The 144,179-nt window shown below is 47.6% G+C and overlaps 2 long non-coding RNA genes across 5 annotated transcripts; both read left to right on the forward strand.

Moving 5' to 3' along the window:
- Positions 1–32,781: 32,781 nt before the first annotated feature.
- LOC125944136 (uncharacterized) lies at positions 32,782–59,200 on the forward strand. Its single transcript, XR_007466155.1, has 3 exons — positions 32,782–32,918; positions 55,953–56,094; positions 58,343–59,200. It is a non-coding gene; the product is annotated as an uncharacterized LOC125944136 (long non-coding RNA).
- A 1,643-nt stretch (positions 59,201–60,843) lies between these two features.
- On the forward strand, positions 60,844–88,351 carry LOC119446521 (uncharacterized). 4 transcript variants are annotated; one of them, XR_007466154.1, is made up of 13 exons: positions 60,844–62,170; positions 62,258–62,346; positions 62,427–62,625; positions 67,573–67,768; positions 69,329–69,519; positions 69,604–69,657; positions 70,581–74,700; positions 78,897–83,698; positions 83,782–83,984; positions 84,068–84,270; positions 84,353–84,555; positions 86,338–86,540; positions 86,615–88,351. It is a non-coding gene; the product is annotated as an uncharacterized LOC119446521 (long non-coding RNA). The 4 variants fall into 4 exon arrangements; XR_005190781.2 differs by lacking the exons at positions 60,844–62,170; positions 62,258–62,346; positions 62,427–62,625; ... (6 more) ...; positions 84,068–84,270; positions 84,353–84,555 and adding exons at positions 85,212–85,409; positions 85,491–85,693; positions 85,774–85,976; positions 86,055–86,257; XR_005190782.2 differs by lacking the exons at positions 60,844–62,170; positions 62,258–62,346; positions 62,427–62,625; ... (6 more) ...; positions 84,068–84,270; positions 84,353–84,555 and adding exons at positions 85,212–85,409; positions 85,491–85,693; positions 85,774–85,976.
- Positions 88,352–144,179: the final 55,828 nt, after the last annotated feature.

Below are 144,179 nucleotides of genomic sequence, written 5' to 3' on the forward strand. Positions count from 1 at the left end.
GCGCCCGAGGCCCTCTGTTGCCTTTGATGGGTTTTTGGGCTGGTCAAGTTGCCAGCGTGCAACATTTTATCCAGAACCCCACCATGTAATTCTTTTCATGGGAAATAAATAATAATAATAATAATAATAATAATAATAATAATAATAATAATAATAATAATAATAATTATTATTATTATTATTATTATTATTATTATTATTATTATTATTATTATTATTATTATTATTCCCAGTGTCGGTGGTAGTTTTGGCCGGCGGTGCATGCCGGCACGAAAAAATTTCGGGGGGGGGGGGGGGGCGGGGCTGAACCCCCATCAGCCCCCCCCCCCCCCCTGGCTACGCGCCTGCTGGTGGTCTATTATAGTTACAGGATGAGTAACCAATACTGTTGGTTGTCGCTAATGCATGAGAAAAGCCTTGAATATGTACGAAAACTTCATTGTGTATTTTTTTTAAATTCGTGGTTGTCCTTGGTTGCTCGGGAGCAAGGAAATAAATGTATTCACCCTAGTGGAGAAATTCAAGACCAGAAAGGGTTAAAACAGAAAGCAGCTGCAAAGCTTGAAGTTCATTTTTTTTTATTTATCCGGTAGTAAGGCTATTGAATGAACAATGAAATGCATCATAGGCTTCGCGGCTATCGTCATAGTCACAAAATTATGTTCCGATTCAAGCCGTCAGGGGACATCTACGCAATTGATGCTGTCTATAATCAGGTGCAATAGTGTATAGCAAGGTTGTGCAAGTTGACGGCAAAAAAAAAAAAAAAGGCAATGTACCGTTGGACAAAGAGAAAGAATATAAGTTGCGAAATGATGGTTACATACAACAACCAACATGATAAAACGAGTTCATCGGAGAGCAGTCGCAATCGATGATCTCATAGCTGTCGTCACACAGCGATCAGCATCCGATAAATGCTCGCTGCCTGAAATAATCTTGCAGCTGTGTGTCTTTCTATCGAGCAACGAAAGGCCGCTACGTGTCTACGTATATACGGCGTCCCGTGTAGGTCTTTTCTCATTTAATCTTGTACCCATTACCCAATTTGTTTTGTATTCGATCGTTATCGATTTGTCGTGTATCTGGTGCAGATGTTATTTCACAGCGCCATATGGCGCTAAGGGATAGCCGGCTTGCGCTTGCCTCACTTCTGACGGACAGAATCCCGACCGCAAGACACTATTTCACCAGAACAGCACTTACGGACATGTTTCCGGAGGCATACGTCTTGCAAGGCATCTCACGGAGTTGCTCAACGCTTTACCGGTTGACGAATTGCCGCCAGATGAGAGCGAGTGTTTCTTCATCGTCGACGTCGTCGTCACCAATAAACATCGTCATCTGTGGCGTCGGTGATTAGCGGATGTGATGTCACAAGAAAGCGGGATGTTACATAGATACCCCGGTGCCTATAGCTAATGGATGCTTAGCGCAGTGAAAGTTCGGAGTTGTCTTGGCAGCGGCGTAAAAGTACCTGCTTAAGTAAGAATTTTCGGTGTGGCGCACGGAAGGCCTCAATTGCACGAGCTTCCGCTTGGAAAAAATTAATGAGGTCAGCTTGCACTAAGAAACCGCGTAGCTGGGTGTCGAACAAGGTTTACGAAGTTTTGCTAAGTTTTTGCTATGTATTACTATCTTATGCCAAGATTTGACAGAGTTTCTGCGATGTATTGCTATGTTATGCTAATATTTTAAGAATGTTTTGCTATGTAATACTATGTTATCCAAGTATTGCTATGTATTAATAAGCCATACATGGCCGTTTCGGTTGGTCCCCCACACCAATCAAGGTTCTAATTAGGGACGTGAAAGGCTGGTGGAGAAGCGTGGGCGACCCCCAGCTACGCTGTTTCTACAGCCTTGCACCACTAGTGCAAGCTGCATACGTCTCTCACTGACGATTGTTTTATATTTCCTGCCGAGTTGCCTGTAATAATTAAAAGGCAGGAGAGAAACAAAGAAGCCAGAGAATAAGAATGGCTGTAAGGAACAAGCAACGTAAAATCAACACTCACAAACACACGTATTTATTTATTTATTTATTTATTTATTTATTTATTTATTTATTTATTTATTTATTTATTTATTTATTTATTTATACGAGGCGCAAGTTGGAATCAGTTAGTGCAAGACAGGGGTAATTAGAGATCACTGGGACGGCCTTCGTGCTGCAGTGGACATAAACACAGGCTGATGATGATGATATTTATACGTCATATCAGATCAATCTGTATTCTCCACAATCTTGATGCTCTTGCGTGGTTTATTTCACGTAGACACTCTTGATTTTTTTTCTATAACTTAGCGTTAGTAGCGTGGCCCGTCGATATATTTTATCGATGTGTTACGTTGTAAGGTATAGCGATGTAAAAATGGACCCTTATATGACCAGTAACTTAAACTACTCCGTATATGATACTTGTCTAAGCGCTTCTATCTGCCGCAATCCCAAATCCGATGAGGTTTTCTTTCTTGTCCTCTCTGGCACTGGAACAGTACAGAAATGGTGGCATTTACGTTTGCGCTGCTGCGGAACACCGACGTGACCCAGAACAGGTCACGCACTTATATAGCGAAGACAATAAACATATAGCTGCAGATGAGGAATAACAGCGAAAACAGTAATAATAATAAAAAGTTGGAGGACGCTTAAGCTTCGCCGTTAAGAGTAGAACGCGATAGCGTTATTGGACCCGTTCGCATCGCATCGTTCGCATCCGGCAAATAGGCTTCGTTCACTGCAACACTGAACGTGGGAAAGCCAGCTTACAAAGATCAAGCTTACATCGATCCCGATAAGTCGGCTTCACCTTTAAACAGAAATGCATTGCTGGGAAGACGTTTTTCAAGGGGCAATATAAGTTGTCATATTAAAATGTGAAGGCCCTAGGACCTTTTTCTATTATTTTATTATTTGTTTGCTATTGTCCCGACCAGCGCGCGTTTCCAAAACGCATTTGGCAGGCCAAGTTCCTAATTAGACCTGCCCAGGATGCCAGTACCATCTGGATACGATTTTCGCAAGTAGGCCACCCGAGCGAGCCGGTGTTTTTTTGGTAGGAATGCTGGCAAAAGAGGTTTGTGTTTGAGTTTCCTCGTAATAGAAATTTGTTTTCTTGTACATTGAAATACAGCTTGACGCCACCATGTCTGTGGCTTGTGCATAAGTTGTACTTTACCAGTTTTCTGACGGATTGTGAGAAACTCAATTTTTTTTTCACTAATACCTTGCACCACGACGAAGGGCCTGTGCGGTCGGGGTGGCTCAGAATTATTTTCTCCTGCACTAGGATCTTGCGCCACGCGGAGGGCCTACGCGGTCGAGGTGGTTGCAGATGATTTTTTCCGTCACGGACGCAGACATCCACGCCGACGCCGAATTTTCTTCGACACGGGGCCCTTAACGCTACTGCATTAAAAAATGCGCCGCCGTTCCCTCCGAGTGTGTTTTAATCATGCAATAACATTCCCTCTTTCCTTCATTTTTTTCTTGTTGCCTATAGGACATTCTCGCTTTTGCTATGTTATAGAGCTTCTTATTCATGAAGTCGCATCGCGAGGAATGCTTACAGATCTTTGTATGGCACCTAAGCAGTTAATTTTCGCTACGAATACAGAAGTGAAGGGGCAAAAAAGGATTCTTGGATTAATTGGTCCAATTTGCGCTGAGAGCTGCGATCTTTATTTTCGCACCGCATACACACTCTTATTTCACGCACAATTGCGCAGACAGACTTAAATTGGTCTTTCCAGTTCTTTTATTTTACCTTAAAGAGCTTCATTGAAAATATATATTTCCCGGGTCGTATATAGTAAGCGCTGCTTAAAAAAAAATGTTTCATGCAGTGCCTGCGCGTGTGCTCATCATGTACTCTAAATAGACAGTAGCTACTACCCGTCATTGCTTTCAAAGTGTGCGTGAAGAATTTAGAGACAGTATTTCAAGCACATTGAACAACTTTTATTTAAAATGTTATTTGCTTATCGTTTCGTAATCGTTTTATTCTATGGGGTCAGTTTTTAAGAAATTTTAAACAATGTGCATGGCGTGAATCAACTTCCACCTGCTACACTTACTATATTTAAACTGTTTCTTTTAAATGCAACAAACCGAACCAAATTTGTGCGATGTTTACGAATAAAAAAAAGCAAGAAATCAATTTCCGCGTCTTCATGTATTTAGATAAGAGCCACCGCCAGATGAAGCTATAGCTTTTTCTTAATAGCAGTGCTGGCAGTGAAATGATTGGAAGAAAGGAGAGAAAGAGGAAAGGCGGTTCATAAGTCGTCACTTCCGGGTTCACGGAACATGGCCGTGAACACGTTCCGTCCATTAAGGCGGCGGCGCTACGCCTGCTTCTCACTTTGCTCGTCTTCCATGCTCCCTGTTACGACGCCCTTTCCGGCGACTACTGCAGCTGCTTCTGCTGTGGGTGTCGCTGATTCCCGCTGCCATTATTGCGACGACGTGACAACGAGTGACGATGGGCTTCACCACATTTCTCGGGTGCCGCTTATCGTAATCTCTTGTTTGATTGTGTTTTCTTATTTTTTTCTTCTATGCGCAAGTAGCGATGACCCAATAAGAAGAACGAAGTACACGACACCTTTGCGTTCACTCGTTATCTCGTTCTGTTGCGTATAGTCGTATTGTTTCGTTTCACGTTGACTTTTTGAGCGTGTTGCTTTCACCTTTTCGTGCCCTCTGCATGGCCCGCGTTCCCAAACTTTCTGTCATTTCCGGAACTCCCGTTAGTTCTTTTTTTTTTTACCTTTAACGTATTCTTACTGCTGCTTACATTTCTGCTGCGTTAGCGTCTGCTTTACGCCGCCTTTTATGCGATGTGTACCCGAAATTGTGGGCGGCCTGTGTGCGTCGTAGATTCATATTTACGAAACGGGCTGCCACTTCCCGGTCTCCCCGATTTCGTCGTGTACGTGATAGCCGTCACAGAGAGCGAGCGAGAGAAGCAACGAGCCATTTTTTATTCACCTTAGTAGCGCACATTTTGATTAACACATATAGCTGCAAAGTCTGGGCGATGAATCATAATCATCATCAAAGTCAGCATCGCCAGCACCACCATTATCATCATCATCACCATAATCATCACCACCCTATCACCGCACTCAGGCCACCAAATCCGGCGCCATCGCAACGTGGTTGCGAAAAGAAAATCTATTAAATTATGCGGAATGTGCTACGAGGCAACGAGACGTAACATGACACGTGCCTCGCGGGGTATATTAGATTGCTTTGCAGTTGCTAGGCGCTGGAACGCTATTTTCGACAAGGAGAAAGTAAGGTTTTCGGCTCCGTGCAGCTAGATTTATCGTCAGATAGAAATCATAACGATTAGACGCTTGCACTGGCTCCAGAGAATGACAGTGAATGAGCTGATTTAACACGTTGTTATACGATTTCAACACATCTTAAGTGGACACAACCGCCTTGCCTCGTGTCAGCGCTTTCATTGAGGAAATACACAGGAATTCTCGCCAGCCATCGCAGTTAGATCTAGTTCGTTGTCAAAAGCGACGCCTCTTGCTCATACCAATTCGAATAACACTCTTGGCATTGATTTGATTTCGTGGCTCTAGCAAGCTCTACAAGCCTCCGTCCATGCACATTGTGACACGACGATAAGTTAATGTGGTCATGCACCACAGCTCTGGTTTCATGAGTTTGGTGTCTAATATACTGAGAGTGTCCCAACCAGAGAGTCAGACCAGTTTTATTTCCCGCTATCTATCCTACCATTTTCGTTGGCCGATGGAGAAGGTAGCTAAGCCTAAAAATGTGCGCCTATAACCTCGTTCACGGCGCTCTCCGAGAGAAAAAAAAAATCGTTTAGTATTTGCCTGCATTTATTTTCCTTGTATAATCATAGTATAGATGAGTTCTGCGCGAGCTTTTATATCGTGTATAAATGTGTGTGTGTGTGGGGGGGGGGGGGGGGGGGCGACTTCGTGCCTCGTTTCTCTCCGTCGTTAAGCTTTGCAAGAAGTCAAGACAATCAAGGAGGGAATGCACTAGCGGCCTGTGCAATACTCTCCACTTCCTGCGCCAGATTCGATGCAGGCAGCTATACTGCACAGAATACATACCGTAAATGTATACTGCAACGGGGTCCTCTCTGTGTGCTTGAACTTCTTGTTTGCACCGCGAATGAGGGGGAACAATCGAGACGATCACTACACTTCGTATGCAGAGGAATAATGGGTGCAACGACCTCTTGCTGCGTGTTCTGCATAGCGAAAGCCTGCGAAACAGCGCAAGTGGGGATGGCTCGTATTTCTTCGCAGGCATCGGCGGCGAACGAGAGAACGGCCTGCCCAAGGGGGCTGTTCGGATTTCGCGTGCGCTTTGCGGAAAGGACGGACACTCCGTGTCTCGAATAACGCTCTCCACGGCGTTGTACGAGCGAGAAAAGAGAAGACCAAAAGGGCAAACGAGAACAGAGAGGAAACACGTTTTGCCAGAGCTGCACTGCGTTTCAAAAAAAAAAAAAAAAGGAGAACATGCGGCGTTGTCGGAGCTGTATGTAGCGAGCCCCAGCCAATCGAGGGACGCCTTCGCACTGCTGTTCACGCATGAGGTAGAAAAGACGAGATCTTGGCGAGAGCTACACTTTCTAAAGTAAACAATAAATGAAAGACACGTGATTCGCTGTCGAAGCTATATACTAGCGAGCGCCAGCAAATGACGAGCTCGAAACACAGCGCTGCTCACATTCCCGACTGGGTAGGCTCACGTATGATGGCCATTCACCACAGCCATTCATGGCATATCCAAAGCGCCACCTAATTACGAATCGCCATTTGTCGTAGCAGAATGATAAATCGCTCCTAATACTTTTCACAATCGCAATGACGAAAGGTAAGTACTAAAGCAACAAGGTGTAACAATGAAAGAATACCAGCCAGACAGAAAGCTGTCTTAGTACTCAGCGGCCACTCAACTTTGGTATCATAAAATAATGAGAGATAATAATCACTATTGTCTTCAGCGCCACCATTGTTGTTCACTTCCTCATCATCGCTATTATGGCAACTGCAGAAGGAAGGCATTTCCCGGCGATTTCCCATCATACTGCTCTTGCTTTAGCCGACCCTGTCCTATTGTGGCAGGTCTGCTAACACCAGTACCCCTCCCCCCACCCCCCCTACTACTTTTCTGTCATCCTCGGCTGTCGTTTCTCGTCATTTCGCACAAATTAGGTCGCTCTTGTTCATAACCGTTTATCGGCTCTACGCATTTCCCAGCCTGTCAAATCCCCTTCTTCGTTTTTGTGGCAGAATATTCTCTCCATAATCCGTACCACTGTCTTCATGTTCGTTCAGTCGCTCGTTGCGCGGTACACTTATCTACTTCTCACGAAAAACTAAAGAAACATGTTAGCTGTCAACCGTGCAGACTAGGGTTCGCACTTTCTTTCTTTCTTTCTTTTTTTTCACGGAGCCCTTTCAAAGTATCGTAGCTTCTTACCAACCAGTCTAAATACTCATTTGGTGAACTTGGGCCCCTAATTAACTCTTGCAATCTTTATCGAACAGGAAGCCGTACAGAATACCGAGAAGAGCGTACAACTAGCGTCAAGTGCTGGCCATTTCCTCTCCGGTCAGTGCGACTCCGCTTAACCCGTCCGCAAAGGAAGTTAACCATTACACAACTAACAAGTAATGCTTAACTACGGGACCAACGCACGGGAAGCCGAAAACGGGAGCGCAGCAAAGAGAGACGCCGGATACATACTGAGTGCCCGCACGGCTCTCCACGTTTTCCTCCCTCCATTGAGCAGCACAACACGAGCCCCTGCGGACGTTACACCAGAGTACGCCCGGCTCGTTGATCCGTAGTAACGGACGCCGCTATCTAGAGAGACCAGATTGCACAGGGCAGTTACGAAACGAGGGGCCCTCCATCCTCGCTAGCGAGAGATTTGCGAAGCAGATATCGTATAGAAGAGCGCCGTATCTTGGTCCATAGTAGACGAATAGCGTCTATTCAGCAAACAAGAACATTCTCTTCAGTATAACCTAAAGCTGGTCTCTTCTTCCAGTCAGTGAATTTAGGAGCGGGGGAACCCCGCCACATTCACGGGCAGTCACACTATCACAGCAATGACGAGTCATGTCCAGTCCTTTATTCTTCTTCTTTTTGAGGTTTTACGTGCCAAAACCAGTTCTGATTACGAGGCACGCCGTAATGGAGAGATCCGGATTAATTTTCGACCATCTGGGGTTCTTAAACGTGTACTACAACGCAAGCACACGGGCGTTTTTGTATTTCGACTCCATCGAAATGCGGCCGCCGCGACCTTATGCTCAGCAGCGCAACGCCTTAGCTGACTGTGCCACCCCGGCGAGTTCCAGTCCTCTATGCTTCCACGTCAACAGTGGTGCAACCTTCATAGCAATAGTGAATTAATATATTCTGGGCGAGCCGCTCAATTTGTAACGCTATATGAAATATTTTTAGTTTGTTATTGTTCTTTATGCGTTGAGCTGGCGCAGTCACTTGGTCACGTATGCGTCAGCTCAATGATTTGAAGGCATATAGTAAATTAAAAGTTTGTCATATAATGTTACAATTAGAGCTGGTCAACCACTATAAACCTATGTGCTATTGCTCTGGCGCTATATTCTTGTTGCTCTGGTGTACAAGTGAAGTACTACGCTTCCCGTGGCGTGTATTCTTTCAGCCGAGAAAAAATGGCGATGGAGCTGCAACGTCAATTGCACGTGAACGTTCTGCAGATATAGCACTATTTTCGGTGTCCTATTTACTACGCAAGTAAATACGTTTGGTGCATGGCACCAGAAGTATAAACACATTTTCATTTTGTAATTTACAGCTTTACGCATGGACTGATTCTGCACGAAGTTCCTCGAGCGCGAGACCAACGAAATAATTCGCACAAGATGAACAGTGGGCCTCAATCTACACTACAAGCCATTTTTCTTGGCCAGAAACAACGCTGAGTCACAAAGTTACACCTTGTTAAGGTAAACGCCGACAGGGAAGGACTTTTTTAACATATCAGACCTGACGAAAATGGGTCATGCATGAGATTGCGAGCGAACATTATGCTAATGCAAGCTCAACCATGGTCAAAAGGTGTCATTTTTTTTCTGAGGAACAGTGATTAATTACGCAGTCCGCTGGCTTTCCCCGTAATTACTTTTAACCTCGACAGTTAAGTTTGTCGAATGCAAATTATTTCCGGTAACGAAAGTAAAACAAATACAAAAAAAAATGTAGGTCCAATCCACGCTGTGAAGGTGGATTTTCACGAAGCTGTTGAGATTCACCAAAGGAATTATTAAAGAAAAGAATATGCGGTAAAATGCAGCGTATGAAATTTATTTTATTGCACAACGACATTCAAGGCTGCTTTTTGGTCACTGTGGCACACACTTATGTTCTCTGTTTTGATACTTGAAATGTTCTTGGCCAAGGTCCGCACACCTCGAAACCAGGCACGGCTTGTCCGGGAATGCACCAGCGAGAACGTTCGAGGGCACTGCTTTTCTTTGCAGCGTTCTGTACGGCGGAGATGCGCGACAAGTAGTCACGGAACCACAGGTGATCACACACAGCGGCGCTTGCGCTGTTTTTATTTTTTTCTTGGAAAACAAACGCTCGATCGGATGTGTGGCGAGAGCATTTTCTGCGTGGCGAAGTTATGGCAACGAAGATATGCTGTTTTGTGCCTTCAATTGCTTACGACAGGGACCTTATCATCCGTCATGTGATTTTTACGCTTGTTTTGCGCTTTTTCTTTTGAAAAGCACCAAGTTGTTGCGGTGTGTCAGATTTCGATGTAGATATGCTGTTTTTGCCCTAAATTTTGGCGGAAGTTTCTTGCTGGGCACACGGAAGAACCGTTGGTTGGTAGAGGTATATAACTTCGCTATAAAAAAAAATCAGTAGACCCTCCCCAGTCGAGAAGATGGGGGTAAGCGAAGCTAATGTGTTTCTTTGGTGTTCCTCCGAACGAATTGCACTAACGAGTACCACGTTGTGCTCGAACTACAACCAGCCACACGCACTGCAGCCGGCTCCAAAGTTCCGGTTGAGAAACTCGCGTTGAAACCTGGCCGTCGCACCGGGAAAGTTGGCGCTAGCGTTGTCGAGGCGTGCACCACCGTTGTCGGGTTCCTGAAGGTCTGGACGATGCTTACGTTTGGCCTCAACATCGCGCTCCCACAACTCAAGGTCGGTGGCTCTTGACGTTTGGCCTTATCATCGCACGCCCTCAACTCGGGGTCCGCGGCTTTTCGCTGACGTTTCGCCTGGGCTTCGGAAGCCCTCACGCTAGAATCGGCACGTCGACGACGAGCCCTTTCCCGATCGCGTTCATTCTGGATAGATTTCCAGGAATTTTCTTGAAAATTAAATCTGTCCGTTGCGTAAGACAATGAATGGCTCATACCCCCGTAAAAGCGGCCTCCCCCTTGCGACGACAGAAGAGAAGTGAAATTCTACGATGGAATGATTAGCGGCAACGCAGCCAGCTGCGGAAGCAGACGACGACGTCGAACGCGGGAGCAGTGGCACGAGCGCGTGACGAGCACGAGCCACCTGTGTAGCTCTTAGAGCAGCTGTTTTTTTTTTTTTTTTAGCGTTACATCGCTGGCCCGGGCTAGCGTATGCAAGCTTCGCTTGAAAATATAACCAAGGAGAGAGAAACTACCGGAACGTTCAAAGCATTAAGACAGGCTAATGATGGCATTGTGAAAAACAGTGTATAAAGGGATCTCTGTAAATTAAAATGACGTAGGGTCTCTGCATCTGCATATTTCATTTTATTAGAGAGTAAGTAAAATTGTCCTGTCAGTTATGCAAAGGAAGTGTTTATCTTTTATGTTTGCTTCTTGAAATTGCATGTACGCCGAATCACATTGTCCTCGGCGTTTAGATAAGCAGAACGTCTTCAAAATTTCGGTCGATGAATGCAGCTACAGCGTAATAAACGAAGCCACAAGAACTTGTCAAGCCACTAGCACTAAGATTAGACAAATCCATTTATACTAACCATCATTTCCATGACAGCTAAATGATTTCGGAGTCACAGTTCCCTCTAGTAATAATAATATTAATAGGAACAGGCATTTAGACAACAAACCACTCTCGTAGGACCTACGGCTAGGGGCATGGCCGGAATGTTGGCAGACGATGGAGGCAATGCGTGCTCTTTCACGTTTCTAAGGCGACATGGGCCTGGACTCATGCTTGTGATGGTAACATTTATGCACCATGTGTTCTTTCATCTCGTTTCTCCCATTATCATCCCCCATTATGACCCTCGTTCCTTTCCTTGCGTAGAGTATAGCAGGCCAGATACTCCATTTTCCGGCCGACCTCTCTATATTTTGCAATCAATAAAGTACTTCCTCTTCCATGACCATCAGTACTCTGATTACCGCACTTATGCTTCGCACTTGCTCTTTTTTTTTCTCCTTTGTCGACTTATGCTCTTCTTTGGCCTTCCCGGCCACCTCTCCGGTTTCCTCGCACCTTTTTGCGACAGACTTCATGCTTTCTCGCGACACGATTGGTTTCTTACTGTTCACTGGCTCCCACACTCCTACCTTCTCCCGTATCGGTATCCGCACTTGCCTCCACTACTGCCACCACTTACAAGATTTCCTTCCCTACGGCTACTGAATTTGCGGTTCCCGAATATACTCTATACCATGGCACCGACTGCTCTCGACTTTCCCGTTGAATCAGTGCCGCAGCCGAGCGAACACCCAACGACCTTTGTCTGCCGGCTTTTGAGAGGCGTACTCGCAATCTGTGGGCGAAGAAAGAAGAAAGAAAGAAAGAAAGAAAGAAAGAAAGAAAGAAAGAAAGAAAGAAAGAAAGAAAGAAAGAAAGAAAGAAAGAAAGACGCTGAAGCATTCAAAAAATAAAAAGCACAGACGATCACACCAAAAGCTGTAGAAAAATGCTGAGATTGGGCAATTCCGGCCTGAGTATCGCATTTCCCCGTGGAGAGAATCAAGAGCAAAAAAAGAAAGAAAGAAAGAAATGAATCAGAAAACGAAAAAGGAAAGAAAATCCGTGGAGTGAGCAAGCTAGCGCCGCAGAAATAATCCGAAGACTTGCGCAGAGACTTAGGAATCAAAGCAAGGATGTTAGGAAACAGAGGAAAACAGCCAGATGAAAGACCCCCGTTCCAATCGGATGAACAACGCAGTCGCACCTAATACCATGACACCTGCGCAAGAAAGGAACAAGGAAAGTTATACGAGCTGGGTGCTGAAAGGTGCAAGAAGCCCATCGCTCTAGCCCGGAGTGCAGCCTGGTTTCTCTCCTCATCGCGTCCGCCCACATCTCTCGCTGCTCGTCTCGGCTTGCAAAAGGAGATTTGCTCCCGAAAATCTCTGCTTTCTTGCGCCGGCGACGGCAACAAATAAGAAAAAAAAAGGAGCAGGAAATAACTGTGAGAAGAGACGTCGGCAAGAGATGGAGATACGAGCTCATCACGGGTGTAATCTGAGCGCATCTTTCAAAGGAGCCGCCTACAGTTTGCACTTCTCTTTCTCGGTCCTATTCTCACCAATGGGATCGCTGCTCATTGGTTCGTCTCCGGCTGACTGTGCGAACGTGATCGGGTATATTATTTTGCCCCTTGGCACTTCGTGATTAGATTAGACTCGGCTGAATTAGAGCTGGGGACACGTCGCCCCGATGAAGTCAACAGACGCACGTATACTCCATGTGCTTATTGTTTTTTAACTTGTTATCTATGTTGCATCGCGAAATCTGTCTCTTCGGCGCTTCCAGTGGACTCTTGGAATTCGCAGATAATGTAGGGCCTCCATCGCCTGTCCCGATACTCTCTTATCTCCAAGCACTGTATAACATGTAGCGGAGTCTACCTCGCTTTCGAAGTGTTTCCATTAGAAGGGCAAATTACACTTTAACCTTCTGATTAAAAAGGTGGGTGAGTGAGTGAACAAGTGAATGAATGAATGAATGAATGAATGAATGAATGAATGAATGAATGAATGAATGAAATATTTCCTCTGCAGGCCGAGTAAAAACCACAGAGCGAAGGCTACTTTCAGTTCAAGTGCTGTGAAGGTATGAAAGCGTGGAATGTCTTTGCTTGTTGGTTGGCTGGTCGTTCCTCAGTGATATGCGCATGCTATCCAAAAAAAAAAAAGAAAGAACAAATGTGAATCCCTCTGCATCTTCAAAGTATTTCTCTCTCTAATGGTCATATATCTGCATTGCAAGGGGCTTCATTGACTCCTTTGCACAGGAGTCAATGTTTGCGGACAGCTTGACATTTTATCGCTAATTTCCGGCCTTTCTTTTTTTTTTCCTCTCAGTATTAGACTTCATATTCACGCTTGTAATTTCCACTCTAGTTCAAACTAGCATCAAGGACACATGACAGTATGCTTTGCCGCGCATCCTGAGTGGTGTAGAGGCGAAAGTTTTAGACAGACACACATACAAAAAAAAGGGGGGGGGGAACGGGTCCTTGCATTAACATATCACTCAAAAAGAAATAATGATGGATCTTCTTCGTGCCTCTACGAAAATGTGAATATAAAAGACAAGGAAGCGCTCAGGAAAGCTCTGGTATTTTTTTTATGTAAAGCAACGCATCATACTTCCTAAGACTATCGCGCATTCCCTTCAATACGGCAGATATGTCTACACCGATTTTACAGAGAACATCTTTAATAGCGCCACTACGGAAGCACAGCAGTTCAATAAAATTGCGCTGTTGGTGATATGATGATCTTGCGCCGGTCCGTTTGACTCTAGCTCTTAGCGGCATCTGTTAGGCTGACGTCGACGTTTTACGGTATCGCGTCACGGGACTTTTGTGTTAGAGAGAGTGTGATGGAGGTATTGTGTGAAGTCGTTCTTTCCGGCTGAAATCCTCGATTGATCCGACAGGTGATTCTCATCCGTGTAATCAGCTCACGCTTGTGTTCTCTATGCTGCGCCACACAGATAATCCAGTTCCTATCAAAATATAGACAAAAACAGAGAAACTACTTTAACTTTCAAACGTATACACCAAGACTACGTGCCGTGTGGAAGTTTGCAGTCTCCGGGACGATTACGTGCATGGGCTCGCGAGTTTCACGCCACGCAAGGACATTGCACGAAGCTGGAAATGGCGGGAAATTTGTCCAGCGGCCACACTCGCACGGGGTTCATGCTTTCTAAACTCGACTAGAGCAAATGGTATCGAGTCTGCTTCCGAAGCTAGTATAAAACCTTAGTTACCCCGGTATTTCGAGAGAAAGACTGCATCCGCGTCATAACAACACGCCGGAAAGCTCACTGAACGCTCAGTGTAGATTACTATAATGAAGAAAAGATAAAAGACGAACTAGATGGAGCAGCACTAATAAAGAACTAATAATGAAATGGTGCCAATTCGGTGAAGCCTCCTTTTCGCAAGCGGCACTTTGAAGCACTGATTCATGTGCGGAGCGATAGCGAAAACTAAACAAGGTCAGGAATCAGTGCCGTACCGTGTCCGAGAAAAGGAGTGCTCCGCCAAAAAAAATGAGAAAGACGTATCTGTCCCATTGAGTGCACATCTGAGCTATAGTTCTTTACTTATCACGGTGAAGTAACAGCACGAACATCGTACAACAGCATAACGACACAGGATGCGGCGTTGTCTGCATCCTTTGTTCGGGTGTTGTTCTATCGTTGGTGTTTTCCCTTCACCGCGATCCGCTGCTGGGTTGCCACCCAGAAGCGATTACTTATCATCTCCACAATTACCATGACGGTTCCTCGAACAGAGAAGAACGCCCAGCCCCTTGAAGGAGGACTCAGACATATTTTCACACTGTGAAAACCTTACCACATAATTCTCGCACGTACAAAGATCAAGCTCACCAAATACGAAGGGTGGGAAACACCTTATAGGTCATGACGTCATGACATCTTGACACAGAGCGAAATTAGCTGAGGGGGTGGGAGAGACAGAGGTACTTTGTAAGGGTATGCCAGCAAACGGGAATGATAACCAGGACCCTTCCTGCTCCTTTCTCTGTGTCTTCCCTCGCGATTTCTTCCAGTTGTCCTTTCCGTTTGCTGCCATATACTCTTCCGCTGCGGCCATATACAAAGTACCATGTGCGAACTCGCCCAACAAGCCGCTTTTATATGAGAGGGAATAAACTCAATACAGATCAGCGCGGGAGTAAGACCCTGGGTTCCTTGCAAAATCACGAGATGGCGCTCGCTTCCGCGCATACGCGGCAGCGGCGGCGCCAGCCGTGCGTGGTAAAAAAAAGCAAAGAACCAAAAAGCTTTCATCCACGGCTGCACGTTAATGAGAAAGTAAACGCTTCTTGTAGATAGAATGGATTCGAATTGCGCTACGTAGGTATGTGCATGCTGCCTCTAATATCATGAAGCGTCCAAGGCGTGCGTCGTGCTCGCTAGTAGTCGGCAACGCCGCTTAAAAAAAGGCTGGGTATAATTTCTGAGCGTGCGTGCGTGAGTTCGGTTCGGGCGGGCGGGCGGGCGGGCGTTTGTACGTGCGGGTGTGCGTATGCTCGTGTTTCGACTCTTTACGCACTCACACAAAGCTTCGCTGAATATAGATTCCAACTCGTTGGATCTGCGGCAATTTTTTTGTTTGACGCAGCCTTGTTTTTGTTCTATTTCGTCCGAAGTAGGGTGTAATAAACACATCAGCTCGCTTCTAGAAAGGAGGGAGCAGATACCAGGGAGCGATTTTGCATTAACTTAAGTTCAACGCACGTCTCGACAGTTGCTCGCAGGGAAACACGCTTGTTTGTACAAGATCTTTGCGAATCTAACTTCCGACTTGCCGGTGATGGCGGCGAAGCAGAGGAATTACCTTAATAATAATAATAATAATAATAATAATAATAATAATAATAATAATAATAATAATAATAATAATAATGTAGCGCACACCGACGCCGCAGCGCGGGGCGCTTCGTTCGGCGCTCTCAGCTGGTGCCTTGGCGCCGGCTGTCGAAGGAGAAAATAAAAGAAGCGCAGCGCGTGCTCGGGGCGCAAGCTCGGCACGCGCAGTGTCGTTCTAAAAGCCAGCCACGCTGGTCGTCGCAGCCCCGTCGCTCGGCTCGCCGCCTTCACCTTCTGAGTAGGGACGACGGCACGGCTCGTACAGCCGCCGTCACGTACCTCCTACATTGGTGACCCGGGAGAACGCGCGTTCCACCGAGCGACACGCTGCCATGGCTCACTGACCGGAGCCGCAGTTCGACCCACCACTGCCGCCGTTCTCGTCCAGCTACGTCGGCGCATGGTTCGCTCAGTTCGAGGCCGCTCTGGAGCTTAACCACATCTGGATCCAGGAGTTCAAGCACGCGGTACTCCTCGACATCCTGCCGCTTGCTCTCCTGCTCCACCTCGGCGTTCCATCGGCTGGCCCGCGCCCGTATACGACGAACTGCGGCAGCGCGTGCTCGACTTCTTCGGCGCTGCCTACCACCCTGTTCCAGTGGCTGACCGCACGGTGCGCGAATCGCTGCCTGCGTTCCCACCGCCCGCGCTACCCGCATCTCAACCTGTGCCCGGAAGCCACCACCAGGCAAGCCTTCCTCCCTCGACTTGCCCCGATACCGTCTCGGCGACAACCCGATGCGCTACCGCACAGTCCCCGGCCTCCGGCTCTCTCCAGGGGTCTCTTACGTGCGAGTACGCGCATAATGGCGTCAACGAGGGTATCGTCACGACCATGACACCGGCCACGTCATCGCCTTTCTCGCCCCCAACGTTGGCAGGCGACAGTGGAGACATCACCGACCCAACGCCGGCTACCGTGCCGCATGCCATAGGGTCTGTCTCCAACGCCATCGCTCCTGCATCAACGGTACCCGACCCTACCACGCGGTCTTCTGAGCCGGTCTCCGAGGCGGCGTGCGAGCTCGGTACCGCGCCGATCCCACTGCCTCCGACTCTGCCGGCTACCACCACCGCGGACACGGGTCACGACCTTCAGCGACCCTCACTGCATCCCACGTCAGGCGTCCTCAACGAACCACCGGACGCTCCTGCAGGCCTTGACCCCCCTTTGCCCGGTCAGCTCGTGGCGCACTCGCGACGTATTCCGTCGCTATGTACCCTGCCAGGCTGCGCCGCGTCCACCTGCACTGCTCGCGTCGTGGTCCGCCCAGCCCTTCAACGCCATCGGTCGTGCGCGCACCCTACGCGCCACGTAACGGTGCGGCACGTAATACGCCGCCGACCACGCTCGCGCGGGTACCGCCGGCGTACCATTCGCCTCACAGGCCTCCCCGTTCCTCCTTCAAGACGCATGGGTCGATCATTATATCGTCGGCTGGACGCGCCCCTCCCAACAGCGTCCGTTCTGCGAGTCCCTCGACCGTTGCGGAGCTCCCAGTGCCGCCCGCCTGAGTAGTGGTGGCGACCCGGTGCCTTCAAGTTCACAACTCGGACTGGCTACGGACAATGTTCAATCGTGATTTAACCGGCTTGTCTTTTCGACGTTCCGTCTGGGCGGGGGGCCCTGTAGCGCACACCGACGCCGCAGCACGGGGCGCTTCGGTCGGCGCTCTCAGCGGCTGTCGAAGGAGAAAATAAAAGAAGCGCAGCGCGTGCTCGGGGCGCAAGCTCGGCACGCGCAGTGTCGTTCTAAAAGCCAGCCACGCTGGTCGTCGCAGCCCCATCGCTCGGCTCGCCGCCTTCGCCTTCTGAGTAGGGACGACGGCACGGCTCGTACAGCCGCCGTCACGTACCTCCTACAATAATAATATCAGAAAGAAGAGGGAAAGCAATTGCGGCAGGAGATAACAACTGTAAGTTCGATGAGATCTAAAGAGACATGTAGCTGTAGTAATCGGATACGCAGGTCTCGTTCTGCGTTCGACAATAGAATGTCCAATGGAACAACCAGAACACATGGATCTTTCTGTTTGGTTTATTTCGATTTTTTTTCTCTTTACTGATAGATACAAAGAAACGAAGAATTTAGAAGTTCCTATTTCCTCGCGATTTCGAGGACTAGGAGAAGTTGGCTGGAAGTAAGCATGGCACTTTCTCGGCTGTAGTAATCCCACCTTAGACAACAACCAAGGAAGATTTCTCCTAGTAACAAAATTTTCGATTTATTCACGTATTTATGGGCGTGCATGACCGAGGTTCTCTCTCAACACTGTCGATTTGCCAATATTCATTATTATGAGAAATGCTTGAGCATGGTTTAGGCGCTTGGTTTTCAAGTAGCGACACCCCAGTCTTCCATGCAAGCGAAGCTTCAATTTAGGCATGTGAAACACAAGAACACTTTGATCTGGCCGCCACTCAAGTGACTCGGATTAAACTCGAGTTCAATCCTAGCAGCTGTCAGTGCACGTTCTTGATTTAGGCATTCAATTCAGCGCTGTGTTTGTCGTCCCACACATCTGAAAGCATTTCTCTCGGTTCGTTCCCTCTTCAACCGTTTTCCTTAAAAGCTCGTTCGCTCTACAGCTGGACCATTTCAGAGCGCAGTACAGACACGCCTGCTTAATTCGTGTGTTCCTCTACAAAATGTACGAGAAGACGCTCTGGCTGGTGCCGCAAGAATGACAATTTACTCCAGATGCGAAAAACCGATCTTAAGATAAGAGCCCCACTTTGTCGTCGAACAGACGTTTCTGTAAGAAGACGGAAATAATTACTCTTTTTTGCATCCACGTAGAGACGCTTACATTCCGCGCACTATCCCACGCAAACAGGAAGCACGTGACGCCACGCAAGCCACGGCATGAATGGAGACGAGCTTCAGAGCACTTTGTCCGCTTTTGTTGGCCCTACTTTTACCGCATTCAACCGCTCCTCCAGCACTCCCAGAGGATAAGCCATATTGCAACTCAAGCAGTAAAATAAGTGAGGCCGTCCAGGAGAGGATTGCGTACAGCACAAGGCAGAGGGCGAGTAATAGAAACTGCATTCGACGTGTCGAGAACGCAGGTCTCTCGTGGCGCCACGAAAGAGGCGAATTACGCCAATCGCACTTGGCAGCCAGCGTGACAGACGGCTTTTGCGAAGATGGCGCCGCCAACCTAAGCCATTTGGGTTGCTCGAACAGGCAGGTGTAAGGAGTAGCGCGTTGCATCCCATCTCCCAGGTAGAGCTCGACTCGCGACTGGGAGCACAAGTCGGGATTAATCCATAATCCTCCTTCCTATTTTACCTGAGCCTCTTCGAAGAACAGATTCCTTGCTGTACCAGTTGCTCTTCTTTTTGGTAACCCAGGTAAGTTGGGGGCCGTTTAATTAGGTTCCTCGAAAACAGGAGGATGATACCTTATTTTTTTTTCTCAGTAGCATTGCTCTCTCTTCATATGTATTATTGCTCTTCCCTTTAAATATATCTTACTACTCGCCCGTTTGACACAGGGAATCGTTGTCCATGTTAGAGATTACTTGGGGCACTTTTCCTACATGGCGTTCTCGTCAAGTCGAATGTCCCCAAAAGGAAAAGCCTTAGTTGAGAGTAGCATAAGACAACCGTCCTACATTTGTTTTAGATTCTTGATGTCTTTGCTTTAGCTGAACTCACACGACGACGCTCAAGTTACACCAGCCCATAGGGCGCCCTGCTAGCCTGCGGCTAGTCTGTTGATGAAACGTCCTCCGTCAGACACCTGCGGGTTTATAAGATAGGTAGAACCAGCCCACGAAGTGTTTTCTAATGATAGTTCTCTTGGCGTCTCCAGTGATGGATTATTGTCTCTTGCGAGCAGCTGCTCGAATGCATTCAGGAGAGCAGCACATGCGCCTTAAATCCATACCCAAGAGTGTGGAGAGAAACTATTCTTCAACGCCAACGAGAAGGTTGGTCTTCTTACAGCGTCGGCTGTTAGAAAGAGTCCATACATATGTCTCTCGTCTCCTGTCCTGTCTGGGTGCGCCTCTACTTGTGGCACACTGTGCGCATGGAACGTGCAGTTATCAGCGGCAGGCGTTAGGAGTCCATCACCCTTTGCATAATGAAAGCCTGCAGCTTAACTTCGAATGATCTTCGCAGGCAGAAGGTGAGATGTATAGTGCTAAAACTTCGCACGCACTGAATGGTGCAACACCCGCGTTTTGCAATAAACTAGAGGCAACATTTTACACAGGTGATCTATTTTCCGCAGAACGCTTCGCCTTTATTTACCCAGTCGCATCTGTAGTACCTCTAGACACTCGCCGATAAACGCCCTACACGACAGCGATGTTATTAGGCAAGCGGCGCGCGTGTGTCCGCTGTTCTTTCTTACCGTCTTACTCTGGGGCAGCGCTCGAGAAGCGACCAAAGAAAAGGAAAAGAAGAAGACGAAATGTATTTGCTTCACTGCATCTATAAATTGAGCGATGTCGTAACGCCCCCCCAATGGGGGTCAACACCTCTTTTACCGTTCCTAGTTTCATCTCTCGTCGTTAGACGGCGCGTTATAAAGTGGGTGAACTGCTGCTTACGCAGCAAGGAACACGTTCATCCCTGCGGGCATACAGGAGCACATGAACACACACACGCACGCACACACGCACTGAGCGGTGTATAATATTTTGCCATACCATATTGGATTAAATAGTCATGCTCACTCGAATTGAGGACGATGCATCGGGGTTTACGGCAGTCGACATAGCCGCTTGCAGCCCGCAGGCTGCTGTCAATTACGAGAAGAAACCAACCAAAACAAACTAAAAAAAAGAAAGCCGGGAAAATTCAAATTTGTGCCGCGGGCGACTTTGTCGTCTGGTTTTACTGTGCTTTTCGTCAGAATTCCTCATTACGTCATGCCGCCTTCCTTCCACCACGCTCTCTCTTTCCTATTGTACGCGTAGATAATACCGCAGGGAAGATATGCGCTGAGATTTTCACAACACTCCTTGTCCGCTTTTGCGACAAGGAGTGTTGTCGTCGTGTTGTCCGCTTTTGCGACCAGGCAAACACACTACCCTTGCCTACATCCCCTCCCCACTCCCCTTTCATTGCAACATTTATTGCGACGAGCTTTCTTTGCCACATTTGGGCACTATGAGTCCTCCCCATCCACCCACCATGTTTACTACCTTATGCATTTGTGTATGCCTACAAAATATAGCACCTGGGAGTGTCTGCTAACGCCCCTCACAACCGTGGTGACAGATGTGGAACGTTCGTTCTACGGCAGGAGTCGCGCGGTACGTGATCTTAGGAGCTGGCAACTCGAAAATAAACCTTCAATTGCAACTCCAGATATGCTTATAGGTTAGTTATTTGGGGGATTACACCGCAAATTAACAGCTCCGTATGCTAGGACATTCCTATAGTTTGATTTAAGCTGTTCCATTTCTTTGGCGGCAAAGCGGAATCGCAAGCCCTAAATGTGAAAGAGGACACGACTGATATCCGTGCGATTGAGAAAATTCTTTCCATGCAAATATAGAGCAACGAAATCTCTCCTACCCCAACATCGCTTGATTGGAAGTGGCATCCGACCACCGCCGTCTATCTACCGCGTTTCGTGTACACGTGGGCGTGGTCGAAAAACTGTGAGAAGCACACAGGAAAGAAAAGCTGTGAGAAGGCTCACGTGCCGAGCCATGTACGACACTAATTAATAATGCAACTCGTTAGCCGCCTAATAGCGTGTGTCGTGCGAGCCGTAGGAGTTTAGAAGTAGGCGAACGCTGTCTGTTGGGCCCACGTGACATTAAGCTAAACAAAACAGATAGCAGCCGTGAAGCTTCGAAGGCACAGCCCTTCGTTTCGCTGGCAGAATTACGATCGCAACGATGTTCTATGCATTCTTCACTTTTCTCTATTTCTAGTGAAGATTGCACGGCGTATGTGAAAGCTGCCGATGTTTAATTAAAGCCCCTAACGCAAGCAGCCCTTTGAGAAGGGTGCTCGCTCGTGTGACAACATATTTTGTCATCACCTCCACGACCGGTTTACACTTTGGGCCATGTTGTTTCCCTTCGACTCTCTATCTCACTCTTTCTTTTACGCGCACATGTACGAAGTGCTAGCACATTAAACAATGTTTGTGCTCCACACGGTATTACTCGCAGTAGCGTTCACTGATCACGCCACCAACAATGGATGCTGACGCGCCTGTCATCACGTAATTAGTCGCCGAATAGCGTCCTATTTCTCTAGGCAAAACCAATAAAAACAAACGCAGAGAAAGAACCGTCGTACTTACCAAGCGACAATGTACAGGCGCGAACGTACCTGCTCATATCGCAGCTGCTCTGCTGCTGCAACTCTGCAGTGCGGGTTCATATTGCATCAACGACGAATAAAATAACATGGGAAAAGAAAGCACGTTCACTGTTTAGGATTAACGTTCAGTCATTTTCGGAACATTACAATTTACGGAGATTCTTCCATCGCTCTCTTTAGCCCCGAACTACTATAGAGGCGTAGCGCATATTAGCTAATGTTAGATGGCAGCCCGAGCAACTGAAGAAATATAATTGTAAGCAGCTACATGACACAAACAGCTGAAATTCCATCACACGTAATGCAGTACGCAAAAAATATGTTGAATGTAAACAAAAGACGAAAATTATTTTTGACAAACAGTGCCAAATGGAAGCACCGTTCATGCTCCATAAAGCGTTGACGTGGGTATCATAAAGTCGCGTATCCAATCTTACGACAAAACTACCGAAAACTAAAAAAAAATGATCAAACTAAACAGTTATCCCTATAAATGGTAAAAAAAGAAGAAAAAAAAAGCACAGGTGGCATAAAAGGCCTTCCATCGCACTAAGACAACCAGCATGAACTCATCATGACGTCATAGGCACCAAGCTGGAAATAAAATGAAGAGTACGGACAAATGCGCTGCCGACTAGCCCAAGAGGCAACTACAACATCTTCGTCTTTGAACTGAATTCTGGGGTTTAGCGTGTCAAAACCACGATCTGATAATGACGATGAGCAACAGGAGAACAAGGTGAGCGCAGGAGCCGCCAACATTTCGACAAGTGGAAGAAAACAAGTCCACTTGTCGAAACGTTGGCGGCTTCTGCTCTCACCTTGTTATCGTGTTGCTCATCGTCTTGAATTTCCATCTCCCGCATTGCCCGTGTTTTCCCTGGATCTGATTATGAGATACGCCGTAGTAGGGGACTCCAGAATAATTTGGACCACCTGGTGTTCTTTAACGTGTACCTAAATCTAAGTACACGGGTGTTTTCGCATTTCGCCTCCGTCGAAATGTTGCCGCTTTGGGGGTGAAATGCGAGAACACCTGAGCACGAAGGCATGCAGTTTGGTTTGTTACGATGAGTACGGCATCTTGGAAAGAAGTTATTAACGAAGTCCTCTAACAGATGACGTGGTGGGCAGCGAGAAAGACTAGTAGAGTAAAAGAAAAAAAATGTTTCGAGATCAGGCTGAAGGCATCAGATTGAAATCGTATCGAAGAAATGACATCAACAAAACAAAATTAACCTACAACTCCGAAAAAAAAAAAGATGCGTGAATATACGTAATTCTCATCATAGGAAATATATCAAAGAAAAAAAAAATATGCGTGAATATACGTAATTCTCATCATAGGAAATATATTCCGTTGTACATATATTTCAACTGAGTAATTCATTCATTCATCATTTATTCATTCATTCATCCATTCACTGAAATCAAACGTAATACCATGCTCTAATCACCCGCATGAATGAAAAAGAGAGAGATCTTCAACTGACAGGAAAGCAGCTCAGTACAATCGACGATTTAATGCGGCCAATTGGCTTTTTCTTTTAAGATGTAAGCGGTGCCGTGAAGAGCACGCGCTAGCACCTCCTCATCGGCTGTCGATACGCCGCACTCAAAAGAAGGGAGCAATTTCACGGGTGACGTTGGGAAAAAAAAAGAAAAACACATACTCGACAATCACACTCTTCCATATGCAAACATCAACCACCCCTCACCCTATCCTGCTCACCCTCGGTTCCATAGTTCGTGCTCTCGCTAGATATTATGCTCGTCCCTGTCGCCATTTCTCCTTTAGGACGCATCCACGCGCACCTATTACGACTCCTCACTTATCCTTCATTTATCTCTCCTTTGCGCGCATACAGACCATTCGCGTGCGCATAGCGCTATCCCAGACCCGAACAAGCCGAATTCCGATAACTGGTTATTTCTTCGGGAACGGCGTGCCCCATGCCTCACTCAATAATCTGCAATCATTGCGTGATTCGCGCCGGTTCATTCCTATTTCTTCCTAGCCACCCGCCGCCCTTTCTCTATACGTACTCTCCTCACGAACCCGAACCCAAACACGGACAAACGCAACTCGTCCTTTGACGCCTGCAGCGCCGCAGTTACGAACGAAGCCTCATTTCCGGAAGCAGTTTTTCACCTCAGCCCATTTTAACTGAACCTGTGGTCTTCTTTTTCTTTGCTTTCTTTTCCGGCTCTTAGTGCATATTCCTTAACGCTACACCACGCGGTTCCGCTAAAACCCCTTGTCTGGGCAACATTTTCTTTCTTTCCTTGTCTTGATTGCTTTTTTTTCAAATCACGATATAGGTGTGCTCATAACCATCCTTCTCGATGAAAACCGTATAGCCAGGTCAATGCCAGCTTAAAAATATATGTATTTCATAATTCCTTTCGTTTTTGTTCCCCATTTACCATCTAAGCTTTACAGTCGCTCCACGCGTTCATTAAATAAAGGTGAGATTCATCCTACACATCCCGTTCGCTCTCTGTTTCCTATCGAGAGGCATGCTGGAACGAGTGAGTAATGGTCGGGGGGCTACAGGTAAAATAACCTCTTCTAGCACGTTGAAAACTTTCAATGTACCAACAGTGACTACAAATAAAAATGAAAATAAAGACAGACAGAACGAAACCTTTGGTTAAGTTTCTGATGGCTAACATTATAATAAAGAAGATACACTCTGTTAAACGTTAAGCTAATTTTTCAAGTGCATACCGAAGCAGAAGACCGCCTGGCGCGCATGTACCACACTGTAAGCATCAAAGCACGGGGTTAAAAACAGCGAGAGTGGGGGAAAAAGACTGGTGAGAACTTGATGGTTTAAGAAGGAGCGAACGGTTGTGTCTTTATGAGGAATATAGTGCATATACAGATAAATCTGGCGTGGGAGAACGTGCAGAGAAAAGGTACCATTGTATTTCCTTTTTTTTGTAATTTCCTTTTTTGCATATTTTGCAGCGTTTCACACAATCACCCTTCCTTTCTCTCCTAGCGTCCCATTAAGTTTACAACGTTTAGAGGTAATGACATCTGACCTTGATAAACTTACGTATCAACAAAGAGGCTATGCTTTCTACGACAGAACGGTTTCTTTTTTTCTCGTTCTTGTTCTTTCTTGTTTACTAGATTTTCTTACATCTTTATACTGCTCCGGTAGATAACGTTCACCTGAATACCTTATTCTTGCATATCGATAAAACCAGTCACCGGCGCGCACGCGCTATACTGCGTTGTTTTGCGAGCAGGCGATCTCTACGTAACCTGTCGTTTACTTCGTTTCGTCTGCAAAATGTGATGTTGGCTTTCTGGTGGCCCAAAAAGGTCGCAGAATTTATATCTGACCATAAGAAAATTAGATAGCGTTTTAACATTAGGGTGCATTAAAAATGCCAGTTACAGGTTCGTGTTTGTATTGTGTGACTGAATCCGCAGCCCTTGGAATGATTCCGGTGCGCTGTAGCTGACTCATTGCCCACGAAAGCGAGTACCGGAGGTTGCACGCTTATGAAACACACATTTCGCTTTACATCACGAAAGAATGGACTCCGCATTTTGTGATACTACATTTAACGTGACTCGTTAAAATGACTTTGTGAACTATAGGAGAGTATGGTTGCAACACTTCTTTCCTTGCGGACTGCGTTGGTCGAAAAATGCTCACGTCAGTGGGGTTCAGTATCAGTCAGTGGGGTTCATAATTCGACGAAGTCAATTAGGGACGAGAATGCATTTCTTTTTACTGCGAAGCTGCATATGGCTAGCCCATTTCTCCGTCTGTCGCCTGTGAGGCCCACGCGACCGTGCACACCGCTTTCAAGATGTTGGCGCTCCCGCGGCGCATGCAGCAGCCGCCGGTAGTGGCAGGCTAAGTCCCAGTTCGACCTTGGACTTTTTCTTGCTGCATAAGCTTCCCTTACATTTTTTAAATGCTTATCTGTCTTCTCATTGCTCTTGCAGTACTTTCGCCTTCCCGAGACACGCACGCGTTCATGAATTCATAGAAACCTAAGCGGACCACTTGCAACAAAGAAAATGAAAAAAGAAAACAAAGAACACGAGGAGCACTCATAGTTTAATGTTGTTGTTGCGTTGCCTCAGATGTTAGTTCTGGCGGCGGGAAACGTTCCGTTGCTTCTACCTTAGTTAAGTTGTTATATGCATGCGACGTTGGCACGGAAGTTTTCCGGACATGCTCACATGCGAAGCATTGTAGCCTCCTCCACGTGTCTCTCCATCCTCGTCTATACCAACGTCCACGTCTAAGTTCTGAAGCATCATAGTTCTCTGAGTTGCCATCTGAATATCTGAAAGATCAGAAAGCTCAAGTTCGCAAGTTTCGGGTACCTTTTATACGCCAATATCACACAATTCACTACGAGGAAATACATCAACATCCACGACGTGACAGCAACGCGAACTTCGAGTTTATTTAGTTACTACGTGTTCATTTATTTACTCATTAATTTATTCATTAGTACCTCAATGACCCCTGAGTTGGGCCTAGTTTGAAATGCGGATTGGATCAATGCAGAAAGCTTTCTTGGATTGCAGTCTTCAAATAAGCGGCGTCAAAGTGGCACACAGCTTCCTGGAGCAGTTCGTTGCAGTCCTTGGTTGTTTAAACAGCATACGATATGCGCCAATATAATAGATAATAACAAGAACACGAATAACCTCGGGCTTCATTCACTAAATATCTACATTTTTCCACCTGTTGAGTGAACAGTCACTTTTAAGAGAAAAAAGTTATGCACATACAACGCATACGTTTGAATCTATGTACAAGGAAGCATTTATTTAAGCAGGTAATTAAAGGCCAAACTATTAAATACGAAGCATACAAATGTGTTTATTTTCGTCCAATGAAACTGGCGATATATCATGCGATGTTTACGTTTAGGTACTGCACCGTACCACCAAAATGCAAACCTCAGAGCAGGCGGATGTGCACTAACCTAACGTTGCGCTTTAGTGCACGCCTTCAAGTGCTCCAGAACTATTGGCGAGGCGCACTACAAGGCCTCCAGCAATCTCAAAGCACCAATGCTCAACTGCTTTCGAAAAGGTGCTACCGAAGTCACCGCATAGGCGCCGCAGTTCCCACTCCCCTGTACTTGCGCCACCAAATTGATCCGGGCCACTACGTTTCATACATGAGAAGGTGTTCTCGCGTATAGAAGAAGTTCACGTGCCTGAATACTACACCGTGAACCGCCAGAAAGCCAGTGCAGGAGAATGAATGATACAAAAACTGCACCTGTCGCATTTTGCAGCGCGAAATATCGAATTGAGCCACTCCACTTCTCATGCACCCTTTCCAGCAACGGGGGACGACTACATGCATAATAAATCACCGCGTCGAAACGACTGGTTGTCAACTCGGGCGCCGCCACTAGAAGAGACACAAAATGATGACGAAGAAACCTTGAAGAGGAATAGAAGTTAAGCTTAAAATACGCTGAAGAATGGAGATGAGTAGCGAGTTGCAGGTTCTCGCTTCGAAGGACACCGCAGCAACCGACGCCTCTTATGAACCTGCATAAAAGAAGAGCAAAGCGACGAAAAAAAAGGGGTTCTTACGGATGATAAAACCCATTTTCCGCCTACATAGCTCCAAGGAGGTCCCTGCTTTGGGTCGAACATACGTGTCCTTACAGAGACTTACTTTCTCTTACGCATTTTCTTATATTTTATTCATGTTTTTTTTTTCGTTGTGCACGTTGTGAAGGTAATGTCTGTGCGTATACGTCTTCGGGTGTGCTATAAAGTTGAAACCACGGTAAAGCTTTGCCAGATATCCTTGATGTACGGTGTTGGAGTTTCAGCATTGGCTGGTTTCTGTCCAGCCATTCACTGGGAATAAAAGAAAGACAGGACGATATAGCGCAGCGTAAGATTATTGCATTTAGTTGCCATGTTCTTGGCCTGGACACCGTATAGTCGACTACACTGCTACCTTACGGGAAGAGTGGTGCGGTAACAACAAACGATGAGATACTAAAGTATGCGCTGATATAGAAGACGGGTGCTAAACCCTTTGCGACAGATGCATTATAGAGGGAAGGAAGAAAGTAACAGTGGAATAAGGACACCTAAGTTTGCGGCAATTTTGATTACCGTTGTGTGAACGGCAGGCATTCATGCTTATGCATCTGGGATCAGTTTTCTTGGTATACAATATTAGCTAACAATGTACATTTCTGACCGTGTGGTGTTTATGTGCTTGGGTTCACACATTCACCGCCTCATTGTTCCCTCTTTCCTTTCTTCTTTATAGTCCCTTGCTCCCTTCCCCCCGAGTAGGGTAGCAAACCACACGCTTTTCAATTACACACTTCTGCCTTCTCTCTTTACCTTCTTTCTTAATTTCTCTATCGATGTGCTCGTTATACCGCGTGTGCATTTTATCTTTTATCTATCTTTTCTTGTTCTCTTGACAATGGCAAGCCGAAGGGAGCTTCGAAACCATCAATCGTATATTGGTTGAAAAGACAACAGCCCTGGAACAGCAGGGAGCCCTACGCGCACTCGGAAATTGAGAGAAACGAACCAGTGGTTCGGGCTCTGTGGCGAGAGTGTTGAGTCCACAACAACACAAAGCCGATAGCGCCCGCGGCTGCAAGACGCGTGCGGCTCGATTTTTCTGTGTCGCTAGAACGTGCTCGGAATCAACGTTTTGGTTGAGGCGGAGGTGAGTGTGCGAGAAAAACTGATGACGCGTGATCCTGCGGAAGGAGGCTGGGACACGTCGGTCATCTGTCTTAACTTTTCACACCTAAGTCTTTATTCTGCTTTTTTGTCATTTTTTGTCATGTTTGTTTGTCAAGTCGGCGAATGGCGTCGATACGCCTGTCATCCGTTTGTGTGTGTGTCTACGCGCGTACACTCGTATCCACCAGAATCGCTTACTCTCGTCCGTGTCAGATATACACGAGAAAAAGAAGGAAGAAAAAAACATAGAATGGAAACAGAAACAAATAAGACCGACAAGCAATCCCAAGGGCGTGTCCTTTTGGGAAGTGGAGAGCCAAATGAAAATAAACGACAGGCGACGTGACAATGGCTCCCATCGCGGTTTGTTGTTTTTCATCGCTGCGATTTCGCTTGTCCTTGCCGAAAACTTGGGGAACAAACGAGATCGATAACGATAAAGCAAACATATCAACGGCAGGATGGAGACATATACTACTTTTTCCGGTTGCCGCTCTCTGGGAAAGCAGCTGGAGCAGCAGGAGTGCACATATTTACATTACACACACACACACACACACACACACACACACACACACACACACACACACACACACACACACACACACACACACACACACACACACACACACACACACACACACACACACACACACACACACACACACACACACACACACACACACACACACACAACACACACACACACACACACACACACAGCACGCACGCACGCACGCACGCACGCACGCACGCACACACGCACACACCTCACTAACTCGCCCTGCTAACTCACGTGACGACGAATGCACATCACTGCTCCTATACACGAGGACGGTCGCTTCTCCTCAATAAGGATCAATTTGCAGCAAAGCTCGCTTTAGAGAGCACTAACTGGGAGTTAGTGCTCCCTAGGGAGCACACTAAAATCGTTGGAGAGTATACGTCTACCAATATATTCATAAGTTATTCGCATACCGTTTCACGGTGGAGACAGGGGGAAGAAAAATAAAGGTAATATTTCTGTTACAGAAATATTCCTTGCGTGAGGCTCACATTATATGTTCACATACACGCAGCTTTGACGGCACCAGATGCAACGCTTGCAATGAACACTCTATAATGCTTTCAGTGCGCAACGCATATCGCTAGTGAGGGACTATCATCTCCTTGGCCTGCGGTGTACGACTCTAGACGACTGTTTATACCCCAGTGGTTGTGCGTCTCGACGTGATCAAGCTCATCGCGCACTCCTTACTTTTTAGAAGCAACGAACTTAGGGGTTAGGGGCACGTTTGTAACCCAGCAACTATTTCTTTTATTTTACATTCTTTAGTAGCATGACCTGCAGGGACGGGCCCTACTGTATGTTTTACTTTATTCTTTGACATTTGTCATCTCGCTCTTTCTTTCCTCTTTCCTCCCCTCCTTCCTATCTTCGATTTCTATGTTTGTCTCGTCCTTTCTGAAGAGTAGGCAGGCGTTGTGCCCCTTCTGGTGGCAGTTGCCAGCCTTGCTCCTCGCTTTCTCTTTCCTGTGTATATGTTTACAAATCAAATAAATAATAATAATGCTATTCTTGACGGCGAGGAGCCTAAACATTGATGCAAACTGAACATTTTGCGCTTTCTCGCACGTGCGCTTCTACAATCTTACCGTCTCTGCTCATGTTTCGTTTTAACAGCGGAGCCGTTTAAGCTTAGCTGAATTCCGGTGTGCAACGCTAAAACTGGTTGTGCGAGGAGAAGCCACGTCTTTCGCGAGCACAGAACGCGCCGCGCGCTATGCTCGCGAGTCATGCAGACTCATGCAGAGTCAGCAGAGTCATGTGACCACGCTTAATGAAATGCGTACGCGTTCCGGCGCCCGGGCATTTCTCCGCTCTACCGAGATATGGCTCGACCTAAGCGCTCCTTGACGCCGGAAGAAGAGGCTGCCCGACGAGAGAAGCGCACTCAAGCCACGCGTGAAAGGAATCGCCGTCTTCGTGCCGATCCAGCCTACCTCGCCAACAAAGCCGCCGATATGGGACGTCGCTGAGCCGCTCCGGAATACCGAGAACACGAGAATGAAGCCAAGCGTCAACGTCGCGAAAGCGACCCCGGCCTGCTAGGCGTAGGCTAGCTGCAAAGGAAAGTCGCGCAGCTCCGCTGTTTCTTCAGACTTGGCACCGCTAGTGTCAAGTCGCGTAGAAGCCCGCTAGTGTCAAGCTGGCCGCTTCCCCCCCCCCCCCCCTCCCTCCTTTTTTTGTGTTATCGTTCCAACGTTCGAACGCGTGCTTCTGCGATATGAAAGCGTGGTAATTCATAGTCGCTTGGGCGCTGAGAACACCTCCGTGTGTGCGATCCCATTGTCTGCAGGCTGTGCGCGCAGCTGACTTCTGTAATTTAAGTAGAACAATAAACATCACTCCTTCTCTGAGAGCTAAGCTAAGCCTCGAAACTTACAACAAAGTGAGATTCGCAGCGGGACGGCACTCTCCCGTAGAGGCGTTGGACGCCTATCAATTCGTAGCAGCTACATTATGACCTCGGGTGATTTCCGGCGCGATATCATTGCCGACAATTTGTCATACTCCCCGAGAGGAAGTTGCCTACAGGAAGTATTATTTGTTTATTTAGTTATTAAAATTTTTTTTTGCTATGGACACGGTAAACTGGCGGTTCAAATGGCTCACAGTTTTTGGTGGACGCCACCATGAAAGGAAATGAGCTCAGTTTTTCCAGGACGTGAAAGAACTTACCTTGCGGTCATATGTAACTGCACCATGGTATTTTTTACATTCTCCATTTGCCCCCCTGGCCACAAGATTATAGCGGCATTCTAGTGGTTCCTTCGCAGCCGAACATGCTTGGAGTTGATCCCGAGCTTTACCTCGGGAGCTAATATACTAATACATCGCAATAGAGAAATCGTTCTCTCGGCAACCACATGCACCGATATTTATGAGGTTTGTTGCATTTTAATGGAAAATTAAATTTTAGTTACTGTAGGAAGCAGACTTCCAATTTATGCCATGAATGTTTGAAGAAAACTTCTTCAAATTTGAGTATTAAGTTTATAGCTCTGCAACTCAGTAATAAAAACGATTAAAAATTGTGTAAGCTGCCACTAATAATACATGTAAGGTAGACCTAACTGAAGTATTATTTCCCGCTCGAAGGCAGATTCTGATGTACTCTGGTGCAGTATCAGAGAGGTTTCAGTTCGAGAGTCCAGAATAGTGTTAACAGTAAGTTCGGGAAAAGGACTCTAATATCGTCAGTAAGTTCATTCTTTGTGATCTTCGATGTGCTAACACTAACAATTTGCTTAGGTTGCTCTTTTTCGAATATTTACGGCCTATTGTTGAGTGCAAGAATTGGTCCGATAGTCTGTACGCAGTTCTCTAATGCGATATTCTATTAAGGCGTATGCATTTTTATATACGGCTGGGTAGGCTTTCGTTGTAAAGCGGCACTCATATGCATTTAACACTGTTTGGTGAATCTCACCTCACCGCTGGTAGCCTCTATTGTACACGTCATCAGTTTCAGGCGGGAACTGTGTTTCTCCCTCGGTCCATCTGAAAAAGAATATATTAGCTCTATAGTTCGCTGGCCGCATAGTTTCACTTTCACAACAGCAAAGAGCTATAGTAGTGCGGCTGTACACTGCCGCAGGGGGCGCTCCTGTCTCCAGGGTCGAACAATGGACGCCGGCCACTGCTGCTTTGTGTGTGAGGCGCTACGCAGCAGCTGCCGACAGTCTCTTCAAAATTCATTACTGTCTGCATTTTCTTTTATTTATCGTGCTCCTTTCATGCGCAGAGCAGTATGTGGTTTGGAGCTCGGCTCTGATGCAAATGACACGTCCATTATCTGCAAACAATAGTGCGGTTTCCGGGGTTACGCATACTGCTCGTCGCGTTTGCGATGAACAGCGGAGCAGTTGGTTTAAGTGCGACGGGTACAGCAACGGGGCTTCAGAAAATGAAATATAGGGTCTAATGTAAGTGTTATGTTTGCTGCTTCTTGGCACCCAATTTTGTGTCGCGAGAACGATTTTCGTCGTGTCCTTTTGTCGCGATAATTATGCAAATATTTTTTGTTTATTTTGGTGCCGTGCTAGGAAGGAGATGGCGTGCTTCGATCGTCACGAGCACACACACATTTTATATATATATATATATATATATATATATATATATATATTTAACGTCATCACCAGCGAGAAATAACTTTTCAAACATGAAGATGAACAAGTGGAAGAGGAGATCTTTTAGCGACGTTCATTCTCGCACACAGCTTCGCACATGCCGATAAATGTAACAATTTAGTGCTGGCCCGACCGCCCAACCAATCGACTGACCGACCTGGTTTGGCTAGCTAGTTCACTAAGTAACTCACTTATTCACTATATAATAGAGAAAGAACTGAAAGTACGCGCCCTGAAATGTCCTTATTATAGATGTATCAGAATAGAAAGGCACGGCCATATTGGACGCGTTAAAGCCTGGCAGTGGGAAGAGAAAGACGAAGAAAAAACGAGAAAGAAAACGTAAGACAAGAATCACAGAAAAAAAGACTGGAAGGCGCAAAAAAAAAGTTTTATAAAGATACAATGCTTTTGTTACGAAAGCGCATTCACCTTTTCTGTGCGCTCGAATGAAAGGAGCCGTCACCAATATGCGTATTCGATCTGCATATTTTCTCTCAAGAAAATGACGCTATTCTTATCCTTCGTCGCCCATGCCCGGCTCTATTCCTCTAATTAGGAGAAACTCAGTTCAAACAGGTCTCGGCTAGGTCGGCAGAGTCACCACTCAAGCGCAAACGAGCTGTGGCAATTAAGAAGAGTCCCCGGGGAGGGCGAGGCCAGCCTAATGAAATCTCGTAACCTGAGTGCACGCCAACTGCCTTATCGCACTTAACTGTCTCTCTACTTTCGTTCTCAGTCTACCGAAAGTTTCCGTCTCGTTTACCAGCGACTTGTGCATCGTGTTTAGGTTAGCGTGCGAAGAGTGCACTTCCGTTCGTTTGTTCCCGTCTAGGCGCGTGGGTCCGCTTGAGAAGGTGTGTTTCCTGCGTGTCGGCGTGCGTTCGCCACTCGTAAAACACAAGTCGAGTGCTCCTAATTACTCAGGGACCTCATTTTGCACCTCCTATAACTTCACGCCTTTCCGAACGTGACTTGCATGCAGGATGACGTTATAGCGCCCCTGATATCTGCATCGTGCATCTTCTGGAGTTTATTGCGATATCAATTATATGAACACTCCAAGCGCATTTCTGGTGTCGCCGTGATGTTCCTTATAAAGTCCAAGGGCGATTACAGCGTCGCCGCGTGCCGTATGCTGTATGTGGGAGTGAAAGCGCGAGAGGAGAGCCTGCGATCGTGGCTCAATCTGGCACCCGCAAGAGAGGGAATCTGAAAGGAAACGCGCAGTCTTACGTTGCGCGAGAGGCCGTGGCGTTATGGGACAGAGGGAAGGGGGGGGGGGGGGGCGGCGTTGTTCTCCGTCACAAACTGCGCATTTCGCGACCGCGTGGCATGGGGAACCGACCATCGCGGCTCAATCTCGCGCGCGCAGGGAGAGAAGCGGGAAGGCAGTGGGAGAGGGAGCGGGGCGGCGTTTATTCGGGCACCAACTGCGTATTTTGCACGGCCGCGCGCGGTCGCGCGTGCCTTATGTTGAAAGAGATCTGCAGGCGGCTCGTACCTTTGTGCGTGCGGTGTTCTCGTCGCTCAGTTACGTCAAAGCGATACACTGCACGAAGGTCACTACGCTCGCTGCTGTGCCGCGCTTCCTGACGCCAGCGTTTTGACAGCGAGTGTTCGCGATCTTGGAGGAATATGTCTTCAGGTGTGCCTGTGCGTGTAGACACCTAGCATGTTAATTTTGTTAGTCAGCGAATAGTTCCCAGGTTACACGGCCGATTAACTACTATCCTTACTTCCCATAGCTGTCTCCTAATTTGCTATCGCAATCAATGCTTCCAGGGGTTTATCCAGACTTTCAATGTTGGGGTGGGGGTGTTACCAGAACATTCGGGGGTGCGGATACAAAGTTATTGGTTATATCTTTTTTGAGCGAAAGGCGGAGGTGGGGGGGGGGGGGGGGAGGCTAGCGCTCTTTTTGCCACGCCAATTAAGGCTGAAATATTCTGTTTCAGCAAATGGTTACAGAAAAGCTGCTAATTAGCAGAAGACCACTAATTAACCCTATCAGCAAGCATATTAAACCACATGTTACAATGGAGTTCGTCCTTGTTGGTGCATGTCGAGCTGATGTTGTTGCACAAAAAATACTACAACGAAGGCGGAGACAGGCGGGAACGGACGAACGCTGTATAGAAGGCCAAAATATGGGCCTTGTTTTACGGGATTTTAAATTAATATGTTTAAAAATCCCTGGCATTCTGTCACCATGTTTGGAAATTGCAAAAACATAAGGGACAGCTTTTAGAGCTCTCACTTCATTGCACAAAGTTTATTCTTTTTCTCTCTGCAGAACAAAGTGAAGCAAGTTCGTAATGTACAAGTCTTCATAGAACAAAGTGCAGACGTTTGCAAAACTAAGTACAATATTATATTGCACGCGAAAAAATAAAAACAAGAACTAAGCACGATAGACACGGAGCAGTCATATACCTTAAACCGTACAATTAGAATATAACAACTGAGAACATAAAAGTATATATACGCATCATGTCCGCTACAATCCGGTACATGCACTATCCAAAGAAACTGCTACGCCCACCATAGTCTGCCACATTCAAGAAATAATAATAAACAAAAAAACTGGAGCTACACAAACTACACAGTTGCACCGTGTCACCTCGCGCGTATCTACAATAACCGATGTGGTTACTTGGCCCACACCATGTAGGCTTGGTCGCCAAACTGCAAATAGTCCTCCTCTTTAGAAAAACATTAAATGCCCCATTACGCGAAAATGCGGCGTTGTCGGCGCTGGCGGGACCGAAAGGTGATACCAAAAATGGCCGACGGCACGATAAGTAAAAATTCGTCGGCCCTTCCACTCCGTGAAGATGGTTAACCAGCGAAGCTGAAATGTGCGCCCCGGTGTTTATCAGTGGGCTAATCCCGAGGGTTCAATAAAGTATTTCACAATTATGAGCTTACACACACGTTCGGCTGCGACGCAGAGAACGACGTCACTGACGGCATTCCCGCGGTCCGCCGTTGTCGCTTGCGTTCGATGGCGCGACTTTGCTCAGCGGCATGGCTAGCAGCATTCACCCGCCATTGCAGCTGAAGTGCTTCAAAATGAAATCTTTCCATTACGCAAGACAATGAATGGATCATAACCATTAAGTTAAGGGTTGGGTCGGTGTTGGTGCGCGAACGCCTATACTGACGAGGACGTGTGGACAGCCCGTCGTGTACGTTTTGTGGCTCCTATGAGTCACTTGAACATCTCGTTTTAGAGTGTTACGCATTCGTTGCGCAGTGCGCATAACTAATTAAGGAATATAGTCTTATTGGGCTGCAATGTGCGACCCTTGACGATTGCCTATTTCCAAGGGGGTGCGCTTCACGACGTGACCAGGCCCATCGAGCCCTGCTAACTTTTCTGAAGGACACTGACTTGGCCTCCCGTTTATAGATATTATTTGTAGTTTGTTTTGTTCTGTCTGTGTCTGCGTCATGTCTTTATTTCATATTTTCTTTCCTCATATTTTCATTTCCTCTATTCCCTCCTCCTGAAAGGGTGGGCAGGCGTTGTGCCCCTCTCGGTGGCAGTTGTCAGCTTGCTCCCTCCCTATTTGCTTCGTGTCCTCGTGTTATATGTGTACGAATCAAATGATAATAATAAGCAATGGCTCATACCCCCGTAAACGCGGCCTCCTCATTACGATTACAGAAGTGAGTAAGTGAGTGAGTGAAATAATTTTATTGAAGGTCCGGCGAGGACTCGAACTCGTCGCGCACCCGGCTAGTCCCACGTCGTGACCGATAGGTCTAGCCCACCGGCCCTGTTGCAGGCACACCAAACAGCCAGGGTTTGCTTGTCTATAGAGCGGGGCTATACGCAGAAGCGAGTCCCACTTCTCCTTGCTGAACTTGGGGTGTCTAGACCCGCACTCCCATAGCTTGTGTGCTGGAGTGGAGATCTGCCCGCAAGACAGGCAGGACGTCGTCACGATATACGTCGGGGTAAACTTCGTGTAGAACGGCCAGACACGGATATGTGCCCTTCTCTAAGTGTCTAAGAAAAACGGCTTGCGCCCTATTCAACTTGGGGTGAGGGGGTGGAAAGACCCTTCTAGACATGTATAAGGATTCGTAACCTCGTTGTGAGTAGCGGGAGCGTCTCCGTGGCCGTAGGGTGGAGGGGAGTTGGCGCTCCTTACAAAGGAAGCACGGTTGGTGAAGTCGCGCGCAGCCTCGTGAGCAGACTCACTGAGGTTCATGGGAGCACCCTCGACCGACCCTACGTGAGCGGGAAATCAGTAAATCGAATGATGCGTGAGAGCATCCGGACTCGAGACGCTAAGAAGACGAGCAGCTTGCTCGGCGATGCAACCCTTCTGAAAAGCCCCAACTGCCGTTTTGGAATCGCTATAGATCTCAGACCCACGACCGTCCAGCAGGGCGAGGGCGATTGCGGCTAGCTCGGCGACATCAGGGTCTGAAGTGCGAATCGAAGCGCTATTTGAAGCCTTGCCGCTGGAGTCGACCATGACGACGGCAAAAGTCTTCCTACCACTGTACTCCGCGGCGTCGACGAAGCTTGCTCTGATATCTTGTTGCTTGATCTGTTTGAGGATCGCTACTGCTCTCGCCTTGCGTCTGCCCTCGTCGTGGACGGGATGGACGTAAGAAGTGAAATTCTACACTGAATGATGAGCGGCAACGCTGCCAGCTGTGGAAGGAGACGACGACAACGAACGCGAGAGCAGAAGCACGAGTGCAACCCAAAGAGCCAGCTGCGGTGGAAGACGACGACGCTCAAGCCAATGCTGATGACAACAGTTTTCTGTACACAGACAATTTCGCCTAGCTATATAAACCTTCGCTTTAAACTGATGTAAATTTGTCAGGCAGGTTTCTGTAACCAAAGTGAATAAGGGAATTGATAAGAAAACTTGGTGAATTTCGGTCTAGGTGGGAATCGAACCCGGGCCTCCGGGGTGCGAGAGGAGCACGCTTCCCCGACGCCACGGTGTCTCCGCGGTATTAGTTGACTAAAGTTGTGCTTAGTGCATGTGTCATTGCACACGTAACGTCACTACGTCCCTCACTGCCTCCCACGTGTCACTTGCTCTTCGGATTTCATCGATGCTGTCTCTACTGCGATGCACTCTGGACGCCAAATCATGTGTATAAAATGAGGAGTGCCTAGTGCGTGCGTCATTGCCACGTCACGTCGCTGTCTCTCTGCGTCTGCGGCGATGCGTCTACCTCAGCGTCTACATCAGCGGCAGCTGTGAAACGTGATCACCCACGGAAGCACGCCTCAAAAAAAAAAAAAATGAGCAAGAGAACATAACAAAATCATTGTTCTGCAGCACAATGGCTCCAATATTTCCACTCTGTGGACAACGTATACGCAAACACTCACATCGATTCAGCAGAAAGAACTTTAATGCATGTCGAAAATATAAGTCGAAGAGTTCACCGAAGCGATTATAATGCTTTCGCATTCCCACACATAAGCAGTCTTAGGTGTTTCTGCTGAATTTTCTTCGTTTGTGGCGTTCCCAATATTGGGGATACTTCGGATCAGCGTAATTTCTTTCCAGGATGAGTATCTGTCTGTTCAAAGGGAGGGGGTTGGTCAGGAATAATTTTGGGGGAGGGGGTGTTGGGATCCTCCTGGGAGGGGTGTTAGGTAGATGTGGGGCGGGGGGCATAAATCCCTGGATGCTTCGCCTTTCGGACGAAACTGCGCCATTTTTGTGCTCTCCGCATTAAATTTTTTCGCTCTTGTGAGATACCATGAAGACAATTGATACACTTAGTTAAATTTTCGGGACGAGCTCCACCACTGGAAAAGCTAGCACCACCGTCGACATGACGTGGCATGAGGGATCACGTGGACACAGCGGCCGCGTCGGCTGCTGCGGAAACGCCGAAGCGAGCTGAAAACGAAAGTTTGAAATGCCATCTGCGCTGCGGTTCTGATTAAGTGGGGAGGTTTTCTCGCTTCTGGTGTCTGCTTGACAACACTTAAAAGCACTATTATAGGTAGTGGCCGCCTTTGAAGGCGTCCAACATGGTAGGCTACTGCTCGGTGCCGCAGTGTCGGCCGTACGCAACGGAGCCCGCTGTCAGCCTTCACACGTACCCGCAAGACAAGAAGCTGCACGGAGTTTGGATCACGAAACTTAGAACCGGCAAGCAGCCATCGGCGACGACTCGGGTGCGTTGCAAGCACTTCCGCTAGAAAGATTTCTGCTACGGCGTCGGGGCTGCGATGTTCGGTGAGTAGCAGAGAGCGCGCATTAAGACATTCGCCTGCACGCGCTGCCTGGCGAACGACATAAAGCTTGATGCTGGCATGATGCTGGCAAGTTCACTTGCCAGCATCTAGCTTTGGTAAGTGAACTTTGGCAAGTTCACTTGTGAAAGGGAATGGTAAGAAGCACATTAAAGAAGGTATGGTATATGCTATGTTTGTGCTAGCAAATGTACTGGACTAAGAAAAAGAAGCAGCTAGAAATAGCTCACTGAGAAGATAGACAAAGTGTGTGACGCAACTTGAGAAATAGTGATATGAAACATCGAAAGATTTAGAAGAAAAGAAAAAAGAGAAGACTTGAAAAAGGCCACACGCAACGGCCGCGTCACATCAGGGAGGAGCTTTGCGCCAATCCTAACTCTCTTGCACGCGTAATCATGCGAACTACAATTAAAATTTGCAGTCGGATATCTCGGAGCACGGACACGCTAGAAGAATTCTTCTAACTGATACTGTGTAGAAACACGACTGCCCCAAACTTTTCAATACAAACATCCCCACTTACTGCAGTCAACAGAAACTAATTATTCAATTTAGTTAATTGGGCTGCTGACAGCAATAATTATCATCTCCCTTTGTGCCCCCCTGACTACATAACTTATTTGCACAGGTGGTCTTCGCGTGCCTCCCAGTGCCTGTTTTTAAGAAAACCATAAAGCTTAATTTGGACACCGTGTATAACTAAGCACAAAACGAACCCTACCCGTCTATCCGGCGATGAAGTATCCCAGAACAAATTAATACGAAAATAAATAAAGAAATAAGTACTTATGTTCTTTTTTTTTTTTTCGTTTAATTATAGGAAAAATCAATGATTTTGGTTTTGTAAAATCGTTCGATTGTAACGCACGATGCTTTCAAATGTAGCTCAGCGGGATAAAAAAGGAAATAAATTCCCTATCATGATTCCGAGAATACTGTACGCATAAAGCTTTCTCTTGGATTTCTCATGTTCATAGACTGCTTGCTCAATGTATTACGGTCCCTACGCATCCCCGACCCCGAAGATTATTGACGAGTCGCGTCAGCGTTGGGGCTATCGATCAGCGATACGCGCGGAGTCGCAGCTGCTTCCGCCCCCATTGGGACAATGATTGATGGACAACGAACCAGTGTGTGCGGCGGTTATTTCTTTCATTGAGATCCATGGGAGTCTGTTCGAATGCTCGACATCCCTCCGCCATCTGACATCTGAATGACATTTACAAAAGATGTCGTTGAAGCGACTTCCTCTCATCGGCTCGTCCCACCCGCAGGTCTTACCTTCGTGGGCCCTACTCTGCAAATATCACTCCCGATGTTGATTGCAGCGATTTGCCAAGAAAGGGCTGTTATCTCGCGTGTTATCTGATCGGATCAAGAGACAAAAATGTGACAAAAAAGTGAAAAGAAGGTGACAAACGTGCCGGAATTTCCCTTTGTTTACAATGTCATCTTATATCAGGGCGTTATACTTTCAGTGATGGATGAAAGTGAACATCGCGCTGACCAGGGTCGCGTGAAAGTTTTACCTTCCGTGAACCTTTCATTTCTAGTTGGAAATCGAGGATATACGTTTTAACGGATGTGACAATAAGGATCTTTCATCCTTGTTTTTTTTTCCGATAGCAATTATATGGACCCTCTAGGAAAAATTCCGCCGTAGTTGTCACCGTAGCCGTGAGGTTCCGTATAAAGCCCACGGATGATAAAATCGTCGCCTTGCGCAATACGCTGTATGGCCGAGTGAAAGCATGGGACGGTAAGCCGGCAATCCCGGCTCGAGAACACAAGGGCGGGAAGCAGGAAGGAAGCGTAGTCTTCCAGTCGCACACAACGCTCCGGAGGGAGGTGTAGAAAGAGATGTGGAGGGGCTGCGCCTTACTGCGACCGCGCGCGCCCGTCGCGGCATAAGTCTCCGGGTATTCCGGAGTCCCCCACTATACGACGTATACCTCATAATCGGATCGTTCTTTTGGCCCATGAAACCCCATCATTTGTATATGTATTTATTATATTTATACCGTAGCCCTGCGTGTGAGATCAGTGGCTGTCATGGTTGGCCTAAAGCAGAGGCATAATTCTTCCTCGTAGGACACTCGCATTCTGAAATAAAACAATGCGTCGTATTTATAAAAGGCCCTTACCGTAAGACCACAGTCTAGCCAATATTGACGCTGGACATATTAGCGAATGCGGCCAGCCCATGGCAAAGAACACTAACGAGCGAAAAGCTCCGGGAATTCAGCCCCCAAGCTATGGATGGTGCCGGCTTGAACTTCGGCAGTGGCGCACGCTTTTTGCGAGAAGCATTCTAACATACTCAGCGGAAAGAAACGGGGAAAGCAACAAAGTCTGTGGTGACAGCGTAACGACGGCAGAACCGGAGCCCAACCTCATTTCCAAGATTGCGGCTCGTCTCTGAATGTCAGGGACGCATACGGCAGCGAGGGACACCGTGCTCGAGTCAGCGGATTCAATCCGAATGTACGCTTCGCCGACTGCAGGCACAATGGAAGGGGGCTACGCTCCCGGTATCACTGATCCTCGTTTTCAATCCGCCGCACGTGTCCTGTATTTTATTTTTCTTTCATTGTGCTGTCATCTGGTTTCTCAATTGCTTTCGCTAAATCCGCTCAGTGTTCCGTCGCTGTCAGCAAGACTTTTCTCTGTTATGCAACTGGACTTTCAAAGCGTGTCATGCCTTTCATGGCACGGTGTACGAAATATCCTTTAGATGTTGACACTCCGCCCATCGGCGCGATCAGATAATGTTTGGCGCAATGGCCTAACATGGCCTAGGTTGCCTCGGTTACGGCTCGGCACTATCGATGATGATGATGATGATCTAATTGGCTCCCATTTGAAACGGGGCGGTGAAAAATACTCACCTAGCCTGCTTCATTTAATTAGGTATGTTATACATATTTTTATCTAGCATTTTTGCATAGATTTCATTATTCTTTTTTCCCCTCAAAATCTACCTTGTACCTTTACTTATGACTAAGAGATCAAATGAGGTCGTATTTAATCGCTTCCCTGCTTTTTTTCTGCCAGTACACTAATCGTCTCTTGCTTATCTCTACGACTGATCGGTTGATGCTTCCGTCCACTTTAAACCCAATTGCGCTTCTGGAAGGTGTACGTTACCTACTGTTCTCACTGGGTGAATCGCTTCACATTCCATTAGCATGTGCGGAGTGGTCTCCGGATCTTTGCTGCAGCATACACATGCCTCATCTAGCTCCAAGTATTTGCTCCGGTATGTTTTGGTTCTTAGGCAACCGGCTCGAGCCTCAAATAGCAAGGCACTGATTGCCCTTTGTGTTATCCTACAGATTTTCACTTCTAATTTCTTTCTTCGCATTCTTGTAAATCTCCATTGTCCTTTTTGTTTCAATTCTTTGCATCCAATTCACGGTCTCTATTTCTCTCAATTTCGTTCTGATGACTCCTGGTTGTCTATTTATGATCCCCGAAGTCGAAGTGCCCCCCCAACCAGCTGCGGCCGGCGCATGTACTACAGCGAACGCAATCTGAGCACGCTCCTCCGCCGCGGCGGGCGGCGAGTGTGAATGCCTAAAGGATATTTCTTACACCGTGGTTTCATGGTTTTCCACTAAGAGAGAAAGAGAGAAGAGAGGAAACAAAAGTAACTTGAACATAATAAGATGGAAAAGTGAACGAGTTTTGTGAAAATGCATATTGTAACAGCTCTAACGGGCAACACACCAACACGAAGAAAACGGGCAACACACAATGACGCCTTTGTTGGACGGAACTCGTATTCTGTCTCGGCATTGGGAATAAACAGAGGGAATTACCAGCCTTCGAATAAACTATGACCTAAGAAACTGGCGAGCCTTGATAGCTCGTTGTAGGAACGGTATATGATGACACATGATTTTGTTTACGCATCTTGATTTAGTTTTTTCTGTTTATATATGTATTACCGTATAAACCGGAATATAAGTCGGAACCTTTAAATGAAAAAAAAAGGGAAAAAAAAAAAACAAGCTAAAGTCACCCCTCGTCTTATATAGCAGCCTTTAGCCGAATGTGAGTCGTCTGGCAACCTGTGCAAACCTTGCCGAAGCGAACGGCAACGTGGCCGCTCAGCGCCAATTTGGCGTTCTGGAATAAAGTGTGCGGTATTGGCGAGTGCGGAAAGGAAAGGTGCTGAACTGCAACCCGCGCAAAACGTCATTTCGTGGGCGTTGTACGGTTCATGTGCGGCTTGAGGACACACTCACCGACTTTGTGCGGGAACTTCGTGCGCTCTCAATGTCGGCGATCGTGCATATACCATGCACGGCGAAGCCTCCGCTCGTACGAGAAGTTGGACTCCAAGCGGACTGCGACAAACGCTCGTCTTCCGAGGACACTGCTGCTACTTCCGACGAATGCGACTACGGCTACAGTGGTGCGTGAACAGTGCCGTTTCGAAAATAAATGCGTTTCAGCAATTTTTGGTTGTTTTCTTTTTTTCCCTTCTTTGTTTCGCCTAAACTAAGGGGATCAACCTATATTCCCACTCGACCTATAATCCGGTTTATACGGTACCTTGTTTTGTATGAATAAAATTTAATTGCGAGTCAGCGCTTGTCCTGTCGCCTTCGTCGTCTTTTTGTGGTCTTCGCTCTTACTGTTGTCGTATGTAACATCAATATGTCCAGTTTGCCACCCTACCCATGGGAAGGGGGATGGAAGAGTGAAAGCTTCAACTTCACTGACGAATTATAAATAAAGGCTTGCAAAGTTAGCCCCAAAATATTACAAGTCCGCAACAAATGTGAACGCCTGCATTTTTTTAGGCACGGCACTTCAACCTTATGTATGGTCGCAAAAACTACATTTGTACCGTTGAAGGTCAAGCTTAAACGTCCTCTACGTTACTTATCTAACTGGAAGTCGCGGTCTTATTTTGTGCAAGGTGCCAATGCTTACGGCAGGGCCACGAGATACCACTGTGTTTAACCAACATTATTTGCCAGGTTACCTACGTAGAATATTTTCCAGCACTTTTGTAATCTTAATATTTTGCAAAAAAAGCATTTGTGGCGAAATGCAGTATTACACCTAGAGTAAACCTTTTATCTAGTTTATGGTTTAAAAAAAACATGTACCGTCTATCGCTAATACAAAATAAAATAAAAAAGTTTCGGTTTCGCCGGAAAGGCGAATGATACAGCAAATTAGTAGACGCTTATACAAGTAAGAATAGTATTGTCGGCCATATGAAGTTGGAAACATTTGCTTACTATAACTAAATTAACAAGCATGGTGCCAGTGCGGACAGGCAAACATGAACACATCATGACGCTCGATGACTGCGGACACTCGCTGGCAAAACGCCGCGCTTTCTCACGCTGACGTGAGGAAGCGCAGCAGCAGCAGCGAGCGAAGTTACCTTCGTGCCACCCGCCGCGGTGGCTTAGTTAGCTAAGGTGTTAATTGCGCTGCTGAGCACGAGGTCGCGGGATCGAATCCCGGCGCGGCGGCCGCATTTTGATGCAGGCGAAATGCAAAAAAAAAAAAAAAAAATGCCCGTGTGCTTGCGTTGTAGTGCCCGTTAAAGAGCCCCAGACGGTCAAAATTAATCCGGAGCCCTCCACTGCGGCGTGCCTCATAATCATAACTGGTTTTGACATAACTCTCCAGAAAAAAGAATTACCTTTGTGCTGTCTAACGCTTCAACGCAAACTAAGCGGCGAGAAGACACCACGCACAAAGGTATATATAGGCCGGCTGCAGATCGCTTTAACTCTCTTTCCTTACCATGGGGAAAATAGCAGTTTTTTGTATGCTGCGGCATATGTTTTTTAACAGCGAAGCTGTTAAGCCAGCCGTTAATTGGTGGTGCATAGTAAAAAACTACAAAATAAACTCTCTTGCTGAGGCGGGATTCGAACCCGCGTACCCCCGGTCCCAAAGGGAGCGTCGTAACCACTAGACTATATACAAACACTTTTTTTTCTTTATTGCCGGAACTTTCACTTTGTGGACACCAAATAAGCACGCCTGTTACAGCATGCATTTATGTGAACCATACGATTTCGCAGCTGGCGCGTTCATACGCTCCTGCTCTGCGAGGTGAAAAGGTTCTGCGCGCTATGAGAGCGAGAGAGAGACGCATTCACGGAGCGGGTCTCCTGGAACGCGGTGTCGGTGTTGCAGGCTGCACTATGCAGCGCGCAGTCACGGCCGTAAGCCCGAGACGCGCGAAAAGAAATTATCATCATCATGAGTAATAAGATGAAAAGTTCGCGCCCACTTCCGGAAAATGATGGGCTACGCGATCACCCAGCTTCGCAGTTTCAAGTGTTGCACGGCCGAGTGCAAGTTTTTTTTTTCTGAAGTAACTACGGCACTCAAAATTTAATGTAATAAATAAACACAAAGCAATATAATTCATTTTTCTCGCATAAAAGTTTTATTCGAAAGATGTATGTCATAAAAAACAGAAGAATTGTTAAAATCAAGATTGTGCGATAAAATTGAACAAAGTTCGTACAGACACACTTGTATCTACTAAGAAAAAAAATGTTACGAAACTTCTGAGATTTCAAAAATGTATTGCCGTCTATTAGGCACTATCTCCAAAAAAATCGAAATTTTTCATTGAACAGGTATTCCCCTACAAAACTTTAACTGCAAGCACTACAGTTACACATGTCGGGCTGCGGCCGCCGATATTTCGGGCTGGTTTGCGTCGTCGTCGCTTTAAAGTCCGACGAAAAGTCAGCGTCCTTTTAGTCGCTGATATTCGATGCATCGATAAGATCAGCCGCAGAGGCAGCGGAATCGCGATATCTGTGATCTCCCGAAGATCGCGCGCCGTTTCCGGCGCCAGACATTATTGCATTCAGCTTCGAAGATCGCGAAATTTTTAAAAATCACCGCCTGGCGGGAAAAAAGCTAACTGCTTAGAAAACAGAAAATCCCTGTCTTCCGCTAGCTGGTTCCAACTTGCGCCTGCAAATTTCCTAACTTCATCACCCCATCTAGTTTTCTGCCGTCCTCGACTGCGCTTTCCTTCTGTTGTTATCCATTCTCTCACTCTAATGGTCCACCGGTAATCGGCCATCCTACGCAAAACGTGGCCTGCCCAGCTCCCTTTTTTTTTTTTTCTCTTAATGTCAATTAGAATATCGGCTATCTCTGATCCACATGGCTCTCTTCCTGTCTCTTAACGTTACTCCTAAGATTTTTCGTTCCATCGCTCTTTGTGCGGTCCTTAACTTGTTCTCGAGCTTCTTTGTTAACCTCCAAGTTTCTGCCCCATATGTTAGCACCGGTAGAATGCAATGATTGTACACTTCTTTTCAACGACAGTGGTAAGCTGTCGAATAAAATTGGTTGGAGTGCATACAGTGCCTGCTGAATGCACTCCAACCCAATTTTATTCTTCTGTAAGTTTCCTCGCCATGATCAGGGTCCCCTGGGAGTAATTGACCTAGATAAACGTACTCCTTTACAGACTCTAGAGGCTGACTGGCGGTCCTGAATTCTTCTTTCCTTCGAAATTCTTAATCTTCGGCCATATTCATTCATAGCATAGCACTTATTTCATCCGGAGCTTGCGCGCTGTCACCCGCTGTTCTGCGCTAGGGAAGGTGAACGAATCCGGGATGGAGGATGATGACGACAAGAATAGTTATTGTTATAAATGTTATAAATGTTGTCGTTAACGCAGCACCATATTTGAGTCATAATCTTGAGTCCAGTCATGTGTTACGCGGAAATTTTATTGTGGGTCGTACCGTTCACGTACACCTTGGACAAGGTGACGAAATCGAAATAAGGGGAGAAGAAAATAAAGAATGGAAGGGTTAGCCAAACGCACGTCGGTTTTATTACCCTTCACTGGGCGACAGGACATAAATAGGGGCACACCGAGTCCATGATTGATCGCGCCGACCTGTCGTTCGAGGAACTGCAACAAGTATTTCGCTGCTTTCTGCACCAGCGATGAAGACGGCCACGGTCAAAGGTTGTTGGGGTGTTCGTTTCTGCAAAGTGTTCATAGCCCAGTCGGCTTAATGCTACCCAACGAAGGTGGCAGTGAGAAAAATTTTAAACATAGCAATAATCACTCCGGAGTAAAAAACTCGCCGGATGCAACACTGCCTCTGGCCTGCCGTACCATAGGGTGGTACAGTGCACCGTAGCAGGAACTGAGGCACAGTATGTTTTCAGGGCTATATATATCTTCGCTCCCAAAAGGGTCATAGATGGGCGTATCACCCATTCCAATGAGGAGCGAGTAAAACTTTGTTAATGCCAACTGGAGCCCGAGGTGGCACAAAAACGTCGATAAAAGCGAGAAATCTTTCTCTTTTTCAGCTTCAAGAGACTATTGCTACATGCAGAAGATAATTCGAAAGGATAACAGAAGACTAATCAGCGGGTGACACAGTTATAGAGGCAGGAAATAAAGTTTCCCTGCAGCGTGGGTTGTGGAGAGGGGATCGGAACCGTTTGGATTCCTTCATGGGTGCGCGGGCTGCTCGACAGGAAAGAAAGAAAAAAAAATCAAAGCCCTTTCTTTAAGAAAGATGGTTAAACACGAAGCTTTCTCCCATGCAAACTGAATCAAAGTCCAAAGTCAAGGACCACGCAACGAACCCAAGAAATGCTGAGCGACCCGATGCGATGCATATGTGATTTGATTGCTTGTTAAGGATTGTATTTTTTGAAGGTTAAAGTTGAATGAAGGCACATTTCGTTAAGTTGCGCAGTCTTTATTTTAGATCATGTAGCCGTTGATTACACGCACACACTCACACTTTCACGGACGACTCTACACTTGCGCAGTATTGCCTTTTGATCGCTGTCGTAGACGGTAAGAGGCTCTGTCATTGCCGATATACGGGATCAGTCTTATACGGGAACGATCGCGCTCGTGCTTAGGGTCGCGTACGGCAGCCTTTTCTTCAGTGCGCTGCACCCGAGGCCTACCCATGGTAACGGCCGGGAATGCATTGCGTGATGCGCGTAATGTAATGCATACAGTTCCTCTGGGGCGCTATAACGTGAAATGATTCCAAGCTGTTTTGATTCCAATTTCTGAAATCAGCCTCCACGATTGGTCAAAACATTTTCGGGCCACTCCCAACTTCGCCTGTCTGTCACGCGACGTCACGAAAACCGCGATAGCTCCCCATCTGATATAACGTTTACAGACTGGTTATGCATGATTAAACCACACCAAAGAAAAATAATCATTCCTGATTCGACGCCTTTTCACCATTAGCCCTCTGCTATTAGTCCAATGTTTTCTGGCTACGCCCACTTCGCCTGTCTGTCACGTGACATAACAATACCGCGAAAACTCAACACGTCAAAGTGACGTGTACGCGAAAAAAAAATGCATTAATATGCCGAAGGAAACTGAACATTTTTCTGAATAGCCACAGACAGTCCAGTTCCGAAAGGAATAGAATATGGCTGCCCGCCGATCGCTCAGGCCCTCGCTACTCGCACCTGCCGGTGAGCATTTATATTTATTTGCGCATGATAAACCGTTTTGCTTGGCAGTAAAACGTTATCGAGCCCTTTCAGCATGCATACGGCATTGCTCTGCCAACTCTTCCTTGCTGAGGATCCGTTTTAGCGGCATTCTTATCCTTCCGTTGCACGCCGCCGCGATTTTCGACCAGCCACCGCAAGCTAAGTAAGGCGAAGCGGACCAATCGGAGAAGCCGGCACCACCCTCTTCATGCGGTTATCTATTTTCACTGTGCTGGCTCGGCCCCATCGAAACCCTCTCCACTAGAGCGTACTCCTCGCCTCTTGTCAGCCAATTAGATAAGAAAAACCGGTGAGTGTAGACAATGGTATTGGTTTTGAAAGCGAACAAAGGTGACCTCCAATAAACGAGGAGATTGTTTGATTGGGTTTAGCGTTGCAAGTAGGCTACCTAATTGGGTTGTTCAGACAACGCTGCGGGTCGCCGCCCGATGCTTGCGTCGGTGGTTACGTAAGTTTGACGTCAGATGTTCGGAATAAAAAAAATGTCACAGTTTCGCCCTAAGGGCGAATCAATGAATGCGATAGCAACACAGCAATGTCATACGAAGTAAGGTGAGCGGCCTTGGTAGCAATATGAATTGTAGTAAACATGAGCTGATTAAGTAAGCAGGTGTGCTGCGGCGTAAGTAGACCGACATGAAGAGAGACTCTATGACCACGAGAAGGCGCGTGTGAAACGGTGATGTTGATGAGAAGCACTTACCGTGGGCAGCGCGTGCGAAGGGACACACCTGTAGTGCTTCATCACCCTACCTAGTTTTCTGCCGTCCTCGACTGCGCTTCTCTTCTGTTGGCACCCATTCTGTAACTCTAACAATCCACTGGTTGTCCGACCTATGCATTATTACATGGCCGGCCCAGCGAAAGCAATTATATGAACACTCCAAAGCGGGTTTCTGCCGACCGCGTCACCGTCATCGTGAGGTTCCCTATGAAGTCAACGGCGATGAAATCGTCGCCGCGCGCCGTATGCTGTGTGTGCAAGTGAAAGGGAGCGAGGGACGCGCGCTTTTACGGGCAGCGAACCCACGGCGGATAGCACACAGGCGTTCTGCGCCGTGCCCCCTGAAGGGCTGCAGAATTAAGCGTCTCTTGCTTCCTTTACAATCACCATATATAAAAGAGCAAACGTGATTTCTGCCGTCGCGCGAAAGGCCGTGGAGGGACGGGAGGGAGGGAGGGAGGGAGGGGAGGCGACGTTTAGCTGCGGCAACAAATGCCTATTTATAGAAAAACGTTGCGAGAAGAGAATGTGGTAAAGACTTCCGATGTTGCTCGAATGAATGAATGTTGCTCGACGAGTGTCCCGTTCTAATCTCGTCGAAAACCTCCGAGTCTCCCCCAGAGGCACCGGTAACAGTCACCAACGCCGCGCGCGTTCGGTGCGAACGCGGGAAAAACGCGGACGGCGTCAACAACAGTTCTGCGCATTGCTGGTGCTGCTGCATGTCCAAGTTTATAAAGCTGATACAACTACTATCCTTAATCCGTATAGCTCTGTACTAATTTGCTATCGCAATTGATGCTTCGCCTTTCGGGTGAAACTGCGACAATTTTTTTCTCTTAATGTCAATTAGAATATCGGCTATCCACGTTTTCTCTCTGATCGACACCACTCTCATCCTGTTTATTAACGTTACGCCTAACGTTTTTCGTTCCGTCGCTCTTTGCGCGGTCCTCAGCTTTTTCTCGAGTTTCTTTGTTGACCTTTCTGCCCCATATGTTTGCACCGGTAGAATGAAATGATTGTACACTTTTCTTTTCAGCGACAGTGGTAAGCTCCCCGTTTCCTGACTGGGAGTCAGGAGTAAACTTATATGCTTACACGCAGATACGATGAGCGGCCATCGGTGGTTTTATTCGTTTCTGATACCTTAAAACAGCGCGTAAATGAGGCGATAGCGGTCACGTTCACCCACAATAAGGTCATTTGTGGATGGAGCTCCCCGTGCCGTTGATCAGGCCATTTAGGTAAGGTAACGAGCCCTCAAGCTACCCAAACGTTACCCTCTTGCACGGGACTCCCCGAGAGTTACGATGTACGCATACTATAGAATGAGACCCCATCTGCGTTGCTGCACTACCATTAGTCAATGCACGCAGACTACGCACGCTCACGCAGGCCTTCTTCCCGATTTGTGTGACACATGCAGTGCGCGGTCGCATCGCCCGTAGTTATTCAACACTTATTAACTTTGCGCGGTAAGCCGTGATCGTATATAGGCTGTTTCAGTGTCCACAATGCATGCAAAACGTGCGACTATATGGCTTGTACAGTACGCGCGCTTCCGTGGCCCTTTTATGTAAATTCGTGCTCAGCGACGAACGGGCAGTTTCGCGCTGCAAGATTAATCAGAGGTGCGTTCATGCATGCATTTGCTCGCGGCGGTAATATGCCAATGTTCATGGTGGTTTATCTCCCAATTTCACGCTCTACGACCTAAACTGCTTGCGCATGCGCGTCGCGAGTCGCCTCAGCGCAGCGGGTGAGGAAATGCGTCACCATTAATTTGAGAACTTTGTGAACACCTAAATTTCCGTGATTTGCACCTGGCCACGCAACCTGAATATCTGTTGAACGCGCTATAGAAGTTTCTATGTAGGGATATCTTTCCTTTGAGGCGTACTTAGCATGCGCTGCACACTTTTGTACTGCCCACTTTAGTTTGCAGCTACGTTATGTTCAAGTGCGTATAAAAAGAGTGGAACGCCTGGAGCTTAGGGACTCCTCTTCGTATTGCTTGAGCAAGATGTAATTTTGCGGTATGCGAGAAAGTGGTTCGCTCTCGGCACTATGGCAACAGATATACCGAGAGCCTCCGATGCAGTTAACGGCCAACAGGCGACAAAATAGCCTACTTTGTGTTCCAACCACATAAATACGCCTTGTCAAAGAATATCGACATTTTATATAATTTTCTCCTGGTGTTGTGACTATAATGCGTGAAATGTGTCCCAAAAGAACTTCAAGCACGTGGTCGTCCTAGGACTGTTTCATTTGAAACATTGCGTTTTCTTCTGAACTACCGATGCTACGTTACTTTTATCTCTTTTTATCTGCTTACCAATGTTAAACTATCGAAATACTTTTACTGGCTTGCATTTCATTCACTGAACCTTTTCCGGTTTTTTGTTTTTTTTTTTTTTTGCAAGGTAAATAATAGAAGTAGGTAGCGTTGTTGGTTCTGGGTCTTCTTCTCCTCTTTGTTTGAGCGTTCTTGCGTCCCTTGTGAATTTTCGTTTCTTTAATACCTGTTTTTTCCCCCTAAAAAGGCTTCGTAATGTTGGGTTGCTGTTGTATATAGATGCTAAACGGCGAAAAGAGAACGGGACTCTCGGGAAGTCCCGTGCAGGAGCGTAACACGTTTGAGTAGTGTTACTGGCCGAGGTTTGGGGGTACCTTCAACAGCGTCTGCTTGGAGCTCGAACCAGGTTCACCATCGGAGAGGGTCTAGCAGTGAAGACAAGGCAACGTAAAAAAAGTAACAGAGTTTAATACATGGTTACGGGCGAGCGGTGTGCTCCAAAGGAAACGTAAAAGAAAAGTTCAGCGTGCATGCACCTGCACAATAGCGCAAAGCAAAAGTGTTCTCCACGTGGCTGCCGGCTGGTTTTATTATACCCTCCACCATTCGGGCAATCTCCCCCTCTCTTGCCTGCCACTGCAGGACATGGGGCAAACCAGAAGAAGTAGAGATGGTGGGTGACCGGAGCGGGATGAACGTCCTCAGCGGGGGAGGAAAGGTTGCAGGACGGCACGAGAGGTTTCGTCTCTGACCCTCGCGACTGACACGTCAATTCAGGTGGACGAGCGAGGTCGTTAGGGACCGCCGATTGCCATGCGTTTGCACGTGGTCCGAGCATGGTCGCTCGAAGTGAATGAGAATTGACTACACGTGGTCCGGGCATCGCAGCTCTAAGGGAATCGTAACAGTAGCTTGAGCGCTATTACCTATAAGGTCTGAGGACTGTCTTTAGGCTCAGCGTGAGCTTGCTGTTTTTCCGTGTGTGACTATTTTAGTCTGATGACAGTTGCGTTGACTACAGGAAAGGTATCACGGCTTGTCCCTGTGCTAGTTGGTGCACGCTAATTACGGTGTACTGAGCGCTAAATAATGTGAAGACCAGGACAGGAAAGAGGGTCAATCGCAATCCGCAAGAACACACAGCAAAGTTGCAAGTGACGCTCTTTCCTGTGTTTTTTTGCTATAGATGGTTTCATGCTCGCGATAACAGCAGCGAGCGTGCCGCCCCCAAGAGACTTCCGGTCACGTGCCTTATCAGTCTATGTTTTAACGCATGGTTAAAGCAGCTTATACGTCGGTGGGCAAAACCGGAAGCCAGTGCAGGGCCTATGTTTGTAATCAGTGAAAAAGGTCTATATAATTCATTTAGAGTCCCATAACAACGTCTTAGGAGATGGTTACACTTTTATTTGATTGGTCGGCTGAGGTCATTTTGTAGTGATTCACCACGTGTCCCTTGTGTTTCAACTGCTGCAGCGTCATCTGCGATGCAAGGAAACAACCACCAGTGTCGTGTCGAAGTTTTATCTGATACGACTGCTAGGACTGAGGAAATTGCTACCGACAATGGCTACACAATATGGTCAGAGGGTATAAAAAGGCGAACCATCAATTGCGATAGCAAATTAGTAGAGAGCTGTACGGAGTAAGGATATTAGTTTTATGCATACACTCTTTTTTGTAGTGTATGAACGCGCTATATATTGCTTTTCCGTTGTGAAATGTTGCATGTAAATTTTGTATATGCCCACCCATTGATGTTCATGTGTACCTGGGGCACTGGGTGCTCCCTCAAGCTGCCTATAGCAGCTTTTTGTCCCAGTGTCTCCTCTTCCCTGTACTGCTTTGTACTGCGCGTGAGAGAAATAAACTTTGTATTGTATTGTATTGTATCAGCTGTATAAACTTGGACATGCAGCAGCACCAGCAACGCGCAGAACTGTCGTCGACGCCATCGGCGTTTTATCCGCGTTCGCACTGAACGTGCCTGGCGTTGGTGACTGTTGCCGGTGCCTCTGGGGGCGGCTCGGAGGTTTTCGACGAACTCGGAATGACGAGCAGCGTCGGAAATCTTACCCACCTTCTCGCCTCGCAACATTTTTATATAAATACGCATTTGGTGCCGCAGCTAAAAGTCGCCTCTCCTCCCTCCCTCCCGTCCCCCCGCGGCCTTTTGGGCGACGGAAGAAGTCGCGTTTGCTCTCTCTCTCTCTCTCTCTCTCTCTCTCTCTCTATATATATATATATATATATATATGGTGATTGTAAGTGGTTGTAAACGACGAAAGAGACGCTTAATTCTGCAGCCCTTCATGGAGCACGGTGCAGAACACGCGATTGTTCTCCGCCGTGCTTTCGCTCCCCGTGAAAGCGCGCGTCCTTCGCGCCCTTTCACTCGCACATACAGCGTCCGGCGCGCGGCGGCGGTTTTACCGCCGTTGACGTCATACGGAACCTCACGGCGACGACGATGGCGACGCCGACGGCAGAAATCCTCTTTGAATGGCCATATAATTGCTATCGCAATAAAACAGCCTGCTTAGCCTGTGTTGTTCAATGTTTGACAGACTCCGGCAGCGGAACTCGGACGCAGTGAGTACCGGTACTGTATTCGAAGCGAACACCTCCTGAAGAAACACCAACGCCATCAACAGTCTGAAAAAAAAAAGTTGCTCAGTCCACGGCCGCTGGATAAAAAAAAAATGTCACAGTTTCGCCCTAAGGGCGAAGCAATGAATGCGATGGCAACACAGCAATGTCATACGAAGTAAGGTGAGCGGCTTTAGTAGCAATATGAATTGTAGTAAACATGAGCTGATTAAGTAAGGAGGTGTGCTGCGGCGTAAGTAGACCGACATGAAGAGAGACTCGATGACCACGAGAAGGCGCGTGTGAAACGGTGGTGTTGATGAGAAGCGCTTCCCTGTGGGCAGCGCGTGCGAAGGGACACACCTGTAGCGCTGCACTGCGGAATCCGGGCAGCATTGCATGTGTAGCGTGCGTTGGAAAATGTGGCCCGACTATTACTAACTGAATGAACAAGCGTGGTGTGAGCGCGCACAAACAAACATGAATAGATCACACTGAATGACTGCAGACAACGACTGTCAAAACGCTGGCAGCAAGCACATACGCCGCAACGGGCGAAGGTACGTGCGGTCTATCGCTTCAACGGAAACTGAGCGGCGAATGCACGGCGCATAAAGGTCAGAGCCGTGTGGAGATAAGAGACGGTGCGGCGAGCGACGAGCGCGGTTGTTGGCAGAGTAGAAGTGCGGCCCCCCCCTCCCCCCCCCCCCGCCTCGCTCCCTCCGGCGCTGGCTTCACGCTTCCTTGCTTGCGCGTGGGAGATTGAGTGCGTTCGCTCTCCGTGATAGCGCGCGTCCCCGCACGCTTCCGCTCGGGCATACGGCACGCGGCGAAGATTTTATCTATAGGGAACCTCACGGCGACGGCGACGCCGACGGCAGAAATCCGGTTGAAGTGTCCATATAATTGCTATCGCAATAAAAGGTGGAACCTTTTTTTTTTATCCAGTGGCCGTGCTCAGTCTCTATTGATTTTTCGCTGTCGGCTCAAGCAGCAGCGGACCACTGGAGCAGACGACGAGGAGCAAGCTATGACACACACAGGCGGCATACGCTACACGTCAATATCTAACGTTGTCACGGTCAGCCCGCCTCTCTTTATTTGCTTCACGCCATCGCTACAGCGCTATTGTGGACTGGCGGCGGGATGCGTGACGTGTCTTGGTTCAGGTTTCGGGATTCCACGCTCGTTCGAAAGCTGTACTGTACAAGGGGGTACGCTACGACCTGGCAGTGTACAGGGCAAAGGCTGGAGCAAAGTGTCAATAAACGGTGACGTGTTCCGCGCGCAGCTAGGGGCGCGACAAAAGGAGATCCAGCACACGCGAACGACCATTGACGAGTCAACTGCAGCACGGGACGCTTGCTTGAGCTCGGTTAGTTGAGCCTTCTGCTTTTCACGCGGTGTCTCTTGTATCCCTTGCAGGGGTCGAGTCGTGTCACACTTCGAAGTCTCTGTGTGTGCGAGTGTGAAAGGCTGGGGTACAGTGTCCTTCCCGCTCCGGCCGCAACAACAATGACACGCCAACCGCACCTGCAGGTGTCGTCGCCGCCACTCAAGCTCTTCGGTTAGTGACAAGAACATGTCAGGAAGTGACACTCGACAAAACAAAGACGTTTCTGTGCATTGGTCCTTGAGCGCTCGTTTTCTTTTCGTCTTTTTTTTTTCTTGCGGGGGTAGGGGGGGGGGGGGCAGTGAGGAGGGGCTCATTTACGGTATATTTGGCGTCTCGAAGCAATACAGGGGCTATGATAGACTGATAGACGACTTCCTGGAGGCGTCAATATTATATTTGACCAATCGAGTTTGTGTGAACGCAAAAAAAAATACATAAAAGTGAAGAAAAAAACATAGTTGGGGTATTTTAGCATCCACCGATAGCTCGGTATAGACATGGGATTTTGCGATCTGTGTCCGTCAGAATGAGGACGCCGAGTCCGCGAATCACACCCACGGATTTGTGCTGAGCTGCATAAACAGCTGTGACTGACCAAAGCAATATTCGATCAATAATTTACCCCGAGATTTGAGTCATATAACGGTTACGTCTCATCAGTTACCGATCTTCTTACCGCGATGGATTTCTCGCGCTGCGAGTTATCACGTGAGAGGATGATGTGACGTGATGCTGAGTTCCGACAACGCTGACGGTCACAGGACATAATTCACCATAATACTTTTCTTGTGACTTCCGCATGCGGAAGTGTTTCATAACTGAGTGGGTAACTCGATTCAAGAGAGCCTCTTCAGTTACATCGCGAAGAAATACATCGGGATTATGATTTGCTCGTGCCACGTGCGCTATCTATGTAATTCGAAATAGTTACATACAGAACTGGTATCCTCACAATTTAATTGCTTAGTTAGTATATAAGAGAAAAAAAAAACAGTGCGAGTTTGTTTCGATTCCTAATTGCAAATGACAAACGTCATATCGAAGACAGCTGAACAATAGGTGTTCAGTGTTACGTAGCCAGATGGCATAGTGCTCCATATTTCGACGCGAATGGGTGCCAACAAGAAGAGTTTTAGATTCTAACACAGATGGGATTATAATCTCGATACGGCGAGTATTTTATAGACTGCACAATACACCGCGACGTACGTACAATGAACGCAAGGGCCATTCCGCACCTTGCCGTCCACATCTCTCTCTGCTCGGATGATTATTCATAAGAAAAAGTATCTACGAGTACATCACCAAGAAGCAGTACAAGTACAGTATAATATAGAAACCGGAGGCAACAGCGAAGAAGGAAACAAGGAAGGCCTGCTCATCGGCGTGTCAAGGAGAGATGAGTAAATGTTTAGCGAGCAGACAGCGGTAAAGATGGATTGATCGGTGAAGATTATACATCGCCTTGTGGTGGTGCCGATAAGGACGCGTCGATTCCGGCCCTGTTTCGTTTCCTTATTGTTTTTAACGTGATAGCGTGAAAGGCCCCGTGTCGATGAAAATTCGGCGTTCTTAGCGGCGTAAGCGTCGGCGTCGGCGAAGGAGAAAATCGTCCCGAACCACCCCGACCACGCAGGCCCTCCAGGCGCAGAGGCGCTGATGAACTAATGAAATTTCTCAAAGCAAAATGCTTCAGAAACATCGGAGCGTACGACGTAACCACAACCTACAGACGTGATAGCGCCGCAATATAATTTGAATATAAGAGAAAACATAATTCTCTTACGCGGAAGCTCAAACGAAAGCAACTTTTCCAGCATTTCTACCACTCATACAGCGGTGCGCCGCGCTTTGCTCCTGGCAAAAATACCATCCAGACGGCGCTCGCCTCCTCGGCAGCCTAAAATCCCTATATAAGAAAAGTACCGCCACCTACTCTTCCCTCTGCCGCCTCCTCTCCTACAGCGCTTGCTTTTTTCTTTACTTTTTGCTTGCGAACGCCAAGTCGACGGTGGCGCACCTAGAAAGTCTACGTTGAAGCTTTCAGGCCGGGCGCGCGCCGCCGCTGCCGGCGACTGCGGCTGCGCAGAGGACTTTCAACAAGCCCTTCATTACAAGTATTTCACCGACAGCAGATGGGCTGTCGTCATGACGAATGGGTTGAGCTACACCGCTCCTATGTCAGTCTGCTCAGGCTTGTACAGAACTGGTTTACTCATGCAAAATGAATAGCTGCTTGGAAAATACAGTGAAATACTTGTGCTTACCTGCTGTTATTGGGAAACCTGAAAAACTTGGCAGAACTGGAATTCCCGGTATTCGAACACCACAAAGCCGCGCAACGCATGTGATGCTCCGATTTAGCCATCTTTGTCAAATGCTAGGTTGACCTGGCTTCCTGTGTCTTCGTTCGTTGCAGGCCCGATCAAGCATATCATTGTTATCTTTCCCATCTTCATACTTGGGACGACAACCAAAGCAGACGACCAAGCGCGATCGGACTTGTGATATCGCTGAGCGAGTGGCAAAGGTGAGCGGAGGCAAGCTCGACGGGCGCACGAAGACGACCACTTCCCGCGCTTCGCCCGATTTAATATTCACAAAAAGGGAAATAAAAATAACTTAGGATGTCCGGCAACCGCTAGGAGCGCGCACGTTCCTTGAAACCGAAACTAGCTTTACCTTCCGGGCGCTGCTTTTACGATATAGGGACTTTAGTCGTGCTTCCTGCGCGAATGCGTCTCACTCGAAATAAATACGTGCAGTGCCACTCTGACCAGACATGTCATCAGGTAACGAAGCGGGCGTCAGCGTAACTGCTCTGGATTCTTACGATCGTGACCGGTGTCGTCTGCTTACGAGAGCAGCGTGAGCAGACGACACTGCAAAACGAGCGCCCGCCTTATGGTAATGTTTGGCCCAGACTAAAGGTAAGCTGGACGAATTTATTTATGTATAAATCGCTCGAATGTGTACATATACACTAACGAGTGCAGTTAAGCGCAGTTAGCAAGCGGCGCCGAATATCCCACGGCGCTCCAGCAAGCGCGCATTGTATCTCAGCGCGCTTTGTAGCTTCCGTAACGCTGCGCACTTCTGTTTGCCCAGGTATGGAGTACAGACGCTCGCATATTCCCGTGTTGTTTTCGCTCTCGTTCATGGTTCTTTTTTCGATTGCGCTTGCTCTTAGCCAACAGTACGTACTGAACCTCTAACCACAGTAGCAGGGCGTTGTGAAAGTGCAGAGTTATTGCTTCCCGTCAAGAAATGCCACCGGATACTCGGAAAGAAGAAAAGTAGTAAACAACATCACTTGAGTCGGAATTTCCTTCTGCTTGACGGAACAGAGGAGCTCTTCCACGTCGTTTCGTCTGCAGTCCGGATTATCACAGCGCTTATCCAATGTGACAGGCTATTTAGGACATATTACGCAGTTCCCACGGCATGTTTCTCTAGAGAAAGCGAGAATTCAAAGTCGCGGTCCTCGCACACCTTAGAAATGTACGTGGATGCCCTTGTAGATTTGTCTCATGGCGTCTCAGTGTACATGGTGCACAAACAGAAGCAAAAAAAAAAAAAACGAAAAAAAATAGAATTTTTTTCTTGTCTACTCTGCCCTATTCAATGATAATTGTACATGCCTTGAATTGTTTTCTTAGTAGACATGTAAAGCGATCTCTTGGCATTTCGAGACTGTATGAAAAAACAAGAATAAAACAAAAGCGCGGGGAAATTTTTTTGGAGGAATCATGCAGTGTTCTTTGAAATTGTCACGGCTATAAATGTTTTGCTGATTAGACACGCAGGTACTTCCTTACCTGCATGCTTACTATCGGGCGTATAGTTTTGAACCTGAAATGAAAGGCTGTTTTACCCTGCCCTAAATTTGGCTCCCACGCCAAGCAGCCGCCTTCGGTGGCCGTAGGCATGGAACCGACGACCTAGTGCTGAGCACGAGAACGCCATAGCTCAATGAGGTCACTGCTGAGAGGTCGCCGCGCAAAGTAAAAACACAATAATATTGAAATAAAGAAGAAATTCAGAAGAAAACAGAATTAAGTCCACCATCGGCCAGACCAATGCGAAGGAAGCAGGCGCTGGCATCCGATGCACTAATCTTCGGTAAAGAAAGTTTTGAACGAGGAATTGAAGTGTACTTATAAGTGTTAATTGTGATTGGGTGCTTTATTGAATAATTCGCCATGGTAATTCTTGTGGTTATGAAATCTTCGTGCGTGAGAACCTTTCGGCCGAAATCCCTTGCGATGTGTTTTCGCCGAGTCATCCAGCGTATAGGAAGAACAGCTTTCTATTAACTATCTTCGTTTCCGCATTTTTATTGCGTTGCTATAGAAAATGCAGGATGCTAGCGTTTTAGGACACCAACATCCGAAAAAACAAAAAGCTCAATTGGTGCAAGTCGTACAGGTGATCGAAACGATCGGAATGCGGATGCCTTTAATGGAAGGCAAACCCGTGTCACTATGGCATTTCGAAGCAATCCGCTGCCGTAGCCGAGTGACTGTGGGATTCGATTACGACCGTGGCATGGAGCCGCTTTCATAACGGCCTAAATGCAAAAAAAAAAAAATCACTCGTGTACTTAGATGTAGATGCGCGTTAAAGAACACCTAGGTGGTCTAAATTAATCGGAGCCCGTTGCTACAGCGTGTTCCAGCACGCAAACGCCTGGGAATTTAATTTTTATTTGAAGAGAAACTGGTGCGGCAAGAAGCAGGCGACGACCGTGCGCAGCGAACTGGAAACATGTTGCGACGCGCGCTCGTAAGTTGCAAGTCATGCTCGCGGCCGGAGCCCAACGCGAATGCCAAGGCGGTCGCGGAACCGGGAATATTCTGTCGCTGAGTTTCATATCGATAAAACGACGGCGATAGCGCTAACGCCATTGCTGTCCACGAACGCAATGGATGCATGTGGAAGCTTCTAGAATATTCCGTCTTCGGCGACTGTATGCCAGCTACGGTTTCTTTTTTTTTTTCATTTTATTTGTTAGTTTGACTTCACCATCACCAGTCGCGCCGAGCGCGGCGATAACGGTGGCGAGTCAGCTAGCAAGCCAGTGACGTAGTTCGAGAACAGACCAATGAGGGAAGAAAAGAAACAGGCCGGGCGTATCAACGCATGCGCCAAAGTGCTTAGCATCGTGGTTGTCGTGGGCATATCACGAACACCCGGATGCTTGGGCCGCCATTTTGCACTTTTCTGTCGACTTCGATGGGCCTCGTGTCGGCTGCCCTCTGCGTCGTACCGTGCCCCGCGGTCCTGCTGGTCCTAATTACGCGCTAACGGTGGCAGCGCTTGACGAACTCGGGCCAGACTCTGGAAGAACTATGGCTTAATCCCCCCGGGACTGCAAAATGTGAGGCACGCTTCGAGAGACTTTGTTGCTCCTTCTCGGCAATTCGTCGCGCTCCTTTCCGAACTCCCGGAATGTATGCGACGGCCAGCTGGCATTTCAGCCCTGGCGGCATCCCGGTTAAGCCGGCGCAGCGTATAAGTCGCAAGTCGTGCCTGCCGAGTACTTGTCCTTTTGTTTGTGTGCGTTCCCATTCGTCGGCGACGCCTGGACCATGAACTTTGGAGGAGCAACTCCGACCGTGGCTGTTAACGGAGCACCTGCGCAGCAACCCTTCACGGCGAGCGTCGTCACGGCGAGCTTCCAGACGTCGAGCGTCGTCAGCGCTCACGAGCTAAGTCCTATAGGTGGTCCCCAAGCTGGCGAGGGTGGCGCACGCCTTAGCGAAGTTAACTGTATAGTTCCACTAGTTAGCGCTCGCTAGTATTGTAAAGCTACGTTTGAAAATTAAGTAAAGTTAGTTTTGTTGCTTAACTGTAAGCCCGAGAGTTTCGTGGGCATGGCTGCGACCACGTGGGTCTCCCCCGTGCCGGAATCGAAGGGGACGGGCCACCGTGTTCGGGGTGGCGGCGTGTGTAGCTTCAGGCTTAGCTGACACAAGGCTTAGCTCACACTAGGCAGGCTAGCTGATAGCCGTCCTCTTTTTCGACTGCGGCAGGGACATGGACCCGTTCCGAATTGCACTGCGACCCGGCCACTATTTCGTGCCAAGGTAGCCCGGGCGCGTCAGTGCTATCGAGCGAAATGTGGAATCGGGGGAGCACTCGGAATTACCTCGCCAGCTTTTAGCTACTAATCCTGCTTACTGCAGCCCTCGACGCCGGACATCGCCTTCAGTCGTCATCGGAGCTCGGCCGGGCAGCAGCGACAGTAAGCGGGCCGTTTCGTTGCCGTTGTTGCTGTTCGTTTTTTTTTTTTTTTTCAGCGTGTACTTACTGTTCTCGCCGTCTTTCACAGCATCGCTCGTACCGCGGCCTACCGTGTTCCCTCGTCGGTGTGGTCTTGCTGGCAGGCGAGACCAGGGTCATCGCCCTGCACTACTACGGGTAAGTACCGCATAGTGACTACTCGTACTGTACGGCTACATCCTGGAGTGGTTAAGAAATGAGCCTTGTTGTCGTTCCAGGATCGCAACGTTTGCTTTTGATTGCGGCCCACGAGTAGGAACGTGCTGCTCCACGTTTGCCATCCTCCCAACGTCCTCCCACGGGAGATGGCCTTGACCACCACTCGAACCGTGGCTGGCCGTGTTGGTTCCATTGCATTCTACGACCCATGGCGTCCTGCTGGCAGACGGGACTTCGTTTGGAGCCCTGGTACTACTGGTAAATATCACTTATACACGATTCGTACTACCACTATGTCCGCTTATTATAATTGTTTACAATACTGCCGCTATGGAGTGGGAGGATAGCAGGTGGGCATACTGCAGGCACTTTGGCGCTCAGTATAGACCTAAAACGCTCGGCCGCTTTGCCACGCACCTTCATTTTGTAGCTCCTACTGAGCGCGGTAGTACATAAAAAGAAAATGAAAAAAAAAAACTATGCAGATCCCACGCGCTATCGGTATCAATGTAAGCGAAGCCTTCTGTGCTGTTTGCTTTGACGATAATTTGTGGCGATGTTTACGTCGAATGTTTACGTTCTTCAGCGTTCAGTGCAATACTCGAGTCGAGAGTTCAGTTAAACGTTACCTTGCGTGCGTCTACTTTGGGCACAGGACACAGCAAGACGTGTCCTATTAACAATGTCGCTTGGGCGAAATTAATAGCCGGCGAGAAGGTTAGCGTAGCCATTGCCTCACAACTGCGCGTGGCAGAAGTGTTACTTTAAAGGAATCGGGGGGGATTTATATGCCAGACCCATGATTTTAAATACACCTGCACTATATTGTGGCAAATATCCACAACGAGGGATTGGCCATGAAGTGGTTGGTACAACGGGACATGTCCAGAACGGGGGATTGATTGTCCGAGAAGCCGCTGGTGCATTTAAAATAAATGAGGGAATGCAAGTCATTGTCACACTTGGCGTAGTATGGGTATACGCCTGTTTCCATTGCGCGAAAGACGCCAGAATGAACCCCCTATAACAAAACCTTCACTTCCCACACATTCCGACATGTCTGTTGGAGCTGCGTAATTCGTTTGCAGTGAGTTCATTATTTTGGTTGCACCCGACGTATGGCTGATTGCTGTCGCAAAGTTTGTCGAACGTAAGCTACACTTATGTTTTTCTTAATCCCATCCGAAGCTTCCTTGTGATCTTTTGTACTTTTCGTGCAAAGACTTCTCCGATAGGCCAGTCCGTAGTTTTGACTTTATAACCTCTTTGAAATCTTCGTCGCGAATTGAGGAGCTTATTTAAATGTAACGATCCTTGCCTCCTTTCGTCTTGCCTTGCGTAAACGGTGGATGCGTTCAAGTTTCCGCTTTCTGACCAAGCATGTCCAGATTTATTTTTTTATACTAATGCCGAAGAGCTCGTGCATCGCTCCTATCGCTTGGCTGCTGAGAAGACTGAACCATAGAGAAAGGAATTCAAATTTCTTTCTTTATGACTGAACCCTGGGCGCTGCAACTCGCACTAGGCTGGAACGGCTCGGCAGCTCTGGGCAGGACCCTACGTGACTGGGCTTCCCGCTAACTGTCAATAAACCCCGTAGTAACAGTATCCTCTACATTAGTTGTTTCCTGAAGGCTACAGCGTGCTCACGCGCTACTATGCAGCGTAATCTCTAAACGCATGCGTAATCCTTGCGGCGCATTCTCGTCGAACTATGCATTCGTTCTAACAGATAGTCATGCTTTCTGGATGGCTTGCATGGATGGAATCCATGAGTGCTTATAACTGAGTGGTGACCAGCGAGTTCACCATGCTCTACTTTTAATTACACCGAATGTCTTGTATATCTGTGTTAATTATTTCGCCCAAAGAAACTATGAATTCATATCTTTCATATGGGCGAGCACCACGGCTCGCCTATAAAAGCACTGTAGCGCGCTTTTCAGCCAGGTTATCGCGTTCCGCTATGTATTTTAGTTACTGTGCAATTACGAGCTGCGTTTTCTACTTGGGAATAAGATAAGAATTTTGACTGTAGCACGACGGCTCCTTTAACAAGGATGACTGCGTGCAGAAATGTTTTCGAAATCACATCAGACGGCGTATTCCAACACGCCAATTTATGCACAGGAATTTCATGCATGCTACGCTATAATAAAGGTCTCTTCAATGCTATGCAATCGCAATGAACATCGCATAGTGCGCTATTTACGTCACCTGGCCGCTTCGCTGCCGTTTTAGTAGAGTACTGTGACATTTAATCGCGTGTCTACGTTGGTTCGCGCAAACATTCAATTTTTCGTTCAATGTGGTGATACGTTATTAATCAAGGGGGTGTTCAGCTGTGAGTTAAATGCGTATGAAAAAAAGAAACGTTCAGTGGGGTCCCATATCGATTGCTAAGACGACTTTGACGGCGAAAGCTTTGATGCGTTGACGTCATTTTATTTACGATTATTTGCTTATGTTGGTTGATTAAATAACTATTATTTGGACGTAATTTGGTTTGTTTTCTTACTTGTTGTTACGGAGTCTATTATTAGTATGTACTGCTCTTTGGAACTGTCTTAATTTGGCGTGACCACTCTTACCACGGAGTCTCGAATTGATGTTGAGTAGTCTGTTACTGTTCTCAACCCTTAATTACTTTTAATTATCGTAATGATTCCTAATTACTCAGTAAATGACTTTAGCACGCTTTAATAAAGGTGTATGTCCGTGTATTGGTCTTGTTAATTATCCTAATTACTTCGGGCATTCATCAATTTGGGACTCTTGAATTACTCTTAATCACTTTTAGCTACTTGGTGCTTAATTCACTTACATGCTTTATTGAACGATAGAGGTGTAGTATGCCGCTTCCCGATTTTTGCTACAGCAAGTGTTGTCGACGATGGTCACATTGCGTGACTAATGAGCTAGTTAAAGCCTTTCGCTTTAAAAGGTGCCGATGCCCATTAACGAGCACGCCCGAGCGCCTATGCTCTACGCGTGCACACGCGCGCACACAGCGTTTTAGAGACCTCATTCGCCACGGCCCCCCTGACAACGCTAAAAGGCAGTCAATGCTATTCTTTTGGAGCAAGGCAACACCTATTTAGATGCACTGGGGAGCGAGTCGAGCTTGTTAGGGAGACCGCGCATGCGCAGTCTTCGTAAATAGCTATAGTAAGTGCACGCGTTTACTAAATTACTACGCATTTTACGACACTCTGATTAGTACTGTACGAGCCAGCGGCTAGTAAAGCTTTAAGTAAAGCTAGTAAGTGCTGCCTTTACTAGCCAGAAATGCTTCTTACTAGTTTTTAGTAACTACTAAGCCACTACTACCTCATCTAGCCTTGGCCTATTATGCTGTGATTGTGACAGTCTTATGCGAAACTGAGATAAGCTGTAGTGTTGTTCATTATGCTGGACTAACAGTTTGCGTCTTGGTAGCTCACACGTGTAGACAGTAGGCTTTAGACATTTGTGCACAAAGCTTTGATTATTTAGCCAAATACATAGGTGCTCACCGGTGCAACGTGTGCTCCCTCAAACTAGGCCTTTAAATAATCGTGAAGTTGCTCTTTGAGTAAGTGTTGCGTAGCACCTTGGTCGTTCTGTATGTGTGTCCTTGTTTGTCGCTGCTTGTTGGAGATATACAGGGTGTTTCAGCGAACACTTAAAAAAAAAATCCTTAAAGGTTGCCTGTGGCAGATAGCACAATTCTAGTTCATGAGCTGGTCTACTCGAAGAGGCAGACATTACGTGCACAAGCAATTAAAGTGCATAATCCATTAATTAACAAAACATTCACTAATTAGTCCTAACTAATTACCTGCAATTAAATTGTAGCCGTGGACTTCGCAAGGCGGATCCACTTGGAACGAGTTCTCGGGATGACACCAGTTTCTAGATATTAATTCCCAAACTTTGCGGCGAAATGCATTGGCGTTCCAGTTTAACAAAACGTCGTTTTATGCATTGAAGCACAAAATTAACTGGAACGCCAATGCATTTCTCCAATTTCGGGAATTATCTCGAAACTGGTGTCATCCCGAGAATTCAAAGTGGATCCGCCTTGCGAACTCCACAGCTACAATTTGTAAATGGCAATATGGGCCATCAGGTAATTTGTTAAAAACTTAATTAGCGAATGTTTGTCAATTAGCCGAATATACATTTCAATTTTTTGTGCAAGTAATGTCCGCCTCATCGAGTAGACCAGCTCATTAACCAGAATTGGGCTATCTGCCACAGGCAACCAAAGGTAAATTTGGAGTTTTCGCTGAAACACCCTGTATATACATAGTACATTCTTACCCGAAGTCAGTGCGCCTTAATGTCCCTGGTAAACGTTACTTGTATGTATATACCATCAATTAATACCTTTATAGCGAAAGGATGTGGTTCATTTGTTTTCATATATATCTATAATTTTGTTTTATGATCTTACAATACCATCCACTTGATGTGACAATGCAAGCGGCACTCTTACATCCAAAAGGCCCCATTGTATTGTTGGTAATTATATTTCTGTTGCGTTCGTAATTGCACTACCGAGGTAGTCTTAGTACTAAGTTAATGTTTTTTTTTTCTAGCTTCAGCAGGGTAGTGAAAACTACTAACCGTCGTTTTACTATCTGCGTTTACTAAGAAGGTAGTGCTTTTTGGTACTAGTAACGTGTTAGTATTTACTTAGTGAAAATGACTTTTAAGAGTGTACTTTCCTCTGGCGCGCTCCGCCGGCGAATGGCCACCGGTCCGACGTTCCGAGTTATTTTGTGAGCACTTGTACAGTGTTCCACACGTGTAGCTGTTCCGAATTGCGCCAGGTAAGCCAACGAAATAGTATGGCAGGAAGCAACTTGTGGCGTTGTGCTCTTGCGCAGCCCAAGTCGCACCGCACCGAACCGCTCCGCTTGTCCCACGCCCGCAGGCAGAACCCGCGCGAACAGCAGCTGCAGAATGTAGTTGAACGGGTTAATTGCCACCCGAGTGCTGGTAGCGCTGTTAATGCCCATGCCTTATTGAACAAGGAATTAAACCAGCGAAGACGCATACAGAGCAAAGAAGCGCACAGGAATATCCTAGTTGATAGTAAAACCAGCGTCGTCCTGTGCTATTTGTTCTGCGTATGCGTCTAGTTAACTAGTTCCTTGTTCTATGTGTACCAATTCGCCCGGTACTTAACGTTACTGCGTCCATGCCTTATTGTTTCAGAATCTTGACCTCTGCTTTCGGTCTGCGGACCACGTGTATAGGATGTCCGGTGTGCTGCTCCGCGTCTGCCATCCTCCCAACGTCCCCATACAGGAGATGGCTCTGAGCACCACTTGTACTGTGGCCGACCGCGCTCCATCGCCGGTGTGCGCTCTTGCTGGCTGACGAGACTGCTCATCGCCCTGCACCACTAAGCGTAAGTACTCCGTACCCATGACTTGTACTATACGGCTGTCCTCGAGTGGTTAAAAATACGCCTCGTGGTTTCATTTTCAGTTTTTCAGTGTAATCTTCGCTTATAGTTCCAAATATTCGTTTTATACTCATTTGGAAAGCCGATATACGACAAAGGGGGGAAAAGTAATCAGAGCTTGCTGAATTTGAGTTTCAAGATAGCTATAATTAAAAAAAAAGCAGATCTAAAAGCTAAGGTTCTGGCTGCCATAATTTGTCCTTGGTTAATCGATAACACATTTCTGAGTTGGAAACTTTTTATCAAGCTGTTTTTAATTCTTTGGATCTCTTCACCTTAGTATAAGTATGTCGCGAGTCGGGACGCATAGCTTGATTACGAGTAGCAACTTGTAACGATCACTGAAAATTCCTTGTAGAGCCCGTGTTTCCAGAACCTTGAAGCGCGTGGCTTGACTTTTTGCAACTTCGCTCGCCATTTGATTCAACATTAGGGGGTCTTACGTGCCAAAACCATGATCTGATTATTAGGCACTCCGTAGTGTGCGACTCCGGAATAATTTGGACCGTCTGGGGTTCTTTAACGCGCATCTACACGGGTGTTTTCGCATTTCGCCACCATCGAAATGCGGACGCCGTGGCCAGGATTCGATTCCCGCGACCTCGTGCTTAGCAGTCAACCATGGCGGGTAGCTTTTTGATATTTGAGCCCCATATGAGAATACAATACAGCATCTGTGATTATATCGAAGAAATATAGACTTCGCCTCAGCTAGCTGGTATTTGGTGTCTCATCCAAAAAAAAAAAAAAAGCGCCTATTATGCGTGACAGCTTCACGTTTAAATTGTTAATATTATTCTAAGCAACTCGCGAAAAACAAAATACAAAAATATTCTGTTTGCGCGCTCTATTATCCGTACAGATATAAAGACAAAGTATTATTTACTCCAGTGCTTCGAGACTCAAACTGGTACTTTGTTTTACTGACATTCAGTTGGAGCTCGTTTACAACTAGCAACTGACAACTCTCTTAACAACCTATTTGCTTTTATCTGTTAAGTTCATCACCAGAAAAAAAAAAAAACATAGTCATCCACGTACAAAAGCCCCTTTTCGGTTAGTAAGATGCAAGTGATATCACGCTTATATAAAGGAAAACCAAAAGCTGCCCTAATGAGCCTTGTGGTGCGCCTGTAGTCACTGAGATTACACTGGGTTCATAATCGTCCAGTGTAGCATATTGCTTACCATTTTGCAGATAGCTTCTAATCAGGTTTAGCCCGCACCCTCTAATTCCCTAAGACGTCTTACTGAAAAGTGCTCAGTCTGAATCGAAGGCTTTCTTAGGTCCAGAAATATTGCCACTATGCACAACCTTTGTTCGATATTATTATAAGCTTCTTTTTTTTCGCAATAGAGCTAGCTCAGTTGATTTATCCTCTAGACAATCAAGCTGCGGTGGGGAAATTCACGCTTTTTTTTTTCAGAAACCGAGTAAGCTTTCGTGCAGTGCGCGTTCAGATCTAATAGTGGAAATGCTGAGTATGAATATTGTTGTTACAGGATCCCAACGTCTGCTTTCGATTGCGGCCTACGAGTCGGAAGGACATCAGTGTGCCGCTCCTTGCCATCCTCCCAACGTCCCACAGGAGATGGCCTTGGTCACCACTCGCACCGTGGCAGACCGTGTTCGTTATATTGCATTCCCTCACCAATGGCGTCCTGCAGGCAGATGACACTTGCTCCTACTACTGGTGAGTGTCGCGTACAGGCGACTCGTACATCGGTTATGTCCTCGAGGGGTTAACAATAAGCCCTCTGTTGTTTCGTGTTTCCAGATGCTCGTTTTCGATGGCGGTGCACGACGACAATCCAGACAGTGTTTCCAAAAGGTGGGAAACTGTTTGTTGACGTCATAAATGTTTTGTCCAGTTATTTCTGGCGCAGGGTACCAACAGTGGTAATAGTAACTGCTTTTGTTAGTAGCCAATCGCATTCAAGTCAGTGCGACATGCCCTGACCGTTAGACTGTTTTGCAGTTTCTAAATGTGAGCATCGTACGTGTGGCTAGCTTTCGTTGCGCTTTCTACAGCTGACAGAAGTTGCAAAGACAGACATTGCATAAGACTCACGTATGCGACTTTGAGTGTTGTTTGGGTGGCAGTGCAGGTAAGACCAAATGTTGGAAGAAGTGTAAGCGCCGCTGCTTGGAGGATCCTTTGTTAAAGGTTGGGAGTTGCTTCAATTTAGGGTGGTGACTACAAGCTACATGGGTGTTGTGCCATTATTGCGTGTTCAGCAGAAACGTACCCATGTATCAAACTGAATATTGAGTGATATCTATCATTTTCTCAGCCAAGTATGATGCCTGAAACATGCTTACGTGAAGTGGTACGTACCACTGTGAATTTATGAATTGCTTGATTAAGATACTAAAATGCTTGAAAGCGTGAACGTCTGGAAATAACGCTTGATTTCTGATGTTTGAAAGATTTTCACGGCGCGGTACATAGTTTCGCAACTCGTTTTAAACTGCCGGTCACACAGGAGCATTTACGTGGGACTCAATCCAGCTTGTTCGAAATTTGCTTGTCGAATGGTTAATTTCTATAACGTCAGTGTGGAAGGAATCGATTATAACTGCAGATGCTCCGAACGTGACCTTCTCGCCACTTATTTTTTTTTCGAATAAATGTGTTCATGTTGTAAAGCAATGGGAAATTTCGGCCACAAATGCAGCAGAAATACACGTAACAATTTGGCTGCACTGGTTCCAGCACTAACCTAGAGAAGTATTTTCTTGCCTACGTTCCAGATGGGATCACATTGAGCAGCAATCGTCCCATGGCTGTCCACCTGAGCACATCGGCCGACAACTGTGGACATCGAAGTCTGAGCGTGGCCACAAACCGAGGACCTGCGGAGCAGCCCCTCGTCACAGCGAGCTTCTGTCCGCGCTACGAGCTTAAATGCTCAGCAAGTAAGATAGATGCCAGATGTTCTCCAAGCTGGCGAGGGTGGCGCACGCTTTTGAGAAGTTAGTTGCGAGTTGAGTGTAGCTGTATGAAAACATTGCGCAAGTTTAGTTTAGGTGATTAACTGTAAGCCCGAAGTTTGTGGGCACTGCTGCGGCCACATCGGGTCTTCTCCGTGACGGAATCGAAGAGGACGGACCACACCCGCGGTGGCGGCGGGTGTAGCTTCAGGCTTAGCGAATTGCGGGTAGGCTTAGCTGGCACCCGGCAGGCTATAGCTGATAGCCGTCCTCTTTCGATTGCGCCAGGGACATTAACCCGTTCTGCATGTCCTTGCGACCCGACCCACTATTTCGTGACGAGGTAGCCCGGGCGCGTCAGTGCTATCGAGCGAAATGTGGATTCGTGGAAGCAAACGACATCCGGAATCGCCTCGCCAGCTTTAGCTGCCGCGGCATCGAACGTCGCCTTGGGTCTCCAGCGGAGCTCGGCCCTGCAGCAGCTAATGTAAGTGGTCCATTTCGTTACAATTGCAGCTGTTCGTTTTTTTGGCGTTTACGCTGCTCCCTTCGTTGCAGAGGATGACCTTGAGAACCACTCGTATACCGTCGCCGACCGTGTTCGCTTCTTCGCATTCCCTCGCCGGTGGTCTTGCTGGTCAACGATACTTTGTACCTCGCCCGGCACTACTCCTGGCAAGTACCTTGAACACTCGAATCGTACTATACCTTTGTTCTTCAGTGTTTAATAAGTCCCGCGTGTTTTCAGGTTCCGATCGTCTGCTTTCGATTGTGGCTAGTCACAAGGATATCCTGCGCGCTTCTGCACAGTCAAGTCTCTGTCCTTGATAGAGACGCATTTGAGCTCTATTCGTCCTATATGGCCAGCCGTGTTACATCTGCATTTTCTCGCCGGTGGCTTCTTGCTGGGAGACCCGAGTGTCGCTCGGCTCCCTGTGCTAGTTCTGGCACGAACCATGTACACTTAAATCGCACTACGGATGTGTTCCCGCGTGGTTTATCAGCCCTGCGGCATATCCGATTCCGAACGTCTGCTTTTGAATTAAGCGTTGTTAGAAGATGGAGCTTTTCCCAATGACGGCTCTTGTTCGTGTTCTCACTGTTTTCCTTCATTCTGTTGCTACACCTACCTGGGGACGCAAATAAACTTTGTGGGCTCCCGAAGAAACTTGCTGTCGGCTGCCTTTAATGCTGCCTCTAATGCTGCCTTTAATGCTGTCGGCTGCCTAATTCGTTTATGCTTGGGACAACTTCCTTCGCCAAGCATATTTTCCAAAAGGCTCTTAAATGTCGCTCTCCACGTAAGACAATGTTACCTTTCTTCAATTCCTGGTGACATTTCAGAGCTGCTTTCATTTCCGGACCTCTAAATTCTTTCGTGTACTCCGAGGGCCAAATTTTCCAGGCTTCACGTAGCCTCCACTTTTATTGAAGGTTGCCTTCCTATTCCTCACTGATGTCTCCTGCCAGTTTTGTTTCCGCCAGTCGGGTCCGAAGAAGTTGGAGTATAGGTTCTCCAGGTTCATCGTAAGCGCATGTTGGCGATTGGTTGTTCACGATATCCTCTACTTCGTATGTTAAGGTATATAATTATCCAAGCTGCAGTAAACATCGGCCAATCGCTCTTCGTTCTTGACTTGAAACTATGGATGACCTTTCATAGAAACTACCCGACCACGGAGCATCTTCCAGAAGAAATTTCCACTTGGTAATTGGTGGCAAAATCTCTATTTGTTTCGTGATGTAATGTTGTAGCCACCACATTCAACTCGTTTTCAGTTCAATTCGTTTTAGTGCCGAAAAGCTTGTACAAAACTGAGGTGAAGCCTCTATAACAGTTTCCTATTGTACAGCTCTTGTGACGGCACATGTAAAAATCACTACGTTAAGTTTGACAATGTGACTTTGTTTGAGCTGCTTCCCGTGCACCTGGGAAATGTAGGCCAGCTATTTCAAACGTTGCGGTCTTCGTCACCCTATCGGCAGGATCAGAAGGCGCTTCCTTACAACGGTCTTTAATTGCATCGTCGCCACACAGCGCACTGCCGTGTTACGTCTTTCACTTATTTTCGTCCTTTGATTACTCAAAATGTGGTTTTTATACGCATCGGTGTGTCACGCGCTCAACCGTGACAAGTTTGTCTATATACGTCTCGAAGGAATGGTCTCCAGAGATTTTCACGTAATGTGATCGTGTAATACTTGTCATATGGGCCCTACCGAAGACGCGCTTGAACTCTCAATAGGCCTCTTTTGTCTTCAAACATTTGGCATTCGCGTATTGTCGGCACATTCACTTGCTTGCTGAATTTCAATTCTCGTGTAATTTCCACATTTTAGGTCTAGCGATATGAGACGAGTTTCGGCGGTATTTATTTCGTCTGGATTTAGTGGACCGTTGACCTTGTCTTCTAACATTGCTTACACAACGAAACATTCACGCAGTTGCTCTCCAAATATACAAGTGCCGAATATGCCACCTTCAACACGTCGTCTTACGATCATTTGCGACGTAGACCTAACACGTTACTTGTCGTCTGTCCTTTCATCATTATCCGGCTTTTTGTAATATGGCTATTCTTTGGTTTGCAGCAACTCAGATTCCTTACGCAATTTTTGACGAGGAAGTCTGTTCTACGGCGACACTTGTCAGATCTGCTGTTTTTTTTTTTTCATTACCGCTGACGCATCCCCATTGTTTTCCATTGAGTAATCACTTTCTTGGAGCCTGTGTTCAATGGACGCTTCACGCATTCATCTTTCTTTATCCAATGGAGCACAATTGTAGCAGTGATCCAAAACTTGTTTGTCAATTTCTCGTTTTGGATTGTTGATGCAAATCCACATAACATTGTTGCTCGCAAATTCTATATTTGCGAGACTGACAACGGTCTTCATTATAGCTACTCTGTTCTTTGCCAGAATCAGTGCTGTCTCCGTACTACGTATTCTGCACTTGCATACGCCGCCGGCTTGCATCCCAGAAAATGTTAGTGCTTATGTTTTCTTGTTGTCGATACGCTCTGTAGGCTTTCAGTCTGATCTATTTTTAACTTCCTCAATTCATTCCTACATAGATCACCTGTAATTGGCTGGAAAAGGGCTGTCCCAAAATATTCCGGTTTTTCTGTCATTGAATACCGCTATTAGCTGTGACAGTGAAGGACGTTAGGAATTACAGCGGACCACATATTTTTGCCCAGACTTGGAGTGCTATGCGTTTCGTGAGCATTGCACTCAAGCCATTCCTTCATATTTTGATCTCTGGGCAGTGTCGAAGCTATCGCAGACGCACAAATTGAGGACGTTCCCAAAGACCCATACTGTGCCCGTTACAGTACGCTCGGCTCGATTTCTACGTCTGGCCCATTGCCTATAGATGTGTTCGATTCTTCTATTGCCGATGCCCTTACACCGGGCCAGCGATCATAACTTCTGTGCATCTTACAAGAATTTCGTGCTTCTTTCGACGTCGGGCAACCTTCCCTGGGCCGGACGTCAACTGTTACGCACCACATCGATACTGGCTCCCAATCGCCATGGCGGCAACGCCCATATCGTGTATCGGCTACAGAACGTCACGTGGTTAATGAACAAGTGGTCGATATGCTCCATCGCGAAGTGATCCTACCTTCCCGCAGTCCATGGGCATCTCCCGTCGTCCTTGTTACGAAGATGGTTCTGTACGGTTCTGTGTGAACTATAGGCACCTTAACAAGATCACTCGTAAGGACGTTTACCCGCTTCCGCGAATCGACGACACTATTGACAGTCTACAAGGAGTATTTTCATCTCTCGATCTGCGCTCAGGGTATTCGCAAGTACCTATGGCAGATGACGATCGACCGAAGACAGCCTTTGTCACGCCCGACGGCTTATACGAATTTAACGTCATGCCGTTTGGACTTTGTAATGCGCCAGCGACTTCTGAGCGTGTCACGTCTGTGCAGTACGTTGTGGCTGCCGACGATTTATAACAAGGAAACATGTACATGTTAAGCGGCGCAGCTTAGGCATTGGAGTCAACAAGCCAGCGTTCGATGACAAGCTCGCGCTTGTGCCATCACGTCCCGTGCATTCGCGCGCGCATTTCGTTGTCGTTATTTAGCGCGAAATGTCAGTCCTTCCTTCCTTAGACGAAGTCTCCATAGCGGTCTGGAGGACGCCTAAGTTCAGGTGGTCGCAGTTTCCGGGTGGTTCCTGCTTGTGACGTCGAGGTCGACGGTTGCAAGGAAGTATTGTCTTGCCTGTCGAGCGAGTCAGGCCGTTGAACCATAGAACTCGGCGGTGTCTCTTCTGACGTGGTGCCTGAGAGATCGTCTGCTATGCTCCAATATATCGGTGATTGGGTTGCTTGTCCGGCCTTGCTCGTCTTCATGTGGTTGAGGTGACGCCGAACCTTTCCTTGGTCGCTTTTTACCGGCCAGGATCGTGGTTCGACGCGGCACAGTATTTCGCCTTCAATCCAATCCGGCTTTTTCAAAAATTAACGGATGAGTACTCTCTCCCCTACAGCGAAGCGACGTGATTTCGGTAATGTCTCCTGGCTTTCAGGGATTTGTATCTCCGTCTCCCGCTTGAGCAGAGCAAGAGGGCATAGAAGTTCTCGCCCGAACATGGCTTTCGCAGGTGTCATCCCTGTGGCAGTGTGTATAGTTGTGTTGTCGATACAGGAATCTTGCAAGTCGGCACTGTATGGACTTGTCTGTATCCCTCAGGAGTGCTCTCTTCAGCTCTGCCACATAGCGTTCTGCCTGGCCGTTTGTTGCAGTGTGGCACGCTGGTGACGTTATAGCCTGAATGCCATTTGCCGTGTAGAACTGCTTTATCTCAGTGGAAATAAAGGCTATTCTGTTGTCGGAGGCGACCTTTCGGGGAATGCCAAACGTTGCAAAGAGGCATCGGAACACATCGATGACAACCACGGATGTTGCTTGCGTCACGTGCCGAACTTCCACCCACTTTGTGTGTGCGTCCACAACAACCAAGTAGGTGCACCTGAGTAGTGGCACTGCGAAGCCAACGTGCACCGTGTGCCATGGTGTCTGGGGACGGTCCCAGGTGGGAACAGGAGCTTTGGGTGGGCTCTTCTGCGTTGAACGGCCTTCACGGCACTCTCGCACCAGTTTCTTCGATCACCTTGTCGATTCCGAGCCACCACACGTAGCTCCTTTCGCCCTTTTTCATGGCTACCATGCCTTGGTGACCAGCATGTAGAAGTGCCAGGACGTGAGATCGTGCTGAGTTTGGTATGATCACCCGTGATCCAAGTGTGATGCACTCACGATGAAATGCTAGTGCGGATGCTCTTCGTCGGTAAGGAGCGAACTTCTCTCCAGTGAGTTTTCCACTGTGCCATCCTGCACTGCCTTGTACAACCTCTGCAGGATGCTGTCTTTTGTCAGACAGGCTATCTATGTAGCTGTAAACAGAGGTCTCGACAGAGCTTCAAACAGTACGTCCTCTGGTGGCCAGGGTTCATCGAGACGTTCTGGCAATGGTAATCGGCTCAGCGCATCTGCATTTTGATGGTTCTTGCCATGCCGGTAGACGATGTTGTAGTCGTACGCCGATAACTTGATACACCATCTGGTCATCCGTGGTGGGAGGATGTGAGCCGTTGGCTTTACTGGACCTAGTATGCTGAGCAGCGGTTGATGGTCCGTGACGAGTCACCTTTCTTCCCGCAATATACTTGTGGAACTTGTGTACTGCAAACACTACAGCGAGGCCTTCTCTGTCCAGCTGAGCATAATTGCGTTCCGCCGACCCTAGCGTCCGAGATCCGAAGCTATTGGCGCCTCTATTCCGGTCATCACGTTGAGATAGAACAGCTCCTATGCCGTATGGTGAAGCGTCCACGTGAGACGAGAAGCTCCTTCTGTTCGTCGTAGTGTGCTAGTACGGTCTGACTGCGAACCAATTTCTTAAGCTTATCGAATGCTTCTTGATGGTTGGTCTCCCATCTCCACGTGGCGTCCTTCTGCAGGAGCTGGTAGAGACAGCTGGCAATTGTTGCCCTGTTCAAGAATCTGTCATAGAAAGCCAGCATTCCCAGAAATTATTGAAGTGCTTGCTTGCAGTTTGATGCTGGCGCCTTTGTTATAGCTCGGACTTTCTTATGTGGACGCCTGTCTCGTCGATTCGGTGTCCCAGAAATAAAACTTGTCGCACTGCAAAACAGCACTTGTTTTTGCCGAGCCGAAGGTTGTACTTGCGCAGCCTCTTCAGGACTTTGTCTCTCGGCGTGTTCCGTGGCGTCTTTCCCACTGATGATCACGTCATCTAAGTACGCACAAACGCCTGTGATGCCAGATAGCATAATCTCCATGAAGCGTTGAAAAATGGTTGGAGCTGCAGAGATTCCGTAAGGCAACCGTTTGACCTTGTAAAGCCCTTTCAACGTGTTCAGGGTCAATATCTCTGCTGTCTCTGGCGTTACGTGAAGTTGCTGGTAAGCCTGTGCCAAATCCAGAGTGCTGAAGACCTTGCCTCCCCTCAAGTGGCTGAGGACTTCATCTGTAGTGGGAAGTGGGTAATCTGCCTTCTTCGATACTTGATTCACTGTGCAACGGTAGTCGCCGCATATTCTCAACGAGCCGTTTTTCTTTCGAACAAGTACGAGAGGCGTTGCCAAATCCGAATGCTGCGCAGGCTCGATTATGCCTTGACTTTGCAGTCGATCCAATTCAGCTTCTACAGCTGACCGCAGCGCAAAAGGAACCGGCCGGACTTTTAGAAACTTCGGTTTCGCTCCTTCCACGAGTTCAAGCTGTACTTCAGGCCCAACGTGTCCAGAGATGTTCTCATCGAGCACAGACTGGTACTTGTCCAGAAGCTTGGAAACAAGTTCGTCGTCTGACACATCATTGATGCCCGTGATCTGTATACCCAGATGAGGAAACCAGTTGCATCCAAGGAGGTTACACCCTGCTTCCTTGATGACAACAAGCGGTAATTTCATGGTCTTGTTCCTGTGCGTTACATCCACCGTTGCACATCCGAGAATATGAAGGCCCTGGCCTGACCAGGTGCGTAGGAGGATCTGTATCAAGCCGTGGTGGGTCATCTGTCCACGTGAACTTGAACGTGGCCTCACTGATGAGTGTGCAGGCTGCACCTGAGTCGACTTCGAACTCTAAGGGCTTGCCATGTACGTGTAGCTGAGTCATGACCTTCTGCGTGCTGGGCGCGTCGATTAAGGATGTTGAGCTCGTAAAGTGCCGCGTCTGGTGAATCCTGTTGAGTCGTGACAGGTGCTGAGGCCGTTGTCGAAGTTCCTTGTCGGGGTTATTCGATGTTAATGTTCTTGTTCGTTCTTGCCTCCTTCCGTTTTTTCAGGCACGCCTTTTCAATGTGTCCGTGTTTCTTGCAGTAGTTGCAGGACGCTGTCTGGAACTTGCAAGTGTCCGGACTAGCGTTTTCTTCTTTTCGGAAGAGGTACTCGAGTAACCTTGGTTTTGTCTTGGAGATGCTTGTGCAGGCTTCGTGAATCTCTTTAAATTCCGTTTTCACGTTTCTCTGGTCTTCGACGGCGTTCTCAGCTCTCAGTGGAATGTCAAAGGCTTTCTTGAATGTCAAGTCTATTTCCGCGAACAGCCGTTGCTCGACCTACTCGTTCCGAAGACCGCAAACAAAACGATCACGCAGCATTAATTCAAGAGGCAGGATTGTTGGATTGGCCGCAGTGTCTGCGCTAGTTCCAAAATTGCACTCTGCTGCTAGCCTCTTGAGCGCTGTGACGTAAATTACTGACCGTTTCATCGTGCCGTTGGTCCCGTCGTTGGAAGCGTGCCCTGCAGAAGACTTCAGAAGGTTGCGGATCAAAATGAGCCTTGAGGGTCTCAACTATGTCGTCGTAGCTCACTTGGTTGGGCTGCTTGGGTTGAACGAGGGCGCAGACGATGTCGTAAGTCTGTTCTCCGCACAACGTTAGCAGATGAGCACGTTTCTTGGAAGCGTCCGTAATGTCGTTAGCCTCGAAGAACTGTCGCCTCCGATACCAGGATCTCCAGGAGCCAGAGCTGCCACTGAATTTGGGTAGCCGACCATAGTCGGGCGCTGCCATGTCGTTCCGTTACTTGACGTCGGTGAACTGCCGATGAGTCCGGAGTCTTCCTCGTCGCCAATTGTCAGGTCTGTGCAGAAGGTTGTGGCTGCCGACGATTTATTACAAACAAGGAAACATGAACATGTTAAGCGGCATAGCTTAGGCGTTGGAGTCAACAAGCCAGCGTTCGATGACAAACTCGCGCTCGTGCCATCACGTCCCGTGCATTCACGCGCGCACTTCGTTGTCGTCTTCCTCTAGCGCGACATGTCATAGCGCATGTTGGATACCGTTCTGCGCGGCTTGAAATGGTGCACGTGCTTGTGCTACCTTGATGACGTCGTTGTTTTTGCTCCGGACTTTTCCACGCACCTTCAACGCCTCCGGCATGTTTTGACGTGCCTGTCAAACGCTGGCCTACAACTCAACTTAAAGAAGTGCCGATTTGCAGCGCGGCAGCTCACGATACTGGGTTACGCCGTCTCGAAGGATGTGGAATCCTCCGCCATCCAGCCAAACTTCGTGCCGTCGCCGAATTACCGAAACCGACGTCTGTCAAAGAACTGGGCAGTTTCGTAGGCTTGTGTTCCTACTTCAGGCGCTTCATTCGTAATTTCGCTGCCATCATATCGCCTCTGACGAAGCTCCTTGGAAGCGATGGACCACTTCATTCGTAGTCGTCGGAGTGCGAGGAAGCGTTCGCAAATCTCCGTCGTTTGCTGAAGACTACCCCAATTTTACGCCACTACGACCCGACGGCCCCTACAGAGGTACACACAGATGCCACCGGTGTTGGCCTCTGCGCTGTCCTTGCGCAGCGCCTCCCTGGCTTTCCTGAATATTCCAGTCTCACCCTTACGAAAGTAGAGGCCAATTGCACTGTCACGGAAAAAAGAATGTCTGGCGATCATCTGGGCTCCAAGTTCCGGCCTTATTTGTATGGCCGCCCATTTGATGTCGTCACGGACCACCATGCAATATGGTGGCTGTCATCTTTGAAGGATCCTTCAGGTCGTATTGCCCGCTGGGCACTTCGCCTGCAGGCCTACGATATCCGCGTGCTGTACCACAACGGATGCCAACATTCTGACGCCGACACCCTCTCACGCTCTCCCTTGCCTGACAATGCCTGCTGCTCACTATTTCAGCTCGCTGTTTCTTCAATCGACCTTGAGACTATTGCTTCCGAGCAGCGCAAGGACCCGTGGATTGCCTCGATTAGACTTGCTTGCTGACCCATCACCACAGTCAACCACTCGTACGTTGCGTGGTCAGGCTCGCCATTGCGCGGTTCGCGACAACCTGCTTCACCGACGCAGTCATACCGCAGACGGCCGCCAGTGGTCGTTAGTAGTACCTCGCAGTCGTCTGCGCTCCGAAATCAGCGCATCCTTACACGCCGATCCACAGTGCGCACACTCGGGAGTTGTCGAAACCTACCAGCACTTTCGACAGCGCTACAACTGGCGAGGAATGTACAAGTACGTTCAACAGTTCATTCGCTCCGCCCACACCCAAGCTCTCGCCGGCTGGTCTGCAGCCTCTACCCTGCCCTACCTGACTGTTCGGGCACGTTGGGATTGATTTGTATGGGCCACTTCCCTTGACGTCGGCTGGTAACTGCTGGACGCACTAGCGTCTGTTACCCACAAGAGCCGGGCCCACTATCGTCTCTTGGCTACAAGCATAATATCGTCGGTCGTGTCCCAGTTCATTCCTTAAATACTGGTCTCGCTACGTTAGAAAACCATCTTCATGGGCATGAAATACTTTCTTCAGTGTTTGATGTCCAGTTCCTACTGTTCATTACAGCTCGGCGAAAATGATTTTTGCTTCTATGTACACACATTTTGCCTGGTTTTCTGCTCATCCAAGCATAACGTCAACGCAAATCGAATTGCTTCTGCTGTCATTGAAAACGAATTGTTTCGAAAATTTATTAGTGGTAATCTACCTGGATTCAATTTTTCTCTTGCTTGAAGGTTTCTTTTCTACGTCTCCTCTTGTTGCGACTGAGATGCTTCGAAAATTCATTATTACATCTCTATTCAAATTTCCTCCTGTCTGAATGTTTAGAATGCCTTTTCCACGTCTGCTATCAGTGCAACCATTGCAACTCGGTGGTTTCGAAATTGTCATTCCGTGTTTGCATATCTGAAGTCAAATTTTCTCTTGCCTGATGTTTTGCATTCAGGATATTTCTGATCTTGAGCACGAGGCATCAAATACTACGCTTTCCTTGTTGCTAGTAGGTCTTCTCGAATTGCTTGATGCAGCAAATAGTATTTAACGTGTTCAAACTCTTCCGACAACGCTTGTTGTGCCATTCCACGCATGCAATATCTTGCATTACAGTTGTATACATTCCTCTCAGTACTGTATTTGTTACTCTTTACATGGGAGTCTATCTTTCCATCCTTCGCAGCAGTCCTTGCGGATGATGTTGTAGGAGGACGTGACGGCGGCTCCTGCCGTTGGCCCTATACCTTACTTTGACAGAAGGGCGAAGGTGGCGAGCCGAGCGGTGGCTTCGTCGACCAGCGTTAAGGCTAGCTTCTGTAACGACACTGTGCGTGCCGAGCTTGTGCCTCGAGCACGCGCTGCGCCTCGATTCTCTTCCTTGACAGACTGAGGGCGCCGACCAAAGCGCTCCCCATTGCGGCGTCGGTGTACGCTACAATGTAACCAAATGGTCCAATTCATGCATTGTTTTTTCTGAAGAGTCATGGCAATATTTTCCAATTTCCACAAATTTCTGATTTTGTAAATTTCGTCAGTTTCTGCGGCGTGAAGAACCGTGAAGGGTTACGTGTTTCGTACTTCTAATTCTACACCGCATGGGCCATGGACAATCCAGTCGAGAATGTTTTCCATTGTATGTTCGTTTAGTCATTTACCCGTTTTGTTATCGGTTCCCAGTAAAAATCGGATCCAAGCGTCTCTTGCGTTTTTTAGTTGTCAACCGCAATCAATATTCTCATCCTTTTCGTATATAATTTGTTGTTAAGTCGACGAAGTCGTCCTTTTGATATTACGTCTATTTCAATGTCCTTGATTAGTTACTAATTCACCATCTGGATTTTGTTTTGATCAAGATTCTACTACAGTCCTCTCGCTTTATCTTCGTCCGAATGCTCCAAGCGTGAGTGTCTGTGCGGTCGAATCGACAACCTAGCTTTCGTGCCATACAGGCCCATGTATGTTGGCTTTCACATGAAATTCTTGCATCCTCTCCTCTATTTTAACATTCTGCCCATGCTGTGGCCGTGTATAGTAGAACTGAACGGTAGTCTTGCGATTTAGGAGAAGCTATAGTTGCCATCAGCCATATCGCACTATCCTTTTGCAGCGTATGACTTTCTCTCGTTGATTTTCGTTCTGCACATTTCATTTTGCTTCGCAACGCTTGCAAACGATGGTGCAAGATTTTGCACTATATTTTGGTCTCGCGTACCGGGAGAATATTTTCTTATCGAAGCTTCTGCTTCATGTCCTATATTATTGATCGCCGGCAGTCTTCAGTGAAGTTGTTTTGGTTCGAGTAGCCGCATAATTTTAGGACTGAGCTTTCAAGTCTTGCGCGTGAAGTTTGGTCTATCAACCCATTTTCTTTGAGCTTTCTTCACTGTCTTCGGAGTAATGGAGTCACTCGATGCACCTCGTTCTTGCAAAAATGCTTGTTTCGTGACTCTGCACTAGACATTCCTTTGCTTCTTCCTCATACAGACTGTTCAAGTCTGCCCGGACTAGCTTGGACTCCTTATAAAACTAGTAGTCCATGAATGGTTCTCGTGGCGTCCTACGCTTCCAAATTGGCATCATCATTGGAGCGTACAAATCTACATTCACTCCGAGCGCTTTCGCTGCAATCATGTGAACATAGACCGTCTGGCAGAATCCTCGCAAACCTTTGAAGTCATCAGGATTTTTGACTGGTTTTTAACTTGATCAATGCATTCATGGGAGTTTCCTTCAAATGTTCATTACGTTATTCTTCCTTCAAAAGCTAAGCAGCTGTCTAGTAACTATCGCAGTACTGCAGGCCATAAATCAGTGCAGCTGCCTTCCCATCAAAGGCAAAGTAGTGGAACTTGTGACAAATTCTGTCGAAGATGAATTGCGGTTTCAAACTGTCTCCAAAGTCTTTGCCACATCAACTTGTTGCCGTCAAACATTAACATCTTTAGTTTAGGCAGTTTCACGTAACTGCCATGATCCGGGGACCGATTGACTGACCCTGCCTCACTTTCTGTTGCTGCATTATCGCGAGCATTCGTCGTTAGCCAGCTTATTTATACTGGGCTATCTTTCAAATTGTAATTACCTTCATGCCACATTCCATTACTTTCTAAAATTCGTCGGAGGCTGTTTCCTCGATGACGAACGTCTCCATCTGTGCATTTGTGGCTCGACAACTGTTATGCCCTTATTTGACTAACGCTCGTGATTACAGAACCTACGTCGTCTCCATCACTCATTTTTCTTTCTGTCTCTAATGAGGTTTATTATCTCCATTCTCAGTTTCCCCCACTCGCGAAACCTTTCTATTCATGTTCAAAATACAGGCTTACGTTCACAAAGTAGCGATGGCTTCTATTCTCTTTTGCGGCTGCTCTCAGCTCCACGGCGTCCGTTCCCGATTGCCAATCGGATGACAGCTAGTTTTTTTTTTCTTCACTGTTGTCCTTCTCTGGCAAGGGTCGATTTCGGCCCACAAGGCCACCCACCCAGCTCCTGCACATTGACTCGCCGGTCTACGCTCCAGAGGAGATTACTTGGCGCACGAGCACCACCCGTTCCAGGAGCGACTGTCATCACTTCCACATTATCTCGCCGATGGCGCCCTGCTGGCACACTGGACTGTCCTCCTCTCCCTGCAGTACTACTGGTAAGTGTTCTGCACAGACGGCTCATAATACCGTTACGGCTATATCCTCCAGTGGTTGACAAATGAGCACTGTGTCGTTTCAGGTTCTGAGCTCCTGCTTTTGATTGCGGCCCCCAAGGACACCCAGCCCGCTCCTGCACATACTCTCCGGTCTACGCTCCAGAGGAGATTACTTGGCGCACGAGCACCACCCGTTCCAGGAGCGACTGTCATCACTTCCACATTATCTCGCCGATGGCGCCCTGCTGGCACACTGGACTGTCCTCCTCTCCCTGCAGTACTACTGGTAAGTGTTCTGCACAGACGGCTCATAATACCGTTACGGCTATATCCTCCAGTGGTTGACAAATGAGCACTGTGTCGTTTCAGGTTCTGAGCTCCTGCTTTTGATTGCGGCCCCCAAGGACACCCAGCCCGCTCCTGCACATACTCTCCGGTCTACGCTCCAGAGGAGATTACTTGGCGCACGAGCACCACCCGTTCCAGGAGCGACTGTCATCACTTCCACATTATCTCGCCGATGGCGCCCTGCTGGCACACTGGACTGTCCTCCTCTCCCTGCAGTACTACTGGTAAGTGTTCTGCACAGACGGCTCATAATACGTTACGGCTATATCCTCCAGTGGTTGACAAATGAGCACTGTGTCGTTTCAGGTTCTGAGCTCCTGCTTTTGATTGCGGCCCCCAAGGACACCCAGCCCGCTCCTGCACATACTCTCCGGTCTACGCTCCAGAGGAGATTACTTGGCGCACGAGCACCACCCGTTCCAGGAGCGACTGTCATCACTTCCACATTATCTCGCCGATGGCGCCCTGCTGGCACACTGGACTGTCCTCCTCTCCCTGCAGTACTACTGGTAAGTGTTCTGCACAGACGGCTCATAATACGTTACGGCTATATCCTCCAGTGGTTGACAAATGAGCACTGTGTCGTTTCAGGTTCTGAGCTCCTGCTTTTGATTGCGGCCCCCAAGGACACCCAGCCCGCTCCTGCACATACTCTCCGGTCTACGCTCCAGAGGAGATTACTTGGCGCACGAGCACCACCCGTTCCAGGAGCGACTGTCATCACTTCCACATTATCTCGCCGATGGCGCCCTGCTGGCACACTGGACTGTCCTCCTCTCCCTGCAGTACTACTGGTAAGTGTTCTGCACAGACGGCTCATAATACGTACGGCTATATCCTCCAGTGGTTGACAAATGAGCACTGTGTCGTTTCAGGTTCTGAGCTCCTGCTTTTGATTGCGGCCCCCAAGGACACCCAGCCCGCTCCTGCACATACTCTCCGGTCTACGCTCCAGAGGAGATTACTTGGCGCACGAGCACCACCCGTTCCAGGAGCGACTGTCATCACTTCCACATTATCTCGCCGATGGCGCCCTGCTGGCACACTGGACTGTCCTCCTCTCCCTGCAGTACTACTGGTAAGTGTTCTGCACAGACGGCTCATAATACCGTACGGCTATATCCTCCAGTGGTTGACAAATGAGCACTGTGTCGTTTCAGGTTCTGAGCTCCTGCTTTTGATTGCGGCCCCCAAGGACACCCAGCCCGCTCCTGCACATACTCTCCGGTCTACGCTCCAGAGGAGATTACTTGGCGCACGAGCACCACCCGTTCCAGGAGCGACTGTCATCACTTCCACATTATCTCGCCGATGGCGCCCTGCTGGCACACTGGACTGTCCTCCTCTCCCTGCAGTACTACTGGTAAGTGTTCTGCACAGACGGCTCATAATACGTACGGCTATATCCTCCAGTGGTTGACAAATGAGCACTGTGTCGTTTCAGGTTCTGAGCTCCTGCTTTTGATTGCGGCCCCCAAGGACACCCAGCCCGCTCCTGCGCATACTCTCCGGTCTACGCTCCAGAGGAGATTACTTGGCGCACGAGCACCACCCGTTCCAGGAGCGACTGTCATCACTTCCACATTATCTCGCCGATGGCGCCCTGCTGGCACACTGGACTGTCCTCCTCTCCCTGCACTACTACTGGTAAGTGTTCTGCACAGACGGCTCATAATACTACGGCTATATCCTCCAGTGGTTGACAAATGAGCACTGTGTCGTTTCAGGTTCTGAGCTCCTGCTTTTGATTGCGGCCCCCAAGGACACCCAGCCCGCTCCTGCGCATACTCTCCGGTCTACGCTCCAGAGGAGATTACTTGGCGCACGAGCACCACCCGTTCCAGGAGCGACTGTCATCACTTCCACATTATCTCGCCGATGGCGCCCTGCTGGCACACTGGACTGTCCTCCTCTCCCTGCAGTACTACTGGTAAGTGTTCTGCACAGACGGCTCATAATACTACGGCTATATCCTCCAGTGGTTGACAAATGAGCACTGTCGTTTCAGGTTCTGAGCTCCTGCTTTTGATTGCGGCCCCCAAGGACACCCAGCCCGCTCCTGCACATACTCTCCGGTCTACGCTCCAGAAGAGGTTACTTGGCGCACGAGCACCACCCGTTCCAGGAGCGACTGTCATCACTTCCACATTATCTCGCCGATGGCGCCCTGCTGGCACACTGGACTGTCCTCCTCTCCCTGCACTACTACTGGTAAGTGTTCTGCACAGACGGCTCGTAATACTATGGCTATGTCCTCCAGTGGTCGACAAATAAGCACTGTCTCGTTCTAGGTTCTGAGCTCCTGTTTTCGATTGCCGCCCACAAGGACACCCAGACCGTTCCAGCACACCGACTCTGCGGTCTACGCTCCAGAGGAGATTACTTCGAGCACCACTCGGCCTGTGACCAACCATGTTTGCATTCCTACATTCTCTAGCCGATGGCGTCCCGCTGGTATACTGGAGCTATCCTGGAGTCCTTGCACTTGATTATGGTAAATATCACATACACACGAGTGTACTGTGACTGTTTTCGAATGACCAACAAACAGGCCTTGTGCCGTTTCAGGTTGCGAGGCTGTTATCGCTTTTGGCGCAAGAGAATTGTTCCAGCACGCTCATTTACAAGAACACTCCTGGCCTTACCTCAATAGCTACAATCTTCAGCCAGATCGTACTGCCGCACTCTATACAGCCCACTTCCTGTGACCTGTGAAGGAGTCATAAGCCTTCGTCTTGGCTGTGTCCTGCAATGTGTTGGCGGCGTGTTAAGGCTCTGAAGGACTGCCTATCGTCGCCGTCCTGCGACTGTACATATGTTTTCACTTTTTTACACCCATATTAAGTTTCGTATAGCAAGCGTTTCTGATTTGAACGACGGTACGCCGCTCAGCGAATGTACGGCGCTTCTAGCAATTAAGATAATACGAAGCAGAACAGTAAGGTCTGGTGACGTGGACACCACCCAGCTTTTCTGAAGGGTTGTTTGAAGTCTTCATGAGCTGATCTGTAAATGTTTGGTGGCGAGAGTAATCACATTCATTGTGTGTGTGTGTGTGTGTGTGTGTGTGTGTGTGTGTGTGTTACCCGTTTGCGCGCGTTTTGTGCTGTCAAGAACCGATGTACGACAAAGCTTCACTGCTATTCGGCGCACTTCGTATTCATTATATTTCGGTAGCATTTCCTGTGTCGCCATTGTATCCGCAGAACCCGTTGATGGTTCATTTTTTTCCGGTTGAAGGCTCTCTGGTTCGGTGGTTCATTTCTCTGGTTGAAGGCTCTCTGGTTTGGTGGTTCATTTCTCCGGTTGAAGGCTCTCTGGTTTGGTGGTTTACTATCATCCATGAGCATCCGCTTTTGGATTAGAGTAACAACTCGTTTCTTTGGCTTTCGTTCTTGGATTGATCTCGGTACTGGTTTCAGCATTCAGCGAATTTGTTTAGGCATCTTTCTCGTATCGGAAACGAGAGCTTCGTACAGATTCTCGGCTCTTCCACGTCACTCATCACGCACTCAAAAGATCATCATGCCACTACAAAAGCACACACTGCCAATGGGAAAGAGGCGGGTAGTTACTCTCGCCAGCAAAAATTTACCGATTAGCTCATGATGGTAATGAGGTTCATTTTAAAACTGGTTGGTGATCAATGTCACCATGCTCGCTGTTCCTAGTTTTGATGTCTGAATCATTACATGCTTTTATGGATGGGTGTCTGCATGGATATGAGCATTCTCTATGAAGTGTGGTGCTCACGCCTTGCGTTGTCTGCGTCACTTATCGGTCCGTAAAGCTGCGGTTCGTAAGCCATGTGAACTGTGGAACCTCGCAGAAATTTGTTGCCGTCGTAGACACAGTCGCCGCTTGTTCACCGCGTATGTGTCGCATTGGCGCCGTGGTTTGATTGGGATTTGTGTGCATAATTATCATGCACTGCGCAAGGTCCGTGTGAACCGCCATGTCGCCCTTGACGCGCATCTGATCTCGTTGCCTGCTGACTGTAGACATTACGCACAGTTTTGTCATTTCGTGCTTCAAGTATATCCGTTTGAGCCATTGTCAAACGACTGCTTCAAATGAGCTACATTTATTCCCCCTTATGCGAAATCATGTGTAAATGTCTAGACAAGTGCACGAGCGCGCGCAATGAAATCTTCAAAAGAAAATGTCCGCTTTAGTTGTATTTTTGTTTAGGCGACTAGTTTACCAGTTTCTCTTGTACTTTTTTTTACTGTACGCTGTGGTAACATCTTTACATGGCTCTTCGAATGCATTTGAATGCGTTTGCTTGGTATTGTGTTTGAATTTGATCGTCTTTCCGCTGTTGTCCTAATGTCGATTTAAGGACCCACACCTTGAGATATTACTTTCAATGTTATCAGTATATAGCCTGAAATAACCTTGCTCCCACGTTGCTTGAAAGCTAAATAAAAGATGAGCAATGTCATTGGCCAATAATCACCTGTACCTCTGTGATGGGAAGTCAAGAAACCACGCATGCGCGATTCTGCTGAAAATGTCGTACGCATTTTTCTTGACCCCGAACATGCACAAGGCTCTACGGAGCATTTCTGTAGGAATTGTCTTTTTATTTTGATCAGTTATAACAATCCTGTAATTAAGCCACAGAATACTCACAAGCAGTTTACAATACGAGCAGTGTGGAGATTTGGGCTTGCGTTACGCAGAAAAAAAAAAGCCTTCAACAAAACTGGTACACGGACGCAGAGAAAGAACACACCCGCACAGCACTCAACAGTTTTTATACGACAGCGATGCACGACATTACTGCACATTAAAAGGCCTGTGTGATATATAGGGTCGTCGTGTAATGTTCTTGTCCATCTCTGTGTTTCGCACCTAACTGGGCAAGGTCGCATACTTGCATGGTTTCTTGAAAGGAAAGGTAACCAGATTCTTTTATCTCCATGCGAAGATGCTGTACAACGCGTGCTCATTTCAGGTACTTAAAACCTTTCATGCATATACAAATAAAGACGTAAGTTGCTAATCCTTGGCTAATGCTATTTCGCTTTCAATTGATGTGTTGTACGAAAACCATGTTCTTGCATTCCTATACGTCAAAGTATCTTACGCTATGTAAATCCGTTATGTATTTGATGTGTTTGTATACAAATGCATAAATGCTTATTCTCATTCTGTATATTAAATTCACTGTATGCTGCTGTCTGCAGCATGGGGGGATAGTCCGATCGGGCAGCATTGAGTCGCTTTCAATTTCATTTGTCTTGTTTTTCGCCCATTGTATTGAACATTGCATTCAACTGCACCTTATGAATTTCCTGTCAAAATAAAACTTATTCCTGTTCTCCGTCTCACTAACTCCATGTAGTGCATGGACTGTGTCGTTTCATCCAGCCACGAGGTCGCGTCCACTGCCTGCAACTGGTCGCGCGACTCCGACTGAATGGGAGCCTCACGGACGGGTTAGTATATCGCACAATCGGCGAGCCCTTCTCATTTCTCTAGAACAAGCCGGGTATGTGCTTCTAGCCTATTTCATGCGTCGATCCCGGAGATAGTACTCAAAAAAAAAAAGTTATCCGATACCATAGGCCGTGCGGGCTGTTTGTGCAGAAAAACATTTAAGCAGTCCGGCGCTTGATCCTCTCGCGAGGAATGACGGGATAGTACCGTGCGCAGCGACTTCGCCACAATATCACTCCTAACTCGCTCAGGAAGACATTGTCTTTAATCGGCGTTAACTAGTGGTTGAACTTTTTCATACGTAGCATTATATGAGCCGGTCGTAAAATTCCATGTGAAAACAGGAAAACATTTCCTGATATAGGGAGCGAATGTCAATCCAGAAAGCCCCTGTTCCAATACTGCGCGGAAATGTGAAGTTTCAGCCCATTGGATGCAAGCTATCAACGGCGCACACAGTACAGTGGCAAACGACACTATGTCCACGATAACAATATGCGTGTCTGCGCAATACGAGCCCGTGTGCTTTCTCCATTCCCCGTACGCTGAAAGGAAGCGTTTAACCTAGGCCGGAAATGCATAAGCCTACACTAAAAGGTGGATAGCAAGCAGTATACATGGAACGCCCTGGTAAACTCCCTACCAGTGAGAACTAAAGGGGACTAAAATATAAGGTGTTAAACCGAGGTTAAGCTGTATTCGGCAATTAATTATGTGCATCTGTGTGCTCGTACTCGCGCATATAATGCATACATCAGCATAACCCCCCACACGCATAGCGCACCACGCCGACCGCCATAAATTGGTACGCATATCACGGGCAGTTTCCGTTCAGGGAGGTTGCGCTTAACTTTTTGGTTGTCTTAGGTCGATGTTGCAATAATGTACAGGGCTCGGCAATTGATTCGTAATGCTCGTGGATTCCGGCACTTTTTATACCACCAGTAGGCGCTGGAGACTCGGCGCGCCTAAAATCCCTATATAAGAAAAGTACCGCCATCCTTTGATAAACGCCGCTTCTCTCTCGCCTATATCTCCGATTGGACGATGATAGCGCGCGCTTTTCACTTTATATTTTCTTTTTTTTCCGCCTCAGAGCCATGTTGAAAGTCCTCTGCGCAGCCGTATAGTCGCCGGCGGCGGCGGCGACGCGCGCTCGGCCTGAAAGCTTCAACGTGGACTTTCTAGGTGCGCCACCATCGACTTGGCTTTCGCAAGCAAAAAGTAAAGAAAAAAAAGCAAGCGCTTTAGGAGAGGAGGCGGCGGAGGAAAGAGTAGATGGCGGTGCTTTTCTTATATAGGGACTTTAAGCGCGTCTCAAGTCCCTATATAGTACGAGCGCCTGCATTTCTGTATCAAATGGAAGCGAGAGCCCTTGTGATGCACTGATCGCATTTTGCCCCCCCCCCCCCCCCCCCCGCGGTTCAAGCATCGCGTTCCAATTGCTGAGCACTGTACGTGTAATTAATGAGTAGTTTTAGGTTGTCGGTAAACAGATCACTTGTTAACCACATGCCAGGTTACGGGAGAGGACGGCAGCAAGGCTGGAAACGCCACCTTGCTCGCATTTTTTTTTAAGCGCAGCACAAAAAACCTATTCATGCGGTCGCCGTAACATGCTTCTTAAGCCGATGCTAAGCATTGGTAGATACATATTAGCATTAATGTACGGTTGTCCCAATTTTTCTCAGACAAGAACATTCACGCGACACAAACGTCTCAAACACATTGTAGTTGGACAATCTGTCTCAAGTTGTCGCTACTGCTGACCACAGCTATAGAATCCCCAACGGGTCTGGGGTGTTTAAAAATGGACTGGAGTTCTAGGAAACTCGTTCTAAGTATTCGTGTACAGAGTTTTAGACAGACGCTTCTAAGTCACATGCCGGGGTGTCTTACGCAGCCGTCGGCCCATCCTTTTCGGAATTCGGTGTACTGTAGCCGGAAACAAGTATCTTTACGGCTGAGGTCTATCCACTATTGTCGGCCGTGAAGCATATAAGGAAATCAAAACTTCAAAAAGCAATCATTTACAGACTCCCAAAGCGCGGCAAAAGCTTTCAAGTCACCGAAAAATCCTGTACTCATTGAGCTCTATTCCGTTCTGTGTACAGCGGATGTATCTAACCAGCATCTGATTATATGATGATACCTGGCCACAGGGGCATTGAGGGTAATGTGTTAGTAGACCAAATGGCCATAACAGTTACATCGCAAGTGACTCCTAGTACTGCTGTTCCTACCACAGCGCTGAAGGCTTTTTTTACGAAAGAAAATGCGAAACCACTGGCAACGCTTGTGGGACGCAGAAACAAATAAGCTTCACGTGATTAAGCCACATATAGATTTATGGCCCTCCATAACGAAAACGCGATGAATTGATGTCTTGTTCTGTCGACTGCGTGTAGGGCACACATTTGGTACGCATAATTGCCTACTCACTGGCAACGAACCTCCACTACGTGGAAGATGTGGTGAAATGCTCACCGTCCTCCACGTACTTGTGGAGTGTGAGAAATAAGAAACGGAACAGAAAAAATACTTTGCGCAAGCCGTTCGTTGCCATATCCCACTACATCCAACATTGTTTCTGGGCTCGGAAGCATTCTTTAATGTGAAAGCAGTTCTGAACTACCTAAATTATGTAGCGCTACATGTTATTAGCCCAGGAATGTCGTAGCGCACCCTCTCACCAGAGGGCGCTCCTGCGATAGTTTTTGTAGAGCACACACCTCTGTACCCTTGCGTTTAAGGGCCTCGTGAGGAGGTAGTGCTAGTTCCGTACTGGTAAATTTCATTATATGATCGTTCTATAACATATATTTTACAGCCACAGCACACCTCACTGTCATGTTCATTACTTTAATACCTATCTATTTTAGGCACTTTTACAGCGACTGATTTTTAGGCCCTTTTACAGCCAAGTAAACATCTACCTATTGCAATCCATCTGCCCATTGCATTGACATATCGTTGTCACCATATCACCAGTTGCATGGCGCTCTTTGGCCATATCTGGCTCTTGCGCCACTAAACACATCAATCAATCAACCGTTGCGCTTTCCCGCAACTCCCACTACGCTCCGTCTCCCTTTCTCAGAACCGTCCTCCGGCGCTGCTGTTTCTCTTTCCCGGCACACTCCGTTTTTCTGTACCTTACAACGCGACCTTGAAACAGAGATCTGAGGCCTTAAAAATTTCCCGACGAAACTCCTTAATGCGAAATCTGAGCGCTACTCTATACGTGTTTTCATTTCGCGATATATTCGCTGGCGCGGACAGGCTGTCTCGCGCGGCACGTTGCAAAACGGAGCGAAGTGTGGCGCGACTGACTCGCTAATCGGGAAATCGCGAGATGCAGTGCACGGGACGCGTGGGCGTGATTCTGAGCAGCCGCCGCAGACAGACCTCCTCTCATGCAGAGCTTTGTTTTGACGCGCTCGGCTGCATACCCTATCGATGGCGTTATCGGCGAACAGATGACGGGCGCTGCTCTGGCGCAATCTCGGCGCGATCGTCGCCGCAGAAAGCCCCATAATGCAGCTGCGGCAGAGCGGCCACACCAACCGACGGCGAGCCACTGCGGTAGTCACTTGACAGCATGAAAATGTCGCCTCCTCTTTCCAGGTGCGAGATGTCGCGTGCTTTTTCCTTCGTCTGCTGACAGGTCAGCGCTGTTCTTGCGTTTTTCGTCCTTAGTTCTTAACGCGAATCATGTCTTTTGAAGAGGATGACGTCGTTGCCACTGATCATAATCATGTTGGTGTGCTCTCTTCTGTTGCGGCGTCGCCGCGTTCTTAAAGGGACACTAAAGCAAAACGATAAATCAACTTAGACTGATAAAGTATTCTTCGAAAACTCGGCCTTCATCAATTACACTGCAAAAGGTCAATTTTTAAAAGAGAAAATGAAGCTTTACCGCTAAAGAATTAACTGAGGCCTAGAAGACGCTGTCAAAATCCATGACGTCACGGTGAGCTAGGGTGGGAACTTCAAGGTGGCGTCACCACTCGCCTTTGTGTTTTTCGTTTTTTTCTGGCGTACTAAGCGGCTTCTCACGGTAAGAGTGGTATTTTCGGTATTCTGGAAAGGTAATCTACTGGTACAGAAGAAATCATTTTTCCTTTAGTGTTAAGCCAAAGATAATGAGGTACTGGGTGCATGTCGCCTCCGCGTCCTTGTATCCAGGGACCGTCTTGTCATACAGAATCGGGTATGGCGCACTGTCTCCAAAAACCTTTCCATCAGGACGTCTCGGTTTAGACCACGGAGTAAGATAAACAGGAGCGCCGACTCCGCCGCCGCGCAACGCATTCGCTCGGGACAAACCGTGTAACGCTAAATTAGTCATCGCGTAGCGCCATCTGTTGAGGCGCGTGGGAAACACTCAACAGCTTGGATTCCATGTGCGCATGCGCTGAGTGGCGGAGGCCGGTGGCGACGGCAGCACGGAACCGGCAAGGCGGCACGCATAGAGCTTGTCGTCTGCTAGAAACGTGGGCCCTCGTCCGCCTTAATGTGACAGCAATCAAACACAAGAAAATATATGCGCACAAATAATAAAAGCGCAAATAAACACTCGGTAGCGCTTTTATTCACGCATGCGAAACATTTTACATGTCTTTAGAGGAAACAGACGATAAATGATGCCGTACGAAAAGACACAACAGAAGTACTTGTTTTTCACTCCTCAACGTCTGCGCGGAAGCGAAGGTGCGAAATTTTTGTCTTCCTAGCTTTGTTCACCATGTCTGCAGTATATTTATTCATGCCTGACGGAACAAGGTATCTTGATACTTGTGCGTGAAGAGACTGAGCAACAGGACAGTGTTTTGTTCCCGGCTGTAAATCTGGTTATGACAAAGGACGCGAGAAGTTTTCGCTCTTGGCGGTGCCATCTGATCTTCAACTACTGCACCAGTGGCGTCAAAAAAATTCCTGAAATAAGTGAGCGCTTAAAGCAATGGACAAAATATGTGCGCGACACTTCGAGAAGCAGCTTATTTTTGATAGTTACTTCAGCAAAGACAAAGGCGATGTCCTAATAGATGTAAAGAAAGTTCCTCGACTTCGAAGCGGAGCCGTTCCTTCAATTTGTTTAAGGAAGCCTGGCGTAGCTCAATGATGCTGAATGCCAGGAGGAACCAGAAGACGCCAATGCGGAAGTACGGGAGGAGCTCAATTTAAATTTGTCTACAACTACACACAGTGCAGGTGCCTGTCCTTGTCCAGAGACATGCCGTAATGTAGAGAGAGAGAAAGAAAGGGAGAGAAAGGCAAGGAGGTTAGCCTGGAGTGTAAATACCGGCTGCCTACCCTGTAAATTTTAAGCCTTGCCTTCGAGATGATTCCCCCAGCTATGCAGGACACATAATCAGAGCTTCTCTTGTGAAATAATAAGCAGGAAACACTGGCAGGAATTCCCAATTATTATGTTTAGTGAGAAAGTGGCGATTCTGCTCGCAAGAAAACCGGGCTACACGAAAAGCACCGCGAGAAACAAAGAAGCAAGCGAAGCATCTTAGCGCTTGATGCGTGCTCAGATAAAAAAGAGTGATAAACGTCAGCTTTTGCATAAAAACTTCTTTTCGCTGTCGCCTGTCATTGCTTGAGGCCACCCGAACTGCCGTTATATCGCCTTACCATTTGCTATAGTTTTTCTTTCCGTCTTAGTTTCCGTAATTTGTTTATTTCCTGTTCCTGTGCCTTGTAACGTTCCATGTAGGCCACCTGACAAATGCCCTGCATTTGGCCTGTATAAAATAAATAAATAAAATGATACATGACTTGTTTCTCCTGCTAACGTCACTCCGTGAACCGCAAGAGCTATGCGCGCTACAGGCGTCAGGGCGTGCGCGGAGCAGGCGACAAAACGGATAGGCAAGCAGGCGCCGCGAGAGAGTCCCGAGCTTGTTATGTTTTATTGCGATAGCAATTATATGGACACTTCAACCGGATTTCTGCCGTCGCCGTCGCCGTGAGGTTCCGTATAGACTCCAAGGGCGATAAAATCGTCGCCGCGCGCCGTATGCGCGAGCGAAAGCGCGCGGGGGACGCGCGCTATCACGGAGGGCGAACGCACGGCGGAAAGCAAACGCGACCGTCCCGCGAAAGGCTGTTGGGGTATGGGAGGGAGGGAGGCGGGGCGGCGCTGTGCTCCGGCGCCAAAGGCGTATCTTACCACTCAATCTCCCACGCGAAAGCAAGAAACGAGAAGAGGGAGGGAGGGGGGGGGGGCAGCTTCTCCTCTGCCAACAACTTCTCTGCCCGGCGGTCGCCCGCACCGTCTCTTATCTCCACACGGCTCTGACCTTTGTATGGGCTGTGCATTTGCCGCTCAGTTTCCGTTGAAGCGATAGACCGCGCGAACTTGCGCTTGCTGCCAGCGTTTTGACAGTCGTTGGCTGCGGTCATTCAGTGTGATCTATTCATGTTTGCTTGTGCGCGCTGACACCACGATTGTTAATTCAGTTAGTAAGCCAATGTGTCCAAGTTTATGCAGCCGATAAAACTACTATCCCTACTCCGAATAGCGCTCAACTAATTTGCTATTGCAATCGATGCTTCGCCTTTCGGGCGAAACTGCGACATTTTTAGGCTTAGCTCACCCGCGCCTTTGCTCCTTCATTTTGTTGGGCCCGCCTCCCCACTCCAGAGTTTTTCTTAATTCGTTGCGCGATCTGGCGAACACACTGTGAAGCAGGAACCGGCGTTTCAGAATGCGTCTCTTCCAGACGAGCGGAGTCGGCGCACCTGTCTTATATTACTCCGTCGTTTAGACTCATCATTGTAAAGATCAATCGCAAACCATGACGCTCAAAACAAGTGCGAACGAGAGCAAACCGATTAGCCAACCAAACAAGCGCGAGCAAGAGCTGACGCGAGCAGACGATAGTACGAAACGAGCGGTCCGGCTAATAAGACCAGATACGAGTACGCATCGAATCGTCGGGCGGGTCCGCATACACCTGTTTGCCGCGAGGACGTCACTGAAGCCACCGCTCTCATTGGCTCGCGTGTGTCTTTCATCTTTCGCTTTGCTCTCTCGCTCGGTACGCCGCCGACTCCGACGACGCCGCAGGAACGGGTGAGCTGCGCAGTAAAAAAAAAAAAAAATAATAATAATAATAAATAAATAAAAATACAATAAAATCAGTTTCGCCATTAGGGCGCAGCAGTGCATATAATAGCAACATGTTGGAATAATATTACATGAAGCGTAAGACTCGTACCTACAGTTGCAGCTTAAATTCAAGTATCTAAACGTAAGCTAATTAAGAGCTAGCTCTTGTGTTTGGAGTCCTCTGTTTGAATCCTGCCATGGGACATTTTCATTTATGTTTATTAATTAAAGTCAACGTCTTTCTTGGAGACGTTAGTGCCACTTTTCCGCATCGGGTAGGTTTCAAACCTCTTTCCTGGGCCGATCACGGAGGTATAGCGCACAGCAGCGCCAATGAAATTACATCCTTTTCAGGTGTGAGACTTTGTTATTGTTTCGCACTTTTGTTGTTTAGGTCTGAGAAGATTTAAGCTAGAATGTATGCTCTGTCAGTGTTTTGTTTCATGACATTTGTTTGTGGGCTGCCATGGTTAAAATTCTGGGGAATAATTTTGTCAAGAATGTAAGAGCTGGTATAAGTAACATTAGTGATAGACCGGTGTGGCAATATAATGTACATATACAGCATGTCATATAGCATCGCATGACACATAGCATATACATGTATACATATATCTAAATACACAGGATACCTCATGGCGACGCCGACGACAATTATTCGCTTGGAGTGACCGCATAATTGTTATCGCGAAAAACATTCAGGAGTCCCTTTAACTACGCCTAAGAGACCTTAAGGCGAAAGCCTGAGGCATGCTCATGACTGACTTCGACAGTCAAACTTTAGCCTTTTCCTTCACTTAGTACCACATCCGAACCCATTCCATTGGTTTCTGAGTATTAATTTTTTTTCGCTGAGTCATTCTGATTTTTGCTGAGGCATGCTCATGACTATGACTTATACCGTCATCTTTTAGTGTTTCCTTCACTTAATACCCACGTCCGAACCCATCCAAGTGGTTTTTGACTGTTAATCGTTTTTCGCTGAGTCATCATTTTTCGCTGAGTCATGGTCATTATATAGTCATTATTGTATTCTACTATCATTATCGTAACAATCATAACCATACTTGCACCCATTACCATAATTATTTCTCGATTCTTTTGCCACATTGTTATGCTTACTATCATAATTAATTTATTTGACTATCAAGATCATTTATCATTATTTATATTCCTCATGTAATTACCTATCGATTGATAAATACTGTTATGGGAATCATCTTATTGAGTTATCAATTTTTCTACAATTTTTTTTTACCGTTTTCTTCTCCGAGTTTCGGCTCCATTGTTGTCGCAGTCCCCTCACAACGATAGCGACCTTAGATCACTTGCTCTGGCGGTGACCCGTGTTACGCGGCGATGAAAAGCGACACTTCTTCACGCTGGCATGCGGTTCGACGCAGCCCAAATTTCGAAGAACAGCTATGGGCTGTCCAACGGAGCTGCGACGCGGCAGAGACGCCCGCGCCCTAAAAGACCCTAATGAATTTTCTCATCCATCCCTCAAATCGAGACAAGGCTTTGGACATAACGGCATAATGCACTGTTGTTGGAGCCAATAGCTACGGCAGGGCCACGAAATACCATTTTGTGCAACCTACATAGTTTCTCAGGCTACTTAATTAAATGTTTCTCTATTATTTTTCAAAATATTAATATTTCGAAAAAACGTCTAATGTGGCGCAATGCAGTTGCAACCTACCATGCACACTTTATCTAAATTACGCTTGAAAAAGAAAAAAAATACCCTATACCGTCTATCGCTATTACAAAATAAAATAAAATAAAGGTCAGCCAGCCGCTACGGGTCACACCCCTACCACTGTCGATCCACTACGTGTTCGTTTTTGCGTTAGCTGCACTTAGTGTTCTGGAAGCTTTTCTAGTGGGCTCACTGGCCCATCCTTCCAATGCAATCCCATGAAGCGGCCGCTGTCACCTGCCAATGCGCCCGCCAGAGGCGCTGCAGCCGCTTCTTCCTAATGAAAAAAAGTGGTCGCAGTTTCACCTGAAAGGCGAAGCATCAATTGCGATAGCAAACTTGTAGAGAGCTATACGGAGTAATGATAATAGCTTTATCAGCTGTATAAACTTGGACATGCAGCAGCATCGGCAACACGCAGAACTGTTGTCGACGCCATCGGCGTTTTGCCCGCGTTCGCTCAAAATGCGTGCGGCGTTGGTGACTGTTGCCGGAGCCTGTGATATAAATAGGCACTTGGTGCCGCAGCTAAACGTCGCCTCCCTTCCCTCCCCCTCCCCCACGGCTTCTCGCGCGTCGGAAGAAGGTGCGTTTGCTCTACATATATGGTGATTGTAAAGGAGAAAAGAGACGCCTACTTCTGCAGCCCTTAAGCGAGCACGGCGCGGAACGCGCGTTTGTTCTCCGCCGTGCGTTCACTCCCCGTGAAAGACGCGCCCCTCGCGCCCTTTCACTCGCGCATACAGCGTTCGGGGCGCGGCGACGATTTCTTCTCCAAAATGACGTCATACGGAACCTCACGGCGACGGCGACGGCGACGCCGACGGCAGAAATCTGCTTTTGAGTGTCCATATAATTGCTATCGCAATAAAATCACCGCATATCCACGACGTGAATGATGATGAGTGGGCGAAGCACCGGGGGATCATTCGGGTAAACCAGAGCTACGGACGAGAGAGACAGAGAGCACGCGTCGGGAACGAACGCTCTTCTGCACCCTCAGCGCCCCTAGCTACGGATGAGAGAGAGAGAGAGAGTGCGCGTCGGGAACGAGAGAGAAAGAGAGCGCGCGTCGGGAACGAATGCCCTTGTGCACCGCAGTGCCCCTAGCTACGGACGAGAGAGCGCGCGTCGGGAACGGGAAAGAGAGCACAGCTGCGCCTCCAGCGGGAGCGGCGAGTACTAGCGTGGCTACAACGGCGCGACGGCGGACAAGGCTCGACCCTAAGGAGCTTCGCCCCTAATACGCTTCCAGCATACACCTTGTCTTGTTGACATGTGTACTATCGTGACCAGTATGAATGGGAACGCCTGCAGGAGCACCTGCCAAACAGCCTCAAGGCTAGGGAGCCTACATGCAAGCGCTGTTACAGCGCTTGCATGTAGGCTCCCTACTCAAGGCCAACTCCCAGCGACACGCGGCGGCCATCGTTGACAACAAAATGAAAACGCGCGGGCTGTTAACTGGGGGCACACACTCCACCTGCATATCTAGAATGCAAGGAGCCTCTCATGTACAGTTGGCTGTGATAACGCCTCTCGATATGAGATATTGAAATTCTCGGATACTACGTGCCGAAACCACAAGATTGATGCACGCCGTAGTGGTGGACTCTGGAATAATTCTGACCACGTGGTTTTCTTCAACGTGCGTCCAATGCACATGGCACGAGCGTTCTTGCATCCAGCCCTCTTCAGAATGAGGCCGCCGTGGCCATGATGGAACCCGTGAGCTCAAGCTCAACAGCGCAACGCCATAGTCTGGGCTACGACGATGAGTCGATATCGGAAAGGCTGATAACGACGATGCGAATGCTAACGTAGATGTAAACGAGGGCGGGTTCATCGTACACGTCAACGTAACTTGCATGAACTCGCGTGTGGGAACCGCTAACATTCGCCAAGTTCTGTATAGCAAACTCAAAATTTATGCCGCGTGTTCAGACAGCCGCCCCGAGGGTCAAGCAGTGCGTCCTAAATCCAGTAACCGGGTTGGAACATTTCGGTCTTTAACCGGCGGTGCGCAGGCAGAACGCACTAGACAGCAGCCTATGTAGATGTACGAGTATGTACTGTGTTCAGCGACTGAAACGCGATGCTCGGAGAGCGTGACTGCCGGCACTTTTTGCGCCACAGCTGAGAGCTGGGATCAAGCACTGTTATATATTAAGGCGAGAGCCTTCGTGACACATTGCGACTGCATTTGGTTCTTGGGCGATCACTTAGCGCTCTACGGTGGAGCAAAAAAAAAAAAAAAAAAAGCCGGCAGATCCCATGCCCTGTGGGAATCGATGTTATGCGAAGCACTCTGCGGGGAGCCTACCAGGATAACGAAACGACCTCTCGAGCACCAAGGCGTAGGCGGATATTTGATGACCGACATGACGCAAGTCATAAACTTCATTTTATGAGTCTTCAGGAGTCCCTTTAGCTACGCCTAAGAGATCATAAGGCGAAAGCCTTAGTCATGCTCGTGACTATGACTTCGACCATCAACCTTTAGCATTTTCCTTCACTTAGCACCACATCCGAACCCATTTCATTGGTTTTGAGCGTTAATCTTTTACCGCTGAGTCATTGTCATTTTTGCTGAGTCATGCTCATGACTGACTTCTACCATCATTCTTTAGTGTTTCCGTCACTTAGTGTCAACGTCCGAACCAATTTAAGTGGTTTTCAAGTGTGAATCTTTTTTCGCTTAGCTATTGTCATTTTTGCTGAGTCAAGTTCATGACTATAACTTCTACCCAATAGGGAAACAGCGCAAAAAAAAACACACACACACAAGAAGACAAGAAGGGAGACACATAACAGCGCTGGTGTGTGTCTCCCTTCTTGTCTTGCGGGTTTTTTTTTTTTTTTTTTGCGCTGTTTCCCTATCGAGTATGTACCGACTAGCCCAAGCCTGTACGGTCTTGCAATTTATAACTTCTACCATATCCTTTAGTGTTTCCTTCTGTTAGTGCCCGCGTCCGAGCCCATTCCAGTGGTTTTTGTGCTGACGAAGGTTTCGACGGGAATTCAGGGCGCCGGTTCTTTTCCCAAGCGTACCACCCCTGAAGGAAGCCGAACGCCAGGCCGGGGTACGCTTGTGCCCATTTGAACCAGTGGGTGCCCGGCGGCGGTGGAAATCGAACCCACAACCTCCCGCAGCCGAGGTGGGCGCTCTACCTCTTTAGCGTTTCCGTCACTAAGTCCCCACGTCCGAACCCATTTCAGTGGTTTTTGAGTGTTAATATTTTTTCGCTGGGTCATTGTCATTTTAGGGGGCTGTATCATGATCATACCGTATTGGTGTAGCAGCGCACTGACAAGGACAAAGTGGAGAGACAAAAGAATACACGACACTGTGTCTCTCCACTTTGTGTCTCTCCACTTTGTCCTTGTCAGTGCGCTGCTACACCAATACGGTATGATGATTAATCACCAGCTAGCCCAACTTTCCACATGTCTGTATCATGACCTACATGACACGCATGCCATGACAGTCATGTCATGAGCTATCATTTATGCTCGTCATGCACTTTTGTGATACTATGCCAATTTTGGCACCTACCAAGTTAACGAAACGACCATGATAGCACCAAGGCGTAGGCGGCTGTTTCATGACCTACATGACACGCATGCCATAACATTCATGTTATGACCTATCATTTATGTTTATGTTCGTCATACACTCCCGTCATACTATGTCAATTTTGGTACCTACCAAGTTAACGAAATGACCGTGAGATCACCAACATGTAGTCGGATAGATAGATAGATAGATAGATAGATAGATAGATAGATAGATAGATAGATAGATAGATAGATAGATAGATAGATAGATAGATAGATACTGTCAAAGTGGCAAATGTTCGCCTAGAAATGCTGCGCATTTAACACACGGGAAGTACCGGCGAATCAATGCTTCGCACTTTCCCAGCTTTCACGTTGAGTGGAACTGCATTACCGCGGAGTTTACCAAGGACACTGTCCCGGACCGGTACCCATTTTTAGGCCCGAAGCTCCCTAATTAGGGTGTGGGTCTGTCCCTCCTCTGTAGTATGTAGTAGTAGTAGTAGGTAGCCACGTCTACTTTTATGAGAAAAAAAATTTGCCGCGTATCTGCGTGCTTCGCTGCAAATGTCGTCGAAAGTCTTCTGCCGGCCGTACTACATGAGTGCTGGTCTGATCCGCGGCCACCTGTGATGCTGTTTTCGTACCATTTCCGTCCTGGCATGAAGGTTTGTTTCAACAGATTTCATTTTACCGCATTATTTCATCAAGCGGCCATTTATGTTTTGCCCTGCCTCAGACAGCGCTTCCTTTATGTTGAATCGGCCGCATCTGGCTGGCATTGATAAAATTGAGGAGGCGCTGCGTGAGACATGGACGCCATCTGGCAATACATCGGGAAACATGAGCTTGTGCAGAGGGTTTCCTTCCTCCATGGCAGAGGGCGCTCGTCGGCGCTCAGTCGGGGAACGTCGTTCGTCGGCGCGCATTGCATGGCATTTTCAGCGCAGCTTAAGAAACTAGGGTCTTTAGAGTTACGTATCTATGTATTTTCTATCAAAGGAACACACCTCCTAATACTTACCTAGTGATGTTGCGCCTCAGATATGCGTAATATTTACTTTGTGATCGATAACGTTCACAAGTATGAACAGCTGTACCAGTTTAAGTAGTGTGGGCGGTAAGCAAGTGGTCCAACTTTGGCCGGGTGGCTGAATCGGGTTACAGACAGACAAACAGACAGGCAGACAGACAGACCAAATTTTCAGCGTTTAAGTTCCCCAAAAAAGACTATCGTCTTTAAAAATTCCGACAGTTGTGTCCGTAGCGCGGAATCGAACCAGGTACCCCTCGCTTCCGAACGCGCGGCGCTAACCACTACGCCACGAAGCGCACATGGACGCACGCACCACGATGACAATAAATATCTAACATTAACGAAAGACTGCGCGTTTCTAACGCGTTTGTGCTAGCGCGTTACGGCCCGTGTAAGAAGCTGGTGTAAGACGCTGTGGCCTCTCCGCCTTACCCCCGTATTCATAAACGCTCCTCGACTTGAACTTGACTTGCCACCGCCTTGGGCAGCGCGTTCGAAACGCGTTGAAGGCGGTGGCAATTCAAGTTCAAGTCGAGGAAGCGTTTATGAATACGGGGGTTATACTCTCTCAACAGTCATGTGATGGCGTCGGCAAACGCGGTGCACGTTCCGGCATGTGTAAATGGCTGCGTAAGACGCTGTGGCCTCTCCCCCTTACTAGAGAGTACTGCGCGTTTCTAACGCGTTTGTGCTAGCGTCCCCTTAAGCGGGAGATGGTGCAATTATAATGAAGGGCGCTGTTATAAAATAGGAATGACATCACATATGGCGCGTGTCATTGGTGGAAGTCAATCGTTCGATTTAGTGCGGCGAGACTGGGCGAATTACACGGAAGATTCACGGTTTACCGATGATTCCCTCCGGAGCTTCGCCCACTCATCATTCACCCCGTGGATATGCGGTGTTTTTGTTTTTCTTCACCAGAACTACAGGAGAAGCCCAGGAGCTAGATGAAGGCTGTATTATTTCGCTATGTATCTTCAAAATGATATATTTTGTTTTCGACACTGGCCTTGCCGCACTACAGACGCGGCATTTTCCTCCCTTTTAACGAATGCATCGTTTCAATGTGAAAGTTAAGCGTGCACGAATCAATTAAGCGCGAATCAATTGGATAAGTAGTGCTTCATACGCACCACAATATGCCACTGCAATGCAAAGTCAGCACGTATCGACGCTACGCGGCGCGCCTGTGAGCGACATCGCGTGACTTCTCGCGCGCTATAGCTGCGACGGACACCGTACACCGGCGGCGGCGGTGGCGGACACCATCGCCAACCGAAACGGCCATTGGAATGAGCCCGTAACAGGTCACAGTGTAAAACCATGAAAATGCAGGTGAGTATCCGGCAAACGGTTCTGCAATGCAACCATCATACAAGAAACAGAATGAGAAATGCGCCCAGAGAGACAACAGCACGGGAGGAAGCGCTCCTCAAAAGAAGGAAGGCAGACAGACAGAGAGAGAGAGGAAAAGGAAAACGAGGAATGGGGCGGGAAGGAACCGCAAAAGAAAAACAAGAAATAGAAATACAGGCGAGTCACTTGGCCCGAGATGGTAAGAGGACACACGCTTTCGGAAATAAACGAGGCTGTTTGAGCGGCGGTGGACGCCGGATTTTAACAAATAACAGAAGTGCCCCGCGATGGAACCGTGCGCTTCTTTCGCCCGGAAATATCGGCCAATAGCGACTTGCCGGCATGGTCTAGGCGACGGCGCAAACACGAATTTGTATTCTTCGCCATGCTGTGCGTAGAAATGCCTCTCTGATGTGTTTGTATGCCTAAAGAATACAAAAGGTATAATGAAGCCTACTGTTCGAAGCGCGTGACCGTTGGCTTTGAAATCGATGACAGCTCCGAGCAAGTGAAAGCGGCTGTGGAAAATCGGTATGGATGGGGCTATTGCACAGTGTAACGGCCTGCTTGGTCGTATGTACTATATCCGGCATGCTGCGTGCGTTTCGCCAGGCGCTGGATGTGTGTAGTGACCTATCATTGTATATGTCCGGTCCCTCTAGTAGATTACGGTCATCAATCAGAACGCAGTTAGTATGCAGAATTCATAGTTCTATGTGGAGAAACTGCCCTAAGCTCGATCTTAATATCCTGCAGGTGCTCCGCGTGTGTTGGCAATGTCCAGTATGGCGCACATTTAACGAGAACACCCAGTTAGAACCTGACTATAGATGACGGGTGAATTTTGTAGTCAAGGAAAGCATACAATTTTCTTTTTATGCTTGATGTCAAAGTTACGAAGGACACATGCCCCATCGCGAAGACTGCCTGCGGCTTTTTAAGATTCCTTTCGCTCAGGTTAGGACCCATATGTTACAATGGGCGGGACATTGGGCGGATAATGTAGTGTGACTTTACTAAGTTACAGTTAGAATGGCTCCGGCGCTCAATTCTCGTCCCCTGAAAGTAGAGAGACAAGTTCTTGCTTCTTTTGCTATTATTCTTCATTTTTTGTATGTGTTAGATGTTCTTAACGAGATGGCGCACGAAATATTTTCCGGCTTGCAATAGAAGACGCTTGAAATAATTAAGGAGTGGCGGCAAATAGGAACCGTCTTTTACATTCACTTGAACTAACGGAGTCACTTTGTGATCTTTTGGAATAGAAGTTTTCTCCGCAGTGCGGCCTTTTCATATGTTGACGGCAACGTCATTCTTTTTTCTTTCCTTTTTTTTTTCGTTTTACACGAAATGCTTCGAAAGTTCGTGGTTCATTTAGAAAGATGAACAGAAAATTAAGGTTGACGCCCGTCATAGCTCACCTGCACGCGTCTTTGCAACCAGATTCTTTTTTCTTCATATTTATAATTCCATCCAGCTGCGCATAGGCATGCAAGCCCAGCTTTTGAGGGAAACCATCAATGTATTGATTGATAAACGAATTCTCTGGATGACACCAGTTTCGATATATTAATTCCCGAAGTTTGCGGAGAAATGCATTGGCGTTCCAGTTACATTTCTGCTTCAATGCATAAAACGACGTTTTGTCAAGAAACTGGAACGCCAATGCATTTCTCCGCGAAATTCGGGAATTAATATCTCGAAACTGGTGCCATCCTGAGAATTCGTGGCAAGTGGGTCCGCCTTGCGAACTTCACGGCTACCATTTGCAAATTGCAATATGGGCCATAAGGTAATTAGTTAAAACTTAAATAATCAATGTTTGCTAATTAGTCGATTATGCATCTCATTTTTTTGTGCAAGTAATGTCCGCCTCTTCGAGTAAACCAGCCCGTGAACTAGAATTGAGCTATATGCCACAGGCTACCTTTAAAAAAATGTTAAATTCTTGCTGAAATGCCCTGTATTTAATTATACGTATATATGCTATATGCCACGCCATGCTATATGACAAGTATTATATGCGGGTTACATTGCCATACCTTTCTATCACTAAAGTTTCTCATACCAGTTCTTGCATTCTTGACAAAATTATTTCTCAGGAATTCTGAGAATGGCAGCCCACAAATAGATGCCACGAAACAAAACACCGGCAGCGCACGCATTTTCCTCTTGTAACGCTCTCACCAAAACAGTTCCTGGCCTTGCACGACGCCGGGATGCCACAAGATGGCTGAGAGGCTCTGGACGGAGGTACTCTGCTCGGAAGACCATCGGCAATCGGAGCTGCATAAAGTTTTCCTGTATCGCTCAACAAAAATGTGGCAGATTGTTAGGGTGTCCTCGTGGTTCTACCACCCGACGAGTGCGGTATAACTTTACGCGAACACAGCAATCGCAAGCTGGGCCTTCGAGCCCTATTTGTTGCAGTTGCTGACACGTTCGAATCGCATACTCGGCGAGGTCTTTTCCAAATTTATCAAAAATGTTTCCGCAGCTTCCTGAAAATTGAGAAATGCCAATCACCATAACATTTTAATGTGGGGGAAGATGTAGGGGAAAAAATAAAAGAATTAACACACAACGCAGCATTAAAGAAAAAGAAGAATCAGTTTAGAATGGTAATCAATTGGATTCCGTTAAATTATGTCCCAATGTAAGTCAAGCAGGCACGTCTGTCACTGAGCCCAAAAATAGAAGTTCCAAAAGACAAAATTACACGCGCAGACAGATCTGTACCGTAAGTGCGTAAGCAAGTTTGCAGTATTTCCTTTCCTTATTACAGAGAAACGTCTAGAGGGCAGAAAGAAATGCTCAGTTGACTCTGCCTCACCACAGAAAGAGCAGAGTGGAAAGGGAGCCGGTTCAGGACTGTGGTGATACAAACTGAGCGTCAGTATATGACAGCTCAGCCTCGCAACAGACAGTGTGTTTTCGAGTTTGGCAAAATTCTATACGGCAGGGGTAGAAAAGATGTCGGTAATGGTTGCAGTTAGTCAGTGAGGAGTATGACAATGCTTTGTGTGGCGAAAATGAGCAGCCGTGAAAGTAAGCAGGCAAAATGCAATATGGAAGAATCAGGCCGTCTATAAACGACTTAACTAAATAATTTGCAATTTTATTGAGAAATAATTTTTCTTGGTCACGTATACAAACTAGACGGATGCTTCTCAAGTGTCCTGGTACCAATGAGAAAATCGTCTACATAATATGAGTCCTCTGAAGCAGTAAGGAATCAACGCAACGATAAAAGAGCCAGTGATGATCCCAGCGTATGTAAGTGTTGTATTTTATCTGCGTAGGACGAACACCACTGCCATGACTTCAGCGTGGGTAGAAATACCCGTAGCCGAATTGAGAAAGTACAGGTCCTCATCTCCCTTTACTATTTTAGCGCTTCTTTCTGCGTGTACAGACGCGCTGCTACAATATCGTCGAATGAATCAAACAATCCACAAATTTCAGCTACGTTGTTTGCAGGCCTTCTTGTGTAGCCTATGATCATCATAATGACAATGCATTTCATCCGCCGTTCTCCTCCTCTGATTATCCTAGAATTGCGGCCCGATGAGTCGCAGGTTGCCATCAATTTGTTAACCCACCTCTGGCGAAATGATCTATAAGGGGACCCTGAACCACTTTTTATTGAAGTGGAGAAAGCCATTTGAAGTGAAAATAGCCTATTTCAGGAATACTTTGCCTCAAAGAAGTGCTTCAATACGTTAAGCAGAAGCGGAGTTATTGGCAATCAAACAAGGTTTCCGCTTTGCTCCCGCTCCTTCTTCATTGCCTTGCACTGCGAAGGCTACGGCCAGCGTGGGGCGTGGCTACGACGCTCCGCCTTCGAAATATTACCGTGGCGCGCCGTTAAAATATTAATTTTTGATGTTAACGTAGACGCCATGACTTCCTATTTTGGTGCCTACGACACGCTAAACGTACGCCAGACGCGGTTGTCCACAGTGAGCTACAGTGCGCTTAGCCAGTGGACTCGTGGCTGCACCTCGCGGCGGCCGCGGTGCAGCCGACCGCAGCGACCAATAGCAGCCCCGTATGGGAATGTGCTTCATTTCGAAGTAAAGTACGCAGAAAAGAGTGAAGATCATGGCTTATATTGGTAAAGAGAGCGTTTGAATAAAGGTGATTTCGCACTCCGTTTGCGAGCTCCTCATAAAGCGTACGACAGCAAAACTTGGCTGAGATGTTCACAGAAGCGTATGCTACCAGCGGGTTATGTTATTTCAGCAAGCCCGAGATGTGGTTCAGGGCCGCTAAAAAAAAGAAAAAGATATGGATGCCAGAAAGAAGCATTTCTCTTATTTGTGGGCCTTTAAACAATATACCTCAAGGCTTTGCTTGGGAGATAGACATTATGCGATGCTAGCGATGTACACAAAATGGAGCCTGCATTGCGCAATTAACCTTGTTGCCTGCGCTGAGAATACCATAATTTACAATAGAGACTGTCGCAACCAACGAGCAAGGTGATGGGATCAATGACCCATTGTACTGAGTTTGCGTAGCCGAATGCTTGCGAAAAGGTTGGCAGTGCCATGCGTATGTGCTCCTAATCTACGACCAGACGGAAATTTCATAGCTTATACGCGAGCGAGTCGCCTGTTCGAGTTTCGCTTTGCAATTGCGCGAATAGTGCTCCGTGTCCCGAATAACTCGCTCGCATCGAGGTTACGAGCAAGCAAAGTAAGGGCCCCGCGGAGAAGGCAAACGAGAACTCGTAAAGAAGCATTTGACGAGAACTCTACGGCGGTGTCCCGCAAAAATTTGTGCAGTGTCGTGGAAGCAATCAAAATACTAGCGTTTGCGCTGAGGAGCACAGTTTCACAAGCGTGGCGGTTCGGTAGAGTTGGTGATTCGTGTCGGTGTAGATGACATGCAAGTGAAACAGTAAGCGAGGACAAATGGACAGGGACTTTCGCTATTCATGTACCACTGTCTCTTCTTTGTCCCTTCTTTTTCGTGTTAAGCCTACACTGTGCTCGCAAAGATGATAGTATGTCAGAAAGTAGCGTTATTGGCCGTCGCTTGATTGTCACCTAGGTGGTCTTACTTTCGAGGTTTAAAAAAGCGCGCAATTTAAATGAGGACGTACAGGAAGGATTTGAATGGCAGACGTCAGTCCTGTGGCTAGGCATTAAATGCCCGTTTGCTTTTCTTTTTTGTTTATGTCAAATTAGCCAGTGTCCATACCGACTATAGGAGATAGGACAAGAATATTTCTGACAATGTAAAGGAGAGCATGGCTTGTCTCTCTTTATTCGCTCTCGTTCGAAGTGCGTGCTTATTTAAACCTGCAAACACGAACCACCTAATTCCCAGCACTGTGCTCTCTTCAGTTGCTCAACCTAGCCGACTGCATGAAAGCCTAGGAACTGTCGAGCAAAAAAGAAAAAAAAAAGACAAAGTGAACATGGTTCTCAACTGGCTTAAGCGGACAGCAGCTTTCGCTAGGCTGCATGGCCCATTGGGAGAGAGAGAGAGAGAGAGAAATAGTGCTCAGAGACCATTTTCAACTGGCATGGCTGCCGCATTCTCTATATACTTTCACGCTTTCTAGCACTTAAGTACCGCAAACGGCAACCGCCTAGCAGCCACGCAATTGCAGCACAGATGCATCGAACGCGGAAGAAGCCGAGCAAATGTTGGGTCTGCCGAACGACCGACATAACTCGGCGTCGTCTTCCCTCCAGCGAGCAGGAGGACACGACAGCGCCCACCGACGTTAATCTAGAGTGCACGCGACGCGCCAATTGGTAACGGACGCCGTTATCTCGGGAGACCAGATGGTGGAGGCGAGCCACGGAGCGAGATGCTTTCCCTGCCGGCTCGCTTCATAGGCGGCGAAGCCGGAAGCGACGGAGGAGCATCGTGTATACTGCCCCTCGTGATCGAATTCTGCGCTCTGTCGAATACTGTGATGAGATGACCGTCGAGCGCGTTCTCTATACTGGCCGAGGAGGATACGTAGAGGGCTATAGTTTCCTCGTTAGGCTAGGGTTCAAAAGCACCTCTCTCTATCCGTTCTTTCGGTTTGAAAATGGAGCACACCCTAAATGTTCAGAGAGGGATGCAATTAATTTTGCTGCGCTATACGAAGAGTCAATTGTTTAGAAATAATAAAAATACGCCAGACTTTATCCGCAGACTTTATCCGTTGCTCCGGTTCGTACTCACGCACGGCGACAGCACCAGGCTCGCACAGTGGACAGCGCCATCTTCTCAAGAACTTCTCTACCATGCACGCGACGTGTATCCTCTTCCACTGTAGCACCCTTCGATATACATTCACACGCGCCACCGCTCCCAACACCATGCATGTTACTATCCACCAAAGCCCCGCTTGGTAGTCAGCCGCACTGATCGCGAGGCTGTGTGGTCATATACGAACGCTCAATTTCTATCTATTCTTCCCCTTTCCCCCTCCCCATGTGTAGGGTAGCCAACCGGGCACGTCCTTGGTTAACCTCCCTACCTTTCCCTCTTCGTTTTTCTCTCTCTCTCTCTCTCAATTTCTATCAACACGGGTATGGATTAGTTCCCGGACCGCTGCGCTCATCTTGTGGTGAGGCAGACACAATAGATAATTCATGTTCGCGTACTTTATTCATCCGTCTCCTAGCCTCCGTGAACAATTTTATGAGCGCGAAACAAGAAAGGGACAGACCACGTGCGCTTAACACCGCGCATGTGCTCTGGTGCTCTCTGTTCCGCGTTGATTTTCACTCATAAATGCAGCACCAATTTTTTTTTTCATCGCGATGGATTGCTCTTTGAGGCACTGTTGGACTGCGAATACTTCGCGATCCGCCCACATTAAGGCGCTGTCCTGTGTTAGACTGGTCTGCCATGGCCGCTGGATAAAAAAAAAAAAAAAAAAAAAAAAAAGGTGTGGCCTGCGCGTCGGGCGCGTTGCAATGGGAGCGAATGTGACAGCCGTAGTTGCATTGTCGGCCACTTGGCTGGGCCGAACGGCGCTAGTCATCGGCGATGGAACGCATCGGCTTGCACGCGCGACAGCGTTCCAAGCGCGTTCCTGACGCATTTGCTATGTCGATGCCAGACAGACAACAGCCCCCGACGTGTGGCGCCGCGGCGGTTCACGTCGTTTTCGATGCATGCAGCAGGCCGCACCTTTTTTTTTTTTTATTGCGATAGCAATTATATGGACACTCAAAAGCAGATTTCTGCCGTCGGCGTCACCGTCGCCGTGAGGTTCCGTATGCGGTCAATGGCGATGAAATCGTCGCCGATGATAAGTGGTTCTTGAGGGAAAGGGAAAGGTTGGCGCTATCTTCTGCAGCCCTTGAGGGAGCACGGCTCAGCGCGCGCCGAACGCTGTATGTGCGAGTGAAAGGGCGCGAGGGACGCGCGCTTTCACGGGGAGTGAACGCACGGCGGAGAACAAACGCGCGTTCTGCGCTGTACTCCCTTAAGGGCTAAAGAAGTAGGCGTCTCTTTCCTCCTCTACAATCACCATATATGTAGAGCAAACGCGCCTTCTTCCGACGCGCGAGAGGCCGTGGGGGAGGGGGGGGAGGGGAGGGAGGCGACGTTTAGCTGCGGCACCAAGTGCCTATTTATATCAGAGGCTCCGGCAACAGTCACCAACGCCGCACGCATTTTGAGCGAACGCGGGCAAAACGCCGACGGCGTCGACAACAGTTCTGCGTGTTGCCGGTGCTGCTGCATGTCCAAGTTTATACAGCTGATAAAGCTGCTATCATTACTCCGTATAGCTCTCTTCAAATTTGCTATCGCAATTGATGCTTCGCCTTTCAGTTGAACTATCATTGTGAGTGTTGCCAATGGAGCCGAATGAAATGTGCCTTCCAATGAACGACTCCTTCGTTTCAGCCAAAACAGCAGCACAAGGTTCCTTTATATACTTTCTAAAGCTATTCGTCTAAGATGAGATCCACCTGTGATCACACATGCCATGAAACAGCTTACCAACCAAAGCACATAACCTTATGTCGAAGTTTGATATCAGGTTATCGAAGTTATGTTTAACCCCAATTATTCCCTGTATTCATAAGCGTATCCCACATTTTAAAGCAGAGCTTTCTTTGCCTCTTCTTCCCAATTTTCGGATGCTGGCTGCTGACTGTCTTCCAAGATTGGCCGGTATCGGACGTAGTGCGAAGAAGCACCAGATGCAGTTCACAACGAGGCGGCCCGGGGCGGCTGATCATACACGTAAGCGCAGACGTGAGCTCCAACATCAACACGCTGTCGTTGTCATGGGGTCGTGGTCGTCTACTTCCTGTCGCAGGCCATTATTTTATTGCGATAGCAATTATATGGACACTCAAAAGCAGATTTCTGCCGTCGGCGTCGCCGTCGCCGTCGGCGTCGCCGTCGCCGTCGCCGTCGCCGTGAGGTTCCGTATGACGTCAATGGAGATGAAATCGTGGCCGCGCGTAGTAGTAGTAAGTGGTTCTTGAGGGAAAGGGGAAAATGGCCGCGCGCCGCCGAACGCTGTATGTGCGAGTGAAAGGGCGCGAGGGACGCGCTCTTTCTCGGGGAGTGAACGCACGGCGGAGAACAAACGCGCGTTCTGCGCCGTGCTTCCTTAAGGGCTGCAGAAGTAGGCGTCTCTTTCCTCCTTTACAATCACCATATATGTAGAGCAAACGCGCCTTCTTGCAAATGCGCGAGAGGCCGTGGGGGGGGGGGGGGAAGGGGGAGGGAAGGGAGGCGAGGTTTAGCTGCGGCACCAAGTGCCTATTTATATCAGAGGCTCCAGCAACAGTCACCAACGCCGCACGCATTTTGACCGAACGCGGGCAAAACGCCGACGGTGTCGACAACAGTTCTGCGTGTTGCCGGTGCTGCTGCATGTACAAGTTTATACAGCTGATAAAGCTAATATCATTACTCCGTATAGCTCTCTACAAATTTGCTATCGCAATTGATGCTTTGCCTTTCAGGTGAAACTGCGACCACTTTTTTTTATCCAGCGGCCGTGGCTCTGCCTACGAAGTTGGCCCACATTTTTCGTCCGATGAATACCTACAAAGTTGGCAAATAAGTGAAAGAAACAAATAAGCGATTTAAGTGACGTAAAGGAAAAAGGAAAATGTAATGGATTGACAGTGGTTGCCCGCTAGCGCCTGGCAGGCCATTATTTTATTTTATTTTGTATTAGAGATAGACTGGACACGTTCTGTTCAAGCATAAATTAGATAAAAGGTTTATGCTAGATGTGCACTTGCATGGCGCTACTAGTGTAAGCTTTTTTTTTTCAATATGTAAATATTTAAGAAATATTGTAAAATAGTCTACGTAGTCAGCTTGAGAAATTAGGTTGGCTATACAAAATGGTATCTCGTGTCCCTGTCGTAACAATTAGCTCCAATTCAGGCAGTGTGAAAGAGATTGCATAACATGTCTTTCCATTTCTTCTGTGTACGAAATTTCGGCAGAAACAATTAAGGGGCAGCTTTTGCCTGGGGCCTCCTGTCTAACATGGGAAAGGATAAATTGTTTTACAGCAAAAGCTCTACTACGCGATGTCTCGCAAGGTCATTCAGGTGTGACGTCACGCCACGTGATCCGCTGTGGCACCACGCCACCAGCGGAAGGTTCAACAGCTGCGCCGGCGCTTGGTCGCTCAGTCTCGCCATGGATGGCGCGGCGGCTGGGCCGTCTGTGCGTGCGCTTCAGCGCAAGCGACAGGCTGAATCCAATCATCCAGTAGATATAGCTAGACGGCAGGCTGCGAAATCTGAAGTAAAGGCAAAGTTGACTGCTGGAACACTGGAGCAAAGGGATGCCAGATTAGCACGTTATAGAGAAGCTTACCGAGGGCGGAAGCATGCATTAATGAAACACTAGTGTGTCTTTGCAAAACCAAGCCAAACAGACTATTCGCTGCTGATAACTAGGTTTACGAGAGTTAAACCTCAGCCAATTGTTTTCTCGGCAGCCACCACACCAAATTTGGTGCGGTTTGCTGCATTTAAGAGAAAACGTTAAAATTTAGTGACTGTTGGTCGCGAATGTACGGTATACGTTGTCAATTAAAAAAAAAAAAAGTGCAGCCAGTTCTATGAAGTTCCGCGAGCTGATCAGCTTTTAGTACAGAGATACTTGTGAGAATACCCCAGTTATGCAATGCCCTAACAAGGGTGTAGCCTTATTCAAGTGTTAATGCTTACAGTATATTTAGTTTATTTAAAACAAGAAGGGGTTTAGCGTCCTCAAACTGCACAGCAGAGTATGAGGCACATGGTAGATCAGGGGCTCCGGATTAATTTCGACCTTCCGGTGCAAGTTATCGGGCACCTTTATATAACTATAGGATAGTTCTTGCATTCCGCCTCTATCGTAACGTGTCCGTCGCGATCGGGAATCGAAAAGTAGATGCGAGCCTTGAGGCAACAAATTGTCGAATCTTATGGTATTTCATTTGCGTACAGTAAGGCATACAGGGTCTGAACATCCACGTTTTTCAGCACAACTACCGTCGTTCGGGTTGAGAAACTACCCTGCCGGAATATATACAAGTAGACCACCGCTACATGACGTTATGCGACAATAAACACGGATGGCACACGGGCTTTGAGAAAAAAAAAACGCTTAACCTTGCCCTCGGACGCGCAACGCTTGAATCAGCGAAGCTGGGCGATCGTAGCCCGGCATTTTCCGGAAGTGGGTGCGAACGTTTCAGCTTATTACTCATGATGGTGATAATTTCTTTTCGCGCGTCTCGGACTTACGGCCGTCACTGCGCGTTGCATAGCACAGCTTGCAACACCGACACCGCGTTGCAATTCCGACAACGCGTTCCAGCAGACCCGCTCCGTGAATACGTCTCTCTCTCTCTCTCTCTCTCACTCTCATAGCGCGCAAAACCTCTTCACCTCGCAGAGCACAAGCGTGCGAACGCGCCAGCTGGATACGAAGGCGACGACGCTCGAACGCAATCATATGGTTCGCATAAATGCATGTTCTGCAAGCGTGACTGTGTAGCCACGCGTGTAGCAGCTGGTTCGAACGAAAAAGCCGGTTCGAACGGCCACGTCTGCGATGAGCGATTGTGTTGTATGCATACGCAGGACTATGTCACCATGAGTGTTTTCCTCTTCAGCCGTTAAATTGACTGTCTTAGGGATGACGAAATGAAACATTTGAACAATTGCTTGGGGTTAGTCCACCTTCCAGCAGTCTTCATTCCGCGCTGCTGAGCATGTTCCATCAGCTTGGTCTTTCAACGAAGTATGCTCACTGGCTTCTTATCTGCAAAATATCGCGCTTCGAGTTCATACTCGAAGCAGTCATACTCGGTCAACGTGTGTGGCGAATATGCGTTGTGCTGGGCCTTCTACTTCTCCGTTTTCGTTCTCTTTCCCCCCTTCTCCAAGCAAGTAGGTACGATGTCGCTTTCAGGAGACTATAGTCCGCGATAACTCAGTATTCAGAAATTCATCTTGAAGCTCATGCTTGACTTGATCGAAATGACTCCAGGAGTGAACGAACCCATGACACTCCTCGCGTTTCCTTCGGCGCGTTCACGACAGGCGTAATTTAGATCAAGTCAAGCATGGACTTCAAGTTAAGATGCATTTGTCAATACGGGGGTAAGAATTACAAACAAGCTCCTCCCAACAAAAACACAGTGTACAGTGACAGTGACAGTGACAAGAACTTTTATTGGTCCTGAGAAACTGGCCAGGGGGAGCCGAAGGCTCCCTCAGGTCAAGTCGGTGGCTCCGCCCACGATGGCACCGGGAGGCGAAATCCCGTTGCGATGTCGTGGGCCCTCTGGACTGCCTGGAGTTGGATGTGGTGGTGGTCGCTTCTTAGGAACTCCTCCCACTGTTCCTTTGTAGCAAGTATAGAGTTACATGCCCTTCACATCTGGAAAAGAGCTGATCCTGCCAGAGCTCGCTCACAGCTTAATGACTTTGCTCTGCGAATGTAAATCCTAGGCTAATTGAAAAATAAAAGCTAGTTGATTCAAGCTAAAATGTTAGCTATGGTGGAGAATTGATATCAGGATCGCCCATAAAATTTGCCCTAGACGTACAGCTTTCGTCCTGAAACCAGTGACACAAGGCCAATCTGTACGGAGAAGACACTAATGAAGGGGAGAGGATGCCTAATGGGGAATATAAATAATGATTCAACTAGTTAAGTTTAATTAAGGGTACTTAAGATTGTTTTATATTATAAGCCTGATTTCAGTTGAATGACAATAAATTGATGAAGGTTAATCAGAATTATTTAAGCATAATAAAGAAGGCTTAAGCCTAATTAAGATTTTTCCGACTAACACAGTTCACCAATTACATAACTGCAACAGTCCATTACAATTCTTGCACTATATCACGTCATGCTTCACAAGTGAGCCGTGCTGTGGGTAACTCGGCCACTCAATCATTCATTCGTTGCATGAGTGCAAGATGAGCGATTGGAAATAATGCTCACGCATTATCTGGCAAGTCCCACTAGGGAGTTCCTGCAGTAATTCTTGCATTCCTTTCCCGTCGGAATGTGGCCGACGTGCCCGGGGCTGAACTTGCAAGTTCGTCCTTAGTAGAGCAACGTCATAGCCACTACCGCGGTGGGTGAGAAGGCCGTAGCTCGCAGTCATTGTGTGTTTTACATTACTAATATTATAAAGGGATTTTTTTTATTTACGCCTTTTTGAAGTACGTCTGAAGATACCACTGAAAGGAACGCGCAAAAGTGAACCATTTTGTGGCAATTAATTGCACGAGCAGGTAATGGCAGTTAATTGCGCGAGTTTCGATTACATCGCCTTTAGTGATAATTTATGACAGCGCTCTGTTCACATTTAAATGGGATGTGAGACCATGTGTAGCGTTTATGACAGCTCCTGCGAGCCTCAGAAAATGTGGACAACAGCATTATAACCGGCTATACGAACCTGCGATTCTACCGTCAGCAAAGCCGGGGCTACCACGTTGCCAAGGAAACTACTGACGAAAGCAACAAATTTTGTGCTCGTTTGCCGGGAATAAATCTCTGAAAGGGCCATCGGCGTGCTGTTCGGCATGTCCAAAAGTGCTCTTAATTTCACGGCATCATTGAACTATTCGCGCAGTATTCATGGTTCAAACCGCGAATGGAGCGCTATAGAAGTGCGCACAGGAGCAATGCAATGTTGTCCTCGGATTTGTTAAGGCTCGCCGCTGCCCCATCTCGAGGCGTCTAGCTCCCTGCCAGTTTGGAGCGATTACCGGACGAATTCGCCAAGGATGCCGAAATATTTCGTCGACGCGGAGAAACGCCGAAACCCGTCGCTGAAACCCGTCGAAACCCGTCAAATCGAGGTACGACGACTCTTGCTACGCCATTGGCGGAGCTATTTCCTGCCAGCGTTTTGAGACGCCTGTTAGCTGCCAAGGCGTTGTGCCTTTTGCCAAGCAGGAATTTTCCTGCGTGCTGCGTTGCTGCCTACGCATCGCATCCGTGCTTAGTTAGAGCACTGACAAAGGACTTGAAGCACAAGGCTAAAAACTTGCTGTCGCTATCAATGATTCGCCCTTTGAACTGGCAACTTTTTTTGAGAGGGCGGCCGACACCGGAAAAGACAGCAGCCTGCCTACCTACCCTGCTAGCCCAACGTGGGCTCGGAAATCGATCAGTCATCGTTTCATTTCTAGTTTTTGTGATAGCACCGAAACAGGGTGATAGAGGAGCCTCTCTACCTGACACAAGATGACTGATAAGAAGCAAAGAATGCTGCCTATTTAATTGTGCTTCATTTTCTAGACTGATGCTGACAAAGGGAAGATTCCTTTCTTATTCTTGGTTAAGAAGCAATAAAACATATTGACTCGTCAAACAGGCCGTGCGAAAGTGGTTGTCCAGCGAAGCTGTTGAAAACCACCAATAAAACTAATGAGCTTTATTGCCGTGCTTTATCGATTTAGAGTAATGGCAGTAAGGGAAATTTAGAGTAATGATAATTGTGACAGCAGGCTGACGCTGGTAGCGTGGCCATTTCTTTTTACGTTTGCCGCTACTCGCATTCACGCTGCTCATCGGGAGTCCTAACAAAGCGTTGCCTACCCATAGCGGTACTGCAACAACAATGAAATCAATTGCTATAGGCCGGTTCTTTTATGTACGAAAGGCTAGTCACTCCCCAAGTCACAAGCTAGTCACTCCCCAAGTCACAAGCTGCGCTCGCCGCGGCAACTTGCGCAAACGTAATATTGCAAACGTATGCGGGGTGAGCTAGGTGTTATGCATTGTTATCAGGAGCGCCTAATCAACCGTTATCTGGTTCGGATGCTCGCTTTGTGCTTGTTCTTTGTTGAAACGAATGCTGTTCTATATGTTGTATGCGTGATTCCAAATAATGTACGCACTTCTCGCTTAACTTTTTTTTTTTTTTTGAAAGCTTGAAGCCTGCTTCACCTCCGCCGTGGTTCGCCCCGGTATTGCACGATCTCCGGCATCGGCCCACATTTTTGCCCACGGACGACGCCCCAAAAAATTCCAACCAACGAGAGGCCAACAGCTTCGCTGTAAAGCATCACAGTTTGGCAATAAGGGCGAAGCAATCAATGCGATAGCAACGTGTTAAAATATTGCCCGAAGTGTATGACTCGAAGCGGTAGTGGCGGTATGAATTGACATAAACGTAAGCGAAGTCGAAACGGGCTGTTGTGCTAGGGGCCCTCTGTTCGATTTCTGCCATGGGATAATTTCTTACCCCCTTTACGACCACTTCTCCGTATCGGTTATGTTTCAAACCTCTTTCCTGCGTTTCAAACCTCTTTCCTGCGTCGATCACGGAGTTAATGTACTGACGCGCCAATATATATATATATATATATATATATATATATATATATATATATATATACACTATTTTCACGTTTGAGCTCTGCTATTGTTTCGCACTTTCATTATTTAAGTCTGAGAAGATTAAAGAGAAAGGGCATCCGCTGTTGATGTATTGTTTCATGATATTTGTTGGTGGCCTGCCATTCTCAAAATTCTTCTTCTCTATAGTGTGCAGACATTTGTAAGAACGTCCCCATAATTTCTTTAAGCACTACGATTGCAGCCGAACATTAGGGCACAGCCACGAGATACCACTTTGTTTAACCTACATAGTTTCTCACGCTACCTACGTAGATTATTTTCAAATATTTTTATAAAATCTTAACATCTTGCCAGAAAGGCTTATGTGGCACAGTGCAAGGGTACCCCTAGCATAAACGTTTTATCTTTACGCTTGAGAAAACATGAACCGTCTATCGCTAATACAAAATAAACTAAAATAAAGGTAAGCCAGCGGCTACCGGCAACCACCATCGAATCATTTACCTTTTCACTTTTACGTTAGGTCTTATAAAGCGCTTATTTGTTTCTTTTAATTTTTCGGCCACTTTGGAGGTAATCATCGGATGAAAACTGCGCGCCATGTTCGTAAGCCGGGCATTCTAACACATTGTATTAATGTGGGCCGAACGCGAAGGCTTCGCAGTTTAACCAAGAGTCTAACAGAGCGTCTGAAAGATCAAGCTGTCGCGACAAAACGCGAGAAACTGGCATGTGACACACGCCCCAAGCTTTTCAACGCGTGACTTTGGCACGAGAGAAGCATGCCTGCGATCGTGCGCGAATGGTTAGAGCATTTCGTTGCTCTGCTGGAAGGGACAGGTTCGATCCCGCGATCAGCCATGCATTACTTTGCGGCATTACAGGCAGACTTCACCGACTTTGGAGATATCTAACTCTGTTTGTTGAGCTCACGGGAGTACGTCAGAGGGTGCGTGAAATCGCAAGTTGGCTAAAAATACGAGCTACAGAAACGTTACTTCGATACTTGAGAGTGCATGGTGGCCTGTGACGCGTGTGTGTGCTGATGTTGGGACGTCACAATCAATACATTCAAAGCATGCATCCAAAGTTTCGTTTTCTGAAAATTTCGCGATTTCTGCCAATTTTTAATAAAACATTGTACGATGTAAATCAAAAATTCGAAACCAGCAGTCACTAGAATTTAAGTTTTTCCTGTAAATGCACCAAACCTCGTCAAATTTTGTACAGTGGTTGCCGAGACAAACGAATTCTCCTTTTACATATATTTAGATAGGAGCGCCCGAGATAAAGTGTACTCTTAATCGTAGCCGTTCGCCATCGTCTCTTGCAGGAGCCATGATGCCTGTCACAAGCGTGGGTACCGCGACTGATCTCAGTAGCTGACGTCACGGAAGAGCGTAACCCGCCCCACCTAGCGCCACCTCTCCCCCCCCCCGCCCCCTCGGAAGCGCAAATGAGATCGCCAGCGCCAACCTTTCCCTTTCCCTCAAGAACCACTTATCATCATCAGATCGCCAGCGCGCCGGCAACTCAGCGCAAGCGCAGGCCGTCTCCCCTATACTCCTCCCCAGCTTTCCGCCTCAGGCTTTCTTTCATTTCTCAGGCTTTCTCCAAGGGAACGAGAGGCGAGTTTTCGACACGTTTTCGGTAGGGTTTCGGAGTGACACCACCAACATAACCGCCGCCAACATTTGTGACGCAATACAAGCTTTGCTTGAAAAATATTGTCGCAGTTTCACCCGAATGGCTAAGCATCAATTGCGATAGCAAATTAGTAGAGAGCTATACGGAGTAAGGATAGCAGTTTTATCAGCTGCATAAACTTGGACATGCAGCAGCACCTGCAACGCGCAGAACTGTTGTCGACGCCGTCGGCGTTTTTTTTTTTTTTTTTATTGCGATAAAGACTTGCCGTTAAGGCATAATTCTTGATGTGTATATGTGTATTATATGTGTGCTGTGAGGCCTGTGTTGTGTATGAATTGAAGCAGTGTTTTGTGGAATCTGTTATCATGTATCCAGCGGTCATAGCTGGTTGTCACACTGTAGCGGAGGCCGGCTTGCAGTAGGAGACGCGAGCGTTCCGATTGTAAACCAGTACATGTCCATATTAGATGGTATGCATCTGCTTCCATCACAGGGACGGAGCAGTATGGACACGTAGCACCCAGTGGTAAATGCGACCAGTTCCACCTTGAGATCACAGCCGGTGTAAGGGCCACCCCGGCCCGAAGCCTCCTAAGCACAACTTCCTCCGCCCTAGTAAGGTGAAGGGGGAGGGAGCAGACACACGGGGGGATAAGAGCGCGTGTGTCCTGCCGGAGAAAATTTTTACGGGCTCGGAGCGAGTTAAGGGGTTGAGGTGGGAGGGGAATAGACGGAAGGTCTGGATTAGGAGGGCAATGTGCCTGCTGGTCAGCAGCAATGTTGTGAGGGTTCGCTGCATGGCCTTGAATCCAGTGTACCTTGACGCAGGTAGCTGTTTTTCTATTCATCGTGTGTATTGTCTCGCAGATTTCCATCGCCTTGTCAACCTTCTTCAGTTCCTGAATAGCCGCTAAAGAATCAGTGAAGATATCTAGTTGTTTGATGGTAGGCAGCTTAGATGTCGCATCTTGCACAGCGTCGTGGATGGCTTGAAGTTCCATTACTAGAGCGCTGGCTTCCGTAGATAAATAGCGCTGGTGGCCGCTGATGAAATTATGCGTTGTACTGAGGAATGATGTCCTCCCGCCGTCTGGGAGAATAGCAGCATCCGTATAGACTTTGCAGGTGTCAGCGCATGATGCATCGATGATATTGTGGTCGTCAATAATACCTGTTGTATCGCTGCGTCGTAACTTCGTTGGCTTATTAGTTGTGATGCTGGTGAATTCCCAGGGAGGCATTGGATAGGGCTGATTGTCAATACGAGAGCCGCGTTGAAAATGAGCATGTAACGCAGCGACAGCCGGAACAAGTTGCTTTTTTATTTCACGTGCTTTTTCACGTTGCGAAATTAGCTCTGCAATTGTGTTGAGCTGGGCATGTTCCTGTAACGTTGGTATCGGAGTGATGCGTGGTAGTGCTGTGATTGTGCGCATAGCATCGCGATTAATCGTTTCTAACTGTGCCAACTGTGCCAAAGTTAGCCGTTGAAATTGTGCCTGATATAAAATTCGTGGCTGCAAGACTGCACGTACCAGCCGTCGAGCTACGTCAGTACGAGCTCCAGCTGCTTTTGCTGCAATGCGACGAATAAGGTGAAGTGTTTTTGTCGAAGTCTGTCTGATTTTACGGAGCCAGTGTGCACCACCGCCGGAATGGTGAATATCGAGACCCAGTATGCGGACCTCCGAAGCCTCAGGGATTGTCACTGCGCCGAGTTTAAATGTAAAGGGGCGCTGCGTGATTCTTGTGCGTCCTTTCTTGTTGGCCACCACAACATAGCTTGATTTTTGGGCGGAAATGTCCAACCCTGCTTTCCGAGCGTAGTTGTGCAGAACATCAAGGGCTTCTTGAAGCTGTTGAGTTTGTCGAGATACATCTTCATGTGCGGACCACAAAGTGACGTCATCCGCATAGATTAAAAACTTCACGTCTGGAATCTGGTGTAGTTGCCAGGCTAGAGGTATTAGAGCAACGTTGAAGAGAAGAGGAGCTAAAACCGAACCTTGTGGGACTCCTCTGTTCGATGTGAAGTATCCTTCTTGCCTCCCATCTACTCTAATCGCAAATGTGCGATTCTGAAGAAATGAGTAGATAAATCTTAGGACCCGCGGTGGAAGTCCCAGGTCGATGAGGTTGGCAATAATGATTTCATGGTCTATATTGTCATAAGCTTTCGTTATGTCAGTTGCTACTACCGTGCGCACAGCGTGGCTGTGCGGTGAAATCTGTAAAACATCGTCTGATAAGATAGAAAGACCGTCTTCAGTTCCCAAGTAAGAACGGAAGCCAATTTGAGCAGGATGATATTTATCATGGCGTTCAAGCCACCAGGAAACACGTGTGGCCAGCATCTTTTCAGCGAGCTTGCAGACAGTTGAGGTTAGCGAAATTGGGCGTAAAGACTGCAGGTTATTTGGAGACTTTCCTGGTTTCGGGATCGGGACAACAATTGAATGCTTCCAGTCAGGTGGAACGTTTCCAGTCTCCCAGACTTTATTAATAGCCTGAAGAAGTGCGTCGAGAGCTGCTCCTTCCATGTTCTTGAAAACCTCATAAGGAATACCATCGGGTCCAGGTGTTGTGCGTTTCTTCGAAGATTCAATCGCCGCTATTAGTTCGGCCATGCTGAAAGGGCTGGATATTTCGGATTCATCAGACTCATCAATTTCAGGGCAGTTTACAGGTGACGCGTGATCGTACTTCGGGAAAAACGCTCTAGCAGCGTGTTCTGCAAATTCATGTGGCGAACTTTGCATCGCTAACCTAACGCTCGCTGCAGGGTCAGGTTGCTTATGACCGCGTTCCATTGACCGGAACGTACGCCAAAGTGCTCTGTTTCCAATGCCCGATCCAAGATTCTCGCACCACTCATACCATCGTCGTCGAGAAAGTTGCTTTTCGTGCCGACGCGCCTTCGCCGCTATATGGTTAGCACGTGCACGGCTACCTGGTACATCGGGATTCCTCGACGCATACACTTCTGCCTGACGTCGCTTTGCCCAAAGTTGCAAAAGAGCGAGGTCCGGTTGAGGTTGTTCCTCGTCAACTGTGGTTACAGTGGTGTTACTTCGGAGCAGTTCTTGCAAAGCGGGAAGAATTTCTGAGGGCTCTGAGGGTACTTTATCAATCGATGATTCCCGAAACTTATCCCAATGCGTGACTGTTACAAGCCGTCGAATTTTCTTTATGCACGTTCTACGCAAACCAATCATTATTGGCATATGATCACTGCCCCAGGTATCTGGTTCCACCCGCCACTGCGGCATTCCAGGGCCCAACCACCACGTGAGGTCTGGAGCGTGTGTTCTAGATACTGCGGGTACAGCACAGGTAGCCACAGCGTGAAGATTCAACAGAGTAAAAGTGGCATCGCTCATGACGTTTTTAACTTGACATCCTCTTCGGGAGTTGTACTTGTACCCCCATTCTGTATGTGGAGCATTAAAGTCTCCACCCACGAGAATAGGAATTCCCGGGTACGTAGACCGTAGATGGGCTATCCATCCCAAGTTCAAGCGTGTGCGCTGTGGTCTGGCGTAGAATGACACTAGAATGACAGGAGTCTTCACTGGTCGTGCCAGGACCCCGACAACTTCTTGATTAACACTACACCATGGCTCCAGATCAATCACTGTGTGAGCAATATGCGATGATACATACACTGCAGCTTTTCCGGGAGCTGAAGCCATTGTAGTAGCACGTCTATCTTTAATAGATGGGTTATGATACCCATTAAAATTGGAAAGTGAGCATAGCTTATTATGCTCTTGAATAAGCAGTGCCCATACATGTAGCTTATTATATTGAAGCTTGGTTTTAATTTCTCCTAACTTGGAGCTTAGGCCGCGACAATTCCACTGTAGAATTCCATCCTGTGACAGTTGATGCAGAGAATTAGCCATGATGCAGGCAATCCTGAATGAGCAACGTTAGTTGAGCAAGTTGATCTAAAACTGCTGTCCAAACAGCTTGGTTGACCTGTTGTGCCGGACGGGATCCAGGCTTAACAGTGGCATTCGTACTGGTTGATGCTGCCCAAACAGCTTGGTTGACCTGTTGTGCCGGACGGGATCCAGGCGTAACTGTGGCATTCGCACTGGTTGATGTGTTACGTGTTGGTCCTGTTTTCTGACGCCGCAGAATTACCAATTCTTTATGTTTGCGTAGTCGCTCAATCTCTCTGGCCAGTGCGTCTATCCGAGCGTCAATGTCATCATGGTCATCATCCGACTGATACAGAGGTTCCGGTAATTTCTGTTTCTTTGTCTGCGACTGCTTGCCACGTTTAAGAGCAGAAGAATACAGTTGTGTTTCTGGGGCTTCTGCTTCTTCTGCCATGAGCATCTCTGGCTCTTCTTCAAGAACCTCATAACGATTGTGAGTTGTTACTATACTCGTTTTTGGTACAGCCCTTCGTATCCGTGCTGTGGCCTTCTGTTTAGTCGGACAATTTGTGCTTGTCATATCGTGCTCATCAGATTTGCATAAGCCACATCGATATCGTGGTTGGCCTTCTGGTGTGAGCTTTTCTGGGTCAATAGTACGTTGTGGGCAAAAAGCCTGCATGTGTCCACGTTGAAAGCAGCGGTAGCAGAATATCGCCCGAGGGAGGTAGGGTTTAGGTCGCAATATACAACCATAATAGTAAAACCGTTCTGGAATACATTGGGGGCCCTGTACCGTCACTAAGCAAGTACGGCTTTTGCCCATGAACCTAGCTGCGAGCACCCTGTGTGTCGTGGACGTCAATTCACGACATATTATCTCAGGGGTGTCTTCCGGGTCAATGCCATAGACAACACACCTCTGTATATTAGGGCCCGATGCAAAGTAGCACTGCACAGGTAGGTGCTGATCTTCTGACAGTGGAATAGATGTTAAAGTGCACATTTTCTGCACATCACTGAGAGATGCCAAGTGCACAGTGATCGAGTTGGTAGATTTATATGCGGCGAACCCTTTGTATCCAGTGGTTTCAAGATATTGGTCGATGACCCTTTGGACATATTTCGTGGCTACTGAAGTTATGTCGTAGCATGAAAGGGGACGTATATGAACTCGATAGGATTCAGAAGGGGTGGGCGTAGGGTAAGACTGAGAGGGAGCGGGCGTAGGGGAGGGCGTGGAGGAATTGTCTGGGGTGGCCCTTACCTTTTTTGCCGGTTGCTCCGATGCGATGACGTCTTGTTGAAGCACGTTGACTGGGGGACCTCGCTTGGCTGCATTCGTCGAACCGCCAGAGGGCTGCACGTCCATAGGGTCACCAGTGTCCGTCGGCACGATTGCGGATAGGTTCACATTCACATCACGAAGTGGACTGTCCTTCGATGTTGCATCTTGTGTCTTCGAGCTATCGGTTGTACACTGCTGCTGCATAGTTGGCATGGATGTTGTCACGCGCAGCAGTCCAGTGGAAGGTACAGATGAGGAGCTCACATCTGGCACAAACACTTCTTCGTCGGGCGAGCGCGGCGGCGCGGCCGCACTAGGCCTAAGCGCCAGCCGTGCGTGTTTTGAGTCTATTAGACCAGCACGATCAGTAGGACAAGGCAAAGGAGAGTCCTCACCAGAGTCCGCAGATCCCCATAGGCTTCCGAGAAGCTTCGTATCCGGATAAGGGCGAGATTTTCGTTTCTGTTGAGCAATTTCCAAGGAACCCAAGAAAACCACGTCTGCGTTGAAACGTCGTCGTCTTCTTTCTTTTCAGATCACGCTCCATGACCGCAGACAACCACTGTCAAAACGCTGGTGTGAGCAAGCGCGTACAAAGGTAAGAGCCGTGTGGATATCGCCTTCAAGATACGGTGCGCGCGACAGCCCGCAGCCGCTCAAAGTACAAGTACGCAGTTGCTGGCAGAGTAGAACCCGCACCCCCTCCCTCCCGCGCTGCCTTCCCGCTTTCCTCCTCTCGCGCGGGAGATTGAGTTGGTAGTTCCCCGTGCGCCCGGTCGCAAGATACGCGTTTGGTGCCGCAGCTAAACGTCACCTCCCCTCGCTCCCTCCCTTCCCGGCCTTTCGCTCGATGGAAGACGTCGGGTTTGCTCTCTGCCATGCGTTCGCTCTCCGTGAAAGAACGCGTCCCTGCGCGCTTTCACTCGTACATACAGCATACGGCGCGCGGCGACGATTTTGTCGCCCTTGGACTTTATGCGGAACCTCACGGCGACGGCGACGGCAACGACGACGGCGATGCCCATGGAAGAAATCCGCTTGGAGTGTCCATACAATTGCTATCCCAATAAAAGTCTGCAGTGGAGGCAGGTGACGACGGCAGGATAGACGGGCCACCAGCGGTCGCTACACTGGCGAGACGATCGAACCTCAGGACACGGCGCAATCTCCTTGCGCACAGAAGGGCTGTGACGCAACCGGAGCTGCAGCGAAGTGACGTCGCACCACCGGATGGCTCCGAAGGCGTCTAGTGGTGTGCTAAAGGTTCCCGCTTAGCACCATGCTCCGGGCCTACCTCATAGACACATCATATAGCGGCATACCTTACGTGATTTTCCCGGTTACCATGTATAGGTCAATAAACCGTGGAGGCGAGGGAGGGAACGTACTTAAACGAGTTCAGATGCAAATTCAGTCTAGCACAAAACTTTCTTCTTTAGATTACATTCTGGCACATTGTCAGCACGGACATTATGGGAAGAGCGAAGTCTTTATTTACCATGGGTGCCCATTGTCCTATTTGCACTAGACCGGAGACAATCCATCATTGATTTTCGCACTGTTGGGAAGGAGTTTACTTACGAGACATTTTGCAGTGAACGCTAAAGAAGGAACTATCCCTGCATTCACTATGAATAAGGTTTCAAGCAGTCGAAAACAAGGACAGGTTGCAGTTTCACTTAATAATGCTTCCTGGCCTCCACTGTTTATGGCGGACTCGAATGGCGGGATTTTACTGCGACCCCAACGAGCGTCTAGCACGCCTGCTGTTTCGCAACAGCATTGCTCGGTACACTGAAGTGCTCAAAACGCAAGATTTTGTTCTTGGCTGGCTGTCGAGGGTGGAGCACCTGGTAGGCTTGAAGAAACGTTAAAGTGATAAGGCCAGCCACGGGCTGTCTGACTGCCTTTTCTTCGTCTTGTTTTTGTATTCGAAGGTAACAACTGCATGTTACTGATATTTGTAAGGTATTAGGAAGCAGGTAAGAAATACACGCACACAAAAGAGAACGATCGTGACATAATGGTTAGAGCACCGGGATGCTACATGTGCTCGACATCAGAAGTTAGATTCCTGCGTCGGTCACACATTATTTTCGGTTTATTAAAGCGAGACGAGAGAGCAACCTGTCTAACTACCTTTCGCAAAGTGTCACGACTGAGGCAAAGAATGTTTGGCATTCAATACAATACAGAGAAACAAAAATTGTAAGCCTTGTATGTTGAGCTCTGCCTAGACAAGTGTCCTACGATTCTCCTCCGTTGAGGGGTGATCGTCTAGTTTGTCCCGCGTGGTCGAGAGAACTTTACTAGACACGCTGTAAGGGGGACAGTCACAGAGGAGGACCCTGAAGTTGTCTCAAGCACGTCTGTCGGCTATTAAATTTTTCTTCGGCTCCTGGTATTCATGGTGGAAGACAGCTGCAGACGTGTATCCAAGTTGTGGGGACGTGCGTTGGATACACAAAGCTCCAATCATCTGCCAGCAAGCTCTATTTGACTTTTATGGGCTGTGGCAACGCGAAAAAAAATATATGTTGCTCTCTAGAGACAAGGTATTCCAGCGCCGTAGTTAAGGGATTTTTGGTTTCTGTTTCACTTGGCGGGCGAAGTCGATGCGTGTTTCCTAACCAGGGCCGCGATTTTGTAGCGAGGCATTATGACTTATGCTACTCGAGTCTTATCATCCACCGCTCACGGCCGGCTGATCCCGTTGATAACGCGAGCAGACCCTCACTCCGACCACTGACAAAGCGCGATAAGCGCGCAAAGGCATTATTACCGGAAAGGCATCGCTAGAGAATACCGGCCCTGTCATCGATTTATCTTAAGCCTGGGCCGCCGTTATAACGTTTCGCTTAACCAAGAGTGAGACACAGAAGAAAGAGGAAAGGCAGGGAGGTTAACCAGAGTGGAAGATACAGTTTGATACCCTACGCTGGGGAGGGAGGGGAAGGGAAGGTAAAGTGATAGGAAAGTAGAGAGAGAGAAAGAAAGGTAGCACATATGCACAGAGTCTCGCTTAACCAAGTTTAAAGTAGTTTAACCAAATTTAATGTAGTTCCTTATAAGACCACTATATATATGTAAGCTATACGATGAACGGGGCTACTTATCGCGATTTATCGGTGGTATGGAGCCAAGAACGAGCAGAAAATTACATTTTGCATATTTCTTATGTTATTGGCTCAGGAGATTAACTCGCAGTACTGTCGCAAGTTCTCGTGATCCCGGTGGCCGCAGTTACGATGTCCTGTGATGCGTAAATCTCTCACTGATCAGCAATTTCTGTTAATCACTGTGAAATCACCACCATCGCGTATAGTGCTGACCATCGGGTAGATGAGAACGTGCCGCAGAGAATTTCTTTTTTTTATATTCGTTGTTGAATGTAACTTATCCATTCTTTTATGAACCTAAAGGAATGCTGAGCATCTTCGCACAGTAAAAATTCAAAAGGTATAAAAGGGGCAACAAGATGACTAAAGGGAGAGAATGCAATTGCCTGCGCGCTCACGTGAAGGTACGCATCCTAGAATCAGCACCAGGAAGGAATGGAAAACCGGGGAACTAAAGAAAGACAGAAAAGTGTCGGCAAGGCCGCACTGACAGACCCGCTTAGCACAACCATGCGATCGTATAGCAACTCCCCCCTCTTTCTTCGCACCCCCTTTTGCCTCGTCCCGCTTCAAAGCACGACGTTGTGCAACGGTTCCGTGGCCCGACGCGCGTGTTTGCGCTCTCCCACGCTTACCTTGTTCCTGCCTTGTGCAGAACTTCGTTCTTGTTTTATCATTTTAATTTATATCTGTCTCTTTTCTTTGCTTTGGTTCTTGTTTACCTCGTGACTCGCCGCCTTGACTTTGTGGAGCACAAGCGTGCCGGTCATTAACCCACTTCGCGCTGTTCGCTTTAGTGCGGCTGGCTCTTTTTTCACCCCGGAACAGCTACTTCTTTGTCCAGGTGCTCTGTGTCTGCATTTCGGTTTTGTTTCTTTACTTCCCACTCCTCTTTACGCCTCTGGTGAATTTCGAAATATTCTGCATGTTTGCCTCCCAGTGACACCATTTGCAGGAAACTAAAAGACGTACGAAGTCAATGCCTAAGTAAGTGATCAAGTAACTAACGAATTGGCTTACTAAAAAAATATACTGAATAACAAACGAATTAACGAAACAACCACGTAACTGCATGTGGAATGAAATGCCGAAGAAAAAATAAAGATATCATTCAAACTAAACAAGAGAAAGAAATAAACGTACCCACTTAATTAAGTAACCAACTATGTAGCTAGTTAGCCACTTAGCTTAGCATGGCGAAGCTAAGTGCTTAGCTAACCAACAGTGCGGTGCTCAGCCTTAAGCCTAGGATCTCCTTGACAGCTATCGGGTACTGCACTCAATGACTGTTTATTTAACTAACTATAATAACAAACAAACGATCAAACGAACAATTCAACTAATCAACTAACTAATCGCATTATTAGTCCATTCAGTCCTAATCCGTATTATGCAGCCAGCCCTACGATCCCTCCACGTTGTAGTTCTTAAATGAACTTTTAGAAAGTCACAACGCAGGAAAGCCAAACACTGTTTTGTTTACGTTGATCACACAGATAGTGTTGGCCCGCACGTCCATATTGTTACCACGCGAAAGAAACGGATTTTGTTTGATAGGCTTCAAGGCGACCCTCAGACGTCTTTTTTTCTCTTTCTCGTTCTTCCCGCTCACACTTCTTCGTTTTCCACTCATGCGGCTACATTTGCCGTAATACTATTTTGCTGGCGTCTGTGGAAGCAATAGTGATTTTTCACATGGTTGTGGTCAATGTCCTTTGGCAGATCTGCACCTAGTCAACTTCCTGTGAAGTACCGGCGTAATTGAAGCTGTGTAACCTTTTTTTGTAACTTAATTAGCACTGCTTACATTTGTATCCTAATTTATCATTCAACTTGCATGCGCATTCCCTTTACGGAACTCCGCAAAATTTTCTTCTTTAGTCAATATTTCAGTCATAGAGCTGATGATTAATCCACACTTGCCCTGCCATAGTCTATAGGCTCCTGAAAATCTGAGATGGTAAAGCGACTGCCTTGCAAAGGCGGTGGTCCTGGGTTTGATCTTCGAACCAAGAGGAATTATTCTTCGACTACGCAGCTTGTTTCTAAGGAACCCGAAGGGTTTCTATTGTATCTCCGTGCTACTTTTATATAGATATCAACGCTCGATTTTGCCCGCTTTCTTCGACAATGTGAATTTCCACACCAACCATTTGATGATGATGATGATAATTTAATGGCCTCCAATTTGAAACGGGCCGGCGACAAATAGTCACCTATCACCTGCTTGATCTAATCAGGTATGTCATAGATGCTTTTTTTCTAGTATTTTTGTATACATTTCATTAATCTTTTTTTTTCCTGAATATCTACCTTGTACCTCTACCTGTGACTAAGAGATCAAATCAGATCGTATCTATCTCTTCCCTGCTTTTTTGCCACCAATACTCCAGACGTCTCTTGCTTATCTCGACTGCTGACCGGTTGATGCTTCCATCCACTTTAAACCCAAGCGCTTCTGGAAGGTGTACGTTACCTATGGGTATCACTGTGTGAATCCCTTCACATTACATTAGGATGTGTTGAGTGGTCTCCAGAGTGGTCTTTGCTGCAGTATACACATGCCTCATCTAGTTCCGAATATTTGCTCCGTTTCGTTTTGGTCCTCAGGCAACCGGCTCGAGCCTCAAATAGCAAGGCGCTGGCCTTGTGTTATTGTACGCTAACCATTTGGTTAGCCTGCTGCCAACACCTCTAGTGTTGAAAGCAGCAACTACAGCACAGGAACCTGCCAGTGTCCCCACAGCAGCGTCAACGTCGATTGCGCGGCTCCGAAACGAAGCTCAGTGAATAGGACTTGTGGCAAGCCACAAGGAAGCAGAGCACGGGACCATGTGCTTTCATCCTCACCCAGGGGCGAGCAGGAGTACGAGGGGCGGTTCTCTCAAAAGGAAGCTCTCCGCCTAAAAAGAACATGCGGCAGTGAACCCACGATAGGCGGCAGTTTATTTTGGGTAAGCACCGGAGGCAGGGCCTTAAGGAATGTAGACAAAACAAACTTTTCGCTTTGCCCGATAAAGCTTCATGCACGCGCGGAAAAATATACGAAACACGCTCAACCCTTCTTTTTTCGCGCCCTTTTTCTCGTTGACACAACGCGCCAGCGTGCTGACTAGGGAGACCGAAACAAGAGAAGAGTGAGAGAGAGGGACGTCGACACTCAGGCGCCACACGCGTCAGCGCCTGCCTAGGTCGCGTCTTCCGTTTGTACCGCGTTTTACGCCCAGTAACCAGCAATGGCGGCTGCAGTGGCTGTTTGACTTGCGGATGGCTGGTGGTGAGCACAACAGTGATAAGGCAAACCTTGAAAACGTCGTGCTTGCTGATATCTCTTTTGCTGGCTCGCGTGACGCACCACCAGTAAGATACGTCGACTCTGCAGACAAGGCGCCTTTACGAAAGAGATAGACGGTTGTTATGAGGGTGACAGTAAACCACACCGACACAGTCTTGCTGGGCTTCCGGTTTAATAGGCAGTGAATAACATGCCAGGAAACAGGTCATATTTGTAAATACGACAGTTGGTACAAGGTATATGGCATCGCTGTTGCTGCATCACAGATCAACCTTGTTGTTCTTAATAGAACGGCTAAAGGCTACGTCAAGCACTGAGAAGTCACGATGAGAGGGATCGAATCCCGACCGCGGATGCCGCATTTCGATGGAGTCGAAATGCAAAAACGCCCGTGTGCTTGCGTTGTAGTGCACGATAAAGAACCCCAGGTGGTCAAACTTAATCTGGAGCCCTCCACTACGGCGTGCCTCATAATCTGAACTGGTTTTGGCACGTAAAACCCCAGAAAGGACGATGAGAGGCACCACGCCACTGTTCGCATACTTGGGTGGAGCTTCGCTGCGACAACATGTACAAACAAATTACCGTCTTTTGAGTAACGCTGTATTAGCAGTGCAATTTTGATGGCAATCCAAATTTGTGCGCCATTGACAAAGAAGAGGGACAAGGATAAATTATAAGGAAGGAGGTTAACCAGGACTGAGTTCGATTGGCTGCCCTGCATTGAGGGAAAGGGTAAAGGGTAGGAAGAGATAAGGAGAAGAAGGTGAAGTCCACTGTTCATGCATGTCGCTGACGTCGGGAAAGTTCGCTGCTCTAGATTACAGATGGTCGCTCACACCAGCAGCCTTCAGGCACGGCAGTAGATATTTTGGGGCCCTTTGCAACTGTGCTATGCGAGGCCATGGACTCAAGAAAAATTTTGACGTCACTAAGGGTACAGTTTGTGGCCACGACGAAACAAGCCATATGCTAGCGTTGGAGCCCAGCCATTGCGAAATATGATTACTCCTATAGCGGGTGTAACATTGTGACGCATTTCCAGTGGAGCATGTAACCGATGCTTGTGATGAGCTTAGCGAGTCCAGTTGCGAAAGCTGCGGATACCACCGTCCACTACCGAGGAGGCGCAGTAGAATTCTCATAAATAATCCAATAGCTTTCTCAAATGCGAATGATTTCTCTTTGCATTGGTTCCTTCTTATTAGAAAACCGTTATCAAATAAAACTTCTAGAAACGCTGAGCGAAAAGGATAGGCGGAGTCGAAGGAGTCGATTTTTACTGACGCCTGTTAGAAGCCAGCATTCCATGAAGGAAAGCAGTGGGGCAGATTTGACTCTATAATTAAGTAAAGGAGTGCGCTAAATATACGAGTGACTTCGTATTCTTAATAAAGAAAAGTGGAAGAAAGGTGAACTAACTTCTCCGAAATTGGGAGCCGAAGCCCCAACCTGTGCATAAAGCGCGTGAGGCTCAGGCGTCTCGGACTGCTGTTTAATCGGTGTTCCCCATATGCCACCATGACTATGCATGGCGCTGGCTACCACTCTCAGAGATAGGGTAAATATACATTGGTAAAGACGCATGAAAGTGGACGGAGGGACCTTAGTTCAAATAGAGGAGGATCGCATGCGCCGGGGGTTGGGGCTCGGCTCTTAATTATTGGTGGAGAAGTGGTCGTTCACTTTCATTTCAGTTTTTCCTTTATTAAGATCATAATATTTCCGCAAAAATTTATCGTGAATTTTTTATTTATTATTCAGTTAATCACCCATATGCTTTTCTTGATTTCAAACTGTTGGACGCCATTCGTGCGCTAGGTCAGTTTCTGAAGAACACAAACATATAAGTGACCCATTGTAGTCCTGCTGTGCGTATGCAGTTTGAGCTGACTATCCCTCTCTTTTCTTATTTCCACTCCCTCTTTCCCCAACCCCGAGTGCAGGGTAGCAAACTGGACGCTCGTCTGTTTGCTCCCCTTTACCTTTCCTCACCTTGCTTTCTCTCTCTCTCTCTCTCTCTCGTATCCTGGCTTTGCATGGTAACAGTATCGCTGTTTCGAAAACGCGGGATGCTCTATAGTGGAAGCTAAAGCTGTAATACGCCAATCAGCACTCATGCCAATGCGTGCTTGTATCCGCGTTTAAGGGTCGTCTGCTCTGCTCAGTAAGACTGAGAATCGCAACCGCCAGAGCATATAGCCTCCTCTTCTGCTTCAGATTACTGGGAACGGGCGTACGCTTGACCTCTTGCCGTGAGAGACTCGGATCAAAGTGCCTTAACACGGAGAAAACCGGCAGCAAGGAAGGGCTACCACTTAAAGGGTGACACGACGAGGTTGGTTCGCTTTGTTTGCCCTTGTGCCACAGTCTCCTTGTCCTTGTCGGGCCGTGTCTCGGAGATAAGGTGGCTTTGGGAGTGGCTTCCAAGCCTTGCCCCCCTTTCTGCGACCTTCGCAAAGCGCGAGGCTCTGCCAGGTCTTCTTCACAGCGCAGAGTAGAACTCGCACAAAAAGACGCCTGGTGCCGCGTGCAAGCACGTAAGTTCATGCGGCCAAGGGGAAACGAGAGGACGGTGTGACAACTGCAGAGCGGAATGTTTGGCTCCTCTCCTTTAAAGAAAAACGAATCAAACGCATTTTCTCGCCTACTTGTTGAGTGAAACCTAACGCAAGAGGTGAGCGTCACCGCAAGCGTTCTCTTGCTGATGCGTCTCTGCGGACGAACCAAGGAACGAAGGCAAAAATCGCAAACCCGGCTTCTCGCTTTTGCGTTTTCTTGTGAACAAACTGCAAAAGCTTTGCAGCCGTGACGAAAAAAGAAAGAAAGAGGAAAAACAAAACGCAAGAGTCTCTATAGAGGCAAGTGGCCCAGACGGAACAAAAAAGAAAGCAAACCAAAGAGAAGCAAGCGGCTTTGCCACTTTCCTGAGGCCAAGAGAAGATTCGAAAGCAGCCGGTCGGAGACAAGCATCTAGCGCGGTGGGGGGAAGGGTAGAGCCAGACAAGCCGGCTAACCGCCAGGAGCCGATGAGCACGTGGACAGGGCGTGCGAACTACGCGATTGGTCGGCGGGGCCGCCGCGGGGTAAAAATGGCGGTCTCGCGGTCGGGTTGGCATGCGCTGCCATTTTTAGTTCAGCGCGGTGTGCGCGACCCCGGCGGCGCCAGGTACAGTGAACTAGAATACACTCCAGGGTGTCTGCCGGAGCACTCGCTTCCTTTCTCCTTTGCTTCTTTCATAACCTATACCATCGGCTTCTGGTGCTCAGCTGAGCGTTGGTTAGCCTCGACTCGCTATTGCCATGGGGCCTTCGCAAGCCACGCGGAAGCCAAAATAAAGCCTTTTACGTGGCATCCGGTACTGGTTGAAAGGTTCTATAGACGGAAACTGTGCTCTCGCTTCACCGTATTCGATGGCTTAAAAGCGAATTCAGAGAAGCGAGTGAAGGGAGGCGTGAGACGTCTAGTATGCGACGAAAGAAAGGAAGATTACGCGCTTGGCGTATGTTGCTTGGGATTCCCTCTTGCGGCAGCAGCGAGAAGCAGTCCGAAAAAACCCGTGTACTTAGATTTAGGTGCACCTTAAAGAACCCCAGGTGGTCCAAATTTCTGGAGTTCCCCACTATGATGCCTCATAATCAGATCGTGGTTTTGGCACGTAAAACCCGATAATTTCAGTACGAACAAGCGAACAGTAAAGCTGGGCCGCTATCATGTGCGCGTTCGAAAATACGACGTTCGGTTTCGTTTCACGCGATTGTCCAGGCCGCGCTGATATCGCAGCCTAGGCCAATCTAGGCCAATCGCGCGAGGCGAAACCTCGCGCAGCGACCGTCTCTGCGTGCCAACGCAATTTTTTTTCGGTGTACTTCCACTCTACCCGAACAACAACACATAGCCCCATCGTTCCGAGCCGGTGTGTGCCAGTTCGGGACATTCGACGGAGGTGACGTGGAGGGAAAGAGAAGACGAAGTGAGGGCTGAGAGCTCACTACAGGAGGGACCGCTCTAAAGTTGGACCGCACCGAGTGTTTTTTTTTTAGCTGCAGGTAATTGTCGTTTGAATTGTTTTACAGCCTCTCGCTTTTTGCCAGCCGTCATGCACTGAACGCCTTGATTAATGTGGGAAGGATGCGTTCTGGACTATAGTAGGGCAGCAAGCCGGAGGAGACTTTTTGGCAAGTGTATCAGTGTCTTTTATCTCACGCTGTTCATGTAATACCACATTTACTCGAATTTACGCCGGCTGCGATTTCAGACTGGTACCTGAGAAACAGAGTGAGGGAAAAAAATGAGATGCGGAAACATCTCAGAACGCAAGGCAACCTCAATATAGCTTGAAAGGTGCTTCAATAATTCCCAGTAACAAAATAACAAGGCTTTATTATCTATTCCGAAGATGTTTGAGAGTAATTTCTATAACTCAACGATATGAGAAGCTCCCTCAAGCTTGCTCTTCACTAGTAATCGCCATCACTCGGTGACCTGTCGTCGTCATATTTTCTTGTCATCTTTGTCCGCTCATACACTGTAGAATTAAAGTGATGGTCACAGTGTACGCGCGGTCTACGCCAAGGCACATGAAGTCTGTGTTGTAACGCAATCTTCGAATACCGACCTGTCTGATATTTCTGTGCTATATATACGAGTATTTCAATATACACATATATCGAACCGTCTCACATTAAGTCTGATATTCGCTTTTGACGTCGCGGTTACCTTTTCCTTTGTTTAATCGCTTTCCATGCTTCAATTCTTTCTTTTAAGTGTACGCCTAGAAACAACGATAACAGCAATAGATGGGTGGGAAGGTTACTCGAGGCAGGGTAAATTGGTTGATCTCCATTGAGGAAAAGGGATGAAACTATTAAGGGAAGATGATAACATTGACAAAAGTACCACGCGTGTAGAGCAACAAAGCACACTCAGCTGCCGAACAGGCTTTTTGATTTAGTCTAATATGGTGGCCACCTTGCAGGGGCAGTGAGACAGTCTTTTTGTTCGTCTATCTACAAATGAAACCAGACAAGGTGGCAGTCAAAGATTCGTATGCTTGTCAAGGAATTCGTCAGGCAGTCCCTGTCTTGTAACGTAAGTATACAAGCTATACTCTTGGCACCTATACGAGAGCGAATGCTTGATCTCCCAATACAATTTCTAAACAAAGTCGTGAACGCTGCTAAAACCCTCGAATATGTTTTTCACAATGTTTGATGACAAGGCCTATGCAGCTACGGGCGGCCGCGTACGAGCTGAATTTGTTGATAAGCGCCTTTTCTATACGGCCTGTAATACCAAGTGCTTCTGCTCAGCTCAAATGTCAATGAGCGGAACTGCGAACAAGTTCCCAGATACATAGATTAACGCTATGTTACAGTTTGTTTAATGTGGCATCTGTATTCAGTAACCCAGAGCATCATTAGAAAATCCGTATCTCGCCGCAGCCAACAGGGAAAAATGAATTCCTGCCACTGGTTGAGCGTAGTTTTTAAGTAACTGCTCCTAGAGTAGTGAAGTCGTGTCCTTCGTTCTAATATCCTGAATTGTTATTTATGTTGTTATAGGTTGCCAGGAAGATCGTACGAGCACATGCGCGCGCCAGGACGTAGAAATATCAAGAACATACGAGGAAAAATTATGCGGTTAGCTCTCAAAAGAAAGGCAGCTTCCCATCTTTAGTTTTAAGAAACCATCGTTAGCATAAGCAGTCGCCAGAGAAAGAATAGTCGAGAGAGTGAGAGGGAGCAGATAAAGGAGTGACCGTACAGCGTCCTTTCAAGGCTGTACCACCAGCGGAATCGCTAATTCGAAACTCGAAAAAAGTATCGGAAGGTGGACAGCAAGTGCTGTGGCCGGAGCATTCATATGGCGCTAGTACTGCTTGTGATGCGAGAGGGCTCCCTACGGAGCGTCTAAAAGGAACTGATCGGGTCGTTGGTTTCACAGGAGACGAGATCCGTGCCAAGAAGCGTAAGGCACGGAGCGCATCCGTGTGGAAGACTGCGTGTAGCGAGATCGCGTGGCGGAGGAGATGGAGAAGCGAGTCTTTTTTAAATAAAGCAGAAAGGAAACCTAGATTGGAGGAAAATTCGATGTGGTCATCCTCTGTGGAATGCGACGGTGTCTGGAGGGTCTTCGCCGTTTGAAAGTGCTATAGAACGCCAGTCAATCGATACCAGTGAAATCGAAAAGCGTGCCCGTCCAAGGTGAATTGACGTAGGAACTACTTATTAGTAATAATGATGATGATAATAATAGTATCAATAATGAGGTAGAAGAAAGTTTTGTGGTTCGTAACAACGCAGTAGTACAGATTTGGCAAACACGCTTTTAAGTTTGGATAAATTCATTTAGTGACGGCCGAGATAGAAACACTTTCTCAGGTCGAAACTTCTATGCCTTGAACCAATCGGGACACTTGCTCAATTTCGTACAAGTTCCTCATCTAGTTTCCCTATCATTATGGTTGTAAGTGGTTATCAAGACGCGTCGAGAAACATTCTCGCTGTTCGTGCAATATATTTTCTCTGCGTACTTACACCCGGTATCACAGTTATTTTAACAATTAAAGTGACCAAACACTTCGCACGAAACAACTAATGAGGGACTTGAGCGCGACATGTGTGAAAAGGCTAGGTTCATAAAAAATCAGAAAAACAAGCAGCTTTCTCCGCGTTCGATGATAAAACTTTGTCACATGCATGCTGTTACTCTTAATTTTACTCTCAATGCGCCACTGCGCGAAGCGGTTATGAATGTATTCCTCGTTGTTATTGCGCGCGTCGCGGAGACTGGGAAAAAATGTAAAAATATGCAGAACAAGAACTCAAGGTTGAAGCTGACTGCAGCATGAGAAAGAGAGAGAGAGAGAGAAATGATGCAAAAAAAAAGGCAGGGAGGTTAAGAGGTAGTTCCGGTTGGCTACCCTACACGTCGAGAAGGAGTAGGGGGATAAAAAGACAAAGAGAGTGGAAGGGAGAGTGAGAGAGAGACGAGCACAAACAAACCACGTACAATATAGAGTGGTAGGGGGCGGCGTTCTGCAAGTCTATCGTGAAGTCCCGTAGACCGCAGAAATCTTAGTAGCGCGAATATCAATCAAACATCAATCGCAGGCCAGCCGCAGCGTCTGTTCGCGAAAGCGGAATCAAGACACATTGACGCTTTCATGTGCAGATTGATCGGCTTCGTCGGCGTGGTAATTTCTGTTGATGTTCCAATGTCCTGGAAGCCATTGAAAGATTATCTTGTTGCCTATGCCATGGCTGCGATGATATATAGTATATCTATCGAATTTCTGAGGCCAGTTGTTCATTCGGTCTGTGGCGCATCGTGCTTTTATGCACTGAAGGGCCGCCTTGGAATCACTAAACACTGTCCATTGTTGCGGTGGTTCCTGATCAATGAAATGAAGTGCAGCGCGGAGTGCCGCAAGTTCTGCTCCCGTAGATGTGATCAAATATGAAGTTCTTGACTTAATTTCTTCAGTTTTTGCCGGAATGATAACTGCAGCAGCCGAGCTGTTGAGTTTTACGGAACCATCTCTGTAGACATGTTGCCGCAACCTGTGCACGTTGTAAATGTGTTTCAAAGTTGCTTGACTCAAAGCTTGCAACGGCGCTCCAGCTTTCTTTTTAATGCCTGGAATTGCACTTTCGGCCGGTGGAGACAACATAATGGGTCTGAAAATCGTGTAGCAGGCGTGAATTGTGTTGGCGAGTAGGATGGATGTTTTACAATACTGTTGGCAAATGTTGAATGCGGCCACTTTGCTGGAAAGCAAGGAAAATGATGTGAGGGAGTCTTGAGTCAGCTGTCGGATGTGTCGGACATCTGTAGCAGTGTAGACTTTCATAGGAAAATCTCTGGCAATGACCACCGTCGCAATCGATGACGTAGTTTTGGGGAAACCAAGACAAGTTCTGAGTGCTTGGGCTTGCACACTCTGAAGGGCATATGAAGGGCACTATGAAGGGCATATGTAGGGCAAGTATTTCCTAGGAGAGGTAAGCTGCACCGTAGGAAACCCAAAAATAGCGCTTTATACTATAGTTGCAGCATCGATGGTACTGTTGCGCCCCAGGCCTTCCCGCCGAGAACCACGAGAAGGTCCACAATGGCGGCCAAATGCTTTGTCATGTACGAGACGTGAGTACTCCAAGACAAGTCTTTATAAATGATGCCAAGAAATGGTGCGTTAGTCTGTGCAGTACATTTTGCCCACTAATCCACAAAGAATCGGAACCATTGCTTTGCGAATAACAACAACGAGTGTACACTTCTCAGGTAAAAGCTCCAGGCCTTGCGTTCTTAGACATGTTGACACTGCCGTTGAAGCCTTCTGAAGTCGTGCGCAGACTTGTACACGTGTCACTCCTGAAGCCCATATGTAAATGTCGTCCGCATATTTAGAGAGCTGCACGGTTTGCGGCAACGAATCGGCGAGACCAACGAGCACCGGTCGACAGACCTCTGAATATAGGGAGCCTAAATGTAAACGTCGTTGCATGTAGGCTCCCTACCTCTGACGACCGAACAACGTAGCTCTTGTAATTGTATCTTGCCCAGTGTTGGTTAGTATTTTTTTTTTCGTTGAACTGCTTGGCTAACGTTAGCTCGCACACACGGTATATACCAGCCGGCTCTTAAGCATATGTCTAAATGCACAAACCTTTTAATTTAAGACCGCATGATATTCGACGGTTTTATTATAAAGACGTGACACCAAGGTTCCCACAAGACCATGGGTGTCGCATAGGAATTCGACAGTCTTGGAGACGGTATCTGAAGAAGCGCTTCCATGTTCAAAGCGAAAGTCGGACGCAGTGACAGTACATTGCTTCACGTACAGCTGTTGGTATAGGAATGGCTGCGACCAATGTGCAGTGATATTATTGTATCTTTAGCCGGAACTTTGCGCTCCAAAGCTGCCGAGTGGTTGCCGCAGTAGTGCTTAGGCTCTGGATGTATTTCAAGAACTTCAGATTTTCGTCGCGCATCTAACAAGAGCTTCCTCCACCATCAGAGAGATAGAAAGAGGGCAAGGGGAGGAAAGGCAGGGAGGTCAACTAGACGAGCGATTGTGGACATCGTGGCGGGAATGAAATCAGCAAACTCGTGGTGTGCAGGAGTATGCTAGATCGCTGCTGAACCGCCGCGGTTGCTGAAAGGATTTGAAGCTTGCCTCTGAAACAGTGTCGGCAGCGAGAAATACCTACAAGACGGAGGCCACGTTTGGCGTTCTTCCAAACAGTAGTGAAATGGCAGCGTAAACGAGGTCACGCAAGGGGCATACCTTATCCCCACGTTGATCTAGTGTACGGAAACCAGTGACCACATGCTGTACATGCTTCACCATTTGACAGAGGCAGCACAGGTATACTTAGTAGGTCTGCGCACGTCCTGTGAGTGTCTTCATTTAGATCAGTGTCTCTCACCGACTTACCGAGTAACCAGCTTCTAATGTGTAGATAGCTGCAGGGATTCCCGATTTTAAGTATGCGGCACGAATGTCGCGGACAAGTTCGCCAGGAATTTGGACGTTCCTTTCGGGCGCGTAAATATGGTCAGTATTTCCTCCTCGACATTCGTGGAAACCCAATCAATTCGTGGCGTTATGCGTTCCTTCGTTACGTGACTGAAAATACACACACACACATACATACACATACGCGAAAGGAATATAGAAAAAGAGAGTGAGAAGTTTGTTGTGAACTGAGAGCGCTGGTAAATTATTACCTTCGTTATTTGGCAACGTCGTCGCTGCATTTTGAGAAGAAAGGAGCCTGTGGCATTCGCAGTGGAAGCGTACAAGGGTGATGCAAGAGATTGGAATTCCGGGATTCCGCGGTCCTTGAGTTAGTTAACGCGACCTAGGTGTTAGAGCCTGCGCGGTCATCCTGATATTTACGAAAAGCTCGCTAGATAGTGACATCACTACAGTGGACATACGGCGACCATTTAAGTATTTATAGTGAGGGGTCGACTTTGTCAACCAGATCGGTATCTGCATCTCTTTTTTAACCCAGTGAAACGTCGTCATGATCGTCATCATAATTATTAGTATGTATAAGTTACACGATGAAGTCCTGTCAGCAGTTCCAAGCCTCCCCTGCCATGCGTCTTAGTGCATCACATGTGCATTCCTTACGCTGTCCAAATACTTACATATCATTACGTTTCTTTGCCTCGCAATTCAATTCGAAGTATCACATCTAACAACACTGAAGGATACAACAGAGCTTTTCAGACTTAGTGAAAATTTTACCTTTGCCACGGAAGCACGGCGAGGGAAATTCAGCGTATTTTGCTTCAGAAAAAAGACAGCAGTCTTGTGCGTCCTTGCAGAATCACAGTTCAAGCTCCAGCGAAGCTGTTTCTTTTGAGCAGTTACATTAAACATTGCAGTTGTCTCTAATTAAACCCAAAACTTGTCGAGCTTCGTTGGTAACCTCCAAGTTTTTGCCCCATATGTTAGCACTGGTAGAATGCAATGATTGTACTTTTCTTTTCAACGACAGTGGTAAGCTCCCAGTCAGGATTTGGCAATGCCTGCCGTATGCACTCCAACCCAATTTTATTCTTCTGTAAACTTCTTTCTCAGGATTAGGGTCCCCTGTGAATAATTTACCTAGATAAACGTACTCCTTTACTCCTTTGCAGACTATAGAAGCTGACTGGCGATTCTGAATTCTTGTTCCCTTGCCAGGCTATTCAACATTATCTGTGTCTTCTGCATATTAATCTTCAACCCCACCCTGTTAGGCCTAACGTTCGGAGACAGGAAGACAGCAGTGTGGATCAGAGAGCAAACGGCGATAGCCGATATTCTAGTTGGCATTAAAAGGAAAACATGGAGCTGGGCAGGCCATGTAATGCGCAGGATGGATAAGAGGTGGACCATTAGAGTTACAGAATGGATACCAAGAGAAGGAAAGCGCAGTGGAGGACGGCAGAAAACTAGGTGGGGTGATGAAGTTAGGAAATTTGCAGGCGCAAATTGGAATCAGCTAGCGCAAGATAGGGGTAATTGGAGATCACAGAGAGAGGCCTTCGTCCTGCAGTGGACATAAAATATCGGCTGATGATAATGATGAGACCCCAAACTGTAAAACGTTGCGCATTATTTCCTGCGCATTACCCTTACAAGCCCCATATTCCGTGTAAATTTAAACTCAGTGAAGGGTTTAGATCTCTCAAGGCACCATGAAAGCATGCATAAAAGGTTTACTGGCGTTTCTAGTCACACTAACAGGCTCGCTGTAAAACATGCCGGATGCCGAGCGCGCAATCTCCTGTGAGTCGCAGAACGCATACGAATTCGTTGTCAGAAGTAAGAGATAAAATAGTCCGCCATAATTACTGTCACACACTTCGACCAATAACTGTGCCGCTGATTCTTAACATTTCTCCACGTCATTTCTTCAAACACTTCTCCATTTACTTTTGTATTTGGACCATGTTTCATGTTGTATTTTTTTTTGTTTTTGCAAAATGGCACGCCCTAACATACATATATGTGCAATATCATCAATGAGCGAGCTCGGAAACTCTCCCTCTGAGATCGTGAAAATTCTGGAAATATACCGCAATATTGTTCACTAGTCTCTATAGCGCAGTACACTTAGGGACTGCTGCCGCAGTGATGGTGCTGTCTCTTTGTTCACTTATCATCTTCAGAAAATTGTTGGGAAGAGAATCCAACAACCAGGCACACCGCAGCATGAGAAGGCTGGCCTTAGAACTGAATGTGCCAGCGACGACAATAAGAGCTGTGCGAAGGGACCTCAGCATGTTCCCCTACAAGTTCCAGAGAAGATGCGAACTGGCGGAGGCGTAGCGAAA

Source organism: Dermacentor silvarum, chromosome 3 (genome assembly GCF_013339745.2).
Source record: "Dermacentor silvarum isolate Dsil-2018 chromosome 3, BIME_Dsil_1.4, whole genome shotgun sequence".
Lineage (NCBI taxonomy): Eukaryota > Metazoa > Arthropoda > Arachnida > Ixodida > Ixodidae > Dermacentor > Dermacentor silvarum.